The sequence below is a fragment of the Erithacus rubecula genome (assembly GCF_903797595.1).
Source record: "Erithacus rubecula genome assembly, chromosome: 4".
Classification (NCBI taxonomy): domain Eukaryota; kingdom Metazoa; phylum Chordata; class Aves; order Passeriformes; family Muscicapidae; genus Erithacus; species Erithacus rubecula.
The window spans coordinates 48,253,692-48,397,870 of NC_136686.1; the positions used below are offsets into that span (position 1 = coordinate 48,253,692).

Below are 144,179 nucleotides of genomic sequence, written 5' to 3' on the forward strand. Positions count from 1 at the left end.
AATTGGAAGGTGATACCTTAAAGTAAGAGCTCTCTTTGCTGGTCTTCCTCCCTATGCCTGCACGACCAAAGGCCTGAACAGCCCAGGAGCTCCTGAACTGCACTTGCTTCTGGGAAAATGCCAGATGATATAACCCAGGATTTTTGTCCTGGATTAGTTACTTGTATCAGCATTTTCCTCTAACTTCATTTAGCCAAGTGTTGTATATCTTATTTGTGTAGGGGCAGCTCCTGACTGCCCTAGTGATGGTCGTAGCCCTATTTTGCCACTGTATAAAAAAAAAATGTGATAGCCTCAATCAGGCTTAAAAGCACAGTGTCATGCACCAATACTTACTTCAATACTTACACAGAACCATTCATTAAGAAAAAGTGCTTCTTTAATAATTCACCGCAGCTGAACCTGCAACTAACAGCTACAGGAAACAAACTTCATGTACAACAATGTTATATACTGCATTCTGGCATTACACAAGTCATGAATAACATCTCTAAATATGCACTACCAAAAATAAATGTAAACCCTTAATCAAAAACTAAAAGTATTTTTTGGTTGTTTTTGTTGTTAAAAGACAGATTGATGTTTACTACTATCATACAGATGTTCCAAGGCATGATCCAATCTGAATACATGCAGCCTACATTCAGACTACTAATTCCATGCTCTTTACAAATTATCATAGATCTTCACAACAGGTAAGGCTATAGTCTTTATGTGAAAAATGTGTAACAATCAATAGAACATCATTATTTGAAGATACCTTTGAACTCCAACTTACATTCTGACCACATTGCACTGTTTTGTGTTTAAAACATTACAATATTAACACAGTCCAGTAACCTTAAACTGACACCTGTCCTGCAGATTCATGAGGCTCCTGGTAAAGATGAACTTGACTGACAGATTGACTGTTAAATCTTCAACACTTTCTTCTGGTTTCATTCCTTAAGGGGATATATCTACTTTTGGCAGAGAGGTATGATGATAATTAAGTATCAATTTGTACAGATCAACTCAGATCTATCAACATATGTCTATCCAGAGAATTAGATTTATTTTTTTTTTTACAAGAGCAACAACATATTTTAGTGAGGTCCTGGGAGAATGTAGGCTAAACATATGCCTAAGTATGCATTCTCCTTCCAGGTCACAAGGTGCTTAATAGATAAAGTGCTGTGTAAGTGATCATGCCTCTCTTCTCCATTTTTTGTGCATTTTTGACTGCAAACTATGGGTTCAATACAGTCCCCTCCCTGATCTTTTTTTTGTGATCAACACTCTTTCAAACAGAGCTTGAATCTAGAAAACAGAAACCAACATGCTCTCTGACTACCCCCAAATAAGTAATAACAAGAATTTGTGTTTGAAATAATAAAATCTAAATTTCATTATTCTGCTACCCTGTGAATGGGGGCAAATTGCCAGTGATAATGGCTACGCACATTTATTTCCTTCCTTCATAACATGAAGATATAAAAATTCAGACTAGCTGAACTAGATTAGAAACCTGATCTAACTATGATCTTTAGAAAGTCTAGCACTCTTCCTGATTAGACTCTCAGACTGGATCATCAGTCTCTGGGACTGTGAAATACAGCATTTATAGTAATGTAGATCCTTATCATTGTGGTGACTGAAAGCATTTTAAGTGACTCACCACATGTGAGAACAAAGAAAAGAAACTTTTTTTTTTTTTATTTACAGTCCTGTGCCATTTGTAGATGAAATGTTGGGTGCCCAACTTGGGTAAGTATAGAGATCAAATATAGGCACTATCCACGTCATAATTGCAAGCATAACTACAGCGACTCCGATGATGTTAATGCCCAAGCCAGCTTTCACCTAAAGAAGAGGAAAAAGAAAGGAGAAACATCCATCAAGATACTGAAGAAAAAATTTTAAATGTCAAAAATTCCCTTTAGGACTTTAGCTTAAAACTCACCATGTCCATAATAGTTAAATGACCATAAGAAAACACAATGGCATTGGCTGGGTTTGCTACAGGAAGCAGGAATGCAAAGGAAGTACACAAGGTAGCAGGTATCAAAATGAAAAGTGGGTTCACATGAATGGCTTCAGCCTACCAAAAAATGAAAGAGAGTACAGCTGTCAATGGATGCATTTGCCAAATTAAACACAGAAATACAAACTTCCTATATTAAGACAAGTGAAATGTGGATGGAACGGCTGGTTTAAACAATGAGAAATCACCTTTTTTAGTAACTCATTTTTTAAGAACATTTCACAGGCAGAAAAATCAAAAATTCTGTAAGAAAGATGATAAAGCTGAATTTGTATGTAATACATTATTGATGATCCAGAGGAAGGGATTGCATGTACCCTCAGTTAAGTTGTGAATGACATTATGCTGGGTGGAGAGTAGGAAAGATCTGTGGAGGGGTCTGGACAGGCTGGATGGATAAGGTTCAACAAGACCAAATGCTAGGTTCTGGGTCACAGCAGCAGACAGGCTGGGGGCAGACAGGCTGCAAAGATGCTGGGTGGAAAGGGACCAGGCTGTGCTGGTTGATAGCAGCTGAACATGATCCAGTCTGTGCCCAATGGCCAAGAAGGCCAAAGTCACGCTGGCCTGTATCAGCAATCATGCAGCCAGCAGGACCAGGGCAGTGTTTGTCTACCTGGACTCAGCACTGTTGTGATCACACTCTGAGTGCTTTGTTCAGTTTTGGGCCCCTCACTACAAGGAGGACATTGAGGGGCTGGAGCATGTCCAGAGGAGGGCAATGAAGCTGGGGAAGGGCTGGGAGTCCTGTGAGGAGCAGCTGAAGGCACTGAGGGTGCTAAGCCTGAGGAAAGGAGGCTGAGGGCAGACCTTATCACTCTCTACAGCTCCCTAAAAGGAGGGTGGTGGGGATCAGTCTCTTCTCCCAGACAACTAGCAATAGGACAAGAGAAAATGGCCTCAAGCTGCACCAAGGCAGGTTCAGGTTGGACATCAGGAAGAATTTCTTTAGTGTGAGGGTTGTTAAACATTGGAAGAGACTGCCCATGGAGGTGGTGGAGTCATTATCTGTGGAAGTGTCCAAAAAACAACTGGACAGAGCACTTAGTGTCATAGTTTTTGGCAAAGTGGTTATCAGTCAAATGTTGGACATGATGATCTCACAAATGTTTTCCAACCTAAATAATTCAATAATTCTGTGAAAAGAGGAGTAACATTTTGTTGAAAGAAAGAGAAAAGGCATCAGTATGTTTCAAGGCTGGCCAAGAGGAAAAGCTACAGACTAGAAGGCAATCAGGAAGTTTCGAAATCAGAAAGTATCAAATGTTTTGATAAAGATAATGAGAAGAAAGAACAGAATTTATCTAAGGACAGGAGAAATTGGAATTACATACAAAGCAGATCTATTAGCCCTCTCCTCTTTTTGTGACAACCTGCAGTGTTAACCATTTTTGCTGAAGATGCAGTCCTGAAGAAGCCCTATGAGAACTGTCCTTTCAAGAGATTCAAATATTCACAAATAGTAATGACAGCACCAATGTTCACATGTTGAACTGTACTGGATTTTTCTGAGGTAGCTTTCTTCACAGTGACTTTTATGTTTTGGTTTTGTGCTGTAGACAATATTGTCAATATAGGGGTGTTTCTCTTCTGACAAAAGGCCAGACCAAAAAACACAGACCAAAGGCCTTTTCTATTGTTCTCACTGCCACATTGATAAGGAAGGATGGGGTGGAATTGGTGGGAGACACAGCTGGGACAGGTGACCCCATCTAACCAGGAGATATTCCATACCACATGGCATCATGCTCACTGTATAAAGCAGGGAGAATTTAGAGCAGTGGCATTTCTTACCTCAAGTAAGTGTTATGTGTGATGGGGCCCTGCTCTCCTGGATATGGCTGAACAGCAGCCTGCCCAGGGGAAGATGTGAATTAAACCCTTGTTTTGCTTTGCTTACATGTGGGGCTTTTGCTTTCCCTGTTGAATTGTCTTCATCTGAACCCATGAGTTTTCTAGCTTTCCCCTTCTACTTCTGTCCAGGACCCCTCTGGCACAGGAGTGAGTGAGCAGCTGCCTGTAGCTTAATTGCTTTCTGGGTTTAAATCATGAAATGAACTTTCATCTAATTTTACTAATTTTCAGCATGTCTTGTTAGAAACACCTAAAGCAACCAAGAATCCAATGTGCGGTATAGGACAGCAAAAAAACCTGCATTAAGTATTTTATTGAGACTTTTAAAACTGCTTCTTTGAGCAGCTGCATTATTACATGGATGACAGAGTAGATTCTGATTAAAAATAAGCTTGTTATACTCACCAAAGGAGATAGTATGGGCAAAAAGATTGTGATAGTAGCTGGATTGCTGGCTACTTCTGTTACTGAAGTGACAATAAGGCAGGATATCAGGATAATCAGCCACAAAGGTAATGATCCTAGAGGGGTCAATTTACTTGCTACCCACTCAGAAAGTTTTGAAACCTGCGTAAGGAATGTGAGAACATGATTATGCTTATCAAGTCACTGAAAAAAAAAATTTACAAATTGTATATAACACAATATATATGTATATAACACACTTCACTTATTGTGAAGTATTCAGGTAAAAGAAAAAATCTGAAATATTTTCCATATTTCTACCTCATTTTCAAGACCATTTTCTAATTCAATGGTGCACTATAGGAGCCCATGCAAACTATATTCCATTTATATATATTTGCATCTCTGAGATGGTTAGAGGAGTGTTAATCAGAATATGGTAGTATGATTATATTAGGCTTCATACCTAGAGTTCAGGTCCAAAGCTGTTTGATTTTTCTGGAGTAGCCATTAGGTTCCACATGGGAATTATTTCAGTGAGATTAAGGCTTTGAAAATAGTGTGTCTTCAAAACCCTTGCCTCCATTAGGTTTAAATTAGATAAGAAACAGTAGTCATCATTGTGCATATTATTGGAAGACATAGGAAATTTCTTTTCCTCTAAACCTGCTTTCTGAACACCTTGAATATTCGTCACATTTATCCTATTCAATATTGCTACAGGGTAACGCGCTAAAACTAGTGAATAAGTGTGAATTCTCTGCATGTCTGAATTGCTCCTGATTGGGTCACGTTATTTGTTCAGTATCTTCTATAAATTGCATTACCTCGCAGCCGTCTGCCAGTGCAAACCCACCACCAACAAGAACAGCTATTTCCCAGGGCATGCATGACTGAAATTCCTTCCAAGTAATCAGTGGAACGTAACCAAAAACAGCTAGAGAGAAAAAAATAAAATTAAAAAATATATAGCACTCCAAGCAACGTTTAAAAACATATTGAAAAGCACTTGAAATAATCTTTTTGGGGAAGTACTTGGGAAAAATTCAAAGACAGAAACCTCATGATTAGAACATGAACAAAGTGTCTGACAGAAACAACCTGCACTTCCTGGGACAGATCTTTAACTGGGAAAAACTGCCGTGGCTTGGAGACATTAGAGCTGTGATGATTTCCATTAGAGGAGCACTGGCCCCTTTACCCTCCTTCCCTATTGTGGAAGACAGCTGTAGGATATCAGTGAGTTTAATCTACTCAGTAAAACTGTGCTATTCAGACAGATTGCTGAAAAATGCCATTCCACTTAGACTCATTTAGGTTCTGACCTTGATCTCATTGCCTTCACCAGCACAACTGAATGTATAAAGAGGACAAGCCAGAGGTGTACTTTAAACAAAAATTCCATTTTGAAGAGGAAAAATGACATGATAATGAATTAATGTATAGTTTTGAGTTTTATAGGGTCCCCTAATCAAGCAGTAACATTTTCAAAGCATAAGCCTAGCCCTGCCCCATGCAGACCCATTTCAAAGCCCATGGCAGTCAATGGGAAGGTGGTTTCCATGGGTGTCCATGGGCTGCAGGCAGCAGCTTCCTGCACAGCACTGGCTCCTGCTGCCCACATTGTGCAATTGTTGGTGCTGACTTCCAGGCCAAGAATGCTTTACACTTTCTATTAAGACATTATAATTTAATGTCTTAATGTCTAATATCTTTAAGGCTTTAAAATTTAACAACATTCCTCTAACCAGTGCAACAAGTTACATTTACAGTAGTATCTTAGATATATTATTGTAGTAAAATAGACATCAAAATATACTCAACTGTTTTCTCCATTTGATGTCCTAGACAATGTTTTTGCTGGAATAATAAAGAACAGAAGGCCTATCACTAAGGCAGCGGTTGAATCCGTAATGTAGCTTTTATACCTAAGGAGAAATTAACAAGGAAAAAGCCACATAAATATATATAGTCATATATATAGTCAGGAGAAGGAGGGGAGGAGAGAGGAAGAGGATGGAGTAGCAGAAAAGTTCACAGTCTGCTGTGGGCTGACCATAACCCTCTATTCCCCATCCCCTGCACCACTAGGGGTGGTGGAAAGAGGTAGAGGACTAAAGAATGAAGGAGTCAGGTTGAGCCTGGTAAAAAGAGGAGGTGGGAAAAGTGGTTTAGTTTTTGTCTTTGTTTCTCACCATCCAACTCTATTTTTAATTTGCAGTTAAATTAATTTTTCCCATATCAAGCCTGCCATAATGGTAACTGATAAGCAATCAGTTATACCTGTCTTTATCCTGACTCACAAGCTTTTACACCATAATTTCTTCCCTGACCTGTTGAGGAGAGGCAGTGAGGAAGTGTCTGAGTGGGCACTTGCCAGACAATCAAGGTCTCTTCCTCACATCTATAGAAATTTTTTATGCAGGCCCTATAAATTCATAAATAAACATCTTGAGTGAGCATGTGTTATTTTGCCACACAGAAGTAAGCTGAGGGAGGGGGATATTCAGGAGTAGCTGATGCTTAAATAACTAGTTTTCACAGTTTAATGATAAATTTAATAATTTCAATATGCTCTGCAATAGATTCAGTTTAAGAGGCCTTAAAGAGCACAGTGGATGCCCTTAAAAGCATAGCTGAGAAAAGGCAGCAGAGCTTTATTATCATCCTCTATGGCTGTTATTACTAGGGTCACAGTCACAAGGGTCATGTTTGATTTGGTCATTTCCAGTGCCTAAAAACTGTTTGCACTACTGTTTGTCAAACTGCTTCAATATCCTTCTAACTTGTGAGGAGTAGCCCCAAGATCAGGCAAGGTACAGAGCTGAGCTGTAAGGCCATTTTAACACATCCAAGACTGTTATGCAATGTTAGTTGGTGACATGTCTCAGTCTGTATTATTTCAGTCAAGATGGTCATTAAAATGAGAAATTTTACTGAAGAAAGCTAAGCAAACATTTTCTTAACCTTGTTATTTTTTTCTATTTTCTGCAAGTTCTTCTGTAAGATTTTCTGAACCAATACACCAATATATTTGTTCTCTCCGCCTCAGACCATATGCTTTCTAAATATTCAGCTACAGTAGGTCCAATAATAACTTCCCATCAGATCTTCCCAGCAGCTTAATGTTTTGTACTGAACCAGAGCATTTCACTGAAAAGAAAAAAAGTTCTCTCAGTTATATGCTACAAATATCTAATCTGATGTATCCCTTTGTTTTGTTAGGTGAAATTAAAAAAAAAAAACCCGTATGTATATGTAATACATATGTATTATATAAGTATAGGTGACTTACACCAAAATCAGCATAATTTTAGCTAACACTGTCACAAAATGAAGGTGCCTAGAAGCTGAAGTGATTCTCTAATATTTTATGTCTCCTGCTTCTTATTGTCTATCTGCATAGAAAATACATTTTTTTTAAAAATGTTATGGTATTTTTATGCTTTCTTAAGGCAGGAGGTCCTGGCTATGCTTAGCTAGCTGATTGCTTAATTAGATCACTACTCCAAAACCCTTCCAAGAGTATAGTATAGTATAGAGATCATCAGCTCTGCTGTTGCTATAAGGTAAAAATAAATGTTCTTTTTCAATTTTTTCTGATGATTAAAAGTAAATAATTTTAAAACAATCTTAGTTTTTAATGCAGTTTTTAATTGCATTTTTTGTAGAAAATAATTTTGCGTTATACTTTAAATCTTTGAAGTGTTACAATTATTCATTGTGACATCCCCTCCCAGACTTTCTGGAAGAGCACTGGGAAGGTGTGTAAGCGGTGGAATATATTTAAAGAGAGAAGGTGTGTTGTATGTGTGTTCACATGCAATTTATCACAAACACACAGAAAAACAAAATGGAAAATTACCCTTCTAGTCGAGAACAGGCCTTTGGGATAGCCAGTAATAAATGTTAAATCCATAAGGACCTAAATAGCATTAAGTCCTACTTGTCCCAATCCTCCAACTACTTCCCACCACTCCAGGGCAAAACTCAAAACTTTATGACAGGAAACCAGAACTGAAATAACAGTAATTACAACAAAAGAAAAGGAGACATCACAGTAATATAAGTTCCTGTATGATTGACTGATTACTTAGGGAAAGAAATCCAGGTGATCCTGGAGAAGTCGCAGCAGAAGGCAAAAAAATACAATAGTTCTTGGCTTTTTGGTGTTTAGTTGAACTTTAAGGGAGTTATGTATGAATGGACAGTAATTTATATCAGTAATTTCAGCTGTCAAAGCAACATGTATGCATGTATTTGCTGTCACTAGGAGCAGTAATTGAAAACATTCCAAACAGATTTATTCTATAAATTTCACATTTGATGAGGAAGTGGGGTACTGTGGCATCAATTGTTCTGCATTCTCCCTCACCATATTAAGCCTAAAATCTAGTAATAATCCCTACTATAATAATATTATAATAATAATTATAATAAATCCATTTATTTTATCCTATAACAGGTTTAACACATTTCAGCTATTGCTGACATACATATGTGAAGTTGCTGGAGTTTATCTTCTTGTATGTGCTACAAAGGTTTGCAACAAGTTTGGCCTGGCAGCACATTTCTGAAATATTGAGATTATTTTAAATTTTGAAAATTGGTAAGGAAAGAAGGTATGTAGTTAAGGCACAGTACAGTTCTCGTTGGTTTATCAAAAGAGATCACTTACTTTGGGAAAAGTGAAGACCATCCTGGGATGAAGCCAGGATCTCTGGTGAACCACAGGAGGGTCATTAGAATGAACAGGACAAGTGTAACAGTTTCTGGGTAGCTATAGCAGAAGTAGAATGAATTATAAATTTTCCAGAATTGACATTTGGATTTACCTGCTCTTGTTTGCAGATTTATAGTTTGAAATACCTAATTGGTCCCAGTTTCTTGTACTCCTCCTGAATCACCTGTGATGAGGCCTTTTCTCTAGCTGTTTTCTTCTTGCCACACTTGAACATGTTTTTAAAACTGGAATGTAAAGCAGCAGTATTGAATGATGAGTTAATAGTGTATACAGAAAAAAGTATCCAACCTTTCCAGTTACCAATGCACTTCAAAAAATGTAAAATTGTCACTTTACAATGCAGTGTCTCCCATTTAGTTATCACACACCAAACTGAGCATATTGGAATTAATTGACAATGCCCAGTGGGAGAGTGACATTGGCAGCAACAGAATGTGTCCTGTTATTGACCAGGTCATTTGGCCAAGAAGAATGAAACTTTAATCATGTGAACTAATTGAAAGAGTCAAATATATAACTCTCTTTAATGAGAGTCTCTTTAACTCCATGGCTTTGCTTTGCTTTTGCATGCAAAAGATTTTATCATGTGATTGGCTTACATACTGATCAGCAGAGTATTTGCTATAAACCAGTTTTCATTCTTGAATAAAACTCTGATACAATATTAAAAAAAAAACATTATCAAAACAATCAAGAAAGATAAACTATAAATGTTTATATAGAGTGGTAAGCATGGGATGATTCCATCTGCTTAAAACTAGTCTCACTTTTCATGTCTTGTACCATAAGCAGCCATGTAATTTTGGAAGATTTCTGTGCCACCTATCCCTCCAGATGTTAGTGAACTCATGGAGAGAAAGGCTTTGAAGAATCATCCCCAAAGATGTATTGTCCTCTCCAGAACCATAAAAGTCCAAGCTTTGTGGAGAAACAGGTGCCATACCACCACATACAAATTTATGAAAAGCAGAAGTTTCTTACCTCATATTTACAAATACAGTCTTCCAGTTTATAACAGACATTGTTCAAGTATTCAAAGCAATGCCTCACTCCAATAAATGGTGTATTCCTATGACTCTTCCAGCCAAAACAAAGTATATGGTTTCAGTATTCTTCTCTCTTGCACAAGTACACTGATTAATGATTATATGTGTATATTATAAAGGAGTGAGTACACTCATTTGTGGTATGGACTTTTCACACTGGGCTGAATAGTCCAGGGTCCTTATTTTAGATAATTCTTGTCCCATCTGGAGATTGAGCCATACTAATCAAGGTTGCAAAATCACTGTTGCTGCATTTTGTTCCTATTGAGCCTATTAAACTAAGATGCAATATTTACTCCTGGTACAAATTATCTTTTATATCAACAACCTTTAGTTTTATTGATTATACCATTCACTTACTCAAACCCAAGGAAAAGCCACTGGAGCCAGACCCAGCAGAGCAGAAGAATAATAACTGCAATGGGGATGGAAAGGATAAACCAGGATCCAAAATTGATGCATTGGCAATTTGGGTAACGTCTGGATGAAAGAAAAAAAAAAAAAAACAAAAAACCCCACAAACATTTGGTTCACCTTTGCAAGGAAATTAAGACTTGTGAGAATTGCCAAAAATCACTGCTGTGGGAGAGTTTCTGGCTGGCAGCAGACTTCAGTGTGAGGTGGCCTGTGACATCCTCTTGCCTCCCCCTCCCATCCTATTCCTGCTCATCATGACCACTACAGGAACCAGCTGTGCCAGTGATTTGAGCAATGGATCAGCAACAGTCTGGGGAATCTGACACTGACTGAGGTGTGTCTAAAGGGAGTTCAGTAAGCAAAGGAAGGCCATGCACAACCTAAGGGCTGTTGGGATGATAAAGATACAGAACTTGAAAGAAAGGAGTTTTTTGAGATGAGATTTTAGCACAAGAGTAATATACTCAAATGAAAAAACTCTAACAAATGTAGAAGACAACATTGGAAGCAACACTGAAACTTGTATTGTTTAGACTTCCATCAATGATTCAAAACTGATTAAAATCAAAATTACTATTACTAGTTTCCATAAATGTTCATTGGCCAGGTGGATATCTTTCCCCTCACCTTGTCTCTTTGAGGCTGTCTCAATCTACTGTGTGTAAATGTGGGTCATTCAAGCAGAGATCTCCCTTCCATATGCATTTAAGAAACGGGGAAGGACTTTGGATCTCTGAAAGAAATTGGTTTACTGCTGAATTTGTTTGATGTCAGACAGGCAAAAAGGCAGAGTGAAAGCAGCCTGTTTTCCAATTTACATTGTGAACAGAAGTTAATCTTTCTTTGCGCTCCTCCAGCTCTACTGAGATAGCTCTTAATGCTAGAAGTGAAAAAATCCAAGTCTCCTTCAGCAGCTTTCCTTCTTGATGCAAAAATCAGATAGAAAGGAAAGAAAAATGTCCAGACAGAGGACATCCTAATGACTATTTAAAATTATTAGCCAATCTTTATTATTTCAGATCTTGCTAGAAGGGAAATAATTTTGATGATTCCATAGGGTTTTGAAGCTTTAAGTACTTATTATAAATGCTCTCTCAAGTATTGTGCAAATTTTATGTTTGATCTATATTTACTCTGATACTTATATATATTGCAAATAAAGTGCTGACAGGGACCTAACCTAAACCCCTGCCCTTTCTTGGGGGTGCTGCTCTAATTGAACTGTACATAATAATGGGACAGCAAAACTCTCAATGTGACAATACAAAACATATAAATATGTGTGATAATTTCTTATTGAGCAAAAAAACAAGCTCTTAAAAACTTTATACTAAAGAGTCAATTCCATTACAAAATCTTAGTTTATTGTAGTCAGGTTCTTCAATAAGTTTGTACAAGGATGGATGTTTGTGTAAATATTTCTAGTAATCTGAATACTGAACTCAAGTTTTTTTCATCTCTAGAGCAAATATTTACCAGGTAGAACGGACAATTAAATGTTTTTTAAAACAATCTATTACATAGTTCTGGTCAGATTATCTGTTATTGTTGGATTATCTACTACAGGACTTGCCTGAAGCAAGGGTGGACAGGACACACTGATTTATTTTCTAGACTTATTTCCTCTGGAAAATGAGCAAGTGTGCTTGATTTTATTAATCCATTTCCTACAGTGGTTTAGTGTCAATAACAGTAAACTCTTTGCAGGCAAACACTACAAATACTATCAAATACTGGTCTTCAAAAATTTTGTCATGTACAATAAAAAACAGTGGATGGAGGGCAAAAAAGCGTTTTGCTTTATTTTGTTTTATTTCAGATTTGAAGTAGGACTATTTCTGACAATGGTAATTTGCAGAAGAAAAAAAATGATCAGCAAGTAATATTGGATTTCAAGCGGTTTGGAATGAAATCTGCCAATTTTATTTTCAAAGCAGTTCTACTTAAATCAGAATATGAATATTAAAAATGCTTTGGAAAACCTTAAAGCATTTTTCCATTGAATGCAAAGTTTCGGACTGCCTTGAAATAATTTGTGTTTTTGTTGATTAATGGACCCAGTTTTCTCATTTCAGCAGTGCTTAGACTCTTGAAATTCTCCTGATGCTCTTTGCTAAGCAGATTGAACTTATTTCCTGCTGTATTTAGAAATCAATGACATATCTTTAGATAGTGGCTGTTCTATTTATGCTAAGTATTGCTTTCCTTCTCAGAAAAATCTATCATTTTCCATCCACCTATCCAAATAGGAAAGTACTATTTAACCAAACAATTATTGCTTTCCTTCTCAGAAAAATCTATCATTTTCCATCCAGCTATCCAAATAGGAAAGTACTATTTAACCAAACAATCTTGTTGCATGTATTGGCAGATCATTTATAGACCTTACCCGTGTAAGGCAAATACAAACATGCAATTTCTTTTTATCTCCTTAACAAACAATTACAAAAAGGAATAGAATCAAATAATATAAAAGGCCAAGGTTGCTAATGTGCTTAAGGGGAGAGCTCAAGAAAGAAAGTCAAAATTTTTAAGAATACAAATAATATAATATAGTCTCTTACGAATTGAAGTGCTCAGTAAAAATCAGATTAGTCGATGTTCCTGTGATTGTGGTCAGTCCTCCAATGGTAGCAGAATAAGCCACACATAAGCACATCACTTTGAAAATCCCACTGTATTTGTCCTTTCTGCTCTTTCTCTCTGCTTCAGCAGGTTGTAGGTTCTGCTTAAAAGTATATACACCAATTAATGTATAAAAAGGGATCATCATCAGGCACAAAAGCAGAACTTGGGGATCTCAGAAGAGCCAGTCAATTTACTGGCAATACAGTTGTCTGCAGTGTGGTTTGGTTTGCAGTGACAATGATAATGCAGTAATTAATGTAAAGGAAAAGGAGGCAGAGTCAAATCCTGAAGTCCTTTCCCTGATCTGTCTCAGTCTTTACAGAACTTCCTCTTTATAGATTGATACATATACACACACCTGATGTGTAGTTTGTACTCTGGTGAGGTTGCTTTAACTTGTGCAAAATGGGAGGCCAAAACCAGCAATGAAATAGCTATACAAGCAAAGTGTGTACATGTGTGTGACTACAGGTGTATTTCTTATTCATATGTAATCATCTTCATTGCAACCTGTGCCTTTTTAGGTGTGGCATCAGAAGTGAAATGTAGGATAAAACTAACTATTGTTGCATAATAAAAAGACACTTTAAGTACCTGTTCATTTCCTTTTTCATTTTCTTTTTCAACTGGGCATACAGTACTACCCACATTGGTGTTACATCTGGAGAAACAAAGGCATGTATTGTAACAAATAGGTATTCTATTTAGATGAATTCTTAGAACAGAATTTACTAAATTAATAAAAATTACCCATTAACTTGTTTTTCTTTCTCTTTCCAATCTGGGTTTTCACGTTCTCCTATATTTTCTGTAAGACAGTGATGCAAAGACAGAAAAGCATTTAAGGGAGTAAAACTGGAAAGGGTCCATCAGCATGTCTCATCCCATGCACTCACTTCACATCACATCATCCCATCAATACATTTGCAACCACCAATCTCAGAAACAGTTGAATCATGCCCTACTCCTGCATGACTCCTGTTCCTAGGAATCTGAATCTTCAAATGAGAAGAAATATTTCTAATTTACAATCCAACTGTGTAGGTAATCAGTTTAGATTCAGTTGTTCTTCCAACATTACCCTATAGCTTAAAGAGCTCATTTCTTGTGCTAGAATTTAAGCCTTAGCATATCTATAGCCTGGAGTCATATTTCTTTCCAGACATCGTATGTGATTGATAAGAGAGGTTGATAAGTCAGCCCCTTCCCTTCTCCCTTCCTCTTATCCAACTGCCTCCTGCTCAGTTTTGATTAATCTTTATGATCAGAAGGGAGCTCACACACAGTAATCCAAGAGAAGCCCCCAGTGAATTCTGTGATGATGCCAGTGGCTCCCTGGCCATGCGTGTGCCCTGGCTGTGCTCCTTGCTGCCAGTGAGGGTGGCAAAGGCAGCACTGCAGCACACCTACCATCCAGCTCCAGAGCTGGGTTGATGGAGCCATTGGAGCAGGACATCTCCAGCTCATCAGCTTCTGCCTCTGCTCTGATGATCTGCTGAGCCACAGCTTCCACAATCGGCATCACCATGGCAGCAGCAGAGGTGTTGCTGAGCCACATCGACAGGAAAGCACAGCTAACCATGAAACCCAGAGTAAGCCTGGAACAGGAGAGAAGAGTCTGTGCCTGCTACAAGAATACCATCATTCTATTTAATATAAATAGCAAAAGTTTGTAAAGAGAAAAGTTGAAACACTGACAATTTAAGGCTTGTAATTCTGAGAACATTTTTGCATTAAAATTGTCTCTAAGACACTGAAATTATCGTATTTTAGAGGTTTGAATATGATATAACGTGAAGCAGAAGCAATAATATTTATTTACAGAATTATATTGTATTTGAGCCATTTTTGAAGAAAGAGGACCATGCACGTTACAAATTCAAATGAGAGCTAAAATGTCTACACTTCTGATGTTATTAATTTCCTATTGTACAGTCTAGGTCAAAACCCTGCATTATCACCTAGACTGTTAAGTCCTCTAGATATACCAGTGCAGTTCTTACAGGAAGAAATATTAAAAAATCAGTAAGTGGTACAAAACTTAGCTCTTATAAAGAGCACTATATGTAGGCATTATTTTGGCTTCAATAAATGTCATCTTCACTATTAAATGGCAAAGGGAAGGTCATTACAATTCCTTAATCTGGTCTTGGCTCAACTTTTCCTAGGTTTACTACAAATAGTAATACAATACACTGAATTGCATCAATGACTGAAAAATCAAACACTCCACTTCATATCTGGTGAAGCTGGATTATAAATTTAGACTACAGGTCACAATGTTCCTTTAATGCATTTCTTGGAGTTGGAAATGTGAACAGTCCTCTTGACTCCCTATTCCAAGGTGCTGTCACTGGCATTAAACACCTGCCATACATCATCACAGCTAGAGAAGTTAGTGGAGGAATGGTGTTGCTGCACCTTCCTCTCAGAAGACATCTGTGTAATTTGTAAAGTTCTTTGCCCAGCCTTGATCAGAAGCTTAAAAAAAAAATGTCAGTGTTTCTTAGCACATAAAGTTAATAGACAAATTATATAAAAATCATATAAACATTATTTGATGATGTAAAAATACCATCAAAATATCTCTCATAGCCTTTTGTTTCAGCTAATAGCAACAACATTTCAAACTGGATTTTTTTCTCAGTAGGGGAACTTTGTCTTTCCCTGTGCACTTTTAATTGCACGGCGATGAAACGATCTGTAGACCAGCAAATCATAGACCTGACTCAACACAAACTGATTAGGTACTCAGACAGAAGCTGAGGAAGAATTGTGTTTCTTATGCAGAAAATATGGGTCAGAATAAACACATTGAGTATGAATATTCATGCTGTAGAAAAATGCCATTTTAGTAGAACTTGCAAGGGGATTTTAAAATAAAAATAAATTTAAACATTCGCTAATGTATTTCAAAATTATTCATCATAGATTTCCAGCATTAGATGGATTGATGGTCAGGTGACCATTTGATACATGGGGTAGGGTCTACTGAGGGACTCTAAAAGTGATTGCAAAATAATGAAATATATCCTACTCTGTTCAGCCTCAGATTTTCTGCATTATTTTACCTGCAGTCTTGTTCAAAAATATATTATGCATGGAATCTGGGATAATCATTTCATGATATCCAACTATAAAGTCACTCTTTTCATAGTAGTACACAATCTGTAAATTATTACTCTTTTTAATCCTTGCAGGTTGCATAGACATATTACTTTTCTCTGCTATTGTGCAACCTTACTGCATAGCTCAAATGACAGAAAGCCAGGATCATAGATAAATCTGGGCTGTGAAAAACCCTTAAGATCATCAAGTCCCACCATAAACATAACACTGCCATGTCCATCACTGGACTATGTCCTTAAGTGCCACATCTTCAAATACCTCCAGGGCTGATGACTCAATCACTTTCCTTGGCATCCAGTTCCAGTGCCTGACCAACCATTCAATGAAGAAATTTCTCCTATTATGCAATTTAATCCTCCTCTGGCCCAACTTGAAGCCATTTCTTCTTCCCACCTTTCACCTGGGAGAAGAGGCTGCCCTTCCCTTGGCTACAGCCTCCTTTCAGGGAGTTGTAGACAGTGATAAGGTCATCCCTGAGATGCTTTTTCTCCAGACTAAACAATCCCAGCTCCCTCAGCTGCTCTTCATAAGACTCAGGCTTATGAAGCTTCAGACCCTTCACCAGTTTCATTGTCCTTCTCTGGACTTGCACCAGCACCTCAATGTCTTTCTTGTAGTGAGGGGCCCAGAACTGAACACAGGATTTGAGGTGCAGCCTCACCAGTGTCAAGTACTGGACACCATCCCTGTCCTGGTCCCGCTGGCCATATATTTCTGATACGCATCAATTTCTGCACAGGAATATGTAATGCAGAATCCAGAATCCCTTGCTATTTTGCTGTCACTGCTGCCCCTTTATGCCCTCTGGTGCAGAGGTGTCGTGTAGGGATATCTCTGCAGAGCTGGGTGAGGCTGCAGAGTGCACACAGGGTGTGCTGCCAGCAGCTGGGCAGGTGCAGAGAGCGCCGTGCCTGCCGTGGGCACAGCTCGTGAGCAGCAGATGCTGAGAGGTGGGCAGATCCTCTCCTTCACTGATCACCATCCCTTTGTCATCATCAGGAAATGTGATAGATTAAAGGATGCTTCCTCAGGGTTGTAACTCTGTGGAGTTGCTTTAGGTATGCTCAGATGCTGGCTTCAGGTTTGACTGTTCACAGCAATGTTCAGCTTAGCACAGCACAGCATCCACTTGTGTTCTCCCTTTCAACACTTCAGCTAAAAGATGAGAATTTAGGAGTGCTCAAAAGACACCTGAAATAACTAAATCTGCATAGCACAAGAATACAGCTTAAGATAACAGGAGGCAGTAGAACAAAACATAAGGATAATTTTTTCCCAACAGAAAGCTACCAGCTATCAAAAGAGGCAGAACTAAATCAAAAGACATGTGAGATTTAAAATTAGGTCAGTCAAATTACTGAGGAATAGAAATAATACAGAATTCCTATGAAGTGTCATTAGTTAAATCATTTAAGAGGCATCATTTTTTAGACCTGGGGTTTCTGGTTTTCTGACCATTTGATTCCTTTCTGCTTCCTTGCAAAGAGTCATGAGCATGGCATATTCTGGGAAGCTAAACTTGCTCCACAGATCTTATGTGCAGCCTTATTGGTGCCTCTGTCAGCCTAAACCTTTTCTGCAACTTTGTAAAGCAAGCAAAGAAAGATTTTTCACTTCCTAAGATATATGTTGAGAGTGAGTAAGCAGAGAGTGTGATTTCCCTTTTTTTTTCATATGTAGACAAAGGAAAACTCTTTAAGTAAAGACATTGTGTTAATGTGTTTTTCCTGCCCTACTGCCTGCTTAGCTTTATGATTCTTTTTCCCCCCTCACTCTGTACTTGAACTCTTTTTATATGTTTGGGAATGTCCATATTTTTGAAAACACTATTGAAATAAAAAAATTCAGCATTTTATGCTGTAGGCATTGGGTGGGAATGTTCCAAAGACCATCAAAAAATGGAACCCTTATATTATTCACAAACTAATCATACTTTTTGTTCAGAAGGATCCTTATTATGAACAGTAGCATGCAGTGAACTTTCAATTATGATTTCAGCAGAATATTAAAGTGTCACCTGCAAATCATTCATATAAATTTAAATATCTACTTTGTCTGAGTAGAAAAGAAAGGCTGAATTTCTACTGTAGAAAAAGCAGTAGGCAATTATTTCTGGATTACATAGCTTTCCACAAGTATTATTGTCCTTCAAGACATTGTTTAGCACATACCATGCAGGGTTGACACCCACCAGCATCACCATTTTTAAAGCCACTCTTTTGTGAAGATTCCATTTTTCTATTGATGTTGCCAAACAAATTACTCCAATCAGCAGCAGATGAAAATCTTTAAAATAAGCAGATGCTACCTGAAACAAAATTAAAAAAAAAACAAAACTAAAAAGGAAAATAAACTCATTTTTTAAATTAAATTAAATAGTTAATTTCTTTTAATGAAAAAATCAGTAATATTATATTTATAATAAACTTTTAAGTTCATTGGAACTGTTAATTTCATTTAACCAAGTGATTCAAGAATAAATGCACTAAAGTGCTTAAATTTAAAACAAAATAAAAAATAAAGCTTAGGATAGAACAACCTAAAAACATCAGCCACATCTCACATGCATACTAAATCAGTAATTAAATGTTGTTTTTGTTATTTTTTTAATCTAGCCAACAGGTAAAATAATAACTTTAAGCACAGACTTAGATTATGATTATCTGTAATTGCATCTCTTTGGCACAAAGGTGTAGATTCATCAGTTTGCACATGGGGTCATTATTGTAACATTTTGTCTCTGTAATATTAAGAATATTTCATAACTATCTAGCATTTTCCCAACAACTGGTATCTAAACACTGAGCCACAATCTAGAAGAAATTATTAATTTAATTATTAAAGAAATGTGAACGAATCCTGAAGAAAAAACACATAAGCAAGTCTTGAGGCAGAACTATTGCAACTGGCACTCAGCAAATCCATGGATTTGCCTGACACATTTCAACATTATGTGTTTCATTCTTTGGAGTTTTGGTTCCTGATATGCACACTATAAAGCAGAGACAAATAAAGGTTACCTGCTTAGATGACATTATACCAAACAATGGGAACATAAAGGCAGGGAGCAAAGCTGAAACAGCCAGAGGCAATGCTTCTGTGAGCCAAAAAATGGCAACTACAAACAATGTGTATGCACATTCTGCTTCCTAAAATACAAAAAGCACCAATATGAATATGAGATGATCACCCGGGGAAAAAAACCCCACAATTCAAAAAGTAAAGCTTCTTCACTAGAGAGATTCCCCACACCTGAAAAAGTATGAGTCAAAGGACCTGTATTTAGGGTAGTTACTGTGTGCTACTGACAATCCTGCTGAGATATGAAACACAGCCAGTAAAATAGGTGTAGAGAGTTTTTTCTAAGAGATAGTAAAATTCTTTAAATTCTATCACTCAGGAAAGGTGGGAAAAAAGTCAGCTGCCTATTCCTTCAAGGACAATTAATTATCTAGGTCATTCTGGAGCATTCTCAGGCTATGAATTCCTATAAATCAAAAACTTCTGCCTCTGTAAGCAAACCTTTAAGACTCGAGGAGTATTCACAGTCAATAATTGATGAAATATTTTCTCTCCTGAAGTTCTGTCATCGTAGCAGTAAGGCAAGGATATCATCTAACAAAAAAATCTATTGTGCAAGACTGACAAGAAACACAGCTGTAGTTTTTAAGACTTGTAATTTTAGCAAGTATCTTTTGTTTCAATAAAACCAGGAGGTTTTTTCCTTTTTTTCTTTATTTTTCCCCTTTTTCAATCTTTTTTTTTTTTTCTCCCAGGAGAATCATTTTCAGTGCTGCCTGTAAAATGCAGCCCCAGACAAATGAGGTGAAGTAAACCTAGTTTCTTCCAGAGTATTAGAAATCTCTTTTGTGTAGTTTTTAATTTATATTTCTGCTTTTAAGGAAAATAGTTGGAACTCTTAGTGTCCCTAGTCAGGGTATGAAATTACTCAACAGCAGCAGAGATGGTTTGTACTGGGAAAGAAACAGCTTAATGATGTGGCTCTTGGAACCTTTGACTGGAAAACAACAATATTAAACCTAAGTCAGTCAGCTGTGACTATCATTTATTTTGGGGAAGAAATTTTTGTTATGTATGAAACAACTTTACAATATCCATTCACCTGGGAAATGTTCATCTCACTTAAGTCCTATCACATTAAGAGTTTCCCATAATTTTCCTCTTAGAAAGGAAACTGGACTATTAGAACTGTGATGTGAGCATGAAGCACATTGCTCTGTAACCATCATCTAACTGTGACACAAGGACTTCTGAACCAAATTTTCACCCATGTTCATACATGCCATGTATAATGCACACATGGTAACACAGCACAGAATTCCATTTCGTTCTGCTGGCATCAGAGCTGTACCAAATAGAGTCACTAATGGCATTGTTAGACAGCTGTTTCATCAGCTTGGAATTGTTGCAAGAGTTAGTAAATGCCAGAATTTATTTCATGCAAAATATAACTATGATGTCCTGCCATAGATTTTGCTCTATTTAGGAACCAGAGGGAATTTGTCAAATTTCAGTTATTTCCTATCAGACAACACAAAATGTGATGAACCTAAAATCCTTCATTAAATAAAAAATAATTGCAGCTCTTTTCCTGACAATTCATCTCCACTGTCAATCATATAGAGCTCTTTTTAAAAGAATCCAGAAAGTAATGAGAACATATTTTCAATGTAGTCCAGATGTTGTTAGAAAACAAATATGTGATTCAGAGTTTCATGCACCTAGTACAGAATTTTATGTCTTCTCTACATTTCTGTGAAAATACACTGAGTTGACAAAAAAATAATTGCAATATAAACATTGTTCATTTAAGATCCCTTCCAACTCAAACTATCTCTGATTCTGTTAATCTGAAAAGGTCTGGGAATCTCAGTCTTTACATACAGGTGCAAAATAATTATCTCTCCAAGTAGGTCACTTACTTTGGTTTTGATGATAAGTGGAAGTGGAAGTAAAAGCAGTGGGGTGAGGACAATGAGCAGAAACCTTCGGTAAGCCAGGAGGTAACTAAGAATCTTCATGGTTGTTGGCTGTTAGATGAACTTCCCTGAAGAAACTGCCAAAAAGAAGTCTGGCTTTAAATAGCTGACTCTGATTAATATTTTTCCAAGCTATCACCTTTAGCCATTGCTAAAGCAAGCCAGTAAAGGAAGTTAAAATTAAATCTGGGTCTTTATTGTTTTAGTGAGTTTATTAACAGTAGGTTGATAAGATAGGTGCTCGCCTTAAACCAAGCCTAGATGTCAGCCCTCTCAGGACTTTCTCTCCCTGCCCTTCCTCATAACAAGTTTATGTAATTACAATAGGTTTTAGACAGCTGAAAAAATAAAAACTTCAGATGCTCTCCAATCACTGTTAACTTCCATAGGAAGTCAAAACATATAACATAGATAAAACATATGTTCAAAACCAGTTGGGGTATTTACGTGAAATCATAAGCAAGACAATTTTATTGAACAGGATTAAAAATTCTTCATCTTCTCCACCTATAGCAATATTCAAAACTTCCTAGAACAAGATCTGGAGCAACCTGACCTGAACTTTGTTCTGCTTTGAGTAAAAGGTTGGACTAGACGACTTGCAGCAGTCCCTTTCAGCCTCAGCCCTTCTGTTGCTTTTATGTCTAGAATCTAAAGCATATGAGAAAAACAGGGACTTTTTCTTTCTCTTGCCAGGCAAGGAAGAGCTCATATTTTTTTCTCATCCAGAAAAAAAAGAAGAGTCTTTTTTTATGTACTTCATATAAAGTTTTGAGGAAGTCTAAGAGTAGGGGACTTTTTGAGACAAAAGTAAAAATAAATAAATCCTTTGGCCTGAATTTTCCTCTTTTTCAATAAAAAGAAAACTTGGTACTGTCTTTGTAATACAACAAAATAGCATCAAATGAAGGACAGGAAAGGAAAGGAAAGAAGCTTGTACACTGTGTGTGGGTGAAGATCAAAAGGGGGAAGAACACATTGTTTTGTGCTCGGGATCTTACATGAAGCAGAAAATCGGAAGAGGAGACAGATGGTGCAGTGTTTGAGCTGCCATCAGAACTGTCCAAAGGACAGGCAATAAAGGTAGAATTTTGCTATCCATATAACCTTTTGATTATAAGAATCCCATGTGCCAAGGTGCAGCCAAAGCAAGTGATCAGATTGTCAGCGTTGAGTACACACTTCTGGTTTCAGGAAGGCAGGACTTTGCTATGGGAAAGCAGTATCTCATATCTAACTGTCAGAAAGCAATTGACTGAAAACCCAAAGGTGGGAAATCAACTAGAGAAAGTATAATGAAATAACAGCCTTGCTACTGGGGAATGGGGAAAACAGCTTTGACACAGCCTAGGGAGATGAGACTGAGACTTCCTGGGAAGATAATGTAAGGGATTAAAGATGTTCAAGTGAACTGGTAACATTTGAAAGGGGCTGTTCTAAATATATAAAGACAAACTTGTTTAAAGAATTCAGAGACAGAATTAAGAAATTTTCAAATATCCAAAAATGAAAAGAGAATTGTGTGAGATCTGAAAAAAACCTGTGCTATAAAGGAATAACAAACATTAGACAGATAAATTCAGAAGATCATGATATGAAATATATTTCAGCTGGAGAAGTCACGGAAAGTTTCTATTAAAGTATCAGAACTAAATGGAAATGAGAGGAGATTGATTTAGTAGGCAAAAAGGAAGACAGACTCCAGGCAGGGATGGAGTATTCAACACTTACTTTCCTTGAGTCTTCACAGAGGTTTTAATATGAAAAATTGAACACACTATGTGGGTGTAGTAAATACTTAGATTTAATATGAGTGTTCAAGTCAACAGTTCCAGATGAAATTCACACATAATTCATGGGTGATAATTCATACAGTAACCTGAGAACTATTTTAGAATATATTTCAATGTATTTTGTTATGCCAAATATTTGAAAAACTTTGGAGTATTACAAGTTTCTAGAAAACTGATCAGACATAAATAATAAATTGAAATTAAATGTGTCACATGAACTCAATTTAGTTTTCTCTTTTCTTGGAGCAATTCACTTAGTGACCTAAAGAGTGAAGTATATGCATTTTATTTTACTTCAATAAACTTTTCAGATGAACTAAGAGCAAGTCAAAGGTAAACATAGAAGAAATGCTCTAGGGGGAATTATGCCTGTGTGTACAAATTTTTAAAAAGTTGTTCTTGAAAAGCAGTTTCAATTGTTTTGGATTCATACTTTGAATGTATTTCAAATGGAATCCTCGAGAGGTCTATTCTGCTTAGTTTTCTATCCCATATTTTTACTTCAATAAACTAGTAATCAGCAGAACAAATATAATACCTCCTATCTGATACTAAACCATAAAATGTGGGGTTTTTTTCAGCATTCTTAGACAATCACTGTTATAGCAAAATGCTGTGTGGAAATAGAAATCCAGAACAAAGGAGAAAAGAGACTTCCAAAACTGATTAAAATAAAATATTGCCAATGAAGAGAAGAATTGTCCTGCATAATCAACACTGAAATTCTCAAACCTGTCTGCAGGTCCCTGGTCAGCTATCAGAGATTGTCAGAGCAGAACAAGGAGCTCCACTCCAAACTTATGCTGAGACACTTCTGAACAGTCAAGCTTCTACAGGTAACCTGAGAATGGATTGATAGACAGATGCTCAGGGAAAGAATTAATGTGGACTAAATTTAATGGTGGAGAGCTGAAGCCTTTCTGAAAGAATGGAATCTGGGACAGAACTTTCCTTACAGGCAGAAAGAAGGAACAAGAGAGGATATGCAATCCTGTTTACCAGAGCTTTAAAGATACAGCTCTGCATGTGAAGACAAAAGTGGTTTTAAAGTGATTTGAGGTGTTACTGAACAATTATGAAAAAATACTATAAATTCAATTTGAAAAATAAGGCATATTTGCAACACTGGAAAAAATTTAAAAGAGGCAGAGTTTCTAAGGAGAAAGAGTATTTGTAGTTATGCTACCCAGTGTTAGCTGATCTGGGTCAGTATTGATCCCTTAATCTCTAGCTTTCTTGGAAAGCTTAGTTTATTTTTGTTATGTCTTGAGTTAACTCGTGTATTTTCTCAGTAGTTGAATTTTCTGTTTCATTTTTTCAGACCTCAGAAAAGCCTGTAGGAATGGTCCTTTTATGCAGAGGTATAGCTGTACTTGCAGTTTGTTTGAGGACTGCTATTTCTCTTTGATCCTTGAAGGCCTCGTGTGCTCCAAAACACAGTTGTGTGGGACAACAAAGCAGAAGTGCTTGAGAAAGAGGAAAGAAAAACTCACGTTGTTCTAAAAGCTCATTTTTCAATAAAACAAAAGAGGATCTTGTATGAGAGATCCATGGGGGAATGAGATAGAAAGAGGGGCATCATCACACCCCAACAGATACAATGAGACAGAAGTCACATTCCCACTGCTCAGCAGACAAAGAAAAATAAACTTTCCTGGGTACTATGAGATTCTGTAGAATGCACATCCCAGGACTTGCAGTCACTCTCTTGAGTGATCCAGCAGACCTGTTCTGACTGAAGCCCTGAGCTATAAACTGCTGCACAGATCTAGCAGCATTAGTTCATGCAGTCCCTTAGGCCACTCCAGACAGGACCAGGTGGGAGAAATGTTCTGTGTCCTAGTGCCAGAAGCATGACTCCACTGGAGTCTCTGGCAGAAGGCACCTGCAGACACACCAGCAGTGCTGAGGGTGCTGCAGCCAGGGCTAAAGGGAAATCTGCTCAAAGACCCAGGCACAACTCATGAGTGATGTGGAAAAACTGGGATATCTATTCTATGTCCCAAGGACATTTAATTTTTGGGGAAAATAAAATGCAATTTGATTTGCATATTATAGGAAGTACTACATCAAGAAACACCTGAAGCAAAGGAGAATGAGCCTTGCAAAGAGGCAGAGAAGCACCACGATGACTCAACATGAGCCAACAATTCAACACTATCTCTTGTGTCCAAACACCACGACACATAAAGGCCAAGTCTTGCATAAAACAACCCCATGGATGTTTTCTGAATGCTTTACAGGGGTCATCCACAGACTAAGAGAATCATATCTGTATATATATGTATCACACGACAAGAAAGAGAGTTGTGCTTGGTATGGTTGTATTGGATAGCGTAAAACTTGAGCATGGACTTTAGCAAGGACTAGGGGCTAGAGATTGAGCTGGGATGGATGGATTTTGTTCATGGCAGTCTGTCATGGTGCTGGTTTGGACCATGTGATGTTTTGAAAATGTGACTGAAAATGTAGATAGCAGGCCCATGTTTTGGTAATTGCTGAGAAGTCCTTCCATGGCATCAAGATATTCCCACTCTGCCTCCCAGTGAGTTGGCTGAGGGTGTGCAAGAGGTTAGGAGAGTACACAACAAAGGTAACAGACTAAACAGGATATTTTCTGCCATATAAAACCAGGTTTAACAATAAAAACTGAGGGGGGGAGGTATTTTGGGATGAGAGACATTGCTCAGAGCCTGGCTGGGGATTGACCTATTTGCTGGAGGTGGTCAGTGTTTACTTTTGTATTAATTTTTTATTCCATTTTATTATTCCTCTTTATTTTAGTTATTAAATATTTTTAACCCAAAAACTTTCTCACCTTTGCTCTTCCTATTGTCTCTCCTGTCTCTCACTGGAGTCAGAGCAGCTGAGTATCTACGTGATGCTGAGCTGATGAACCGAGTCAACCCACCACACCTTGTCAATGGCCTTGTAAGTTAGTGTCTCTTTATCTCAAAATGCAGTTAGAAACCTTTTGATTATCACAGACAATATGGTAATATTACCAGACATTTCTGTTTCTACACTACAGAACAACTGATAAAGTTCTCTTTGAAAGAGATCATTGACACTTTTTGGAGAAGCAGTTTGCAAAAAAACAGATTAAATCAATTTTCATCATGTGATGAGAGAAGAAACACATTTTATTCCTACATTCAATCTCTATCTCTGAATGGAAAGACTCTGATGTGTTGAATACACTTCCACACTCGCTACTGCATAAAAGCAAACAAACTGAAAAGAAACAAAATCCAATCACTTAACATTGAAAATTTTAATGAGTAAGAAGTTCACTATTCATTGTAAACATGTTTCTTTTCACTTTGAATAGAAAGCCACTGTACATAAAGGACCTTGGGGTCATGACTTTTCAAGATGACCTGTACTTAGAGCCATTTTCTTTGAATCAGTTCAAATGCTTCAGTTCAAGTGCTTCAGAAATCCCTATACATTCTCCCAGGTTTCTGAAGCAAAACATTCTCTTCCAATGATAGCACAGAGGTTCTCCAATATAAAATCAGAACACAAATCTTAAAACATTTATAGGCCTAATTTATAATTTAACAGTTTTTTTGCCTCCTTCAAATGTGGCTCCATGTTTATTCTTGTTGAATGATGTGTAGTTGGTGCTGTGTGAACCCAAGGCTACCAAAATCTTTAACCTGCAGAGATCTGCATGGGCAAGCCTTCTTACCAGAAGAGACACTCTCACAGCCTGGGAGAGTTCACTGGAAATGTGCACATTCTTCATGAAAGGAAGAGAGTTGACACAGATTTGTAAGACTTCATTTCATGAAGGGCTAATAATATTCCTTAAACTTACAAAACACAAGCTTGCTAATGAATTTCAAAGTGTATATCTGAAAATAGTCCACAATTGTCAGAAAATCATCTGAGCTGCAAAAAAAACTAGGTATCCTCTGATAAAACACCATACTATACTATTGATTTTAATCATTTTGGAGAAGGAATTTTGTTTTAAAATTAGTAAGATATAACTCCCAGATAATGGTTTCAATTTTTGGAAGGCTATACATTCAAGGCAGCTCAGATGAGCTTTGAAAAGCCCAATCTAGCAAAAGATATCCCTGCCCACAGCAGGAGATGGACTTGATATTCTTTAAAGGTCCTTTCCAACCCAAACTAATCTATGTTTGCTCTTCTACAGAGAGCAAAAGCAGCAGGAAGAAATTCTGTTGACAACAGCACTATAAAAGGTGTCCTTGTTTGCAGGGGGTTTCCTTCATGACAGCAAAATCTTTTATGTGAATTCTATCAAATAAACGTTTATTCTATCAAACAAAATGCAAGTCAGTACTACCATAATGATGTCTGTTGAGACACAACATGAGAAAGAAAAATATTTAAATCTTTTCCCCAATTGTTTCCTAGTTTTTTCATTTTTAATTATTCCAGGTGATGACAGATAATTGGAAGTGGTAGAATTATACTCATCATAATTGATGTTGTCTGTGTGTGATGATGACAGGCTAATGTCATCAACCATGCTGGCTTTTATCTAAGATGTTTCATCACTTGTGTTACTGTTGAGAAAAGATGTTAATTAGCAAAACCATTAACTATTATGCTTGACTTAGAGCAAAGTTCCAATTCACTTCCTTGGAGACATTTATTCTGGTGAAATACAAAACAGAATAAAGGTAGTTTGTGAAAATTATGTAGGAACTTTTAATTGATAGAAGCAACTATATGAAATTTCTCAGTGGCATAATTATTCTAAACACATAATTCCTAGATTTAATCTTACTTTTTTTTTTTTAATTACTAATGATTTCAACAGTTTGCTTTCTTTCAGTAAAATACATTTATATTTCCATTTTATCAATACACTTTGTAAGTTCTCACATTTTTTCCGCAGGTGATATTTTGTAAATCAAGTTTCTGCATAATTTTATCTTCTGGAGATTTTTATAATTCTTTATTAGATCTTCTCCCACCTTGACCCAAAACTTCACATTAATATTTTGTTGTTCTGAATAGTATTTGTTTGTCATAAATGTTCACATGTAAAAAAAAAAAAACAAAACCAAAACTAAAAATACTATCACAGAAATTGTCTGAGGGAGTAATAGAGCGGCAGAAAAAAAATCACCTGAAAAATTATTTTTGAAAAAGTCATGAGATGAAAAGTGCAAAGTCTCTCATATCCACAGAATTAATCTGCACAAATTGGCATGCATCCTTCTTAATTTAGATAAGTTGGTTTCATTGAGTTGGGGAGCAATCCCCTTAAAGATTTAGGCAACATGAGACTTATATGCCATGTTGCAAGTGTTGGTTTTTTTCTTGCAATAAAATGATTTCTTGTGGGATGCAAGATCAGCCTCCTAACGAGAGTATATTTGTATCTGTCATTTAATCAACAGTAAAGGAAAACATATTCCAGTGAGTAAAGACTAAAACTCAGATGTGAAATCACACTAAAAATCCCACTTTGATTTCTGTAATATGTTTATTAAATTAATACAGAAGACAAAAAGATTAATCAGTAATTGCTTAACCATTAATATTTTCCTTTAAAATAGACCAAGCTCAGAGATCAGGTCCAGAGTTGCACTGAACAATATGTTAGAGCTCTTCTAATTTGTTTCATTTGTATTTGATTCAGTATAAAACTCTAACAGCATGGGAACTTGCACTATCCCCCTCTCCTTTATTCTGATATAATTACCTTTTTCAGGTTCAAAGAAATTAATAATGTATGGCCATGCCATTTTTGTGGAAAGAATAGAATTCTTAATTGAACTTAAGAGGATGTATAAAATATGCATAAATATGCTATTACTTTGTTATTAGATGTAATTCTGAGCCTCCCAGGTCCCTGGAGTGCCCTGGTTCCACGTGAGGCTGAGCCCCCAGCATTGATGGGCTCATGCAAGTTTACATCAGTGGTGGGCAAGGCCTCCCCAACAAGTGACTTCAACAAAAATTAAGGAGATGCATTTGCAACACGCCAGCTACTGGGCTGGTGTAGTAGATATGAAGGAGGAATAAATGACCATAGATTATTTCATATCAGTGAGAGCAATGCACAGGAACTTGCTCAGATTCCCAGCAGCTGCTCCCAAAGCCAGTATCAGCTGAACAATTTAATTTTGGAAACACATCATGCCTTAGAAATAAGTGTTCCTCCTCTCTCAATTTTCTAACATGGTAGAGTTTTTTTGTTTTAATCTAGATTTGATCTGATTAAAAACAGAAGTAAGTTTGCATATTAACAGCTCCTGTGACCTGGAAACACACAGCCTTTGCCAGCCCTACTGACCCATTTGCCTGAAGGATCTGCTTACATCTGGGAAGTCAAAACACCAGATACAGTGGGTGTGAATCAGGAAGAAAGTGGCAAAATACTTAATGGGTCACAAAAACTTAAGCTTCCTCTATGTCTTATAAACTAACAGCATTTTTTTTCAAAAATACAAAAGGCTTCACTTGCTCAGAAAAACATGAAGGACAAAGGGGAGAGAGACACAACACCACAAATATGTAAAGTATGGCAATCTGGAATTCCTTACTGAAATTGGTTATAGGGACATTAATCACTGTCCCCTTTAACCTGGCTTCAGGTCATTACTTCTATTCTTAATCTTTGCAAAGATTAACAACTAGCCAATTTACATATATATAGCTCTGTAAAAGATTTACAGGTTCAAATGGTAGGAAAGAGATATCCTGGCAAACTTCCTATCTTCACAGTTCTTCCAAATCAAATCCCAGTATATGTTCCCTTCCCTACCATCCCTCTCCCTCGAAAGAAAATTAAATTCATTCAACAATAGTGGAACAACAACCAAAAAGAGAACAAAAAAAAATTGTATTTTATTCTGACTTTTTCAGAACAGGGTCATTTCTTTTTTTCTAAAACATATCCTTCATGATTATAACTTTACTTATTAAGAAGGCAGAAGAACATAGTTCAGGGTAAAAGATGTTTTTGTGTACTGCTGGGTAGCAGGGCACAGCAGCTCTGGACTCCCAAGGGCTGGATTCTTAACAGAGAAAACTGAACAAAAGTAGCTCAAATTAGCTTCTCAGCCAACTCTTGGACACACTTTAAACAAACTGTCTGCATTTCAGCAAAATTATCCTTTCCTTTTACTTTACACTGATGTGTGACACAGTAACTTTGATGTAAAAAAAAAAAAAAAAACCCATCTATAACACTCCTAGTCAACTTCCCTTTCACTATAAAAACTGCTTTCTACCTGATTCAGCAGCTTAAGATCTCTATAGAAACCATTATTTATCAATGCAGAGGAGATACTTCTTGAAAACAACTTACATTCCCAGCTGTGGTGCTCAGGGCCAAACTGATACAGAACCAACTGTTTGGGCTCTGTTTCAACCCCTGATGAGGACAATACAACTCCCTTTTTCTGTCTCCAGTAATGAAACAGGCACAACTCAATGCTGGCTGATCCCAAACATCAGCTTTTCCTGTGGGACAACATCACCAGGCTCGTTGCTTTCCCCTGAGAAGAGGCTGGTTAACAGCCACATTGGCAAGCAGGCACATTGCTCTGCTTGCCCAGAGGTGCCAGTGGGGAGCAGAGGCCAGCTCTGCAGCCCTGGTCCAGCTTGACTTTCAAAACCAGACCAGTCTCTCCTGGCTGCTGAGGTCAAGGCAGTGTGAAATAGAGATTTCTGCTGTGTGTGTTAACAGCTCCCATTTCACTTGTGCACTAGCTATGTAGTAGGTGCTAGTATAGTAGGTGCTGCTAACCCACTGCAGCCAAGAATGAAGAGTGGTCATGATGTCTCTTAAAAGATAAATATGTTGTGTGGCTGTGTAGATAAACACCACTTTCCCCAGGTATTCTGAACAATGAAAATGGGAGGTTAATGAGAATTTCTGACAGATTCTGAAAACTCTCCTGGCTACTTAAGCAGTCTGCAAATTCCTCTGTCACAAGGTTCAATGCCTCCACATTCCTTTGCAGAGTGTCAGGGTGATCTAACAACAGGAAACCTGCTGTTGCTGGTTGCAGAGAAACCAAGGAGACAGATAATCTGTATTATAACAATTTGGTCTTCAGCCAAGCTCAGGTCAGTATTGGTGGGGCCAGGGAATACCCTGATCTCTGCTGGGCAATGAGACTGCAAGCTTCTCACAGTGTTCAAGTGTCCTCTGTAAACTGCTTTCTTGTAAGTCTCCTCAAACATAACTGAGTGGCTTGAAAGCTCTAAAAATAAACAAACAAACAAACCCTAAACCAAATAGGCTTTATTATAATATAAAGTGGGTAGGCTAACATTTTAAATAGGAAAAACATCAACTACTTAGTATACCAGGAAAATTAAATAAATAAATATTACCTTTTTACTTGGACCTCTCAAACTGCAAAACAGTCCTTAATCTGACATTGGTTTAGCTAGTTTTGTGGCTTCCTGACCAGAGCAAATTCTGCACAACCCTCTGATGTGGACAGTTTTCCCTCTGTCCCTGTCAGGGCTGGCCAGCTGTTCTGTGCTCTTTGCAGCAGTTCCCATCTCTGTGCCCTGATCCTTTGTTCACCCTCCCTGACAGCTCTTGAACCTGCCCAGGCCCTCAGCACACCCCCCTCAAGAACAAATGCCCCCATCTTGCCTTCTTTCCACATGGCTGAGCCAATTAAATTTCTATTTAAGTGATCAGCATGAATACATCTGTAGCAACAAATCAGGTGTTAAATCTGCCTGGCTCAAAATTTCTCAGCTGTGTGGACCAGCTGGCTTTTGGTGGCCAGGGCTGTGGGTAAGATTAATCAGGCCTGCTGCTCAGCCTTGGAGGCAAAGGGAACTGAGATGTGCACAGCCTCATTAAAATCCATTAATTCTGTTAATATCTTCTTCACCTGTCTTGTCTCTTGACAGGCACACAGCAAATTCAGCAAACCCAGGCACTGCCACATTTTGGTCACCTCAGCTTTGCACCCTGGCTGCCTTCTCCAAGGCTGAGGTGACACGTCAGCCCTGTTCCCTGAAAACACACTGCAGGAGAGCTGATAGCATCCCCTGAGCCTCAATGGCATCATCAAACTTTAGGAGAGGCACACACAGACTTGTGGAGGAAGTCGGGGGGTATTGTGGAAATGGCCACTGCAATTAAGGCCCATATCTTAGAAAAAAAAAAAAAAAACCCAATCAAAACTCACAATCAGAATAGACTAGCTGCAAAACAACATTCTTGTTAAGTCCATACCTACTGTTATCAGTACTGTAAGCAATGGACTGTAAGCAATGGGTCTATAAACACAATAATTACTGAGGAAACTCCTTACCTAATGCAATTTAACATTGACTAATCTCTAGCTGAACATACTTGGTTTACAGCTAGTGACTAATGTGGTACAAACAGTGGCTGTGTCAAATTCTGGCAGGGAGGTGAGTTATACCTTAGTATAACTCAAAAAACACGTTTCACTTTTCTTGGAGTTTCAAAAGTCTTAATACAAGATTCCCTAATTTCCTACTAGTTCACATAATTGTAACTAACTTTGAATTAATATTATTTTTGACAAGATTTCTTTTTGAAGTTTTTTTCATTGTTTGCCGTAGCATGATTTGATGAAAGTTTCTCACAGAAAACAGGCTATCAATACATTGGAGTAGAACTATATTTTATAGAAAAACATTTGTAACATAAGTGTGTGCCAAATTCAAACTTACAACAAAGCAACAAGAACAAGTACTTTTAATACTCAAAATTTCTCATAAGCCCTGCTGTTGCAAAGATCAGTAGAATTCTAAAGGTAGTAAACTTTCAAACCTTTATAAGTATGTAAGATCACTTAGAGAGGATTTGCTAGGATTATTTAGGGGTTACACAGATCACTGATAGCACATAAAAGGAAAGATTTCTTTGTTAAAAATTCTCAGTAATCCTCACTAAGATATATTTTTGTGCATCTTATCACACCCCGAAGGAAGGAAAGAAGAAGTTTTTTTTTGTTGTTGTTTTTTTTGGTTTTTGTTTTTTTTTTTTGCAGGGGAGGGAATAGTGGGGAGGGGAAGTACCTTGTTTGTTTGCATCTCTTTTGCTAAAGATTCTGAATTATTACTACTATATTTTTAAAGCTCATATATATCCAAGGAGTACATCAGTCATCTGTTAGCCACTGTTTACCACAAGCTTACTAGAATATCCACCAAAACCAAACAAAAAAGATGCCAAATACAATCAAAGCAAGCCCATTTAGAATGTGAATGACTATTCATGGTATTCATCCAGCTGTAATTATTACATATATTCAGCTTTCCTGTCTCTGGACAATGGAGCCGAGCCTTTTTTGCAGTACCAGAAGCAACTTTTTCACGGGAAGAATTAAGTTTTCCAGTGTTTCCTTTCTTTATTTCATTTTTGGTATGCCCTGTCATTTCTGTCTCTCTGCTCTCTCTTTTCTTTGCTTCTCAGTGGACTTGCTGGCAGACTAAACTACAGAAAAAATCTGGCAGGCTAGACTATAGAAAAAATTTAATTAAAAATGGTTCCTTTCCCTGCTTAACAGGACAGAATTCTCACAATTAATTTCACCACAGTGAGAATTTTGTCACAGCCAGGCAAAGAGTATTACTTCAGGAGAAGGGAAAAGTTTTCAACACTGACTTTTCAAAGGACTCTGCTTCAGTGACTTGTTGAAAATATCCAGGCTTCACAAAAATTAAATGGTCTGTCATTTGTCTCTAATCTAGCAACAAAAATGCTAATGACTTTAATTCATTCTTCAGATAATGAAATATAACAATTAGTATTGCTATCTTGAGATTCTAATGTTTACCTGACTTGAGAGATTACTTGTCTAAAGGGTGAAGGAGAAGGAAAACCTTCTCCTGCAGGAAGAATAAGGGATTAAATGTCTGACCTTTTCCACTTTGAACATTCAAAAATTATTTTGAATATGGACCTGTTTACAGAGCTTCTCCTGTATTTTCAGCTCATATACAATTAAAAAGTTATAGTTTTTCATCTCAGCAAATTGTAAAAGGAAAAAATATGTCTTAGGTGTCAAAGGATTTCATTTTCTTACAGCCAAGAAAAACTACAGTGAAAGAATTGAAGAAAATAAAATGTTCTGTACATGTGGAATTGTAAAAATTGTTCCTAACACCAAAACTAATGAGATAGTAGAGAAGATGTTCAGGGAAGTTCATGTGAGTGCTGCATGGAAGCAAGGTCTGAGGACAGAATAAATGGTGATTAGACTCCTCACAAGTGATGATGACACCTGCAGCTTTCACTGCACCCCTGTGTGAGTCCAGGTGCAGCAATGGCAAAGCAGAGGTGGTGTTTGTCTGGGCAACAACAGGGTGGGTGCATGGAAATTCTACCTGAACATGAGGAAAAACTTCTTTACTGTGCAGTGACCATGCAGTGGAACAGGCTGCACAGAGATATACAGATGGACAGATGCATAGCTAGCTAGAACATTTCCTATTGTTTGCTGAGCCAGTGGCTTCTATAGCAGCCTTTGGTCTACCAAAATATTCTGTAAAGTAGCCTACATATTTAACTGAAAGAATACAATTGAGGAAGAAGTTTTCACGAGGACCTTGTTTTCAGTCCAAAATTAAGGCTTTTATGCAGCTACCTCATGGGCAAGTAGTTCTTAATAGGACTACAACAGTATTGCTAGGTTTCTGCTCTAAAACTGGATTCTTTTTTAGCTCTCAAAATTAACTGTGTTAAAAAAAATGCCACATCATCTGAAAGCATGACCAACAGGAGATTATTTGGTACTTTATGTTCTTACAATCTTGATGCAATCATTAGACAAAATAGGATACAATCATGAAATAAGAGGATAGAATTTCAGTATTTGCCCATGACTTGAATATCAGAATACTTGTCCTTCCCAGATCCTTTTTAGGAATACTAGACACAAATACCCATGAGCAAAAGCAGAAAGAACTAAAATTTTGTGGAGATCTATCAAGGCTTGCTCAGCTTCTCCAGAACCAGTTAAAAAAAACTGAGGGGGGAGAAAACCATATTCTTTCATATTCAATCACAAACATGGGTGTAACTTGCTACAGATTCCTTTGATGTCTGGGAATAGATAGAAAAATTACAGTGCCATTGAACTAGGCCATAATTTCCAAATGTTGCTACCCCTTAAATACAGTTATCATTGCAAGGCACCTGACAGATTGTGTGGGCAGAGGAGGGAAGGGGGCACCACACTGTGCTGGCAGATCCCCAGTCATTACAAAAACAAGGGATGCTTGACAACTGAAAGAAATCAATGCCAATTTGCTCATAAATGGTTAGCAGAACAGCCATTACTTCACTGATTAAATCATCATCTAACTAAGAGGTAAAATTCAAAAGTTAATGGAAACTTCATATTGTTGCTATGTAAAATTATCTCCATTCTGTTTTCAAGCTGCTGTGTGTTCTGGTGAAGACCTGATTTGTCTCTCAGAGCCTGTTGCCATGGATGTGACTGAAATATCACCAGTTAAGCAATAGCCTCTATTTTCTAAACAAATAAGCAGCTTCCTTCTGCAGAGGGCTGTGAGTGGGCCTTGTGCTACTCTCAGGTGTGCATTGCACTTGCCAAATGCTTTTAAGCACAGAGCTCAGCTCTAAGCAAGCAGGTCACCTAACAGGAAGGACCAGCTAGAAGGTGTTGCCTTGTGTGGGCAGAAGGGATCTCAAGTTTCACACTGGACAGCATTTCCAAATCAGATCAGGTCAACCCTCACTTCTGCTCCTTACTGGCAAAGAGTCATTGTAAACATTGAGAAATGGAGAGAAAATATAAGTTTCAACTCAGGCCAAGCTTAAAACCAGAAGTCCAGATGGATGGCATAGCCCCATGAACAAAAATGACGAAGCAAAAGAAGCATAATATACAAATGTCATTTGTGTATTTTACCTGTGTGATGGGAGCATGGCAATTCTTTGTTTGGAGAAGATCCGGCAGGACCACCACACTGCAGAGGAGGAAAATCTGTATAATCTTCACATTAACCCCTCAGGTTTTGGGGGAGAAATGCCAATTTTATGGTCCTGGACAAACCATATGGCCTATGCAACCAGTGTACCTCAGGTATAAGCTGTAGCTTACACATGCTTATATATGACAACATGCTGCAGCATGCCAGAAAAAAAGAGGCTGCATTCTGACAAAAAGCTGCTGTTTTTATGTATACATTAAGTGATTTCCATTCATACATCAAAATTTGGAAACCCTTTCTGTATCAGAAGCTTGTATTAGGATCTGGTATGAAATGGCTACTACCACAGCACACCAGCAGAATGAAGATGCAAGGTTTCTTAAAAGAAGTATCCAATAGGAAATTAACATTGACCTTAATGTTTAAAGGGGAAAAATCATTCTTCTCCCAAGTACATTAAAACTATATTATGCAATGACAATAATGAAATTATTTCACTTAGAAGACAAATGGTAGGCATTACCTCCTCTGTTGCAAGTGCCCTCCAGGGTGCAAAGTGCTGGAGCACAGATCCTATTGCAGTTGAACTGTGCTGGCACTTTGAGATAGGAGGCCCTATAGATTACACCGTCAGACAAGCACCCAAGCTATAATTTTGATCACTATGTAACTCCTAGATATAACATAAAGAGCTGCTGGAACAAGAGACACATTGCAGAGCAGCTTAATCTGACCCTGGACGTGCAGAAGATGCATACACTCCTGATTAGACAAGGGGCAGATTTACTTAATGAGTAACATGCAATCTTACAGAATCTTTGAATTGAAACCACCAGCTATCCAGATAAAAACAGTGACCCTGCTGAAGGAGGCCCTCAGCTTTCTGATCAAATAAGTTGGTAAAAGTAACCAGATCAAGTGTTAACCAAGAGCTTCATAACAAACAGAAGATAGTAATCTGTTAGGCAAAAATCTATGTCTTTCTTAATTCTCAAGACACCAGTTTTATAAAGAGTTTCACATATCACAGTTCAGAAAAGTCATCATTAATCTTTAGCTCATTTACCCATTGCCAGAAGCATGCTTAGCCCAATAAATCCTTTCTGCCCCCTTGAACTCCAGAGTGCTACGAAAGCAATTATAGCAGAAATGAGTTTAAATTATGTCAAAACATGAGTGAACTATAAATTCCCTGATATATCCAGTAAAGAATTTTTTGTGCTATTTAAAGAATAAAAAACCAGACCAGACAAAAACCCCACCATACTAATTTATCTCCATTTAGGTATCTCTTAATCACTCACTGTTAGACCAGAGAAATTGGTAGCAGTAAGGCATTAAGGTGCAAATTCTGATATCAAAACTAATCAGTACACTGGCAAAAACTCCTGTGAAAATCTAAATCAATAAAAGCTGATGGAACTGGTCCATTCTTGCAGTATAAGTACAAATCCAAGAAAGCTCTACAAACAAAAGCAGACTGTCTATCTCAGTATTGTAATACTAATTAGTTATAAAAAGATGGATGACTTGTTGAGGGTTCGGGCCATCCTGTTCATTTGCAGTCTAAAGATACAGAATGAGAGAAGGTGTCCACATCTGGATCTTGATGCTCTCTAGTTATCTTCTGCCATAGACAGCCTTTAGAGGTGCTCATAGTAGGATATGAAGCAGAGCCCTCCTGAATTTGCCCTGGCACAGGCTGAGGCATGTGGCGACAGAAAAACACATTCCCTGAACTGGAGCTGGTTCTGCCTCTCAGGCTATCAGTAATGTTGATCCTGCCAAGGCACTTGCTATTTGCATCCTTTATATTTCCCCTTTTGACATCTATAAGATCTATAATACCTTTCCCCAGTATTGCTATAATATAAGACATCAGTGTTTGCAGCTATCTGCTTTGCTCCTCTGCCAGGATTTTATTACTCAGCAGCAGAAATGGCAGACCCAGAGAAGAACCTGCTAAACCTTTACACTGCATCTTTGGTGGAACAAGAGAGCAGAGTGGTCTTAACAGGCAGCTGAGGCACAGATATGCATGGAAGGCAGGGTAGGGACAGCAATGTCTTAAATCATGCCAGCATACTTCAGTGAAAGAGATCTGTTAAATAACTAAATTGGTTATCCAAGTGTTATCTATATTATCTCTGTTATCCAAGTGCATCTGTATTTCCCCAAAGTAAATAGGCTGCACAAAATTATAATTCAAACATTACATCAGAAAGTCCCTAACTTATCCACCTTCTTAAATTACTTTTATGAAAACATTTGTTAGGGTTTTCTTTTACATTACAAACATTATTTTTGCAGTTTTCATTAATCAAAGTTAGTTGCATATGTTGCTTGATGGTGACTGTACATCATTCATTTTATCTTACTTTTACACAACTAGTTAAAGAAATGCTAAGACTAAAAATGGGTTTCTCAGTCTTCCACTGGACACTTACATTTCTCTCTGCAAAGCAGAAAATATACAATCATTCAGTAAACTATCTTCTATTATGGCAATAAGGAATGACATAAAAACAGTCTAAAATGAAGCTCAACTACAATAATTCAAGAACATACCAGCTCCAGGGGTTATACAGAAATCCAGATAATGTGGAGCAGGAAACCTGGCTCCAAGAGGAAGTATACAAAAAATTGTGCTGGAGAGAAGGAAGCCACTTCATTTGTGGGACATCAATAGCAGCTGATTTGCTCTTAGGCTCTGTTGTAAATGCCCTTTCCACCTACACAAGGAGGAAGATTAAGAAAGACACTGGCCCACATTCTGGTCAGGAAAGACTACTTGCTTAAGGAACCACCCCTTGGTAAGATCTCTTTTTTTTCCTTGCCCCACCCCTTTGTACTTCAAACATTTTTAAGCCTTTAGAAATCGGAGTTCCAAAGAAATTTATTTTATTTTTGATAGGTAATAAAACAACCTGAGAACAGAACCTTTATTAAGAAACTGAAGACCAGGGCTTTTGACTGCAGGTATTAGACACCACGGATTTTTTGGCATTTGTGCACACTGAAGGTATTATTTTAGTCTTGCTTTGGTTTCCTACTTCCCAACATATTTTAATTGGCAATAAATTAATGTTCCATAAATCTGTTCAGCCCATAGTGGCAACTGTCTTTATCTTGACCCACAAGATCACCACCTTATTTTCTTCCCTTGTTGAGGAGGAGGAGGGAGAGAGTAGCTGAGTGGGCATCAGGCAGCCAAGGTCAACCCATCACAGAATGCAAGATTAAAAAACAGCCTTCAGGAAAAGGAGTCCCCCGGCCCCTTGTGTGCACTGGCTCTTCCTCTTGTTCAGTGTAACCATAAGTTTGTCACTTAACTTGCTCCAAAAATCATCACTACTACTGCTATTGTTTTGCCAGCAGTGGCCAGTATCCAGCATTCAGACTTCTTGTTTCTCTGATTATCTTAGGAATTAGCTTTTCAAGGTCATTCCTTGTTTTCAAGGAATGTAGTTTCTCCCACTTGACCTCAGTTTATGCTGAAATAGATGCAGAACTCTTTAATGCTTGGACACTGCCTAATAATTCAGCTGATTTAGATTTGCATATAATTTCTTAGGGACACAGAAAGAAAGGTGGAGCTAATTACTTCATTGAGTTGTCCCTCACAGATGGAATAACCTGTCTTCCTTTATTGCCCACATAAAAATATTACTTTTGGACTATTTCTATTATAATTGTGTCACTATAAGTCATTGATGGGTTTCTGCATGGTTTGTCAAATGAATAATTTGAGTAATTTCACAGGCAGAGAAACCAACAGCCTAAGACACAAATCAGGAGGTTCAGATTCCAGTTCCATCTCAACAATCCCTTTCAATGAATGATTATTGCTGAATTTTGTGATGAAATACCTTATTTCTTCAGGGCTTTTGTGTTCAGTTTTGGGGTTTCTCTGGTTTTAATCTTGATTGTTGAGCATTAAATTGATTTTTTTTTTGAGTTTTAGCAGTTTTTTTTAGTTCCCGATTTTTCTCCATAAAATTTGATTTATACGTATGTAAATAAAAAAAACCTTTTACTTTTCTAACTCATACTCTTACCCACCAACCCCTTCATCTTTTCTATATATTTTTTAAAGTGGTAGAGAAATGAGCTAGCACACAGAGAAGCCAGTACTCCTGATAAATTCAGCAAACCCTGGTAGAAGTCCTGAAGGCTCACACTCTTCCAGACAGAGCTAATATTCTGTCTGGAACAGCTCCCCAAACAGGCATGTTTTAACAAGTACATTTATGATTAAAGCTGAATTGTGAAATCAGAAGTACGCAGAACTGGAAGGCTCCTGACAGGGTTTCAACTTTATTCAGAAAGGGAAACAAACACAGACAGGTGCAAAATCCTCCTCGAATTTCCTGAGGCTCAGTGCTATTTACAGAGGAGGAAGCCAGCGCTGCTGGAGGGATCAGCTGTGTTTGTCCCCACCACAGGAGTGTGATGGGCAGGGGTTCCAGGGGGCAGGGGACTCCAGCAGCCTGCACACCTCTCAGCTGGCGTGTGGGTGTCTGGCCCAGGTGCTCTCAGCAGGGTGGCCCCTGTGAGAAGAGCCCGAGCAGCAGGGTGGGTGTGTGCCAGCCAGCCAGGGTGAGCCCATCCCATGGGGACAGAGAGCAGCTCCTTTTATGACAGACAGGCCATTGTCCCCAGAGCCCAGTCCACCTGGCCCACAGGACAGCTACAGCTAGATAGTGCCTTTCTTTTCCTCATCTGTTTTCCAGCACAGACTCACAAGGATAAGCCTGTGGTTTGATCTTTCCATTACAAAGATATCCCAAGTCACTATAGAAACAGACAGGCTCTACTTGCCAAAGCATGGTACCCTTGCTGTGAGAGAAGGTAGAAAGAAAAAGCTTTTCTCCATTAAAATGCTTTCACCTTCATCTTGGAATACCAAAAACATCACACAGCTTTTCTGAAAGAGGCTTATCTTTTCCTCATGGTACAGTCAACAGGAGACTGTTTCCTCATCCTCTTCTCCAGAGTCCATCCTAGGCAAGCAGGAGAGGATTTCAGCATTCCCAGTGCCACACCAACATCAGGACACTGAGAGCTGCACAAGAGCCCTTAGGTTCAAATTCATGGACAAATTCATGGGCTATAGCAGTACCCAGAGTTATTAAATACAAAGGCAACACCTCTAGATAAGGAAGACCTGAGCTAAATGGTGGAGAATGGAGAACATTGTCAAGGAGGACTAAGAGATGCTCACCATACTCATGTTGCTGCTGGAGATAGAATCCTAAGCTAAGTGGCCTGGTAAAGCTCCTCTTCAGTTCTTTTTATCACCACTGTTGAACAAAAATCTTTTCCAATTTTTACTGAAGCCAGATAAAAGTCCTAAGAAAGCTGTTTTCTACAGATCAACTCCTTTGCATAGCCTTTCCCTCTTCTAGCAATAGTTATTGCTAAAAATGACTATTATGTCAATTTTCCATCATCACATTCGTACAACTTGCTTCAAAGGGAGAATTAATAAAACAAGTCCAGTTGTCTCCTGGCAACTAATTTGTGCAAATAAAATATGTCTAACACACAGGTTCTGTGTAGATCAAATGCATTCTTTGAGGTTCTGAAAAGCATTTGGGAAAAATATTACAGTGCAGGAGCCACCTCTGCTAGTTATATGACACCTTCCTTTTGTTTTCCAGGTCAGGTCAGGATTGAATGATTCAGAAGGAATAGCTTCAGACAGCATTTAATCTACTTTTTGGACTGCATAATGAAAGTGTGACACCCAGAAATGATGAATAGAAACTGTTGTCTGTCTAGTTAAATAGTTGATTCTAACAGTCTGTATCATTGTACTGTGACATGGATCAAGTTGAGAAAAATTTAAATTTTTCTCATTTCATGAATGTAATTTTGTCAAAATTATATTTTTTGGGTTTTAATTACTAATTGAACATGCATAGTCATAAAAAAACCATTGCTGAAGAAAGAATAAAAGTCTTGTTTTTAATATTTTTTAGCATTTTACCATTGATTGTTTACTATTTTCTAGTTCTACATAAAATTTAGTAACTCACTCCATAATCAGATTACCCAGTTAGAAGATGTGGTGTTTCTATTAATTGCAGTAGAAAAGCACACTGTGAATGTTTTCAGACTTCTAGAAGAACTGAGATGACCATAAAATGTTCACACTTAAACAGTACATTGGCACAGTGCTTATAGTGATTTTATATAATATTATTTTTCCCTTTTTTTAAAATGAAATTCATAACTTCTCCACACATGCCTGGAAAATGGAGGAGGCTAAGAAAACTACCTTATTGCTGTTAATGTGCTGTCTGCACCAGCACATTGAATCACAATAGGTTCTGAACATGAAAATTTGCATTCATTTCCATGACAGCAAATCTAATTTTCTGATCAGCTTGGACAAGAACCTGTCTGTCACTGACTGACCTCCCATCAGTTGTCCATGGCTAAAACAAACACAAGCCAGCATTAAATTACTCAACATAATTCTCACAAGTGTAAGATAATGTTAGATGGAAGCTAAACCTTAATCTACCCATTCTCCTGTGTGATACCACATCTGAACAAAGTGATGTATTTTGAAAAGACTTCTCAGGACCATTTATTTAGTGACTTATACTTTATTAGTTCTGAACATTTCTGGATGTTTTACTCAAGGGAAAAAATTTCCAAACACAGTTAAAATTTCTTAAGATGCAGCATCATCATGACACTAAAGAGCCTTTAGAGAGAGAGACAGTACTTTCAATATATAGTTTCTCAGCAAATATTCTATCCTTCCCAATTATCTATGTTTTGGTATGTTTACTTTGCCAATAAAAGTCTTTAATTGTCTTCCTAAGAGCCAGAGAGCTTAATAACCTTTACAGTCTCATTTCAGCACCTTAACACAAAAAGCTGTTAACAAATGATCATAATAACAGATTGAATTATTATTGTTGCCAAGCATAAGGATCATTTTTATATATAGTTTAATTATCTGGTTTTCCTATGATATATTTTAAGTTAAACATATTATGAAATAAAAAGTTTATAAAAATCACAAACATCAGATTAGGAAAAGCCACAGTGGCATGAAGTCAATCCGTGGCTATTCTGTCAGAGGAACTGATAGAGCTGGACCTTTGGGATCATCAAATCTGCTGTTTGTTGTGAGCTGCATGATCATATGGATTCCATAGGTCAAGATCCACAGTAAAATTATAGATGTCACCAAGCCCATCCAAATTCCAGAAGTGAAGAAACCTGTACAGTCACTTGCATAGGAAAACTGGTTGTTTACAATGCTGAAGCCTTGAATCTGAAAATGAGGAAAGGTAGATAGATGAGTGCAATTAAACATAGTCCTTACTTTCAGGATATATGTGGTAATTACAAAAAGCCACGCCTTTAAACTATCAGTCATACTCTGCCCATTAAGAAACAAGTGAGAACAAAATCCTCTGCAAAACAATTTTCCAGATCTCCTTTACAAACAGGAAATGAAAAATGCAGAATCCATTTCTATGGTAAGAATTAGGTCCCCCAGTTCAGAATTTTGTATTTTTTTTAGAAGTGAAGCCCCAGAGGGGACATGTGATCAGTATGCTGCATTCTCTGTATTCTGATCAGTATTCTGTATTCACATAATCAGTGTCTAAGTATTCACTGATCATCAGCTCTATGACCACTTCAGAACCAGGAAACTCAAAGCACTCAAAAACATGAGAATTAAGGCTGCTCAGATCACGAGATGTCTTGAAATAGTCTGAGACATTTTTCCTAATAGCTCCTTGACAAATAAAATTCCCAGAACCTACCTCAAAATGCATCTAATAAAGATGACCTTTGTTGGCCGAGTTTTAGTGAAAGTTCAAGGAGAAACAAGTTGTGAAATCTTTTTCCCTCCCTCCTTAGACATCAAAGACTCAAAACAGAAAGAAAGACTTGCTTTATTGAGGTATGGGATTTGTGTTGTCCATTAACTTATAGAACTCATATAAACTTTTCCAGCATTTAGAAAAGTTTGTTATAACTCTGATTTGACTGGATTTGCAGTGTCTGCCACTGACCACCCTCCAACCATATTGTTTTCCTCAGAAAACCAACAAATTTGGAGATATATTCTTTGTCCAGATCCCAATTATGCAAGAATATCAACAAACAATGCCTTTGAGACCACTAACTTTCTAGAAATTTTGTTCAAACCAATCAAAGGAAAACTGAATAAAGGGAAGACAATCCCCCCTCTACAAAAAGGCATATAATGGCATATGTACTGATTACTTTAGAGGGAAGAGAACAAAACTGGTGGAAAAGGAAGGAAAGAATTAATCTGATCTCATTTTGATTCATTCTTAAATAAGTTTATAAAGAAAAATGAAGACTGGGACTCATGTATTTACAGAATCTTTGAAATGAGTGTGTAAGGAAAATATCAAATATCATTAACCCACTGGTAAAGAAATGACATGTTAAAAATTACTACATTCAATAAAATATCTAATAAAATTTTAAAAGGATTCTTTTATTTAAATCACTTCTCTCACCCAAGCAAGAAAGAAAGTGATCATGGATTTCTACTTTTATGTGTTCCCACACCATGATTATTCTATGATTTAAAATAAAATAAATGGAAAACTTCAGTTTATTTGTGGTAATAAAAGAGTTTGTAGTTCCTACGAAAGGTTTTGGTACAACTGAACAAATCTACCATGCAACAAATACATCAGTAAAACTCTGGGATTGCATTCAGTCATGGTTCAGGTCTCTAAAGTTAATGTTTATGCAATATGTGTGTTATGAGCAATGTCTGTTCCTTCCAGAATAGTGGTTAATAAAACTAACATTATGTGAGAAACTAAAGACTCTTTAGATAATGTGGAGGTGACGACAATTTTTGCAATTCAACCTTTTAGAAGAATCTTTCCAGGTCAAATCATGGTAGCTAACTTGCAAAGACTGCTTTCACCAAAGGTACTCGGACTTGTGATTAAAGCAGGATTAGTGAAAATAAGCTGCAGGGCTGGACAACTATTTGCACAGTTTTAGAGAATACATGATTGCAAAAGCCTTTGCTTGTTAAGCCATTGCTTTGACAACAAGTGAGAATGTGAATAGGAGTTGTGAGATGTAGCCTGAAAGACTTAGTGACAATAGAAACAGACAGAAGGTGATGGTTTATGTCATTTCTGTTCCAAAAATGGATTGAAATTCTCAAAACAATACACATTTCTTACCACATTTACAAGGACCCTCTGAAGTACTTAACAGGTATATACAGTTTAGAAGGGCTTTGCCACTCCTGCTTTAGAGCCAGAAATACTGAAATTAATTATTTCAGTTCTAGTGGTCTTATTTTTTAAAAAACAGCATTATGTTTATTGAATCATCTAGGTGAAAGACTCAATTGCAAATTCCTAAAATGCTATGTCTACTTTTAGGAAGGAGATGAAGAATATGCCATTTCATTTCATTTTTTTTTTAAGCGTTATCATTTCTGTGGGGATGTTGGATACCAGGCAGAAAATGAGAATCTTAGCAGCACATACAGAAAAGTTAAAAAAACTTATGTGTGGTTCCCTAATATTTATGAATGCAAAAATCTTTTGTATACAGGCCTCTGTCCAGTGGAAGTTTTAATTTTGGTGTTTAGACCAGTCATTCATCTTGATTATACAAGTCTGTATTTACTGTTAATTTTTAAGTATTTTTGAATGCAGATTTCTCATCATATGGTCTTTGATGACAACTTAAAGTAAAATATGTTGGGTTTATAGTTCTTAAGTGCATACCAAACTTCTAATTTTAGAACTTTGAGACATTTTAGCTACAAAGAATCAAAATATTCTTGATTTTGAAGTTTTCTGGCAGTTTTTCACAGGTTTCAAAGTACTTCTGAACCATTCATGCCACAGAAAAGCAGTGCTTTTGGTGGCAGCATCCTCTTTAACTTCATTGACAAATATGAGATCCTCAAAAGGTATAACCAGTTTGATTGGCATTGGATGCTGGTTTCTAATTCATTGTGTAACACTGACAAGAAAATCATGTTCCTCAGCTTCAGCAATAAGATTTTGTGCTGGCTGCAACTATTGAGCACATCCCACGTGCTTTTTTCACCACAAAACAAAGTTTGAGGGTTTTTTTCTAAACCTTATGCAATAACAAACACTGATACTGAGATCATCTTTCAGTATGTATCAGTGGAAGATACCTGGAAAAGTGTGATCTAGGTCAGACAGAACTTGGAAATGAGCCTAGAATGGTGCCCTTCTGCCCTTTTCTCACACAACAGAAAAATATCAGAGTGGGAGTTTTCAGGTTGTGTCCCATGTTTAGGACTTGATCAGAGAAAAACCCCTTTCTCAAGAGGAACTAATGACTGTTATCTGAACAGAGTGGAAGTAACTGTTGTTCCCAATCAATAAGGAAGATGGGAAACCAATATTCCTAGTGCTGGTTAAAACCACAATGAAAGGATGCCTACTAAGGTTGGAGCAAGGCCTATTTAAGCTTTAATATCAGTGCATATAGAAACTGAAAGAAAACATAGGTGGTAAGTATACACTTTGTCCTTTCATAGGTCATGTCCTTTCATATCTTAGTGATAATGAAAGACTAACTCCAAAGACTTACTAGGAAAAGTACAGTTGCATGAACTATGGTATTTTCACATCTTTACATAAAAATAACATCAGAAGGAACCTTCACAATATTGGTATGAATTGCAACATTGGTTCTCAAAAAATGGTGAGACTGGAATTTGTGGAATGAATCTAAGCACCAGTGCTCCTTCTGTGAGATTTCCATTGCTTAAGGAAAGTGTCAAGTCTGGAGTCAGATTACTGAGATTTGGTTTGTTATCAAAATTATAAATGCAATTATATCAGCATTTGTATCCATTTATCATGAGATTAGCTCATGTTTGACAAATATAGTACAATTTGGAGTTATTCCTATTATTTTCATGATCTCTTTCATCAAAGAGATCCCTTAGTGCAATATTGTTTTAAGATATATATGCTGTCATGCTTAAGTCAAGAACAAGCTTAAAGTAGTAAAGGTGCAATCATCTCCACCTCACATATGTACTCTGAACTACTACTAAATATGCAGAAAAGCTATGTGTCATTCAAAAGAAGCAATCTGCTTTCCTTCTGGGTCATGCAGGAACTAGTACCATTCCTGACTGAAGTCCATGGCAAACTTCCCATTAAATCTAATTGTTCTGGGCTTTGTTTCTATCTGAGGATTACAGACAGTCCATGTCACTGAAAACAGCAGCCACACTAAGCTGTACTTTCCTAGGTAAACAATGCACCAAGAAATCAAATAAAAACAAAATAAGCAGAATAAAGCCACCCACCTAAGAGGCCCCTGTTTCCAAGAGCAGCCCAATTCATTAAACAGGCATGAGGACTTAGTCATTCTTTGCCTGATTAAGTGCATTTGGTTTAATTAGGTTTTCTTTCTGTGGACAGCTTCATAGTTTTGTTTTTCAAAGCTGTGCTTTCATGTTTTCCTTGTTCAGCAACTGGCATCTTTTTTACCCCTCTACTGAATAGCTCACCTAGGGGAACAGCTTTTCTTTTACATTTTCCCTCAGGCTGGAATGAAAGTAAGGGCATTATGGATGTGTGCCATTCACCACCTACAACAGCAAGTAATAGTTCTTGGAGTTATCTCTGAAATGGTAACACATACTCACTTGCAACTCAGAAATGAAAACATCCCAATTTTTTGCCTCATTGTTGGATGGAACCAGCCTTGCAGGATAGCGATTGCTTGTTCCCACCAGCTGACAGTGAAATGAATACTCTGCAGGGGCAGAGATGCCAGAAACATTAAATTTAGCAAACTTGTCTCCGTCTTGTACAATCTCAACTGAATCTAAAGTGAACCATTTTCTAGCCGAGACTTCATAGAACTTGCTGGTCATTAAAAACCTAGGAACACAACAGAGGACAAAAAGAAAAAGTCAAAAGGTTAGAAGAAAAAATTAATATACATTTTATAAAGTAACAGTAGTAGATAAAGTTTCATTATTGCTGGCTGCAAACATCACAGCTGATGATGACATGGCCTCCCAAGATTGTTCACAAGTGAAGAGTTCTGTGAATGTGTTCACTACTTAGAGTTTCACCTCACAAGCACAGCTTTCTACAGCTGTGGCAGGCAAGAAGCAAATGCAATTTCATTCTTCAAGGGCATCTGCCAGTGCTGTATTTCATCAGTTACCAACAGTTTAATATCAGTGGAGGAGAAGCTGAGAAAGTAAGTCAGACTGCAGTAGCTCTGAATAAACATTTTATGGGATTTTATGAAAATTGCTTTTATGATAGGTATAGGCATGATAGACATTCTAATTTATCACTGCAATTCTTTTTTGGCTCAAATAGCTAAATGGCAATTTCCTTTGCAAAGGTCTGAATTTAGCATAGAAGACAGAGCTTTCTGTCACTAGTGAGTCAAGAGGGATTGTCAGCTCTACTTTCACAATTTGAAATAGGCTAGACACAGAAAAGTATTTTCTTATTTTGAAAGCATCTGTGTATATGTGGTATTGCAGCAGTTTATATTAACAGAATTTATGTTACTCCTAATGCAATCTGAACAGCTCCCAACAGAAATAACTGAGAACATCCAGACATCCAGAAGTACATTCTGATCCTTTACAGATCAGGACTATATAAAAATCTAGATAAATCTAGATGAAAAATCTTTACCATTTTTTATACAGTTACTTTTAGGCATTCAAGCTGTTTCATAAGAAAATTATAAACCTTTCTCCCTGGTACACATTGTTTAATAACAACATTGTTTAATAACTTTAACTCTATTTGGTCTATGCACGTATATCTCTACATAGTTTGCTGATGATTTATTTTGATTATTGGTAACCACAAAAGATTTAGAAATCTATTTAGAAATATATAAGAATTGCTACAAAATGAAATATTCTAATTTTCCTATCCACAATGGGTAACACTATATGTTGACTTTAAAATCTGAAGTAGTAACTTCAATTAATTATGATTGGTTTCAAAGAAAAGTATAGTCATCTTAAATGAGGCATAATATAGACTATTTCATGTTCTGTAGGGTATATTCTCTCTGTAGAATATTCTCTCTGTAGAATATTGCTTGTTTGTTCAAATTAGTTACTTTCAATATTTTATCATGCACAGCATGGAATCTAACCAATTTTTAAAACCATTCTTAAAAAAATTATTAATAATTGGTGGGTTTTGATTCATACAAGTTCAGAAACCTCAGGAGTTTCAAAATGCTCAGAAGGAATTCCAGGACACAGTGTCATTAAAGTGGGAAAAGGATGTTTTGTCTTATGGCATTCCTTACGTTTTAAGCCCGAACAGTTCTATCCATAAAACATTGAGCTGCCAGCATTAGTGAAAAAGAAAAAAAAAATTCCATCCAGTCCACATTTACAAATATATGTAGAAAATACTCTACTCTTATGCAGTTACACAATTAAAACCTGGATATTATTACTATAAGAAAGAAACCTTTTCCTGATGTACAGTACAATCTGAACAGAATTTCCATGGTGTCCCAGTTGCAGTGCTATAGGCACTAGCTGAAAGCCAGTTATAAATATAGAGAAGCTTACTTAAATGTTTACAACTACCACAGAGGCTGGGTGTGGTCTGTACTTTTGCTGATAAGATGAGCAAAGTGGTAAAGAAGGAAATTCCTTTAAAAGCTGACCATATGAACAAAATATGTTAAACTGACCATATGAAGAAAAAGTTTTATAAAGCCATTTATGTGAGTACAGTCTAAAATTACTTCAAAGGGAATGCTGCCTCCTCATATTAAACCAAAAACTAAAATGTTGTGTTACTTGAAGACTTATGAGAATTAACATTCTAACTGGTTAACTAGTTGAGAACAGTGAACTTAGAGTAATAAAGGCTGTTAGCCTTGGCATTTTTCCAAACAACTAACAATGAACAGCCTCCAACAAGCACACATTTAACTGATAATGGATGCAACTATAGTTCATTAAATTACAAGAAAAGAAGGCATTCAAACAGCAAAAATCTATAGAATTACTTAATTTAGTTTAACATTTTCTCAAATGTGAAGATAGAAAAAAGAGCATATTACAGCAAATTAATGATACAGAGCAGAGAGAGAACAAAGGTTTTATCTGCAGTACTGAAAGTACCTTGGTTTCTTAAGGAAATGTTATGTTCATGTTAAACATTAGAGATAACCATGTACATTAGAGACATTATGTACTTTATGTATGGGAGCACAAAAAATTCCTGGTCATGGGCCAGGCTCCCTTTGTGCCAGATAATTGTATGAACTCTGAATGTCATCACCACTGTTCATGTCTCATGTGCTAATCATTACAACCAGAGGTATTTCCAAAGCAGAAGATATCTAGAATTACTGTTTCAAATATTCAAAGAGGAGCACAACTGCTAAGCAAAAGACTTTGAAACATGGGGTTTTTTGGGTCAACTCTATTCTGTTCTATACATTGAGCAACAACAGTAGCCAACTATGTATCAATGTAAGTTTGGAATACTAATGCTCCACATTTCCATTCACTTGGACATTTTTTCCCAGAGAAAATGACAAACAAATGCTGGAACACTGTATCAGTTTATGAGAGAGCTGAGATGATGCTTCTTCCAGCAAAGGACTCCTCCCACTGCTCCCACTCCTGCTGCAGCAGTGGCTTACTTTCCCAACACCATCACAACACCACCCCACAACCACTCCCTCACAGCTCATCTCCCGCTGCAAGTGCAGGAGGATGGGTGAGACTGCAGCTCCTGCTGGAGAGAGGGAGAGGGAGGTGACAGCTGTGTGTTGCACAGGATGAAGCACAGCACAGCTGTCAGTGGGAGGTGGGGTGTGACCTGCACAGCTGCTCTGTACGTGGGCAGACACTGGCGTGGATAAGGGAGCCAGGCTCTGGATCCTGCTCATGCTGCTGAAGTTAGAACCTCTTTGATTGATGAATAAACTGAGCTACTTTAACGTGGTCATCTCTGGAGTCACTTTCTCTCTTCAAGATAGGCTATCCTATACTTAAATAAAGGCCTTTACAGAGGTAAAAAGTGCAGTTGTGGCTCTCAGCTCTGTTGCTTCCACCTCTTTGCCCTGCCTGTGTCCTGTTTGTCAAGGAAGACCATGATCTTACCAAGATGTAATCTTGAAAAAGAAATCAAATAAAAATTAACCAGAAGGGTTTCGAAAACAAAGGTTCTAACATATCTCTGTGGATTTTAGAAGCTCTTGACAAGAGACATGCTGAGATACACAAGGTGAATAAAGTTAGCAAATCATGAAAAATGTCCATGGCTTTTTCTGGTTCTGTTCTGTGCATCTCTTTTTTTGCATTATATAGCATGCAATACTGTATTATGGTAGCTAATAGAGGCCTAAAATGACACCATTGTACCATCAAGTCACAATCCAACAGAAAACTGCAAATAATCAGCTGAGTCTTTAGAACTATTGTTAATTTATAAAGGCTCTGAGGTGTTATGGATTGACACCAGCCAGAAGCCAAGCACACATCTAGCTGTTTCCTCACTCTCCATGTTCAACAGGAAAAGGGGGAGAACAAAGAGCAAAATGAGGAAACTTGTGGGCCAAGATAAAGACATGTTAATAAATTAAGGGAAGAGAGGAAATAAGCAATACAGAAGCAGTCAGTCTCTATCTCCCACACACAAGGTCCAAGAAATTGTTACTCTGGAAGCTACTCCCTACATTCTTCCTCTATTCCATTTTATATTTCTAAGCACCTGTGTCATAAATAAAAATCAATCAATTTAGACATATTTGCATTTATTTGCCCAGAAGGTCTATTAAAAACCTGGATCACACATGGCCCAATGAAATAAATCAAATTCACCTGCAAAACAGAGCCAGCCTATGCTACTCTTACATGCTTGGCATGAAAACATCCATGACCTTACCTGAGCCCTCTTTTCAAGTCCTCACCTATTGTGGAGCCTGAGCTTCTTATTCCAGCTTCAAGAGCTGTTTATGCATTTTGGTATTTAGCTATAGTGTGTTCAAGTAGAACCACAGGTCAAGAAAGACTTTGTGATTATTTTTGCCTCTACTACAACAGTCTCAAAAGGATATAAAAAATTTTCCTGAAAAAGAAAGAAAACATGAACCATTCACCTTTTGTACTGGCATTTTCATTTAAATTACAGTTTGTCTGCAGAGTTGCTTCAAATTTCTTCTCTCCAGATGCAACCCAGATTCATGACTGCATTAAACTTTTCATCCAATAATTAATTTAAATTACAAGTTTTTAACAAACAAATTATTAAACATAAATCTAAATAATCCTCACTAAATCCATGTGTGCACTAACATCACATTTGATCTTCTGCCAGCTACAGAAAACAAAATCCAAAACAAATGTTTCAATTGCCCAAGGATTTTGTTTCTATAGTACCGTCTCAAGGTTTGCAATTTGCCATTGTACAGTTAAGAGAAGCCTGTTGACTGCTCAATAAAACACCTTTAAGGTCTAGCTCTTAACTAGTTTTGAAGCACAGTGCCATGCTCCATAGGATGCTTTGTGATTTGTACTATTTTCTCAGACCTGTAATTTTACTAGAAAGGATGATATTATGCTGAGGATAGCCATATTCAGGACAAATGTAGGAAACAACCACATTCATTCATACAGAAAGAGATTAAAGCTAGGACTTGTGCTAGGATGTGCAAAGATGAAGAATGAGAATCATAGCAGTGTTTTGGAGGGCCTATCTCTATCAGAGTGGGATAGGAGCACTAGTGAGCAGACAGAAGAGAACAAGGCAGCAGCACCAGAGAAAATTATATTTTGAGAGTTGTAGTAAAAAGAAAAATGCAGCTTGGGTAGAGTCTTGGTTTGAGATCAGTACCTTTGGAAGGGGATCCAAGAAAAATATTTTCTTAATTCTCCATGGTGTTTAGGGAAATACATGTCTCTTTCATAATTTACATTACTGAGGACAAGGCATGCTTGACACCATCACCAAGGACAAGTCCCAGGGATCCTATACACAGCTAAATTCAATAGTCAAAAAAATAAAAATTCTATACTATCTGTACAGTATGTTCTCTTACAAAGCTTTAGCTGGTTGAGGGAGAAGGGGGATGCTAAATAACAAAGTTTGTCTGGTTTTTTGCCACCTGTCATGATCTCTGATATTGACTATGAGTGTCTTCATGCACTCTGAATACTAATCTAAACACATCACTGACTCTCCTCAAGATAAGTTCTCCTGGGATCCTTTTAACTAAACACAGTATGTTTTTCTGCCAGTGTAAATAATGGCATTAATTCACTTGAGCATTTATCTGGAGAGGCTTGATTGATATTCCAGAGCCAATGGTATGAGGTTCAACAATGCCAAGTCCTGCACTTGGGTCGTGACAGCCCCAGGCAGCACCACAGGCTGGGGCAGAGTGGCTGTAAAGATGCCTGGTGAAAAAGGACCTGGAGTGCTGGTCAAGAGCTGCTGAACATGACCCTGCCTGTGCCCAGATGGCCAAGAGGGCACTGCTGGCCTGGATCAGCAATAGTGTGGCCAGCAGGACCAGGGCAGTGTTTGTCCCCCTGTTCCCAGCACTGGTGAGGCTCCACCTCAAATCTAGAGTTCAGTTCTGGGCTCCTCACCACCAGAAAGACATTGAGGTACCAGAGCATCTCCAGGGAAGGGCAACAAAGCTGTGGAAGGGGCTGGAGCACAGGAGGGGCTGAGGTGTTTAGCCTGCAGGTGAGGAAGCTCAGGGGGACCTTATCAGTCTCTACAGCAACACAACAGGAGGTTGTGGTGAGGTGGGGCTTAGTTTCCTCTCCTTAATAAGAAGACATAGAACAAGAGGACATGGCCTCAAATTGCACCATGAGATTTAGGTTGGATATTAGGAAAAATTTCTTCAGTTAAAGGGCTGCCAGGCCTTGGAACTTCTTCCAAGGCAAGTGGCTTGAGTCTCCATCCTTGAAGATATTTAGAAGATGTCGCACTCAGGACATGATTTAATGGTGACTTGGCAGCACTGGGTTAAAGATTGGATTCAATGATCAAAGAGACATTTTCCAGTGTAAACAATTCTATGATTGTCCCTTTGATTTTTCTTCCCAGGTCTTCCAATCCCCTATTTTTCTTATTTCTTGTCATGGTAGGAGAAATATGGTCTTATCACCACCCGTGGACAGTAGAGACTTTAAAACTTTTTGCACCCCTCATTAACCACAAGTTAGCACTAACAGAGTGCACTAGCAATCCACACTAGGACTTAATACAGCCCTGGCCATGCAGGTAGACTTCAACCCCTCAAACTTTTCATAAATCACAGTTAGATTTACCTGAAAGGACTGTGGAAGGATCCTATTAGTAAAACAGGAAGCTGCATATACCAGCACCTTACAGTATGGATGTTTGCCTACAATATTTTTTCAGAACTTTACCTGAGCATATTAATATATTTTCTGCATAAAGACTATACTATTGTTTTCCTGCATGATGACTCCCCCAAAGAAAAAGCAAATAATAAATTAAAAAATATTTTCATTTAACTTCTCTCCCCTTTTTTGCTCCTTATTTACTAGCAGGTATTGTAAACCACAAAAGAGCTATTTAAAATAAATCAAAAGTTACCTTATCTCTAGGCTGTTGATTCCATTCACTGGTTTTGTGTATTTTAGTGACAGTCTAAGAATAAGAAAGAGATTTTTAATGTTAGACTAGTCAGCTTTAATTAGATCATTGTGACATTTCAATTTGAGGGATACATTGTAAATCACTAGGCAATTACAAAAGTCATATAGCAAAGGTTCAGTACATAGAAAAATATGACTAAATATTTCTAGAGTTTTATTTACCCAAGTGCAGGTGCTTCAAAGTAAAGGAAAACAGAGATCATGTTTCATTAAAGTACTTCTAGCTGAGTTACTACATCGTAACTGGCAATATTCCCCTTCAAGGGAATGAAATTAAGATCTCATTAATGCCAGTGGAGTTTTTTTGATTCTGAGATCAGGTGCAGGGGAAACCTGTTTGGAGCAAATACAAACAAACAAGAAAGTAGGGAACATAGAAAGAAAAAAAAATTACAAGAGGTCTCAAATGAACATTTTCTATGGTCTGGACTTAACTTTTTTCTTCTAAGAATACATTTTTAAAAATTTTTGGATGCTGTAGAAGAAGAAAATTAAAATAGCACATTTTACACTGTAACATTTCTGATGGTTTTCATGTATTAGGATATGAAATTTCTTATGCTACTCACGTTGTGTTGCTGTCTGAGCACTCAGAGGCAGAAACATCCACATTCTCTGCTAAAAATGTTGCATTTGTCAAATCTATTAAAACTGAACTGTTGGCTTTGAGGCTGAAATTACTAGCATAAAAAAGGATGCATGAAACATTTCCAGTGGTCACATTCAGAGGAGGATATGATACACTGTCTTCTTCCTCAGCAGCCATTAATTGTCTTCTTAATTCTGACACCATATCAGTTCTTCTAGAAATCTGGAATAACAACACATTAACAATTCATCCCTTTGTAAGAATCATTTCAGTTAAAACAGACTTTCACCATTCTGTACCATGAGCACCTGTTCTTAAATCCTCAACCAACCTCAATATTTGTTACTGCCTGTCTATTTAACTGGTGGTGTGGAAGCTAATGAGGCAATGATAACCTAAGTTCCCATGGCCAAGTGCCCACATGTGAAAATAAGAACCACTGATGCTATGTAAATGAATGTAAAACAGTGTTGGTAATGTTGCCTTAAGACAATAGTATTCATTTGAGCTAGCCAGTAGAAGATTTTTTTTTTCTTCCAGATGAATATACTGAAAGAGATTAGCTCTTCTTTTCTGCAATATAATCAAAAGAAAATTTCAACTTCCTAGTTCAGTGACACTCTCCCATTAAGTGACAGTAACAGTTTTTGCAGACTGTATTTTAATAAGCATGAGAGCAGTCTACTTAGCTACAGCAAGCATATTTTTAGATTCTTCTGATGGCTTCTGGAAAAAGAAGACCTTTGCACATTTGGCTGATGTGGTGAACTCCTATAAGAGACACAGCTGCTTTTAGGATATTTCCAGGAATTCCATTTAATAGGCAATGCTTTTAAAAAATGTGCCCAGGGCATCCTTGGTAAAGCAGCCCCACAGATACAGTTGAAGCAACCTTACCTTATCACACAACAAATTTATTCTGTTCTTACCTCACTCCTCACTCTTTACTCCATTCATATCTGGGATATTCCACCTATTTTTGAGTCCCATGTCAGCTTTACAACTTTGTATGCTACAAGTGGCCTCTACCCTCCTATAACTCTAGGGTACAAGAAATGAAAGGCATTCATTCCAAGGGTTACAAGGATTACCAGAACTGTAATTATGTGGAACTATTGCCTAGAACTACTTTTCATGGGTTTAAAGACAGTCAAGGACTATTTTCCAGTCTGAAATAGAGACTATAATAACCTGTCTGTGGAGAGGAGCCCCAGAAGATTTTGTCACCTTAACAGCTGCTCTGCAAATGCTATTGGCCATCTGTTATTTAGAGCCTGTCTTTGTAGATACCTCATTCTATCAACTAAGCAGAATGTGCTCCATTAAAACCCTTTGACTAAATGCTCCAGTGAAGAATGCAATCTTCCCCTCCCATACATGCATACTTTATTAATTTATTTTTAATTCAGAGTAGTGCCTTTTCAAATACATCAGAACAAGCATTATTTTAAATGAATACCATTTTCTCTGAAAGAAGAGGGTACAACAAAAGAAAATATTCAACTTTTGATATAAAACTTTAAATCTTTCCTTAGGCTTTCCTGAAATGTACTCATTTTATTTCAAACTGAGAGGAAAAGCTGAAGTCTAAATTATATCCTGTCTAACTATTGACTTCACTATGTGGGCCCCATGTATCATCTAAAGAGGGCTTTAAAAACCACCTGCTACCAGCTGAAAACAAAGCCACATTGGATACTGTGATTGGGATAACTTGGGGGATTAGGTTCAAATACCTTAAAATAAAAAGAAAGCTATTAAAATATAATCATAAGACTACAGCTTTATTTCTATTGCTCTCTGAGCAGTACTTTGCCCTGAGGCTCTTGCATACAGATTCCCTTGTCTCTCAGCATATGAACCAGAAGAGTGTAAACCTGGAAAGAAGAACTTTCAGAGACAAATAAATCCACTAACTGATAGGAACAGGCAGATCCATCAGGTCAATGCATGGCTCCAAGTTTGGTGTCAGAAGGAAAATTTTGTGTTTGTTGACTAGGGGATATTCTACTCAACATGTGTTGCACTGACACCTGACAGGATGCACCTGTCTCAGAGGGGAAGAAGAGCTCTAGCCCAGGAGCTAGTGGGGCTTGATGAGAAAACTTTAAACTAACTTGGAAGGGGGAAAGGAACAAAAAGAAACATTGCTCATCCAGTGATGAGCAATGAGGTGGTGTGCCAAAACTCGGGTAAATGATCATTAACAGCACCCCTCAATCTGCTTCCAACTCAGCATATTCTGTGATTCTGTGAATTAAGCTTGCTTGAAATCAGAGAGAGATTTTAAAAAATTTAGTCTTCAGGCTGGAAGGAAGAGCTCTGAAACAGCCCAGCCTGGAACTCACTGGAGACCTGAGGACAGCAGTTGCTCCTTCCAGGTTACTGCAGTGGGCAGCTGAGAGCTTCCCAATTATGTCCCTGGTTCTCTGTATAAGGAACATTTTCTTTTTCTTCTGTTGCTGCACAAGCACGAGCTTACCGAATCAAAATCATTCTCCAATGTCATACATTTCATGCTAAACTATAAATTACAAGACACTTCCTTGACAAATGGATTATATTTACAGTGAATTACTGTAAATCAAATTAGATTATTTGGAACAATACATTGTGGAAGTGCTGCCAATCATTAAACCACATTTAATTCTGTCACTCAGTGTGCTCTTCTCCTTCACCTAATCCAAACAGAGATGTGTGAATCACTGTCATCTTCTCTGAATTTATCAATGGCATTTTTTATCTCAGTCAAGCAGAGAACAACAGCAAGACCTGATTAAATCACATACAGAATGGAAAAACGAAAGGGTGCTGCTTGCATTTTCCTAGACCACAATGGAATGTTGCAATTACTAACTGAACCCGCCACAGAGGTAGCCTGAACAAACTTCTTCCTTTCGATCTATTTTTCAAGCCTCCTAATTCAGAATAATTTCTCTTGAAAACAAGAAAGCAAGCAGATCTGGTAACATTTTGATACACCAACATACAGATCTTTTTCAAAGCAAACAGACCTTACATTCAAAATTACTTGTTTTGTTGTTGTTGCCACAGTTTTGTTGGCTCTTCCAACAGAGAGTGACTAGAGACAACAAAAAATGTTTGGGGCCATTTTATACATTTGAAACTATAGTTGAAAACAAATATAAATCAAATAGTTGTAAACACATATGAGAACCATACAAAATATGTGAAAATGAAACTTCCATTTGCTGAAATGATGAATGGCAATGAACAACAGAAACAGACTACATTTTACACTGGTTTCAACATGGAATTTCTGAGTATCAGTTCAGCAGATGATTACATATTCTGTTTCAATCTCTTGTTTCTTGACTTCTTATTGCTGTGTTAAAGTGTGCACATCAAGAATAAGAAAACTGTCCTTGCTGCTTCTTTTAATTTCTAACAGCATAGATTTATGACCACATTCTCTCTGAGGGATTGCTGCTCTTATTGAAAAGGTATTTCTGTACTTTCAAGGATGGATGTGAGTAGGCAGAAGGGTCCATTCTCTTTTTAGGCTGTACCTTAGTTTAGTCCATACATCCATACTACATTGTGGACTACAGTACGTTCTCTGTATATACCTGACTTGGATGGCAAATGGCAATTTTTCCAATTTTAGTCATAACCTGAAGAACCTGAAAATAGTTACAGAATGTATGTAGTTCAAAATGCATTGTAAAAATGAGGACAAAGAATCTTTTTGGATCACATATAATGGCCTAAATCATGAAATGCAAGGTCCAAGGAAGGGAGGGCAGGTGCTGCAACTCCTACAATAACACCACAAAGACAAATACCTTTTATCTGAACTAGATTTTGGGTCTGGTAGATGGAACTGCATCTACATATCATGTACCAACTGTAATTCTTCTCACAGGATACCAAAGGAACTGTATGCTTGCATTTTCTCAATTTGCTTTAACACAGACCATCTTTTTTTTTTTTTTTTTTGCAAGATATATATTTTAAAAATGACACTGGGAGGCTGCCATGTGCTCAGTGGAGAGGTACTGCAGAATGGCAGCTCATGCTTTTTTCTGGGGTTTAGCTGTGGCATATTAGAAGCCACTCAGCATCCACATCCCAGCCAAGTATCAGCACATTTCAAATGCTTTTTCTGAAATTATCTTTTTTTCCCACACAAACAGATCAGTTTTCCTCCATGTTTTCTATTTGATGTGGCATCATGGTCTCACCATCCCTGCTGATACATCCTGATGTATCCTGATATATCCTGATGGATAGTGCATCACGAATCTGTGATGCAGGCAATCTCACTGCTAAAGGTCAACAATTTGAAAGGCAAGCATTAGAATTTGGTATAACTGTAAAAAATGTTCTTTGTGGTATCAAGTTTACAAAATCACAAATGCAGTGAAACAGAAATATATTTGATGGGACTTATTTCATTCACTTGTCAATGGAAGACTGTAGCATAACAGTGTTTTCAGCTGTCAAAATCTAGAACATTAAGCAGAGTTACCAATTATCTCTATTCTTCAAAGTTTTAACTGCTAACATTTTTATGATTTCTAATGTTTTGGGATTTTAGTTTTAATTCCCTCTAGGCTGATTGTGGCTGCCTCAGACCTGGAAGTGTTTAAGGCCAGGTTGGACAGGGCTCAGAGCAAGCTGGTGTACTTAAGAGTTTCTGCTCATGGCATGAGGATTGGAACTGGATGATATTTAGGGTCCCTTCAAGCCCTATTTTACTTACTTGTACAACAACTCTAAGCCTAAATAAGATATCAGAATAAATTTCAACAGCATATTGATAGTTTTCCCAGAAGAATCCTTGCCCTCTATTTCCCATCTCTATTATTAATCTGATGAAGCAGGTGAAAAGGGATGCACAGAAATGTGCATTCATTTGTTAACAATGATTACTATGATTTGCAGGATGTATGACCAACCTTACTGTCTCACATTGGTATCTGATGGCTTCCCTGCTGAACCATGCACACTTCTACCAGCAAGCCAAATGGCTTGGGAACTGTGACACTCACCTTGTACCTGGTGTTCTGCATCACTCACCTGTGCTTTCACAAAAACAAGGCTGGGACACAAATGTTGAAGTCAAAATATATGTCTTACAGTAAGACATAATGATCTCACTGTAAAACACAATGTTCTCTTTTATAATTGATACAACTGCTGTGACTTGTGGAGATTACTGAAGTCATGAGCAAGCACTTCAAGATCTGCCAGAAGAGACAATAAAACTGTAGTATTTACTGCACTGCTCAGTTCAGTGGCCTGCACAAACACAATCTGCAGTATAGCTCATGTATTCATGGCTAGGATTGCTTCTTCTCAGGCCTGTCCTTCAGCAGCACTGGGATGGATAAAAGATCTCTTGACTGTCATTTACAGAGAATGGAACTTCTCTGTGCCTCTGACACTGTGCAGAGACAAGAGAGTTAGCAGGGGCCATGCAAGCAACAGAACCCAGAGCAGAGCAAGGTGGTGTGATGCAGCACTTGTGAAAACAATTCCACTTGAAAGGCTTTAAAATAAGACAATGGATGGCACATACGAGAGCAAGTGTAAATGCAGTCCCCATTTTCTGAAGAAAAGTATATTTCCTGTTACTTTCTTGCTACAACTTCCAATGGATTTTTATACCAAACTTTTTTCATCTAACCTAAGAAAGACCAGGAAATTATCTATAAAAACATCCTGGTTTTAGAAAGTAAAACAGAATAAGCTAGAATAGCAGTTAGAAGGAGCTACTGCACTTAATTCACCACCTTAAATTTCAGTTAGGACAAACAACCCGAACACAATTAGTTACACAAAAAAAAAGTATTGGTCATCTTCAAAAGTGTTAGAACTTACTTACATCTTTTTAGAAAATCAGATTTTGCAAGCAATATATAAAGGGGAAAAAAAAATATATTAAGAACTTGCCTTGTAAAACAAAATGAATCCTGAAAGGAACCTACCAGATGTATCATTCAAGAAATATTTGCTGATGCCAATGTCCCCAGGCTGAGCATTAGATTTTGGGCCCTGTTTCAGGCAATTCTGCTACAGAGATAAAAGAAGCTACAGATTTTGCATAATTTTTAGACTGCTAGGGGAATACCCACTTCCAACTGGTTGTTTCCCTCCCTTTCTTATATCCATATGTAAAATCCAAGTTGCTATGGGAGATGTGAAAAACGATAGAGGAGTGTCTGCTGCAATAAAATGGAACAGATATGCAGTGAGAGCTGGACAGAGGTTACACAGGGGTCTGGTAGGTTACTTAATTGAAAAATGCAGACAGGAGCCAAAGTGTGTTACTCATAGTGCTGGGAGAATTGCCAGCACTGTTTGTCCCAGATGTAGGCTAGTCACAGGGAAATTAAAAATCTGAAGACCCTTGAAATTTTCCCATTTATTTGGATAATATTTGGATCCTGCAGGACTTTGGAGGACTAGTCTGCAAAACTGGCCAATAAATCTAGCAAATTGGATCTTTTGACAGGGAAGTTAAAGTAAGGATTTTTTTTTTCACAGAAAACCTATAAAAAGGTTTTTAGTTTCTACTCTGCTTTCTTGCACTTAATATCCATTTAATTTTTGTGAAGTAGGGAATGTAAGCCAGAAGGGGTATATATATAAATTAAATCAACATCAGAAAGTCTAGACAAAGCTAATCTTAGAAATAACTATCCTTGCTTTTTTTTTTCAAGATTTCCATGCTTTTGTTTCTCTTGACAAACCTTTCTTCCTCTTCCAAGTTTTTCTCAAAATAGACCTGTTTCCACCAAAACCTAGTTAAATCTTCCAGTTAACACACTTCAGCCAATGTCATCAACCACAATTTCATAATTTCCTTTATCTCCTACCAGTCTCTATTAACCAGTCTCTCAAATTAACCAAAATGAGACCAAAGCATGCAATCTTTCCCAGCAGTTAGGTGGAACTACCACCTCTGTGTCTGCTAGTTATGGATCCTTGTCAGGATGTTTTGATACAGAACTTTGGAAAATGGAAATTTGTAAGGTGAGGCTTATTAGAGAGCAAACACCAGCTTCCTTCCAGCATTCTTGTGGGATGGCTTTAGCAGCTTGATGCCTATTACTGTTCTTACACCAAGCTTCAATGCCTGGAAATGGCAAGCCTGGCTGGGGATTTGGTTCAACCACAGTTACTCCTGCTGGAAGTTCAGATTCTGAGAACTGAGGATCAGGAGCAAGGATCATTTTTCGGGTCATAAGGAAATCATGTATTGGGGAGAAGGAAGGAGTTTTAACAGTGAGAAGGCACAGCAGATTCCAACATTCACCTTCCAATAGTTCTGCTCAACATAAGGCAAGACACCCTCCCTGTTCTGTTGCAGAATTCTGCAAGTGATTTGGCTGAAAGCCCCAGAAGAAGAGATATCTAGCTGTTAAAATAACTGAGGTTTAACTTTCATCCTGTAGTGCACTAAAAGCAGAATATACTTTTTCTGATTCATTAAATACCAATCTAGGAAATCACTCAATTACTTGGTCTAAATCCGAAATCAAATTACAGAGTAATATATGCATTTTTTCAATAAAATTGTAAACATTGAGGTCTTCATAAAAGAGAAAAGACTGAATGAGAACAAAATATTCTGTGTAATATTCAATTTGATGTCAGGCATCACTTTATGTACAGCTTTCAAAGTAATGCTTCCATCAACAAATTAAAAACATGTATCTATGGCATTTTGTCAGGAAAGGGATTTGTTTCTTGCCTTTTTTTTCTAGCCTACCAGTGAGACTGAGAAATGCAGCAACTCAATAAGACTCCCGTGTGAGGCTGGAGGAGCTGGAGGCATGCATGGGTCAGAACAGTATTATGACACCAGGTGGGATCCCAGATGAAACAATGACTTGTCAGCCTCATGCAAGGCAAGTCTGGCTCTTCTCTTCCAGGATCCCCAGGTAACAGTCCAGGGGCACTGGCAAGTCCCAGAGCTCTCCCACCACTGCCTTGAGCTCTGCTGCACTTTTAATGCTGCTAGCACAGGTGGCTGTACAGGAGTCTGGCCATACAGGACTTTTTCTTAAAAGGACATTAATAGCACAGCTTTCTTTAATCAGTCGATCTTCTAATTAAACAGATTTCTAAAATGAAAGATATAATGTATTAGTTGACTGAAATTTGTTTCAATTTAAAGTTGTCAACTAACAGGAAAGCGTAATACAGCCCTCAGAAAGAAATAAGCTCTGTGCTTCAATCCCAAAACACTGCATTAACATTCTGTTAACCTTTTATTAACATCCTGGCTACTTCTTAGCTTTGATGCTTAGTCCTCTAATGTACAAACTTTAAAAAGAGACTTGCATGAAATTCCAGGTTCACAGATTTTTATGGAAAAGCCTTTAGGATTTAATAAAGGTAACTTTTAGAGAGAACATTTCAATATCCATCCCTAAAGGAAAGATATATTTGTCTGCTAAAATCACAAATATGTTTGAAAATTCCATTAAAAAATTATCATACTTTACCTAATCTTAGAGGCATGCATGCTGCACTTAGGAGATTAATGGCTGCATAGTTTGACAGTTGAACACAGTGATTTTAGAGGTCTTTTCTAACCTTAATCTATGGTTTTGTATACACAATGACTATGTATGAATAATGATGGCTCCTCTTTACTTTTTCATATGGCAGGAAATTATTAGTTGATGTCTTTGAACACTTTAATACTTCAGGGAATCACATTCAGGGTAAGAGTTAAAAATTAGAAGAAAACACAGCTGCTACATGCATAAATATAGCAGATCTAGAACAGCACAACAAAATGTCTTCCTGCCACAAAACATTGAAGCTCCAAAAGCAAAACTTTCTGTGGCACTACATAAAGAAAATAATTTTTTTCAGAATTTTTTATAAAGTGAAAAGAAAGAATACAAAATTTCACTTGAAACTAAAATTAAATAATCCAGGTTTCTTCTAACTAGTCCTAACTGTATTAGAGACTGCATGCACTAAAATTAAGGGCTTTGTTATTCTACCATCAGATCTCACATTTCCCAGGATATGTGATCTGCATTTTACTATAAAGGGAAAATTTTTATGTCCTGTGTTAATAAAGTCTGTCTTTGTTCCTCTAACAGCTCTTTCTCTAGCACATATAACAGAGGCTGCAGTACAGAAGGAATTATAGAGGATACAAGTGATGTTTTCAGTGCCCAGGGCATCCCTGCAGTTTCCTAAGGAAGACAAGTAGCACTGCAGGTAGATATTGAGGGTAAGGCTTGCTCTGACCACATGCAGAGGCCACCCAACCTTACAGCCACACAGCTCAGCTCCTGGCTTTTCACCCCAGCTATCTCATGGGGGGATTCACAAGCACAGTCATCCCCTGGGGAGAAGGAATCGTTTCCCACTTCTAACTCTGTGCTTCCCCAAAATGGGAACATCTATCTCCCTGTGATAAAGATCATGCCAATGGGCTTTGGTGTCAGGAGAAGGCACTGAAGACTCAAGTCTCTGTGCTCACCAGTAGCAATTTGCAGATACTTAATCACAAGGATCTTGAGAATCCAGCCAGTTTCAGTGTACTGAAAGTAGGGAAGACTGCTCCGAGACTGAGCTGCCACCGACCCGGTTTTCAGCTGACACAGTCACTTCTCCTTATGCATTTCCTGGCTGCCAGCAGAACAATGATTTACATGCAGCAGGCTTTTTTTTTTTTTTTTTTTTTTTTTTTATGGTGTGGCAATTATTTTCATTTTCACAGATGGCAGTTCTACAACAAACAGGCGAGCATGAGGAGGAAAGCCTGTGAGCTTCTCATAGTGGAGCTTTGCTTATTCTGTTGGCTGTCTCTTCAGGCTCCTGGCCTTTAGTTAAATAAGTTACATATTACTTTTCACACTCCTGTCCCAGAGAAATTCTATGTCAATATCCCAAGCTTCCACTGCCAAGACATGAGACCAGCTAAGCTCTGTGAGGGCAAAGGTCCACCTAGCTCACAGCCAGAGCTCCTGATAGTAACTGGCAGCTGAAACAAGGAAAGGGTAAATACAAACAATACTTGTCCTACGATGCCCTCTTTGATTTCTGTAATCTTTGGGTTAGAAACCTTAAGGGCTGAAGGTTGCATTCAAATCAGCACGTGCAAAAGGACCTTCTTTCCACCCATCTTTCTTATCTTTCTTCCATTAGTTTATGTAATCATTGAAGTTTGTCTGCTTTTGTCATCCAAAAATAACTCCGTTTTTTTCTTTAAAGGATTTTGCTGCCCCTGAATTCCTGTGTTATGGTCTGAGTAGTGATTGTCATGAATATTTTCCAGAGACAAAGAGCTCAGCCTGTCCATGTAACTGGCAGTTTTACTTATTAGTTCCCTCTTGAATTTCTTGAATTTTCCTAGCTGAAATATTTTAATCATATAGTTTTACTGTACTCTTTGGAGATGGGGTGGTCAGAACCACATGCACTATTCCACTGGCAGACTTGTACTCAGTAAGGGCTTAGTGAACTGAAGCTGCTTTGTCCTCCTCCTTTCCAAGTACTTGCTATTCATCCTACTGCTGACTGCTGGGATGTTCCAAGAGATCTACCCACGTTTGTACTGCAATTCCTCTTCTGAGAAATAGCAGCTACTCACTACAGTGTAATATGAATATTTAAGGTTTTCCCTACATGTTACTTTTCTTCAGACTGGATTGTATCTGTCTTTTTATCACTCAGTAATGCAGTGCTGTGAGTGGCTTCTCCAACTTGTCAGTGCATCAGCAAACTCTGGCACCTTTGGATTTCAGCCCCCATTCCATACTAATGACTCTGCTGAACAGCACAGGCATCTACATCAATCCCCACAGAGTTCCACTGGCAAATACTCCCCACTGTGAACATGAATCCTTTACTTTTATCCTTTGTTTCCTACCTTTAGAGATTTTACTTCTGCTACCAAATAATTCTACTTTTTTACCCCCTTTACTTTAGCAACACAGTCACTTTTACTTGCACATCCTATGCCTTTCAGAAAACACTGAAACCACATTGTATTTTCTTCATAGATCCACACATTTATGACTACAGTTTCAACCATTTTTGCCAGTATGAAAGGTAGGTTTCCTGGAAGTATTTCTCCAGACATATGGAGCCTCTTTTCAAGTCCCACATCACACTTGAAATATCCTGCTCCTCTGAGATGAAGGCTAAACTGTTTTTTAATTTTCATATATAGTATAAAAATTCTAATTCAAAAATTGTAAATTAGAAATCATGATGACAGTTTGGCAGTTTCTTGTTTTAGTTTAAACTTAGGTGAATAATATGACCTTGATGAATATGACACAATAAATTTTATTGATTTATTCTGAAATCTCTACTATTGCTAACGGAGTAAAAGCAAAATGTTTTGAGGATCAATGTCTATTGAAAAAGTGTTTGAAGTGAGAACTTATGTGCTGCCACAGCAATGATCAATGCACAGGCCTTTCAGCTTTGCATTGTCACTCATTTTTCTGCATTCCTCTTTTTCATTAGATTCAGTACTCTCTGAAAGAAATCCTGTCTAATGTGTTTTTACAAACAGTTTTTGGGTCTTGTGCACATTATTTCTCTGAGTATCTTTAGGTGTGCCATATGATACTGAACTAAATTTGCAAGAATTTATTTTCCTTTTAATTTTCTGTATCATATGAATTATACTTTTTGAAGCATGACCATTACTTTTTAAAGCCTCACCTCTTTCACTCTGTTAATTATGACACAGTTTGGGATGCCTCTATGTGGGGAGGAGAGTGAGGGGAAAATTCTTTTTTGACATATAGTTGGATCTTTTAATATGTTGTGTTGAAGCAGCTTGTATTCCAGATATAAGCAGTGTCAGTCAACATAATTAGGGAAGATTATTGGGTAATTTATCAAATCAGAGATAGATGGACTATTTTAACCCTTATGTTAAAGACATATCACTTGGATATTGCATTCAGCCTCAGCCTTCAAAGACTGTTCTTAGAATAGGTCCTAGATTCTCAGAATATTTATCTTTGTCTTCTGGAATCCAAATTCCTTTAAGACCCAACATCAGTCCTTTACAGCTCTAGTCTGTCATTCCAATACTTTTTATACCTAGGCATCTTCCTTCCAGAAAGCGTTTACTATGCCCACCAACATGTCATATAAATATGCATGTTTACAGTTACACTTTCCATTTAATTTATCCTATTTTACCCTTATACCTCAATTTTATTCAGCATTATTATGTTTATAACTTCTTCTTATATATGACTGAATGTTTTAGAATACTGATTGCAATTTTTATCCCTGCATTTTAGCACTTTCTGGTAAATTTTAGTGCTAAGACACAATTCATCCTTACCTGTATCCTTCTACACCTTACCTCCTACACGCCAATTTTCTTCTTTGTCCTTAGTTTCAATAGCAAAATAATTAAATCTTTCTGATTTGATCTATATGGGACCTCTGTACAGGTTTCATCTGTGCCTTAAAAACTTAGTATTCAAAAATAATAAAACTGTTCTGATCAGATAAAAATAATAGCTTAGTTCCAGGCTGTCCTTCATTTAGCAGTGAAGTGCATAAACATATGTATATATAAATATATTATAAAATGTAAGCTAAAGTTGAAAAATGTTTAAAGAAAGTGCATCTTAACTCGCTCTGGTGCAAAGTCTAGAGTTAAAGGTAAAACACTAGTTATTTCTCTGAATTCCCCACTGACACATGGAATGAACAATAAAGAATTGCTAAGAAGAATCTCTCACATTTTGATCACTTCATTTTTAAACTAATTTGGCTAAATGTTTGTTCATCTAGAGAGACTGGCTTCAACCTGCCTGTCTCAAGCAGTTCTTTTGTAGTCATTTAAAAAAACCCGTGTCAGAAACAAAAAAAAAATCTCAAAATGGAGTTTGCTAGGAAATAACCAAATGTACATTCTTCATCTACAAGTTAATGTTTTATTATAATGGCATTCATTAAGTGGGGAGAGGAAAGGACCAAAGGATAAAGAATTCCTTTTCTTTTCTTCTTTTAGGCTGGAAACACCCATGCTTTATTATACTGTGTCAAACTACAGTTGCTCCTTCAAATGTAAAAATAGAAGACTAAATGAATAAGGCAATTCCTGTATTCAAGAATGTGTGAGAATATTTAATCCACACTGCAGCTCCTGAAATGGCATTATAAGCACTTTTCTAATGTTTATTCATGGGAAAGCTCATGTTATGTAATGTTTGAGTATATTAAATGGTCAAAAGCATTCCATTAGCCAGAAGCTGTGAAGTCAGTGGAGTGGCTGTTGCAGTATTTAGTCTCCTTGGAGTGGTAAACTCAATAGTTAACAAAACAGAGGAGACCTGAACATAAGTGGATGATGCATTTTTAAAAATACATTAGATAGAAGGCAGAAACAAAGAAAACATAACCACAAACACTTATCAAAGCAGATGAAAACTTTTCATACTCCTTTCAGTTGGGGAGCACAGCAACAGCACCTGAAGATATCTCCAAGAGACACTTTTTAAGTGGTTTTTGTGTGTGACATATTCCAATGTTACTTCTGGCTGTAAAAAGTTCCTATAACTCATACTGCTTGGCTCTGAGTGGTATCAAAGACTCAACACACAGAAACACCAACTAGAGCAGACAGCTTGTAGAATGAAGCAGTCCAAAGATGATGGCAACAACCTCTCTGAAAAAGTGGAGGCAGTACAGAAAATTTAAGCAGCATTTCACAATTCATCTGTAAAAAGAGGAGTCAACAAAATGAGTATCAGCTGGAATGTAGCCATAAATCTCCTCTTAGCAATATGTGATCCTTCAGCACTCAATCTCACGGAGAAAAGATAACAACTATAAAACTGTCCTGCAGTTTCGGAAGAAAACTAGTAAAAATGTTACAAGGACACCTATGATGATCAGAAGGATGGGGAACTTGATGAGATTTATGATCTGAAGTGTATCTGTCTTTAAATCATTGCACCTTTTTAACCTCTTGAATTACAACAGCAAGGTAAAATTATGCATTACAGCCATAAGCCAAAAAGCTAATCACAGGAAAGCAAAGTAGAGGGTGACCATGATCAAACTCCTCAAGAACACAGAAATTCATCTATTCATGAGAACTGCTGAAGAAAGGGAAGAACAAGGACTGCAGAGAGGTTTGGTTATCATGAAGAAAAATAAGTTATCAAATGATTTTCAAAGCAAAGGAAAGTCTTGGCCAGACACTCCTCATATCTTGAGATAAGTTTCTGGCTTTTAAAGGAAAAATATGAGAAATGTTGACTGAGAGCTGTCTCACTCTCTTTACATGTCAAGATCTAACTTAAGCACAATGACTGCCTTTAAGAGCGAGTTTCATCTCATCCTGCAGCAGTCTCCTACAAAACAGTCAGAAGGACCTTATCCTGAAAAACCCTTGATTGTAAAGAGAACTCAGGTTGATGACTTCACATACAGACACATAGACTTCACTTGCTCAGAATTAGATGATACAAATTACTCTCTCAGCCAGAAAGATCCCAACTTACCAACCTACAAGTCAAAGCATTTCAAAACATGAGCCACAAGACTCAAGTTGCCTATTTGGAGGAAGACAGTTCCTTTACGAGATGGTGGTGAAACCACTTCAAAGTGAAAACTGGTTAGTGAAACCACTTCAAGAGGTCACCAAGTGGTGCCTCTTTCTTAATTCTGTCTTCCAGCTACAAATCATGGAATCACAGAATGCCTTGAATTAAAAAGCACATTAAAGATTACCTAGTTCCAAGCCCCTTGCCATGGGCAGGGACACCTCCTACTAGAGCAGGCTGACAAGTGTCTCATCCAGCCTGGCCTTGAACACTTGCAGGGATGGGGCACTGGCCTGTTTCAGGCCCTCACCACCCACACAGTAAAGCATTCTTCCCAATATTGAATCTAAAGTGACTCTCAGTTTAAAACCATTCCTCTTTTTCCTACAACTATATGCTCTTGTTAAAAAGCCTCTCTCCAGACTTTCTGCAAGTTGCCTTCAGGCACTGGAAGGACAGCAATTAGTTCACCTTGAAGCTTTCTCTTCCCCAGGCTGAACAACCCCAATTCCCTCAGCCTTTCCTCACAGAAGAGGTGCTCCAGCCCTCCAATCATGCTGAAACTGGAACAGAACAAGAACCAGTCTGAACAAATCCCCATCATGCACTGGGTAATAAATTATAATAGCCTAAAGGCATCTGCACTGACTAAACTAAATAGCTCCTGCTGATCAAATCAGAAAAGAGGCTCAATCTTAGGTGAATTTTGCTCATTAATTCACTTTCCATGAAGCCAATACCAGTCTGGAACCTTTTCTAATATATGCATTTCTAACATCTATTTTTCTCTGCTTGAGGCAATGGAGGAACAAACAAATATAACATAGCAATGTTATTTAAGCCATAAACAGCCCAAGAGAAAGGAGGTAAAGCTTTCAGAAGAGAAGCTTCTCAAAACCATAATTTTTTGAGAGTATTACTGTGTAAAATTAATTTACCTAACTAGAAGATTACCTTTTTTTTTTAAACAAAGTATAACACCTAAAGCTAATTTCCTTCATCACAGAGAATAAGGCCACTAGTTGAATGCAAAATCTTCCACAGTGAATGACAGCTATATAGTTTAAATAGTGCATTTGACAATCATTCTCAACATGATTAAAGCCTTTTACTTCTTATATATAATTCTCTTGGTTATCACTGGGGAGTCATCTTGTAACTTATAGATCATGCAATATAGTCTTTATAGTTTAAGCAAAGAGAGTTAGTATTTTCAGATATGGTTATAAAGCAGTTCATACCTTCCAGTTCAAGCACAGCCAAAGATATGCAATACATACCAAGGAGAGGTTATATGCAAATACACAGAGTGATGAACCCTCATTTTTGCTTTTCTAGCAAACCCTCATGCTTTGGCTTTTCTAGCTCTGTACAGAAGCTGATAACCTTGAATGCACTAAAATAACTTAAAAGTTATTGTGAGGGGCCAAAAATGCTTCAATGCTTGAAGTTTATACAATTGAGAAAAGTTTAAATTGTTTCTATTTTAAAAATGTAGAATATCTTAAAATGCATTGCTTAATTATTTAAAAGTGCTTCAGCTGCTCAAACTAAGTTACTTTAATTTGGAAAGCCTGTTGAAATATGCATAGATTTAAAATATTTTTATATTGATAAGAAACTTCCTTCTCTTAATTCCAATTTCTTATTAATTAAAAACATTTTTCATTCCAATTGTTCTAAATGCAATTTTCAACTAAGAATGTCCATGTGCCTTTGATTTCAAACAGTAAAAAGCCAAAATAATAAAAAAAATTTAATTTTTATTTTTGATCTTTGTTTAAAAAAGAAAAAAAAAATTCAGATCACAAGTTCTGGATATTCTCTCTTTTACCACAAAAACACACAGTACACAGAATCTCAATGTGTGCTTGTCTTCTCATGCTACTGGGGATTTTTTCCTAAATTTTGTCTCCAAAATCCAGGTTCTGGAAGTTAATTTCACAGGATGAATTTTCGAAGAAAGCTCTCATTCTTCTTCAGTAGAATTAGCTTTTGCCCCAGAGCCTGAAGAGACTATTGTGGTCACCTTGTTGGATTAGTGAGAAGTTCAAGATCTTACCTCCATGCAAAAACCTGCATTACTTTTGAATGAACACAGAACACCTTTGAGGGGCTCATCCACTACTGGCTTAAATGGACTTCATAAATGTTCTTTAAGTGGCCTCTTACTCATCTTTTGGATAAAATAAAGAGACTTGTCTCCACACTCACTAAACACAGAGTTTCTATGTTTTATTCTAGAAAAATAGCACTGCATTTTTCATTGTGCTGACTCCTGAAAGCCTTCCATCCTCCAAAGATCTCTTGGCATTTCTCACACTAGATCTAGACAATCACACAAATGTCTTTCATGTTGCCTAAACCAAGGAAAGGCAGGTGAGATATTCTATAACCAACTGGCTGATGTGTCATGATCGCTAGCCCTTGCTCTTGTGGGGAGACTTGAACTTGCCAGATGTCTGCTGGAAACTCAGCACAGTGAAGAGGCACACCTGGATGCTCCTGGATGTGAGGAAGATGAACTCCTGACACATCTGGTGAGGGAGCCTACCAGGGACAGTGCCCTGCTAGACCTGCTGTTTATGAATATGGGAGATGTGGTGGTTGGAGGCTGCCTTGGGTGACTCCAGAATGATTTATAATTATTGGTGAAGTGAGGAAAGGGGTCAACAAAATCTCCACCTTGGATAGTCCTCAATAAAAAGGAGGCCAGGAGAGCTAGACATAGTTTAAGAAAGAAAACTTAAAACAACAGAAGCAAGCCATCCCCATTGTGGCAGAAGATGAGCCCATGTGGGAAGAAGATTGGCCTGGCTGAACAGGCAGCTCTCACTGGAAATCAGAAAAAAAAAAAAATGAGTTGATGACCTTACCAAGAAGGGGCAAGTAATTCAGGGAGAGTACAAGGGTGTGCTGTTAGGTCATGTAGGGAGAAAATTAGAAAGTTGAAAACTCAGCTAGAACTCAATCTGGTAAGCACTGTGAGAGATAATAAAAGGTGTTTTTATAAATAAATTAGCAATAAAAGGAGAGCTACAGAAATTCTCTATCCTTGGACATGGGGAAGGAGGAAACACCATAACAAAGGACCAGGAATAGGCTGAGTTACTTGTACTTTCTTTGCCCCAGACTCAGGACAACGTGCCCCCTGAGCTGGCAGACAGGGTTTGGGAGCAGAATAGAACCTACAATCCAAGAGGATGCAGCTAGTGACCCACTGTGCCACCTGGAGCCTGTGTGAGTACAAAGGACCTCAGGGCTGGTGACAGCAGCTGAGCATGATCCAGGGTGTGCCCAGGTGGCCAAGAATGCCAAAGCCATCCTGGCCTGGATCAGCAATAGTGTGTCCAGCAGGACCAGGGCTGGATTGCTCCCCTGTACCCAGCACTGCTGAGGTCACACCTGGAGTTTAATTCTGTGTCTAATTCTGGCCCCTCGCTACAAGAGAAGGGCAGTGGAGCTGGTGAAGGGTCTAAAGAGTGTGTCCCATGAGGAGTGGCTGAGGGAACTGGGGTGTTCAGCCAGGACCTCATCCTTTCCCAGCTGCCTGAGAGGAGGCTGCAGCCAGCTGGGGGCTGGCCTCTTCTTCCAGGCCACCTGCAACAGGACAAGAGCAAATGGCCTCAAAATGCACCAGAGGAGGGTCAGGCAGGACATCAGGATGAATTTCTTCCCTGAAGGAGTAGTCAAGCACTGAAACAGACTGTCCAGGAAGGCGGCAAAGTCACCATCTCTGGAAGTGCTCAAGATGAGGCACCTAGTGCTATAGTTTAGTTGACATGATGGTGATCAGTCAAAGGTTGGATTCAATGATCTTGGAGGTCTTTTCCAATCTTTATGATTCTATGATTCCGCTATCATATTAGGAACTCTGATTGTGTTACCTCTGAAACAGATACACGTGTTTCTTTCAAAGTTGCATTTTTTAGGATTCAGCCCATCCTTCAAATGTTTCTCTTTTTAATGGGAACTCTTTTTTTTTTTTCCTCAAGGCAAGACTGTCTTTCATTTATTCATATTAAAATTTAAAAATTACTATTTACTTATTGCAACCTGTATGTCATACAAAAATCTGCATAAATAACTATCCTGCATTGTTATTTTTAATGTGATATGATGTGACTTATAATTTATATTCTGACAATTAGGAAAACTACCTTGCACTTGTAAATCCCCAGTATTGATTAAAAGAGATTAAGCCAATTCATTTTAAAATGGACACTTTAGTAGCCTTCAGTTAATTAACAACACTGTCTATACTAACCAGCCACACTAGGAAGCTTGATAATGCTCCACATAGAACTCACTACAAAACCATGAGAGTTAAACTGAAAAGAAAATTAATTTAAAGTTCTTAAAAACTAATAAATTCCACAGACAAAGGCAGATTTATAATCCCCTAGAACAGTAAAACTTCAGTACTTATGTGATATAGCTATCATATATGAAAATTCATGCAATAATTTCTGGGCAAAACCTCCCATAATATAGATTGCTTGTCTGTACAATCTTGAAAATCATCTACAGAGTTCTTCTGTAAGCATTAAGTTATTGGATGATAAAAATCTGACAGTTCTAGGCACCGAAGATTACTCACCCTTGAAGGTCTCATTGCAGTATAAATTACTGAAAAGTTAATCCCTTGTTCCTGCAGATCCATGGTCACTCTTCCAATTATTTTGTCTGTAAACAGAAACATGTACAATTCAACAAACTCTGTAAGCTGAGAAAGCTAAAATCCAACAGTAGCTAATGAAGTAATGAGCTAGATGTTTAAGCTTAGTCAGTTTGCTTAAGCAGCTTAAGTGCTTATTCTATCTAGGTACAAATGGGATAAGACACACTCAGTGTCTAGAAAAATGCATAATTTCAGTGAGAGAATATAAAAAATTCCAACAGTTCAGAAAAAGCAGCGATTTGGAAACTGAAAAGTAAAACCATGCAAAATACAGCCAAAAGTCTGAACTTTGGGCAATTAAGAGCAGGAACAGAAGAAATCACTTAAAAATGAGAGCAGGATGACTATTAGTCAAGTGACCAGTTAATTATTAGATAACATTTAAGCACTATTGTTCTGTGAATTGCAAAATACACGTAACTACTACTGAGGAACAACACTCAAAAATGGTGTTCAGTGTGGGGCATGATATGCAGAATACTGGTAGCTGTATTTCTTTTGCCTTCTGTGGATTTAAGACCTGGTTCTGTGTCCCCAACAGGACACAGAAAATTTTCCTGCTCATTACATTGGAGGCCAAAGAAGAAACATGGTGGAATATTTCTGAAAAAGAAGTCAAGGAGAAAAGGGCCCTTCAGAGAGGACCAAATATGCTTCTACAAAAGACCCTCCTCTAGTTCTGAAACCACAGGCAGTTGCAAGAAATACAACTGATAAATGTTTTCAATATTTATGCAGAAACATGAACATCTGCTTATAGGGAGCACAATAGTTGTGAATCATGAGCCAGTGTTAGTGTTGTTATTGGGACTGCCTGAGAAGCAAGCAAGCAGACTCACATTTACTGTTTCAGTGCCTTCCCACTTCTCATTCATGTACCAGCCTGGTGGATGGATATTTCACATAAACTTCTCAGATTTTGAGGTTATACTTTATAGAAATTGTGTTTTATTTGTATTTGCTGAAATTAGGTGTTTATATTATTATCTTCTTTAACCACTTTAATTCACTGTAATTACGGTGTCCTGGCTGAGTAAAATATTTAGCTTTTGTAAGAATTCAAGCTTTTTTTTTTTTTTTTCTGTAGGGTTTCAACTGCACTGATTTCCTCATATGAATCAAGAATCATAGCTGTGTAAATTTTCATTCTAAAAATTATTGCTAAGATAATCTACTATAGGAAATGTACTTACTCAGAAAAACAACTGCCTAAAAAATATTGCCATAATTTATAGGTTGTGTAGATCTAAGGCATTATATAATGTAGATTTTGTATTCTGGATTCATAGATTTTGGAAATTTTCTTCAGCCTTAGCAAAAACTTGCAGAACAAAAAAAAAATAATATGTATAAAAATGCAGAGACTAACTTTGGGTTTTCTTTCATTAAAACAACCAAAAGCTTTCTGAAACATGTTGTTTGCATTTCCCTGCAGAAAGGAGCTCCATGTAACTATAGTTACCAGTAACATCTATAACTCCTGCTTTCAGGAAGATTCTAGAGCCAACTCCTTCATCCAGAAAAGTTTCTGTGAACATCCTGATGACAACAGAGTTGATATAGATCTCTTGTTTGCCTGAGATCAGAACTCCACCATTCTTATGAAGTATATTCAAATTCTCCAAAGAAAACACCTCAGACTGTGCACCATATTTTAGAGCATCTAAATTAGGTGCCTTCATGGGAGCAATAGTGCAGATTCTGTATTTGGCCAAGCAAAGTGGCACATCTTCCCTCATCCACACACCTTCTTCCCAATTCTAGCTGATGCCAACCAAAAAGCTGGCAAAGCCTTATCTTCCTCCCACCTCTTAACTTTGCTTTCCCAAAACAAAGTGGCCTGAGACAGCAGCTGCAGGAGTCTGGGGTGTGCCCTGGCAGCCAGGAGGGCCAACCCTGTCCTGGGTGCCATCAGGCACAGCATCACAAGGGAGGAGATTGTCCTGCTCTGCTCTGGGCTGGGGCAGCCTCAACTTGAGTGCTGGGGGCAGTTCTGGGTGCCACAACACCAGGAGGATATAAAGCTATTGGAGAGTGTCCAAAGGAGGGCAACGAGGATGGTGAAGGGGGAAAGGAGCCTTAGGAGGAGCAGCTGAGGCTGCTTGGTCTGCTCAGTCTGGAGAAAAAGAGGCTGAGGGGAGACCTCACTGCAGTCTGCAACTTCCTCATGAGGGGAAGAGAAGGGGCAGACACTGCTGATCTCACCACTCGTGACCAGTGACAGGACTCAAGGAAATGGCATGAAACTGAGTCAGTGGAGGTTTAGGCTGGATGTCAACAAAAGGTTTTCTACACAGAGCACTGCAACAGGCTCCCCAGACAAGTGGCAGAGCACCAAACCTGGCAGAGCTCAAGAAGCGTTTGGAGAAACTGTCAGGCACATGATGTGGTTCTTGGGCTGTCCTGTGCAGGGCCAGGATGGACTCAGTCATCCCAGTGGGCCCCTTCCAACTCAACATATTCTAAGACACTATGATTCTAGGGCTTGGGAAGTTTATTCTTGAATCTGTGCAAATGATGAAAGAAATGTCCCATAGAGAAAAATCACTATTTAGCTGAGACCAACATTCAGCCAAGGCTCAGCTATCCAGCATGCTCTGTGGACATGAAAAGAGAACAAAATAACCCCTCTGCAATTCAGAGATGAAAACCCAATTGCTTGTTTTAGCATAAAACCCACTCATTTTGTGCAAGAACAAATAGAAAAGGATACACAACTGATTTCAGTATTAAGGTATTTTCCCCAATTTTCAAATCTGTTTCTGATTTCACAACCCCAGTTCTGAGAAGAAATAGTCACAGCCAATAAGAATGCTGTTTAATTATCAGCCCACTACACCGTAAACCCCCAAACTACCATTTCATTGATTTGCACACTTTGTAATTTGATTTCTAATTTAGAGTATTAAGTAAAAGCTCTGCAATGAGATGCCTCTCAGCCCTTTTCATGTGTGGCACCACTTCCTCAACCAGATGCCAGGCAAGAAAAAATTTCTATAGTATTATATTAACAAATAGTGTTTAACACATTGCAAAACCAATAAAAGACTGATATCAAAGGCAAAGAAGGCCATCAGTATTGTTTTATAAAGATTAGAAAAACACTTCCTATTCGTGCTGACACCCATTGCTGAGACCAAGGCCTTGGAATAGATGAACCTGGCACCTCCAGCTGCCAGTGTGCAAGGTGAGATCAAAGCAGGCAGCTCAAGTTGTACAGACATGCAGGGTTTGGGCTCAGAGAATGAGCAAAAGCCCATGCCTGAAGCAGATGGAAATTTATCAAGCTTACATTTCATGTCACAGAGCTGTATCCAGGTGGATTTTTAATCAGATATTTACTGTCTGACTAAAACTAAGATAACCACAACTTATAAATACTGTAGAAGGGGAGTGGGATAAAAGCCTTTAAATAGTAGTAGCTCAGCAAAGCCTGGGAACTAGAGAATACAACCTGTTCAAGTGAAAACACAAATATGAGTTATGTCTAGATAATATTACTCACCATTTTCAGCAATTGCTTCCAGAGTGGAAATCTCTTTTAAATCACTAGAGAAAAAGAGGGAGAGAAATAATTAAAAATCTTTGCTAGGCAAGAATTATGTGAATCAGAAATGTATGAAGATACTGACTGATAAAAGGATTGCTGTCAGTCCCTCTGTAATTCTTTCATCTCCTCCTAATGACTCTTTTCTTCTGCAATGCCATTAAAAATGTAAGGACCCCATCTTCTGATTCTTAAACCCTTCAAATTTCCTTGGCAGCAGAAAGGCCATCTAACTGACAGTATTTTGATCAGTCTCTGGGTAGCTTTTTTTTCATTTGGTGTTGGCCCCTTGTTTAACATTTGTACAGGAGCTCTTTAAAATAGTTATCATGCCTCTTTTTCTGTAGTGAGCTAAATTGCATTTGTTTAGGACACATTGATATCTGTACTTTACACCATCAGGTACAAATGCCAAGTAACAAGGTGGGAAGAAGAGTAAGCAGAAGCAGCTCAGCAACCATCCCTTATATTTTCTAAGTATACATTCACCTGAAGGAACAGTCTCTTCCTATCTCTGTTAGATCACAGCCCTCCTAGAGCTGAAAACATAAAGAATTATAGCCCTTCTCTTCCCTCCATAGTGATGGAAAATCAGGCTCTTTATTAGCTTCAGGTTTGTCTGTATGTTTATTTGCTTGCTTATTTATCCTGCCAGTATTTTTGACCCCTGGAATGCCTTCTAGCAATTAATTCTGCAGGTTAATCATGTGTCGAGTAAAATAATTGAGCCTTTCTGCTAAAAAGCATGTTGCCATTTAGTTTTATTAGCTGCCCCTTTGTTCTCATATAATGAGGCAGACAAAATAGGAATGCCTGACTGCCTCTCTCAACATAATTCATCTATTACACCTGGTAAGCTCAGCAGGGGACTTTGAAAAACACTGAATTCATCCTTGTAAGAGAAACAATTTTGATAGCCCTACAAGCTTCCACTGTGTTTTTCTGCATTTCCTGAATACAACTGACATTTTCAAAAGCTCTGAAAATCATGCAAACATGTGGGTCTGTTTGTGATAAACTCCTACCTGGCAAGTGGCTGTAGCTGAACCACCAGTAAGTTTGGGTTAGATGGATTCACTTCCAGCTGAGAGACATTGAGGTTAGTTACATTTGTTAACTTCCAATCTCCTGATTCTTGAAGAGCACTGAGGAGATACCTGGTAGCCTTGCTGTCAACAGCTGGCAAAACTAAAGATGAAGGAGAGGTCTGAAGAATTTCCTGCAATAAATTTATGAGAAGTTTATTTACTTGCTTAATAATTAAATATAACCTTTTTTTAATGTATCCTTAGTTTAATATTCAGGGTGAGGAACTTCCACAGTAAACAGCATGTGAATTCTCACCAGCCTGATTGATAATGTTCAGGCTACTCCTGAACTTGCAGCAAGCTTAAAGAATTCAGTAACACCAAATTTTTACTGTCTTTTCTACATGTATGGTGGAAGAGGAGAGACAGATGATGTAGAAGTTCTCAAGATAAGAGTGTAGTGGTTATGAGCACTGCCAGAAGCAGAGCTCAGATGACTCTCTGACTAAATGCCCTTGGAGGTGAGAAAGATCAATGCCAGACACCCCCAGTTCCAGCAGCTCCTTTCAGTTAAGTCATACTCTGCATAATAAACACCCTGCATTTGTATACATCCTGGTGGTACAGCACATAGTACAGAAAAATGTCTAACTTGCAACTATTAATTAAAGAAAGCTGCAGATTTCACATCTACAGAGCCTCCAGACACATAAACAAAATTCATGTCATAAGCTTTCCACCTTTCTACTCGAAGTACAAATTATAAAGCTCAAACTGAATGGGTTCAGATAAAGCATCAGAATATCTTTCACTTTATTTACAATTCTGACAGCTGACTTCCTGATAAAGGTACTTGAGTGAAATGAATTGGAAAACATTCTCATTCTATAAGTGTGGAACCTGCATAGTCAAAAAACATCTTTCCAAACATTTTTCTTGATAATAAAATTAAACTGAAATATTTGGGGAAACAAAATGCAAGATGAAGATTTGAAAATGTTCAAAATTAACGTAGCCCATATTTAATGCTGTGGTGGATTGACACTGTCTTGATGCCAGATACCAACCAAAGCTGCCCCATCATTGTCCTCTTCAGCTATACAAAGGAGAGAAAATAAAAAGCTCATGGGCCAGGGAGAGTTCACTAACCAATTATACAAGAAAACAGACTTGATTTGGGAAAAATAATTAAACTTATTAATAATCAAATCAGAGTATGATAACAGAAATAAAGCCATATCTTAAAAACACCTTCTACCCACCCCTCTCTTCTTCCAGGCACCACATTACCCATGATTCTATACCTCCTGCCCTGCAGTGGTGCAGAGGGATAGGGAACGGGGTCTGAGGTCAGTTCATCACACACTGTCTCTACTGCCTTTTCCTTCTCAGGGGGAGCACTCCTCATACTCTTCCCCTGCTCCCACATGGGGTCCCTTCCATGGGAATCACTTCTCCCAGGAAGTCCTGCTCACAGGCTGCAGTTCTTCATGAACTGCCCCAGCACGGGTCCTTCCCATGGGGTGCAGTCCTTGAGGAACAGACTGCTCCAGCATGGGCTCCTCTCTCCACAGATCCTGCCAGGAGCCTGCCCACAGGGTCACAGCTTCCCTCAGGCACCCACCCCTGCTGGCCCTGGGGGCTCCATGGGCTGCAGGTGGATCTCTGCTCCCCCATGGAGCTCCTTGGGCTACAGAGGCACAGCTGTCTCACCACAGGCTGCAGCTGGATCTCTCTCCAGTGCCTGGAGCACCTCCTCCACCCCTTCTGTGCTGACCTTCTCATACATTCTCACTCCTCTCTTCTCAAAACACAATTGCTTCTGTGCAGTAACTTTTTCCACCTCTTTAAATATGTCACCACCGTCTCTGATGGGCTGGTGGGTCCCCCTTGGAGCACTGACACTTTTGGACATGGGGGAAGCTTCTGGCAGCTTCTCAAAAAAGCCACCCCTGGACTCTGCCCACAAGCAAAGTCTTGCCACAGAGAGCCAATGCAAATATGAATACTAGAAGGTCATTTTCATTGAGTCCCAGTTTACAACTTGCTAACTTTGCTTTTGCATTTTCTACATTTAAGTCTAGATTAAGTCTGTCACTAGATCCAACCTTCAGATCTTCAGTCTGTTACAGACCCTCTCTCCCTCTGATGCAAGTGTTGTGGGGTTCCTAACACTTCTCTCCTACTATTCATTTTTACCTTTTTTTACCTTTATGAAGTCTGTTCTTTGACTGCTTACCCCTTTTCTGACCTGCTCTGGTTCTTTATAATTGCTCACAACTTCCTTCCTAGGCAAAGGCTATAGGTGTAGATGCTCATACAGGAGGATTATGCAGCATTGCCTCATTTACCAAACTCATAGAAAAGTAACTGCAGAAACATAAATAGATTAGAAAGCACTGATCTTGTGTACAGGTCTTTGAGTAGTGCTTTTAGCACATCCTGAAAGGAGAAGATGAAGTATTTAATTTTTACTTGTTTACAGATTTGCATTTAGACCTCAAATTCTGAGCAATTAATTGATTTTGTCTTATTTTATATATTTTAATGCCTTGTCCAATAGCAGCAACCAGAATGGCAACAGCCATTTCATCCAATGATATATATTAAGCAGATTACTCATTTAATGTAGATTAAGATATAAAATGTATAATTACTGAGTAATATGTTAATTATGCCTCTGCTCCTAATCAATGCTGCACTGCCATCTGTCTCAGCTTCCAGCCTCTGGTATTCAGCTGCTTTTCATCTGAAGGGCAGACACAGCTGGATATCAACTCAACAGCCTCAGCTATGCAATCTGATCCCATGCTTCTCTGTCCTTCTTGCCATTTGGCAATTATGCACTTTTCTTTACAATACCTATATGTTGCTTTACACATTTTAGGATTTCAGCTACCATGCCTGTTCAAAACATGAAAACTACAAAAGAGGGTGGAGAATGAAGAGGATATTGAGGAATGTCTGATTTTGCATTCTGCTAAAGAAAACAACATAGTAACTAGGAACAGGAGAATGATGAGGAGAGAAGGGAAGGGGAAAAAGAAGGAGAAGGGGAAGGTTTAATTTTAACTTTCCAATTATTATCTATCCCACAAACTTTCACACTGTAGCCAGGCCCTTCAAATGTAAGCATAAAGCTGTAAGTCATAATTTAATGAAAATTGATTGGATGTACTTTACCTGATAAAGTGTGTTCCAACTACAGGAAGTATTTTTGAAAAAATCTCTGTGCTGTACTGTATAGGGGGAAACATGAAACCATTTTTTTTTTTTCTAAAGGTAACAGACAGATGCAAGGGACTGTTGAGAAGAAAAACCTGAAGTCCAAGAATGGGAGGAAGTATTCCAAAGACTAAAATATAGACTTTAGCAATAACAAAGGACTGTACTGGGGAAAAGAGTGATGTGGCTTTCACAAAAAAGTTTTCCCTAACAATTCTGCTGAAGATATCTGAAGGAGTCAATAGGCATGTGTTCTAGGAAGCTCCAGATGTACAGTCTGCTTGGTCACACACAAGGCATTCGGCAGAGTCTTGCAGCAAGGACAACTAAAGAAATGAAGCTGCTTTGGAGAGAGAGAGAGGCAGTTTTTCCATGAAGGTAGCAAAAGAATAGGTAAAGATCTAGCAAGCAAGGGGTATAAAAAAGTATCTGTTACTGCACTAGGGCCTGTTCTGTTCCATACCTTCCTAAACTATCTGATAAAAAGATAAAATATTGAGCTAACAAAACTTGCTCCTTATGATGTATTTTTCAGGCTAGTAAAGACAGTGGCTGACTGATGAACTACAGAAGCAGCTTCTGGTACAACCTCTTGGGCAACTGAGTAACTGGTAAGATTCAATGTCAATTGATTTTAGCACAGCACAGGTGACAGAAAAATAAACCTAATTTCACATACACAATGATAGGTAATAGACTCAGAACTGAGTGTTACCCTTCAGTAATGAAACCTCGAGAGTTACAACTGCTCTCTGAAAATAGTAATTCAGAGGCTGATAGTGATCAAGATTGAAAAAAATCAAATATTAATCATATTTAGAAAAGGCTAGAGAACAAAACATCATCATGTCACCGAATAAGTCTATGATGAACTTTTATCTTGATTATTATGCAGTTCTGTGCATGTTCCCTTGCAAAAAAATAATATAATAAAACTAAAAGAAAGGAAATAAAGACAATGAAAGCTTGATTAGAATCTCTGTATCACACATGACTAAATAGTACTGCTCAGTCTATGACCACTGAGTGAGGACAGGTTGCAATTATCACACTACAAGTGTCAATGACTTAGAGTCATAATTATGAAGCTGCACAGCTGGCCACTAATTGGAATGTGTTAATATACACTGCAGTTCTAAGGAGCTGAGCATCGTCTGGGGAAAGCCAAAGCTAATACTAAAGAAAAATAGTGTGTAGGGTGGGTGACTGCTAGAGAAAGAAGTTCCCCAAATGCTAATATTTGTATTTTATTATTTAATTTAGAAGTTGTTGGAAAGTTCAAGATAAATGATCTACCTTTAAGATTCCCTTTATATTAACTGGAAATAAGATTCTTTTATTGCATGCAAACCCATTGATACCAAAAGATCAGAACATCTGCTAATGCAGCTGAACAAATAGAATATCTGCAAATGTTTCTGGGGTTTAAAAACCTTTAACTCTTTTTCAAATAACAATTTCTTCTAGTAGTACACATGCTGTTACATACACTTATACATTCTAAACAAAATCTCCAGCTTAGGTTCATGAATAAGTTTGCATTTTTAGAGTTCATAGAGGAGGATGCTTGAGAGCAATGGAACATTTATTATAGTTTAACTGATCACTTGTATAATATAGACTGTGTAGGTAAAAAACTTGTGATTATACACCATCAAGGATTCTAATTTCCCCAATGAGAAAATTCAGACCTGACTTTCACTTTGTCCAGTGTTGTGTGAATATTATTGCAATCTTTCATAGCATATATAAGAACTGATTTCATACCCAAAGTATCTCGAGTGGAGTTCAAGTAATACAACAGCAATTGAGCAAATTTTTGTAGACTCTGTTATGCCCAATGTGGATGACTATAAAGTTCCTTTTCTGGCCTAAGAACTAAACCCTATGTAATAGATATTGACAAAACTCTCTCCATGGGCACCTAGGTGAAAAAGAAGTATGCAGTTCACACATTTCATTTTCTTTCACTCATTACAGCACCTCATCTCCATCTAACTACACTAGAAAAGCATTAAGATTGCCAAATCCAACAGAACAAATGTAGGAACTGCTGGAGTTAAGGTGAGCAATTTGTGAAAATAAACAAAAATAAATAAACTTTTTAAAGAAGCCATAACACAGAAAAAATTCTCAGCTCCAAGACAAAGAGGGAACAGAAGCAAGGTTCAGGAAAAAAAAAAGTTGCTGACATTTATTCAGATTGTTAAAAACCTGAGCATAAGTCTTTGACATGTCAGATACAGAAAAAGATTTACTTAAACACGACCTTTTGTTTAGCTGAGGACCTCCTCACCAGCCCTCAACAGGAGCCAAATCCCCTTGTACACCATCTGATTTCCAACCTATCAGTCTCTGGCCTTATCTCTAGACTTCAAAGCCTTTAATCTCCATCTACAGTGCTGATGGAGTCCTGATTACAAGGCAAAAGAAGAATGTTATAAATACTTTGATAAGCCCTTTAAACATCCAGGGCCTACTTAACTAAGATCATCACATTATTAGGAGCTTGCAATGTCATGCATTGCAATGCATTAGAACAGCTGAAATTAAACCAGTTTTGTAGTCAGGCAGCAACAAAGATTTGCTCCAGACACAGCCTTGCAGAGATGTTAAACCCTGAGAAGATAATGCATAGCAGAGAAGAACCAGTGCATCTGCCTGAGGACACAACCACTGATCCTTACAGTACAGATGACTGTGACTCCCACTTATTCCTCAGAAAACCCACATAGATACTTTGAATAATTGTTTCTCTTCCAGCATCAGTGTTAATATGCTGTTACGTGACAAAGAGATTAATATCTCCAGTTCCAGTTATACAAGGAAGATGTGAGGTTCTTAGTACAGTTGTAGAGACAGGTATTATGTGAATATTTATGTATTTAATTACATATAGTGCTTGCTGTGTGGTGCTTGGGAATTTACACTTGTGTGCTCTGATACCATTTACATTACTAATAGATCAGTTCATCTTGCACTGCCTCCAGGAATGTCTTTATGACTTCCACAAGTGAACATTATGTCTAATTACATTTCAATAAACTGTCATGTAACTACAATCATAGATGCTCTGCACAAAATCTATAAACCTTCTCAGTGAGGACAGAATTTGAAGCTGTTGACTGGCTCGGGAGGATTCCATTTTAAATTCTGTGCTTCGAGTTTATTTCAAGTTAATAAACTAGCATTATCATTTTAATGAAGATTAAGGCCATATAGCATTTAGTGATATATTAACTTAACACCATATAAAACAGTTAACTCCCTGAATGAGCTTCAATTTCTGTAAAAACAAAATAGGCATTAAATTCTGAAAATAAGAAAAAAAAAAAAAAAAAAGAAGATTGGTTCCTGTAAGTTCTTTTCTTCCTACGGCTTCAAACCAAAATTTTGGGGTGTTGGTCTTGAAGTTTATGTTGTTTTTTACAACAGAAAATTGCAGCATTTTTAAGAACAATTTTGTTAGTTATGATGTTTTGTGAAAACTCAGTCTTTAAAAATATAATAGCTTGAAAGCACGTATCTGTAAACTCAGTTGATTTCCTTTAACACATCTGCTTAAACTGGAATAATCTCAGTAATTTAAATAGGAAAACTTCTACAACTCAGCGCCCTGCACATAAAGAAATAAAAGAAATAAATGCTTGCCTGAACATTTTGAAACGGATTCTTGTTGCCATAGGATTCACTGAAGTATGTGAAATCATCTATGCTAAGCTGAAAAACAAAGAGAGAGGGTTGGTGAGAAGGAGCCATGGCATCTCATTTAGGTACAGACTTGTGCTCAGTATTAGTGAGAAAAAAAAGCTTTACATACCCTATCCTGCAGGAACAACACGAGGTTTCTGGAGCTCTGGGTAAAAAGGGGTTGCAAGAGCACTGTCAGCTCCTGGGCTGAGACAACTTGTCCTTCATGCACAGCAGTGTCTGGATTCCACTGGGATCTACAAAGGAATAATCCCTTTTTCTGTAAAATTTGCTGCCAGTGATGACAACTCTTCCTTCTTTAAATATGCAGCAGCAGGTAATGAAATCATGATCTTTCATTTAACATCAACTTTACAGTTCAGTTTAGTTTCATTCCACTCTAGAGAAAAAGAACTTGCCCATTTATGCCTGTATCAATTTGACTGTATTACAGCAAGAATGGATAGGGGTCGTCTCTCTCTGTTTTCTTGTTTGTGTACAAGAGCAGAGTTGCATCTTTCCAATAAAAGTTACCTACTAAATGCAGTGAAGAAGAATACATTGAAAACATTCAAAGAGAATTCCCAGACAGCATCCCAACTCCCAAAATAGTTTTCAGTGCTGACAAATGGAGGTCAGGAGGAGTAGAACTCAGACAACTAGATCACAAGTTGTCATAAACTAGTATTTTTTTATAAAACTTTTGTTAGTAGAAGTGTCTTTCAGTGCTATTGTAAACAGGTTCTCTCCTAAGGATTTAATGATGAAGGAGCCATTCTACAAAAGCTGCTCAGGAAAGTCACATTTCCAGCAGCAGGAATGACTCAAGACACCCAGCTTGCAACTCTTTTGCCAACCTTTCACTATGAGGACTGGACAGAGAAATAACTCACCTATTAAGTTTTATTGCTACAGAAAACAGGCAAAACAAGAGGTGGCATTATCCTTTCAACACCTCATTGGGATTTTAGCAGCATGCAACACTGGTGTATAGGGATGAAAATTTTTATGAACATTTTTATCCTAGGTGTTTTAATTGTCTGTGGAAAACCATGAACTTGATGCATAATCTTCCATCTTTTCTCAGGTACACATCAATTGCTGAAACCTGAGAAAATAGGTATTCCAGACACTCCAGCTGGTTCTAATTACAAAGACTCAAATATAGGCAATTGTTTTGTGCTCTAGCACCAGTCATTATATGATGGCAATTTGATCAAGTTGGGATAAAAGTTAAATTTGCTAACCCAAAGCAATTTGTGAATCACCATTGCACAGCAAGCTTTTATGAATGAGAACAACCTTTGCAGTCCTTTAACATGAAGGCAGAACTGGGTTAATGAACACATAGGTGGGGTTCAATGTTGTTTTTTGGATAGACAAAATGTAAATTGCACTCCAAATCTTCCCTGCGATTCTGATGAAGATTGCTGGAAGTGAATCAATATTGCACCCATGGCAGAGATAAACCCAGCAGAGTCCTGTAGCACTGAATGATGCCTATCTCACTTCAGACTCTGGGCTTTGGGAAAGCATTACAGAAAACTCTCTGTGTGGAAGACTCTTTCAGGAGAACATGCTGGTGTTGTGAAAATTAAATTCTACTAGAACTTTTTCCTGTCACTTTACAAGCTTTAGAATTAAATCCTGCTGAGATGAAGGAAATGTTTCTTTATTGGTTGAAATTATCTGATATTTTCTTAGTTTTACTCAGCATCTTCACTTCTTTGTTAATTTGTTCTTGGAAATTCACATTAACTTATATTTATGAACATTAAGAACTGAGAAATTGTAGCAGGCATGATTCCACTTTTCAAAGACAAACCTCACAGTTTAAAAAAATTTAGTATAATCTTTTAAATTAATATATTTGAAAACACAGAAAGTTCCAAAGAATCTGAATGACTCTTCAGGAACTGACTTTCATACTGACTTTGTGCCTTGCATGGACACATCAAAATACTAATGATATTAAAGAAAAAGCACACAGATTAAATTAAGAGATGATAAAAACTGCTTGTGTGAAAGAAAATGACACTGAATGTCTTGGTATATCTATTTTAAAAATAACTAAATAAATCCATTTCACACCTAACCTTAGGAAAAAAAAAACCTGAAGCTTTTGAGAGCTTTGAGGACTTGCAATTAAGAATAAAAGGTAACAGAAAGCACATCAAACAAAACAAAATTATTTGCAGCAGCACAATGGTAAAGGCTTTTGCTGTGAACTCAAAACCTCAGAAGTTTAATGATCTTCTTTTAAAGCATACTTGCTTCTAAGAAATTCCCTGTTCCTTGAAGCAGTTCTTGTTAACTAACCTTGAAAACACCTTCTGAGACACTTTTTAACTTTCAAGCAGTCAACTTTAGTAACTTCATCATCATTAAAAAAAATACATAGGTTGCTTAATAACTCTATTAAAATTCAGCATTTGCCTAATACTTATATTCACAACATTATGCATGCACTGATTTTGCTTCTTTTAAAAAGTTTGCTGAGCATTATGCATGGCAGTAGGGAAGGCTACATCCTTCACTGAGGGGCTGCTGCTGTCTGCTTGGTGCAATATTCTCAGTGTGGTTCAGACATGAAAGAGAACCATAGAAACATTTAGGCTGGAAAAGACTTCTAAAATGATCAAGTCCAACCGTCAATCCATCACTGACACCACCACTAAACCATGTGCCTAAGTGCCACATCCATGTGTTTTTAGAACATTTCCAGCTGACTCAACCACTTCCCTGTTCCAATGCCTGACTTGCAGTGAAGAGATTTTTCCTAATATCCAACCCAAACTTCCCCTGGTGTAACTTGAGGCTGTTTCCTCTTATTCAGTCTATTGCTAGTTGGGAGAAAAGACTAACCCTCACCTGGCTACAGCCTCCTTCCAGGGAGCTGTAGAGCAATGAGGTCTCCTCTCAGCCCCCTTTTCTCCTGGCTTAACACCCCCATGTCCCTCAGCAATGCCTCACAAGACTTGTGCTCCAGCTTCCTTGCCTGGTCAGTCTGTTTTACTGTGTTTTACTGTGGGGTGAGATGGAGATCTGTGAGTGCCAAGGGGCCGTGGATACACCAGCAATGTGCTTCCCTGGACACAATGACACAGCTCATGCCACTGAACTCCTCACCCCAGTGAGGATGGCAGTGTGAAACCAGCAGCAGGCCAACACACACATTGATTGCTGTTATGGATTGCTCACATAAAATCTCGTGTCCAAAGACACACAGACTCGTGCAGTCACCCATCCACGTGCCAAGTGCATTTTGAGCCCTGCCACAGCAACACTGGGGCTCACAGTGACCAGCATCTCTGCTCATGTATGCTCTTTGATGTGTGTGCAGGACCACATAGGTATAAGGAATCCTAAGGAAGCTTTAAGTTGGAGTAAACTTAAAACTCAACTGGCTCTCTCTTTCCTCCAACAGTCAAACAATGCCCTGAAGAAAGTGAGAAAAGCAAGCTTGGTATTTTGCTTCTTTCTTATGCCTCACTGCTCTGACATGACAACATCATGTTCTTTCCTGAACAGTATTTTTCCTGGAACTTGAACAATTAGGTCGAAGGAAGCAAAGATTTCAAGATTTCCTGTATCTGGACCCACCAGAAGGGCTGATGGGAAGACAACAGGACTTCAGCAGTCTAACTCATGAACTTACATTTTTGTTTTGTAGCTGACTTCAGAAGTCTTTCCTACAACTTACTCTTATCAGTTGTCTCTATCAGTCATATTGTGATTGCCATATAAGAAATCATGTTTTCCCCTGCTCATGCTGGCACACAGTGTCTCCATAGGCATCCAATAAAATTATAGCTAAAAATTTTTTTTTCCTTTTTATGTTATACCTTCTTTCAGAAGATTTATCAGTAGTTTAGAAAACATTTTAATTTAGAAAAAAAAATAGTGCAAATGTACTATTTGGCATTAACACCTTCTCAAAATCATTTATAACCTGTGTTTGCAAGAAAAGGAACATTTTCCCTATATAAGCATAACATTAAAAAACAAAGTGTTATATATATATTTATAAATTTTATACATAAATTAAAATATATATTTTAGAATGTAGGCAAAAATAATTCCTAAAGCAAACACATGAGGGGGCAATTACAAAAGCTAATTTTAATGAATTTATTTTCTCAAACTCCTTCTCTTTATCTGTGGAGGGAAAGAAATTCTTCTGAATATTGGTTCAAAATGGCTAAATCAAATTTGTTCTTTGTATCATATGCAAGAAGAGGCTCTCAACCTTCCCTACTTCAAAAACCCAACCAGGTAATATTAGTTTAAAGGCTGATTTAAAATAAACGTCAAATTTTCCATGCCAAACTTATTTGAAGAATATCCAGTGATATATTCTATATCAGTGAAAATGAGGACAGGGTGACATACTGAGTTATTCCATAGTTGAATTGAGAAAGAATATTGTTTTTTAAAAAAACAATTTTCTCTAAGTAGGGATCTGCATTTTTCTTTCTAGAGGAAAGAGGTATTTGATTTACCAATGTCTCTGTGAGAACTGGTATCATTCCCTTTGCTTTGTGCACTGCATGTGTTTGTCAGCTGCAGGTTTCACCTCTATCTGGCATCTAAAATTATCTTTAATAGCATGATTACAGTACAGTAATAATGCATAAAAGAGACTTTAAAGTGTTACATTCTCTAATAAGCTGTCCTGAGATACAGCTTGGCAAACACTGGCTAGTTCTGAATTAGAACAAAATGCAATTATTCAATATCAAATCCTAACAGATAACCTAGAAAAAGTTGATGGAATTACCTGTGATCAGTGAATTGCAACTTCTGTTGATTAATGAATTGCTAATCTTATACTGGTGGGATTTATACTGGGTTTCTACAGAGTGAATAGATATCCACAGACATCCATAATTACTGCAATTCTGTAGTAGTTAACTTTGTTAATACTCTTAATAGTAATTTCCAAATGTCATAGGCCTGTGGATCACACACTGCATCACTGTGAAGAACCAAATGTAAAGCACAGAGTTAGGGGTTAGCAACAGAAAGTTGTTAGGGTTATTTTGTTTTCAGCTCTTTTCAGTTGCTTCATAGACCTTCACCAGAACTAATTTTGGCCCCACAAGAACTTCTCCTTTCGAAATGCAAATGTCATGGCTGGAGGAACACTTCCTCCATCAAAGGTTCTACTCCTGGCGACATTAAACTGCTTACCAGTCCAGTACCCTGATTTTTCTTGCTCTGGATTTGTATAAACCAGAAAAATCTGCAGTAGAACAAGCTGCTAATTGCATCTTGGTGGAAAGCTTGCTTTTATGGCCACATGGGATTACGTTATGAGATGTTGTTTATATATATACACAGCAGGTATGTTTTTTATGCAAACCAGGAAGTAGGACAAAGGAAAGACTGATCTTTTCTTAGATGTTTAGAATTACTTTTAACCTAAGAACAGTGTTTTCCAACATTTACTTTGCTTTTAAATACAAAGGATAATACTCATATGAGTACCTGTCATATAGTGGTGAATCACTAAGTATTTTGAATACAAAATTGCCTTGATGTTGAAACATATTTCTTTTCTTTTGGGGGAAAAAACAAAGTGAAAGCTATAAAACAATCAAACTTCTTCAAAACTTGCAGATTCATATTTGCAAACTTTCAAGTTTTGGAAACCCATAAAAGATGGGTAAAAATATAGCAAAGATGATAAATAAGTGACCCATATTTTTCTGACAACTTTACATATCTGGTATCCACTTGAAGCTACTGTATTGCCCAACCTGCCATATTTCTGTAAATTCCAAATAATGGTACAAAATCCTTAAAGTGAGCATGAATAAAATTCCTGGTTGGAAAGAAAGAGGTCTATACTTGGCTCTTTTAAAACAGCTTCAGTCTTATTTCATAAGTATATGCAAGCCTCTGAATTTCACATCTGCAGTTATTTCTATCAACTGATGCATATACATACAGCAGTGTACTTAAAAACCTGTATTAAAAGAATATTAAAGTAAAAAGTCAGGGTTCAGAAGTTAGGAAATCCAAGGCTTAAAAAACTGCCACAGAGTTTTTGGCCAGCTCCTTTTTGTGTCACTGCCTTATGTTGTGGCTTTAAGTCACATCATCTCTAACAGTAGAGTTCAAAGATACTTCAGGGTGAATAAAGCACATCTACTCCAGATTTTTAGTTTACAGAATTTTACTTCTTACTGCTCAGCTTAGAACACTAAAATTATAAATAAAAATGGGTAAAATCATCTGTTGGCCAGGGTGCGAATTTATTCATTGGATAATTTTAGGGCCAGAGCTGATTTACCATATTCGATGGCACAATGGCACACACACACACAGGGATACACTCTTACTCTATTTCTTACCTCTGAGTGGACCAAAGCAGCATCGGCACATGCTCCGCTGACACAGAGGTTTGGAGCAGCACGGCGAGGCAGCCCAGCAGCAGGGCTGGAGCGGCGGGGCAGAGCCGAGCCGTGCCCCGGGACAGGCGCACGGAGCGGGACAGCTGCCGAGGGAAATCCCGAGCCTGTGCACGGCTGCCCTTCCCGCTCGGAGCGGGGCAGAGCCGAGCCATGCCCCGGGACAGGCACACGGAGCTGCCCAAATGCGGAGGGACAGCCCGAGCCTGTGCAGAGCCGAGCCGTGCCCCGGGACAGGCACACGGAGCTGCCCAAATGCGGAGGGACAGCCCGAGCCTGTGCAGGGCTGCACTTCCCGGATCAGTCAGGCTGCGGGCTGAGCTGCCCAACACCAGGGGGAACCTTCAAAACATCAACTTCCTTCACTTGAGCATACTCATACTTTTAATACGTTCATGTTTGTGCTTTAAGCAGTTCGTAAAACTCTCCGCGGTGGAAGCATTGTCAATTTCCTCTAACCTAAAAGTGCGAGTCATGAAGTCCAAACTCCTGTCCTACCCAGTTATAGCAGTTACATAACTTCAAAATGGAGTTTACAGAAAAGTTTCCTGTACTGCACAAAATGTATTCTGCAGAACTTCTATCTTCCTCCCTTGCTACATATTATCATGTCCCTCAGCTTAGATTTTTCACATGTATCGAGAATTGGCGTCACACATTTGGGTGTTGACAGGTTTGAAATCTGCAACAAACTGCAGATTTCAGCAAGAAGGGAGAGAGAGAGAAAATGACATGTTCAGAGCCACTGAAACACAGAATTGTTAAGATATCTTTTGCATGGAGCAATGCTATCTCAGAAATCAAAAAATATCTAAAGTCAGGGGCAAATTATAATGACTTCAGAACATGATATGACTTCAGTATTTCACAAGTCTCATGCAAGATCAAAATAGTCTTACAGAGTTCTTTCATGCCCGGAAGCAAATTGCTCTGGCACACTCTTTTGTGCCTGCCAAACGCTGAGCTGTTTCTACACCTTGTGACTACATTAGGCAGCAGCAGCCTCAGCACATGTTTGGCTCTGGGCACAAATCCTCACCACCAGAACAGGATGTTAGAGATCATACACAAAAGAAGTTCTGTGCTATGTTAAAACGAGTTGTGATAAGGGAAAAATAAGGAAGCACAGCGAAAATTGTACAACAAGACACAAACAGAAGTTGGAAGACATGCATGTTTAAATCTGAGCACATGGAGCCAGATCAGTTAAATCATGTGATTTGCCTTCAATCACAATATATTGTTATAGTGTGCTTGCCTAATATTAAGAAAATTTGTTCATCAACTCAATCTGAAATCCGATTTCTAAGAAAAAAATAATTTTAGCAGTAGCAATAAAACATTGTCATGGTCCTTCTCCATATAACCTTTATATAACACAGAATTTAACTCTTTAACTGCACCTTTCTCTCTCCTTCTCAGAAAAATATTAGAAACCCTGTCTGATCCCTTTAACAAGCCAGTGTTTGTCTGTCTAAGGGTGTGTACAGGTAAGCAAATCAGACCTCAAAGACACAGGTAGAAAAAGAAGCATCTAGACAGAATAAAGGAATTGCAGAATTTCCAACAAAACTCAGTTTTGCAGAAGGACAATATTTGGCACACTAACCAATTAACACACTATTGCAAAAACGCCACCCTAGGCCCTATGTCAGATGCACAGAGTCTGCAGGTCTGGTGACACTCAGAAGAGCCAGCTGGGTTCACAAATCAATGGTTTATTGAATGCAGCCTATAGGTTTCTTTGGGATTGCCATTGGTGACAAATGCAGTTACTCCAGAATATATAGTATTAACAACACAACTGCAATCATAAGTGGAATTTCCTGGGTCAATACTCAGCATAACCCTCCTTTCCTGTCCCTCCCCTGGCTGTGGCACTGCACCCCATGGGCTGGGTCTGTGCCATCCCACCGAGCTTTGCCTTCTTCCCCTCCCTGCTGCTGCTCTCAGCACTCACAACTGACGTGCACAGTTGGTTCTGCCTTACAGAAACAGCCTTAAAACTTCTTGAAACATAACCAGAATGTTTTCTCTCAGATTACCGTATCGCTTAAGAACAAACTTTTAACTGAAAACAAGCTGTCTTTTTAATATTTCTACACAAAGCACAGTTTGGGAACAACTGGAGTGAAGAAAGCTTTGGAAAAAAAGGATGAGATGAACCTACTGAGTGGGATTTTGATTTGCTTCACTAAGTAAATTTAGCTCATAAATATATCTGCATATATTTTCTCCTTCATAAAAATTGTCGGTCTTTGCCAGATGATAAGAAAAAATGTACCTATTGCAAAGAAATTTTAACAAAAATATTATTTTCTTTCGTTTAATAAACATCAAAGTGTTTTTTCTTCTGTGAGTAGGAACCTAAACCAAATTTTTATTAATGTGTGCTGGTATGCACAAAAGCACACACAGTTTACTGTTGCATTTACACATTGCTTTTTCCTTACAAATTCATACATGATCTTGAGTTCAAGTTTAGAACTGCTTTATTATGAAGGTATTTTTAAATGCTACACAGATTCAAAATACTGAAAATCAAACTACTGTGAAATCAGTATTATAAAATGGCAATGAAAAAAGGAAATATTTCTATTACCATGCATCCCGACTTAACCACAATAATTTTATTAAGAAAACTGTAATACTAAATAATTTGTTCCTACATTCTCCTCTTATCCATGTCTCTGGATTTTTACATGCTCTCTTTTACAATTGTATCCCTATTGCATAAAATCTGTATTTCTTATCCTGCTGAAGTGGAAAGATAGTAGTCATAAAAAAATAACTGGAGAGAAAAGACCAAGATGATGAAACTCTAACATCTTTTGCTAATGAACTGCTTTTTAAATGAACAAACAAACAAACCCTCATCAAAACTCTCAACTTCAGAATTCTACATTCTGGATGTAAAAAAACTGGATTAAAAAAGAAGTGTGAATGAAAAAGGTACATTTAGGCCTGCAAGACATGCAGGGATGACTGTTGTAATAAGGACAACTGACAGTACAAGATAAGCTAGAAGAACTATCTATATATAGGTGATAAAAATAACTGCCATCCATTTGGCATGCAAATTTCATCCTTAGGCAACAGGTTTGGGAGCTAACATGGTACTACAGAAGCATATTAAAGAACATCTCCCAGCTCAGCTAATAGACATATTTAAATTTAGACTCTTTAAAAATAAATAATAAATAAAAGAATCCAAGACATGGATGATTTTGGGTTTTATCTTAGTTATTATTAGAATAATTTCCTATTGAAAAAGTATTTGCTATATACCAAAGGGGAATCAGCAACTACTTTGCTACCCTCATGTATTTAGTATAGAACCCTGCTTTATTACTGTTTACAATCATTTTATTATCTCAGAAGAGGCCTAATATTTTGCTCATTGGGACATCTTTTTGGGGCAAAGGGAAATTTACATCCATTTACAGCATGGATTTTCCTCTTCAGAATGGGGAGGCAAAACACAAGTGTTTCCTTGCAAATGACCATACTAATCACTTGTGCACGTGGGAAGGAAGGTAGAGCCTTTCCCTCTGGAAATGGATTGGCAGTGTTTTGAGGGTGGGGAGAAGGCAAAACTCCTGCTCAGAAGAGTCCCTGTGAGGTGAGAGAAGTTGTGGATTGACCTGAGTCAATCCCAGCAGCTCTCATCAGCCCTTCAGGAGTGCTTCAGGTGTATGGATTCCTCATGATCTCAACCTCTAAGCTGTGATTTCAGAGACTTGATAAAGCTTATCACTTCAGCCACTTACCAGAAGGGAATGAAGGTTAGAATTTCACCTCACTCTGTTCTTTGAAGAGGTACTGACACTTTGCAGTCATTTATTCTCATTATCCTGGAAGGATCTATGCCCCAAAAGGCCTTTTTTACCAATTTACCAGATTCTAAACCATCTTTTGAGTAACTCTCTGAAATACAAGCAAAGATGATCAGCTGTGCTTTTAAAGAATTTACTCAGTTCTATTAGAAACTGACCCTTTAGCTGAACTTTTTTCTTTTTCTGATAAAATGCAATGACTTTTCCTAGAAATGCAGTATCCTTATTCTGATTCTGATACTTTCAGTCAGCTTTCCCAGTATTCTCCACTGTCTGATACAGAGAAAATTATCATTTTTCATATTTGTCCAGTACCTTAAGCTAGATAAACAGGTGAAGCAATAAAATAACTACTAGAGAAAATTCTGAATTAATTCATTCTCAAAATGGAATACAATTATAAATGCTATGGGCAAAAAGTGGCAAAAAAGTAATTGGTTTTAAATTCAGTAACAGTATCAACAAAAAAAATTTACAATAATTAAAATTAGCAACTAAAGACCATTAACATGAAAGATTTTATGTTAATTTCAATTACTATATATTTTTTAATTATACTATTTTGATTATTTTGGTTTTACTTGGCTTTGCCCTAACAAATAACTCAGCTATCTAAAGTACCGAAAATACTTTTTCTATCTTGCAACAGCTCACTTTCCATACAACAGGTCCTCTAAAAATTTCTATTTCCATGCTTTCAAATGCTGTTTTTGGACACTGATTTAAAGGATGACATTAGTTAGAAGACACTTATTTTGTGGAATAGCATGGTGGAGATACCACATCTGGAGGCATTTAAAAGCCATGGAGATGTGGAACTTAGAGACACAGTCTAATGAACTTAGCAGTGTCAGGTTAATGGTTGGACTCAATCTTAAAGGTCCACACAACCTAAATGATTCTAGGATTCCAGAAACTTCCAACACTGTATTGCATTGAAATCAATGGACTACTGGCCTTTCACATTTGTTTGAACTATTTCCTTACTTTTTATTTAAACCATCCTTCTGGAGTTTTACCTTTTTTAATTACTACCTTTAATTAAGAGGTAATTTAAAAATTACCTTTTTAAAAATATGTTTAAGAAGGAAGGAAACAAATTTATAAAGAGGTGGATTCTTATCTATGTATCTATTGCCATTCAACCCATAACTGACTCCAAAACTCCTTTTATCACTCTGAAGGAAATTCAGACTCGGCAGCCATTCCTATCTTAAGGCTCAGATGCCAGAAAGCAGGTAAGTCAGCTGCAATGCTCATGTGCTGCAATCCTACAATTAGTTCAGAAGTAAACTAAAATCCAGAATTTAATGAAACTAAAATTCTGAATTTAATGTAGAATCAGTGAAAGGTTGCATTATTGTTAAAATGCACGGGTCAGGCAGGTACTGGTTCTACAGTTCATGCTCTGTTGAGGAACTCAATTCCGTTTCCAGCTGTTTGCTGCCAAATATATGCTAATTTCTCTTTGTAAATGCTTCTGCTTTTTCCTAGGTAGTTTCATCTGTTAGAACAAATCTGTTAGTTTCATCTGGGTCAAAACCACATCTATTATAGAGGCTTCAAGAAGAACCTTGCAACTTTCTGTTGGATTTTTGAATTTATACCACATCGTGTTTTTCTCTGTAACTATGATCAAACATAAACTTTTTTAATTATAGGGAGAATTTACTTCTTTTCATAATACAAACGCCTCAAAAATAAACATATTTCAAACAGTCTGAAATGTGTATTCCAAATTATGGTATTTAAGTTAAATACTCAAATTATAATAATTAAAATAATTTCAACATCTTGGATACAGTAATTACATGCTGGTAGTTCTACTATGACCATCTAGATGAGCTTCAAAATGTAAAGTTGTTCTTTTGCACAAATGTTTGCACATAAAAGCAGCTATATCTGGAAAGCTATATCTATTCTGTTGTTCTGGAAGAATCCAGGGTTTGAGAGAGTTTCTGCCTTATGTGCTTAATACAAGAAAAAGAAATTTAATACAGTGCTATAATATTAATTTTCTAATTAAAGGGTGACAAGGAATTAGCAGAATTTGTCCAACAGGAATATTACACTATAAACAGAATGTTCCAAGCAATTCAGAGATACACAGAAAAATAATCATTGCTGTAAAAACTGAGAATTTACAAAGCTCTTTAACAACATTTTATTTTTTTTAATGAGGTTACAAAATTTGAAATGCAGTTAAATTAATTGAGACAAAAATATTTTATCCTTAGAACTTTATTTTGATATGTGTAATACAATTAGGGTATTGATGAAAAAGTATATTTCTTTAAAACCTAGGAATTTAGTTCACTTCTTTAACTTTGAAGAACTATGTTTTTTGTAGGAATTTTCATTAGCCTGAGTGTTACTTGTATGCAAAAATGATGACATCACAGGAATCTGGGCAAAGTAGTTTTTTGCCCGGATATGCTTTTGTTCCATTTTGTGAATAAATGGAGCTTCATAAGTCTGCAAGGAAAAAGAAATTCAAATCCTAGAAATACAACTAAAATATCTAAAAATATGTGTTGCTTCATATTTTAGACATTATAAACATTTGGACATATTTTAGACATTATAAATGATGAACCTTTAATAAACTAAGGTAGATCATTTATTTGTATATATATTTAATGAATTATTTTGTAGTTCTATAGTACTATCTTATAGCCCAGTGGTGAAAATTTCTCCTTGTGAAATATTAGTCATGTTTTAAAACAGAGTAACTTTTTCTATCCATTCATGATAAAACGTATTTATTTCTTTATTTCAGGTGAGAACATTTGTACTTACATCTGAAATTTAAATAAGTCAATGCTTAGATAGCAACATGTGCAAGGTGAAGACTCTAGGGGCATTCCTTGGTAAGAATCAGAGTCGTTATTTTCAACTAATCATGGCAGCAAATATTTTGCAGCATTTCAATCATGCAATGGTGACATTTTCCCAAATTCCTACTTATTAGTAGTAGTTTAGATGATAGAATAAATAACCAGAATATTGAATTGAAAAAACCTTTTGCTATTGCTGTAGTTATCACTGGCAATAATGGGTATTAAATAAAAGCACTATGAATAATCACTATTAAATAAATGGCTTAAGAAGCCTTTTCTATTTCAGTGAATGAAAAACAATGATTCAACTCACAACATTTCATCTCTGCCTCATTTTCCTTATTTCACACTCTTTTCATTTTTGGGGGTTTTTTTAAGAAAAAGAAGGTTGAGTCCTCACTATAACTGATTCACTTCTACATTTGTTGCAAGAGCTAAAGAAAATATGCCATGGTTTTTATGTAGGGTAGTGCAGGTTACCTACCTTACCTTCTGACCTAACTCCCCAATCCACTGAAGCCCTGGACCTAATCAAGTTAATGGCAATTTTTGACTATAACATCCAGATTCATGGCATCAAACCAGAGAAGTGCTCAATCAGGATCTCTGCCTGCTGTAATTCTGGTAATTTATGAAAATTTATGAAATTTATGGATGCTGAGGAGCATCTCTGGATTCAGATTGTCTGAATAGCCTTCTTGACTCACAGTGAGACAGAGGAGTCAATGAGGGGATTTCCAGCTTGAAACCCATTTTACCTTCTAAAGATAAAGATCACATAAACCTGTCTCCTTGAAGACACAAGCTGGGCACTCACACACAAAATATAATGGATGTCAAAATTCCTCTTGCCTTTAGATTTCCCTGATGTATTTCATCCATAAAGCAAAATTTTAAAGAGAGCAATTAATTTTCCCTGTTTAGTTTGCTCTTAAGACTTCCAAAAAGAAGAGCAATACATAACAGCTGAAGCTGCATTTCTGATGCATCTATATTGTGTTAAAAATTGAATTAAGAACACCCTGAACAAAAGAACACTAGGCAACAATCACTGCAGATCACTACTTACTGAAAGGCTCACTGAGAAACTTAATAAGCCATTATTAATTGGAGGACAAACACAGCTCACAGGATTCTCCTGAGCCTTACAAAATTAAATACTCTTAATATATGATGTTCAGTGGAGAGATATGTCATAGACTAGCACATTTAGATATGGAATTTGAGAGGATTGGTGGAAAAAACAGTTTTGATGATGAGTTTAACACAGTCCTAAGTGCTTATAATTCAGAAAAGAAATTATGCTTTTATTGCTTAAATGCAAATGGTAAGGTTACATTGTAAGGAATATGTAGCTGATATCTATGTAAGAAAGAAGTGACAAATTTTATGACAAATGGATAAATTACAGACAAGGAATTATTCTTCTATTTGATGACAAATTTAGAAGACCAGAAACTAATGAGGCCAGAGCATGTGCAAGAGCACAGGCACAAACTGTCACAGTATTTATGCTTAGTCTTTAGTATGCTTTTCATCGAGGCTAGCTCTTGTCTGATCTGACCTGAAGGAAGAGCACACACATGGCAATGCTCTCAGCAGGCAGCACGGATGAGGCCACTCAGCTTCTTGCATTTCAGGAGGGAGAATCAGGGCAAGACAGAGTTCAGGGACATGAAATGGGCTGTACAGGCCAGATGCTTTCTGGATTAGTGTCCATTTTGTTCAATAGTACAGATGCCATAATTTAAATACTCACAATGAGCCAATTTAAACACGGACAAGTGTAATGACTAAATTTGGCCTCACATAATTAGCCACAGGATTCTATTAAAACTAACATAAATAATGTAAAAAATAAAGTTCATTGAAATTTACCTTCTGAAGGTTACACAGCTTAAGATGTGCATCTGCCTCTTCTTTAGTGAGGAGAATAGTGTTCCATGGAGACCACTCATGCTGCTTATCCCACCTAACCATAACCAAATCATACAGGTCACTGGAGGCACTGAGAGCTGATTGACAGTTCCATATGTTCTCAATCAGGTACTGCATATCTGGAAGCTGAAATGAAAAACAGAGTTTAAAATGAAGAAGCACATTTCATTCTACAAGTCTTGCACCCATTTGAAAAATCTAAATAAATCTTTGGGCAAAAACAATTTCTATGCACATGCCATATGATCACTTGGTTAAAGAGCATGTTGACATACATGTATACTTTTTGCATAGTTGTTGCAACATCTGATTCTTTGACCTGTCAGATAGACTTCTTTTAGTGTATGGCTTGCAAACCACCTTTAGAAGTACACCTCTGCTTCAAGAGCATAAGGGCTGTTTCTTTATGGTGTGTAACATATCACATATCACAGGAAGAAGCTGTAGCTTTTACTATATTTCTCAACCTATCAACAACATACACAAAACAAAGGACATACAGTCAAAGCCACTGCTTACTACGAGTAGCAATTCTCTTTCCAACAGTACCTGAACCAAGAAAACAATTTTACTATCATCCTGATAATCAACTTCAGACTTTCTGAGATCTTCCAGTATAAGCCTGTACTTCAGATACGCTTCTCGCTGCCGAGCCTCGTTTTCCAGCCGGGAACACGAGTGACACCTGCCAATGGTGCGGGAATTTGCAGCAACGGGAAACTCAGTAGATGGTAAGTAATTTTCACAGCTGTGACAGAAGTAAACTTTTTTATAAAGTGTTAAGGGATCTTGTGGAACCTAAAGAAAAAAAAAAAAAGTTAGTTTACTATAGGGTATCTTTGTATTACTTGTATGTTACTCTGACACTGTCAGGATGTGCTTTGCATTTCTCCGTGCAAGTATTTTAATATGTTAAAGCTTTATGTATTTATTTTAAAATATCCAATAAAGTGTTGTGATTTTTCTTTGATAGGATACCAAGAGTCACTGTATTTTCTTAGTGCATTTGCTAAAATCAATATAAATCAGTAATTTCACTTTTAAGTTATATGAAGATCCTAAACATGATGTTCCTGGTGCTTTTATGTATGCAGATTGTCAGTCATTCTGGAAAGATGACAACACAGAGAAAAGAGAAACTAAATTCTCCACATTTGTGTGAGGTTTTTGACTTCAATCCATTCAAAGGCTTTAATTCAATCCCTGCACTCTGATTTCTCTCTGAAGAGTTCAGAGAGACCCCTGACTCACTGGCTCCAACACATTTGATTATTCATGTAGAATCTGCCCTTTATCATGAATACAAAACCTTGAGATTATGGGCATATTAATATTTTGGCATTAGAATACAAAATCATCAGACCCACATGCCCAGAAACAACACAGGGGAAGAAAATAGACTAAACTTGATAGTGACCTCCTCATCCCCATATTCCTTCATGGATTCTGGAAAGAATGTGATGTCATCTGTGCAGAGGGACCAAGTCTGTAACCTGATAGTTTGAGTAGTCTGATAATCTTCAGTCTCTGCTATGGTACATCTTCTAATAAATCTAGTGCAAAACTAACTGCTAGCTGGTTCTAAATCTAACATCTGCATCTAAATCTCACAGATTTTCTATTTCTGAGATAACTCTGACCTCTGTTCAAGGAATACTCTTCTGATAGATCCAAAACAGACATTGCTACTTAGAGCAGCAACATATGATAGTGAATCATATTTTTATTTGTAATCTGTAGTGAGAAAAGAAAAACACTCACACAAAACTAACTACATCTTCTTGCACACAGTAGCAACTGATTCTACAACAGAAGGCCAGAACAGTTTTTGCTTAGGTGCAAGCTCACTAGATATGAGCAGTGTTCTTCCTTTCTGGATGCATGGCATGCTGCCTCTTGTCCAGTACAAAAAATAACAATTCCTCTCTCAGTACATTGTTACCACTTTGCTATTACATTTTACTGATACCATCCCATAAGATCCACCATTTATAACTTTTAGATTTTTATTTCAGACAAAAGAGTTCCTGGGCTCTCTAAGTGCTGTCAGCCACTTGTCAGGTACTTATAACCATGTCTATGCCCCATGCTTCCTAATAGGACTATATAAATTTATTTGTGGGAAGCCTATTTTCTTGCTACATTTTACTCTCTGAGGAACACCTCCACCAATCCTACAGCAAAACATAAAATAAAAAAGCTTTCAATGTTTTCTATCCCCCTTCTCTTTAACTCAATGGCCACTATGTCAGGCTGCAAAATAAGAACAATACCTTAAGTAACCCAGCAACTTCAGGGTTAAACTCTGGAATTTTGATATACTGAAGAAATAATGTACAAATTCTTTTCCTCAGTCCTTCCAAGTTGCATTCTTTCACGTCTCTTGACAAAAGATCAATTTCCCTGTCAATTAATGCTACTATTTCCTGTGTTAATTTACAGTCATGTTCCTAAAAAGAAAGGGAAAAAAAAGAGAAAAAGGAAATAAACTGCACAACAATAAACAAGGAAACAAAATCATTCAATGAGACATGAAAGCAAACAATGGATTCTACACCCATTACTATTCATACCTCTGTATGTTCATATAAGAACATGTTCACAGAAGAACTCATTAGTATCTCAGGGAAAAATCTCCAATGTAACAACTGTAGAACTACAAAAGTCCTACATGAGAATGCTTACAAATTCTGTTTTGAAGAGCCTGTATATGTATACCAAAACTGTGAGGAACTGTAAGCCTGGAAGCACTAAAAGATGCTTTGCAGAGTTACTCAACAAGCAAAATTTTAAGTTTTCAAAAGCCCAAAGAAGTACTTCCCTAAGGAGCTTCCTTTGGCTATGAGATTGGAGGTGTAACATGGATGGGTTTAAAAAAAAATGCTACAAGAAAGCCCAAAAAACCCAACACACAAAAAGCATGGGAGACTGACTATGCCTGGAAATTAGTCACTTCAGTATTTCAAATGCCTGGCAGGAGATACTCCAGAGAGAGAGAGACATAAGAGGTGAAGGAGTTCAATGATTTCTCAAGTAAAGGCGAGTGCTAATTTATAGAAACTCACTTGTTCACTGCAGCAATATTGACTCATATTAAGATGGGCAAGAGTTCATAAGCCAGAAGTGCTCTCAATGCCATAGTGACTTTAAATCAAATACTGGCACTACTAAAACAAATAGCAAAATGCTTGTTTGTTTTAATAAAACCAGGAAGCAGCATCCTATTCTAGGCTGATGTCAAGAGTACCATCCTGAAAAGACCTTGAAACTCATTCTTTTTGTACATGAATAAATAAATAAAACCAATACAAAAGACTAAAAAAAATGCTACCAGCTTCTAATTAATTGGGAACACTAGCAGCAACAGTGAGGATGGGGAATGAGGGGCAAAGAGAAGAAAAATAATCAATATTTGCTAGCCATAAAACTGGTAACCCAAACCAATAGATAGATAAGGTTCTAAACAGATATTTCAAAGAACTGAGGAAAAAAAATCCTGCAATCACCATATACATTCCTGCCACTGTTCGTCTAAGATTGATACTAAGTAGTAAACTAAATATTGTACTCAAATTGTATGGTGCATTAGTATAAAAAGAAGTCTAAAACCTTAAAATTCTAACACAACCTGAAGACAAATATGCACCTGATAAAGTGAAATTTGAATTTTGAGTGTATCTGGAATGTAAATTACACTCACATACCAAGTAGTACATAATGTTCTCTAGCTGCCAACTCACCATCATGGCACCTGTCCGCCAGCAGCAGCACTGCTTATGTGTCAACATAATTAACTGACAGCATCTTTGGGAAGTACAGCTTCAAGCTAAACATAAATAGAAAACTAAACCTTACCTGCACTGTACATTTGACTGTTAACAGCACAGATATTCTCTCATCTTTTGGGATGCCCTCTTTGGTAAGGCTGCGGTAGATTTCAAGTAGTTCTTTGCCACGGAGCGTGCTCTTTGTATCCATTTCAGTGATTTTTCCATCAAATGCTTTCCACCTCCTAGGTTGTGCACACTTCAGAAACAATGCGTAGAACTCTGAGATACTCAAATCTGACTACCAACTGAACAATTGCATTATGTTACATCAAGTTTCATCAGAGCAAATAGGGACTTGACCTTAATGCCTGGCTAATGCAAAAGGCTAATTCTACTGTCGATATTGATACAGCCCCTCTTCCACCAAAGCAAACATTTTATTGCACACTTTATTTAAAGCTGCAGGTCATGACAATTTTGACTTATGGGATATTAAAAGCAAATAATATTCTCCTACAGGGATATGCTCTACTTCTTTAAAGTCAATTTACTGACAGTAGTGTTAAAATACATTTGCTCTGTATTTCTCTTTGCAGTCATAAATCCCGTCAAACTATCAGTAAAAATCAATAGGTCTGTTGACTGTGTAAAGATTGCAAATTTAGGACCTTAAAGTCTACTGCAGTAAAAAATATATCCAGGAAACTGCTCTATTTATAGTAGTTGCAGAAGGAATACACTTTGTTAGAGCTAGGTATGTGTTTACAGTTTATCAGATAATTCACCAAGCTTCTTGTTTGCTAACTCAACCACATGCCATATGCCTTATGCTTCAATTAGCTCTTTGCACAACTTTAACTTTTATAGACAGTAAGGAAATACATGATGTCATCTGCCCCATAAGGTCTGAAAAGTATGACCATTTTCTTCTTTCCAGAAGACTGGTTTTGGTTGCAAATCACACTATTACATAAGGAGACAGGTATCCAATTCCAAGAGAACAAGAGTTTTCAAAAGCCTCTCCCTATAATTACTTAACTCCATTTCCTTTTCTTAATGGGGAGAGGTATCTGAAACCTCTTTCTGTGTTTTAATTCTCTTTCACTATATTTGGAACTTAGGGATTCACTAACACTCACAAGCTTCACCTTGCAGTCTCAGTATGACCTAACAACAACAACAACACTTCATATAGCATTCACATGCCTAGTAGTTTTCTGGACAAGACTCCAGCATTGACACAATCATTATTTTGATGAAATAGACTCAAATTGGTGATAAGGAATAAAAATACCAAGAATATTAGACAGCTAGAAGAGATATGATTAGTTGTCACCACAAACAAAACTGACTTTTTCTAACTTTTAAACAAATAAAGTTAGGTAAGGAAAAGAAAGACAAAATAATTTTCAAAAGGATTTAACATCAAATTATCAACATTTAATTATATTGTAAGTGAGGGTAGAACTCTAATTAAAGGAAATATTGTTAACCAGAGGTCACATTTCAGAGCCAAAACTAAGAAATGCAGTAACAAAACCAGACATTAGCTTAAAAAAACCCCCAAACAACCGACTCTTAATTACTTGGTGAAATCTTTGAATTTCTGCAAAACTAGAGCAAGGCAATTTTTTCTCTGTCATAAATAGGGAGCATTGTACTGTATCTTCATTTTGTTTCACTATTTCTGTACAGGACAAGAAATTGTTTAATAAACCCCAAAACGAAAAAAAACCCCAACACATACTTTGCAAACAATAAAATTCAGACCAACTTAGAAGGTCTATCATGCTGTCAAACCTTGGTAGGTTAGACTGGGACAAACCACTGTTTTCCATGTAGTAGTTAATTCAGTACCTACATTTGATTCTCTTCAAGGAAATCACTTACAGTGACAGAGAAAGGTCATTTGCTTATGCTAGAAAGATTCAATGGCCAGAGCAGATCCTAGGAAATAGCAAAAATTATGTTCTTCTGATAACTGGCAAACCCAGTATGTGCAAGCAGTCTTGGCATCCCATTTTGCAAATGATCCTTAATACAGGCCAATTGTGTTATTATAATTAATTATTTAAAATTATATCTGTAACTTCTGTATATTTTTCTTACTACCTTATCATAGCTGGATATTACATAAAAACATTTTAAAATTAAAAAAAAATGCAGTATTTTACAGAAAAAAAGAAAGCATCTCAAGTTCTCCGATTTCAGGACTATTTTTCTGTACTCCAGGCTGACATGAGAAAAACTAAAACTTTGAGACCTTCTGTCAGTTTTCTCTTTTCTTTTGGTCTGCTGGTAGTGCTGTGGAATTTACAATAATCCTGTTATCTGTATTAGCTCAGAAAGCAAGGCTACTACAACTATACTCTGCTGCCAATGCATGAAAGCAGAAAAAGTGCCTGAGGAGAGAAACACACCACCACAGACAGAGAGAAAAAGGTTAAAGTATGATAAAAAAAATCCATAGGATGCATGCAGAAATAGTACAAAGCATGAAAGGTATGACCTGAGTGACAGTTAATAATTACACAAATTTTTTAAGTAAATATGATTGCTGTATAAAAGCTTAATCAAATACTTCCTCTCCAAAGTATAAATGCTGAAGAGTAAGCTCAGCATAAAGAACCCCCTAGAACACAGTGCACACACAACCAGCAGCAACCTTCATAAGAACACACATGCCTGTGGAGGTACATGCTTAAAGCAGCAAAGAAGGGAACAAAGGTTTCCATGGAGAAGCAAGTTTCATACCACATTGGCTATTGCAGCTTGCAGTCTTCAGCTGTGAAAGATGTTATTCCAGCTTTAACTGGCAAGTGTCCAGATCAACATTATCAGCTCAAAGTTCAAGGAAAAAAAACTAAATAATCCCTAATCAAGCACTCAGAAATAAATTTTATACTGTAATTTAGAGTGCTTAAATTGCACGGTTAGTCATAGCAAACCATCCATCTAATTTTGAGATTTGCAAAATTATATTTATTTCATCTTTTTAAAAATGCAGAAATTGTTACTTTTTCTTCCTCTGTGTTAGAGCTATCTATGTCAACAGTTTAGAACAACACTCAAAATCCTACAGCTGACATGATAAAAAAAAAACATTAAAAGTTCCACTAGTTCAGAAGCTCAACAGATTTTAAAACTAAAAAGATTACAGTCTCTTTGATAAAAAACATAATTTATACATATAAATAGGCTTAAATAAATTCTTAGTAACTGCTTCAGGAGTCTGTTCACTGTTTGGAAAGAAAAAATATCTGTTGTCTGTGATGTGTCCCCTGATTCTCCAAACATCAACTGTCACTGAGAGTTCTTGTGCTGGAGAACATTTTGTTTCTGATTCTAGATGTAAGAAAATTGTACAGCTTGTCAGAATATGTGCTGGAAGTAATCTGTACAGGGTAGGACACTGAAAATCTGTCCTTATGGGAAAAGTAATGACAGATTCAGTTAAAAGAGAAATGTATTTGCTTTGACTTTTCCAAGTTTCTTCTTCTTAGAAGGTAACAGAATAGATTGTAAGAAGTAGAAGCAAACAGCAAACATAGAAATGTTTCAAGGCTCTGAAAATATTCCTAATTATTTGGTTTTCTGAGGATTTTTCATTGAATTTCATTGAATTTCTGTCTTATTGAAGCAATAAGACAGAAAACAATCACACAACAGTAATAAATGTGGTAACAGTTCCACCAGCATTTCAGACAAGAAATTTGTTCATGATTAGAAATGCAAGAGATTTTATCAAATCTTATTTAGAGTACAGTTCCCCTGCATCAGCAATGAAAAGAATGAAAAAAAGTCTATTTTGGACAAAACTGCCACTTTTACTTTTGATCACTAAATAGTCAAAATTTTAGAATAAAAATAACAAATTTAGATAGCTAAAAACCATTTCTGTTGCAGCATTTCTTTTCATAATCATGTAATATACTTTGAAAACAGCCAGAAAAATAAATCATTACTTTTTTCCAATCACTGGATGTTTACCTAAAAGAACAATTATTTTGTATCTTACATTAAGATACCATTGAATTTAATGCCATTTTTAATTATCTTTGTGAATGCAGGAATTCTCATATTTTTTAATCAAGACTGAAGAACACTTTAAAGTTCTAATGGAACTAAATTTAGTGATTTAATAACTGAGTTCAACATCAGATTCAAATTCTTCTTTATACAGGAAAACAGAATAACTGCTTTCTTTAAAGACAGACATATGAGGACCAGAGGCCTATGCTCATCTGGGGAATTAATGACAAATTTACTTCCTGAAGGATAATATATTTATATTATTATAATTAACTATGTTATTTATATTTTTTATAGTTAACAGCCTTAATTATGCACTGTTCAACCTCCAATTGGTCTGACAGCTATGAAACTCTCAGCTTGGCATAAGAAATCTACTGAATTGTATTGATATGACCAACCACAAAATTTGGATATTTACAACATTAGCATTCACTAGTAAAAAACTACAAAAGGTACTTTTTGTTCTTTGCAGGTGTATTTTCTGTTCCTACACTTTGGTATTCTTCCTGATCAGCCTGATTACTGACCTTACGCAGGAGGTGCAGGATTGATTTTTGTTGATTCTCCAAATTGGCATGGAGTTTGTGCATCCCAATGCAAGCAATGAGCTGTGTCTCTTCCTCCAGAAGTGCACAAAGTGCTGCCTTTCTCTCAGCTCCAGTGAGAGTTCTGTTAATTCGCTCAGTCTCCTCCTGCATCCATACTGCAGATACAAATATTTGGGGTATTTTTTACAAGATACTTTCTGCTTTCATGTCTAAGAAACAACATAATTGACTTTTCTTTCAATATTCACTAAAAGCCAGTTTCCATTTTAGGGAACTGATGGGTATGGCTATTTTCAATACATGCAAGATGGCCTAGAAATGAATGTAAATTATACAGATGTTCTGTGAGAGTATGTGTGTGTATATCAGTTCCAGACTGCCAATTTGTACTCCAAACTCAAGGAGGAGTAGGAGAAAAAGAAGCTCTGTGTGAAAAAATATAATTTAGCGCCTGTGGAAATATATGATGAAATGGCTGCATCTTACAGTGGCACCACTAGTATTCAGTGCTGAGAATATTACTGCTTCTCCCTGCATAAATGTGTAAAATCTAAAGAAGCTTGAAGTCCTCCAAAACCGAGATAAAACTTGACTGACAGTCACATTTAGCACTCCAGGTCTTAGAGTGGATATTGTAGTGGTATCACCTTTTGCCATCCAAGGCAGATGAATATACATTAATAACTCAACAGTCACTGCTTTACACTCCCTTCCCTCTTCGACAACATAACCCTCCAAGTGGGTGAAAGTGGCCACAGAAGAAGCCACAGGATGGTCATGACAGCAGCACATGGATCAGTACATGCTGTATAAGAATCTGAGCCCCTGACACTTATGCTGCCCATATACAGATTACATGGCTTTAGAGAAATCTGCTTGTAAAATCAAACTGTGTTTACTGCCTTTGCATATCCTGTAACAATTCCTGGCTTCTTTGAAGAGTCTGATCCACTTCAAATACCTCTGGAGTTTTGTAGGGAATTTTATAAGATTCAAAACTTCAACATCCCCAAATAATACCTCAAAGTATTGTTATCATCCCAGAACAGTTATGCAAAAGCAAAACCAAGCATAGAAGAAAACCATCCAATATGTGATACACAGAAAAAGCCTATAACATCCTGGATCAGGTAAGATTAGAGGCAGGAGGAGAGAAAGGAGAAAGGCTTGTTTTCTGCCTGTGGCTTCTTATCTGCAATACCTTATGTTTTCCATTTTTAAGTATTTCAATTCATTTCATTAAGCTTCTCCAAGCTTTAATATGACAGCTGTCTGACTGAGAACCCAAATATATATTTTAAATAAAGACAATTCAGCAAAAAACAGCATTTTATAGAATTAATTTACATGAAGCTTTATTATGCCTGAAGGGGGCAGCAATTTCTAAGGTGGAGCTAATAAATACTGTAAGCAATTTTATACTTTCAGAAATGAAGAAGCTATCACTCACCATGGATACTTATCTCTTGATTCCCCATTTAAATGCAACCAAGTTAGAACACTCCTCTTAGATTATCTGTTCTATAGGCAGAGATTTTACTCATTACATTTTTATTTCAGTGTTTATAAAGTAAAATAGTTCATACTGTTCAAATAAATAATAAATGCCTAGGCAGGCATGCTGAATATATAGATAGATCTCATTTGCACTATTTGTCATTTGTCAACAGGCAAGTTTTGTACCACCAGGAATTGCATGTACAGGCTGACCCTGTAATAGTAACCCTGTTGTGATTGCAGCAATAACCTTCACAGATCCCTGGAGGACAATAGTCTCATTCTGTTACTGTCACAATGATTTAGCTTGTGTAAACTGTTGACACTATAAGAATGCAAAACTGTTTCAGATGTAGGTAGGAAAAACCCCCCAACTTCTTTAGAATCATTAAGTTCTATTAAAATGAAGAGCAAGACTGCAGATCTCAACGTAGAGAAGCAACTAGTCAACAACAGTTTACAATAACTAAACAGTGAGATTGATACCAGACCATTATTTTTTAACAAAATATTAAAAAAAAAGTTTCAAATACTGGAATTTGTTCTGTTCTGAAGTGCCACGTGTCTTTTTTAGGTTGCCTAGATATGAAATTCCTGAACATGCTTGGCTGAAAGTTTTATTACTTGTGAATCCAAAGTCATTAAATTAAGCAAGAGATACTTGCATAATCATAAATTTCAAATCTAAAAATATCATGAAGATCAGCACTCTTCCATAACTTTAAGTGAACTTGGTTGTTTTCACTGCAAGGAAGACTTTTCACACTTCAAAAAGAAAAAAATTTTTTAAAAAAGTGGATCATGCATCAGAAAGCACATTACTTTGGAAGCACCTTCTTGAAAAAAATACTGCAGAAAATCAGATGCCAAATAGTAAAACTTCTCATAAGTTGCAAGGAAAAAAGTGCTGTTTGAGTACCTTGGCTTTTGATTACTTAGTGAGATACACCTTTAAAAGGGCTTGACACTTGAGAAGTGAAAAGCAAACTTTCTAAAAAGAAAAAGAGGGGGGGTAGACAATCCCAAACAAACCACAAATTTCATGAAGATACCACTCCAACAGCTGCAAAGTTCAAGACAAGCAATAATTTTTACATTTGTCATGAACAGTGATATTTATAAATCATTTATTCATTCAGATAAAGCAATTTGTTCAATGCCACACAAAGTATGACAGCATTAAAGGATTAGTGCATAAATTGGGAACTCTTGAATCGTGATCCTAAGCTCCATGAATAACACATGCCACCAAATTTATGCTCAGTTTACCACTTTAGAAAGAGCAGAGCTGGTTCAAGGAAGGGTAGGTGGCTTTGCAATGAAGTAGGTAATGCATTAGGTCAGTTCTGCTTACAGGGACAACAATATCCAAACTATCAAAGAGCTAAATCATAAAGCACTGTAACCTAGATAACATAAGAGTTATTACAAGTCACAGTACAAACCTCTAGCTTTAAAAGAGACACTAAAAAACTAAAATATGTCTTGCTGTTTCATTATGCTGGTATAAGTAGACAGCTTTTGACTGTTTTGTTTTTTTTTTTTTTTCTGAAAGACATACTCTAAGATTTTTGTTCAGTTTACACCATTAGATTCTTGTAAGGTTTTATGCCAATTATCTACAGTATTCACATTATTTTTCTTGAAAAATTTGGAGGTGCTTGCCTGTATTAGACATCATCTACTTTCCAAGAACAGGAAATGTATGACTTTCAGAATGTCCTACAGAACTCCTAAGAGATTTTTAAAATTTTGACAACAGAGTTTTGTGAAACATGGAATTAACTAGAAAGGAGAAAAAGCATCAGTAGAGGACAACTAAGACAAAAACAATAACTTCTGTCATATGTTGTCAAATTCTGTGCAAAAATTATCCATTATAAAAAAGTCTATAGCAAATGATGAATTATGGATCTTAATACTAATTTCTTCACATAATTGTTTTCAGGATCTTAAATGTAGAGTGAAAGATAAAAGTAACTCTGATCTGGAAAAAACCCCTTTTTGTTTTTCTAGCTGACCTTAACTTTAGACATAAATAAATAATGTTAATAAAACTGCCAAATAGCACTATTCTACAAGCCAGTTATTTCTGGAAAAGGTATACTGGTTTTGGCTGTGATAGTGTTAATTTTTAGTCACAGTAGCTTGTAAGGTGCTGGATGTTGATAACAGGGATGTTTAGTTATTGCTGAACAGTACTTAGCATCAAGGCTTTCTTTCTGTTTCTAGCAATACATGAAAGTAAAATAATTATTTTCAAATGAAACAAATTCCACTGCAAAGCAGAAAAACATCATGGAAGTATCTAAGTACCCTAAGTTTGTTTTAAACAAGCTGTACTATTTTGTTGCTTTAAGAATTTCTCTTTAAGAAAACTTACATTGCAACTCATGGTACAGTAGCTCAAAGTCTTCTTTTGTTTTAGGGTTCAGTTTTTTCTCGTACTCCCTTATCAGCTTTTCCTCTTTCTCCCTCTTTTTCCGTAATTCTTCTTCTGCCTCCCATGCCAGCCTTAACCTCTTTAGTTCCTTCAGATTTTGTACTAAATTTACAGCATGCCAACGACGGAAATATTTCTGTAACACTATTACCTGTATGTGATACAATACCAAAGAATCATGAATTTAAAACAAAACAGCACAGCATTTTGTAGCATAGTATTTTTTTCTTAATTGTTCTTTTCTCCAGCTCCCTAACTACATTTTCCAAGATTTTTCTTGTACTGAAACTAATTTAAATGTTACGAAATCAGTCATGTACTATTAGTTTATGCACTAGTATGATTACTCAGTTAGGTAACTGCAGGAGTTTAACCAGTGAGTACAGTGGATAAATTAGGTTCAAAAAATCAAATTAAAATATAAACTACATTTAAATACCCATTTTTCTTTTTCAAATATCCCCTTAAAAATGTCATTTGCCATGTACTGTTTTTATTCTTTTCTTCATCTTAATACCAATTTACAGAATGGAAATGTAGACACATTTGCAAAATTTTAAAATTTTTAGTTACAAAAAATCAACACATAGACACAAAATCAACTGCACTGTATTTCTGAACAAATAATAAAAGTGAAATTACTAATGCTGTTATGACAGAAATGAAAAAAGAAAATTAGATCTTCCCAAGCTGTGGCTATTGAGGACTGGGGAAATGTCTACAATATGTTAAGGGAGCCTACTCTCTTACATACACACTCATCTTCTGCTGGCTGAGTTAGCACTTGAACTACCAACAGGTTAGTCAGATCAATACCTTCAGATACCTAGCACTGCTCAGCATCAAAAGCTAGCAAACACAAAATCATACTAATACACTGTCTCTGGTAATATCCTAATCTAAAACTTCTCTTGAATATGTCTTCAAACAGCATTTCAATATGGACCTATACTGCACTGTGCACATTCATTAACGTGAGCCAACACCAAGCTGATGTCTTCCTACTGTGCATTATAAATTCCTTATGGATTCACACAGATTTCAGTAAGTGTCACTAAAGCCCACAGTAAAACATATTTCCTCAGCAAAACTGAGGAATTACTCCCTACTTGGGTTCCACTTCTGCAAGATGCTTATTGCCATCAGCTAAAGCTGACCAATTTAAGAAGTTCTTACAAGAAAAATTCTACCCAAATTTCAAAGATCTTGCCAACCATACCAGTACAATTGCCAATACAATTATTCTTCTTAGGCACTTATGCAGTTGTATTCAGACTATTTTCAGCAATCAAATTAATAATAAAGCATTTACAAAGCCGTGCCTCACCTTCAGGGCGCACTTGAGTTAGATGTGCAGTCACAGAATACATGATTTCCAAAAAGCAGTGTGGAATGCCTACATGGCATCCTCTGCACAATGAATATGCAGATCTGTAATCTGAATTGCCTTCATGAGGCAACTCAGTACACCAGGAAACCCCACAGACCCACTGCCTGTGTTTGAACAGCCCATTTCTACCTTAAGTGTCAAAGCAGGGAGCTTGAACAGAATCCAAAATGGATCTGTTTGCCCAAGGTAACCTCCAAAGTCTGATAAAATAGACAAATAGACATCACAAAACTCTGAATGCAGATCTCCTAAATCCTAACCCAATACTCCATCTATTTCAGGCCATGTGTTAAGCATGTAGCTTAGGTTCTTCCAAAGCGATAATAAGAATGTTGGTGGAACAAGCTTGTTTTAATCCTTAATGCTCTACATGGAAACTTAACTGTCACTGTAAGACAGAAAATAAATTCAGAATTCTTAATATTTAAGTGATTGCAAGGTATCAAATGTCACCAAAACCACAGAGAACACACGCTTCCCCTGTATCTGAAAGATGACAAAAGATGAGCATGAGAAGACATTTTACATTTTTGCACTTTTAAATCCAGTCTTTGAACACTCTGAGCATTCATTAAATATTCAGATATCCTTCACAATACGTTATTTTACAAATTGTTTCAAACAGATAAGGACTTACAGCTTCAAGTCTACGTTTATGGTATTCCTCTGCTGTAAAATACTTTCCAGGAGTTATTAGTTTGTCAGTCATGTTTGATACATAAAGGCCAATTTTAGTCATCTGTGTCGACGTTGCATTTCTTGTTTGTTGTGGCTTATTTTTTTCCACAGTTGTCTGGGGAAGAAATGCATGTCAGATAAGAATAAAATACACAGAAATTTATTTTTTTCCTCATTACAGCAAGTGGCAAAATTAGTTATTTGCAATAAAAATCACAAGACTAATGATATTTATCCACTAAATATTTTCATTTTCACATTTATATCGGATTTAATACTTCTTTCCTACCAGAAATAGTGTCAGCATTCTATTCCATCTGGCAAAAACAACATTCTAAAAAGGCATTACAAAGCCTTTACCTGTGTTTCCTTACAAAATAACTGAATTCCTTTGTGAGGTCGTTTTGGGGGTTTTGTTTGTGATCCTGCATTATGAAATTCCACTCCTGTTGACACGTTCCTAAATCCACCCAGAAAAGGTTTATTATAGGTAGGTCTTTCAATTTTTACATCTACTTCTTGAAATGAATCTGAACCTGTTAAAATGGAAGCTCCAAGATATAAATATTGTTTCTTTCAGTAATACATCTAGATTATACCACAATTTTATGTGTATAAATAAACATGCAAAACTAGCATTTACCTTTTTGTACTCTGACAGTTATGACATCAGGCATGTGATAATTCTGTTGAATGACTTTCCCAGGACTTTCCTCAGTCTTCCTAAGTGTTTCATTATCCTCAATCCTGCTTACTAAAAGTAAAACCAAAATTCATTCCTAAGAAGCTTCTAAAAATAAACAACAAACTCCTTCAAGTTTACACCAGGATGCCTTTATTATAACACTACAATACAGCATAATCATAGTCTTTTTCCCACTGGAAACAGTCTATTTGAAAGCTGAAATTGTATTATCATACAATTTTAAAGGTGACATCTAATGTAATACTGTCATCACATAAAGACATTCCTAGCCAGCTACTCAGAATGAGAGCAGATGAATGCAACCCAGCCAAGAGGAAAGTAGTCAGCAAGTCCACACTAGGAGTTGTTATTCACTGTGCTCAGGTGCTGAACAGGATACACTCTGTTCTGCTCTGAAGAACTAAGAAAATGTGATCCTGCACTGGGAAGAGGAACTGACTGAAGACACCTAGAACACTGAAGAACAGGTGTAGGAAATGATGGAGCATTTGGGGGACTGCAGGAGAAAGACAAGGATAAAGAAGGGTGGCAGGTAAGTTACAGGGGAATCTAAGAAAGGTAAAATAGTAAGGTGATTTCTAGAATATTGGCTAAACTATTAATTTCAATGCACATACAAAATATGCATACCTACTCATACACATCTCTGGAAATAAGGATCATTCTATAAAATACCATCCAGAAATGACTACTATGGTTTGAGATGAAGAATACATTTCTTACCTTTGGAGTATGTTTCATATGAGAATTTAAAAAGTTACAGAAGGACCAAATCCCAGCAAGCATAACAGAATGAGGGTGCATGGAGGTGCAAGAAACTATAACCAAACTGAAGAAGTAAGTATCTCTTTAAACCATTGATGCTCAACATTTTAACAACTTCTTTACCTGTCTGTGTCCCTTTTGCTGTATTCTTTGGTAGTACTGAATTTTGTGAAGACTGCTGGTCCCAGCCCTCCTCTGACTGTGCAGTGTGTGCAGGTTGTGGAGGCAGAGGTTTCCCTGCTGGGTCCCCGGGTTCCCGTTGTGAGGATGCAGGTGACAGCTCTGCACCTGACCCTTCTGATGCAACAGCTTCGAAACCATCTGATGCACCTTCCATTTCCTAAAGCATCAGCTGCGTGCTTTCAACCTTTCTGCAAGAATAATCACAGGATCTGTTATAAACTGCATACTGGCACATTTCTACCAGAATTATGGGCGACTCAGTTTCCTGAAAAGCTTTTCCTGTATCTATTCCCAAAAGTCCTATTGAGAATAGCATGAGATCTTTGCTTCCACCGAAGAGAAAGTACTTTTAGCTGGTGTTTGCCAAACTTAATACTAGAAGGCAGGTAGCCGGCACAGCTTTTTTTACCTCTCCTTCTCTGCCTATAGAACAAGATGGCCCAAGGGGTCATTACCCACAGACAGCACACCTTTACGGTTTCCGAGTTGTTACCAAAACGACACGGGTTGGAAGAGTTCTAAACCCATATTCCTCAACATAAACCCACAACCAAGCCCGCAGGAGCCGGCACGCAGCTCCCGCGGGAATCCGGGGATGGCAAACAGCCCGGGCGGGCGCGGGCACGGTGCGGGTTGCGGCGGCCGCTCGGCGCACGGTGGGACCCCGCGGCCCCTGCTCCTGCTCCTGCTCCTGCTCCTGCTCCTGCTCCAGCCCCAGCCCCAGCCCCGGGCCCTGCCCCAGCCCCAGCCCCAGCCCCAGCCCCGCGGCACCTCCCGGCCCCTCCCGGCGGGCGCTGCTCGCCCCGCGGGCCGCGCGGTAGCCACGGCAACGGGCCGGGAGCAGGAGCGTGCGCGCTGGGAGCGGGGCCGGGCCGGGCCGGCTGGAAACGCACCGGGGAGCGCAGGGCCCGGAGGAGAGGGAGAGGGAGCGGAGAGAAAGGGCGAGCGGCTCCGCCGGGTCCCTCCAGCCCACGGAGCCGCGCTGGCGGCCTGGAGCGGCCCCAGGGTGGCACACCCGCCCTGCCGTGCCCAGGCTGGGACTCTGAGCACGGCCATGGGGAGCTCTTAGCGGCCCACAGCGGCTCTAATGCATGAAAACACCTTCTATCCTTGTGCTGTAGGTAGCAGCAGTTGTACTAACCCCCAGAACTGTTGGATGTCGAGAAAGTGTCCTGTGCGTGAACGTTGGCAGCCTTCGTGCCACACACCGTCACTCGGAGCCTGTGGCACTGCCCACCCGAGCCACGGGCTGTGCCTAACAGTGCTCTTGTCCCCCCAGGGTCTGCGGTGTGAGCACTGAGGCTGTAGGGTGGAAATTAAAGACATGTAAATCAGAATGAAACCATCTGAAATTGAATTTTCTGGTTTTTGAGGTGCCATTTCTGACACAACTCCTCTAAATGTTTCCTGCATGCTACAAGGAAACTGAAGGGACAGTCACATTGCACAACTTTCAGATGTGAAATACACAATTCTGTGTTGCAATTCCAGGAGAACCTTTAAAAAGCATTTCAACAGGTATTGAATTGAAATGGATACTCAATAACAGTATGCCATGATCATTGTTACCACATTTCCGAGACATTGTTTGGCACCTGAACGTGGGCCTGCTTCCCATCAAAAGGACAGAAATTTCCCATTACCACTGCTAATGCTGTTTTTTCTAATACCTTATTTGAACTCCCAGAATAGGATCGTCATTAATCCTAGAAAGAGACTGTCATTTGTCACGTTGTCAGTTGTATAGCCGATTAAACATTCAAACTCATTTTCAAGTTGCAATGATTTTTCATTTTTTTCCTACTTAAACAGCATATAAGCTTTGAATATTAAAATAAATATAATAAAAATTAGCTTTCACTTATCTCCTGTTGGTTTTGGGTTCAGATCCAGAACACAGCCATTCGGGACAGCTTAAGAAGCAGAGATGGCAGGCTAGAGTGACAAAAACCCTCAGTACTTGCTCTGCTGATGGGAAAGTTGTTTTTCTGGTGTAACAGCCTCTGTCTCTAGGTCCCATCCTTGCAGAAAAACTATTTATTTTACTCATATGACTTCATCAGATAATCTGAAAGTGTTTTAAGGATCTAAAGTTTGTTAACTCAAAGCTTGCAGTGATTTACCTTACCATTTTAAAACAGATGATAAAATTCTTTGCATCATCATGTATTTCCAACGATTAAAAGAGAAAAATCAAACAAAATCATTAGTTTGCCTTCAAATTATACTTTTCTAGCATATTCCTCTTGGAATAAATTGGGACTGTGTGGAGGACACATACATGCATATGTGCCTTTGTCTGTGAAGCTCAGTTTTAAAATGCCATATATCAAGTTTCAGCAGTAGTGAGCCATGAAAAAGACCTCCTCTCCCCTACAGCACAATTAATGAGCTTATAGGAGAGCTGTTTTAAATCACATGACAAATACATCTTTAGAAGTAGAGAAAATAACTGAACAAGAGAGTTCAGCAAATGGAAGAAAGCTCAGTTATGGAAGAGTAAAAAGAATTCCAATAGTTGCTACCATATTCCTCCCCCCCCAGTATTTCATGCCACTATCGTGTATATTAGACTTTGGGTTTGTTTTTTTAATTTATTTTGATTCCTCTCAGGTCTGCTCAATACTTACTACTGAAATCCATTAATTTTTATTATTCATGTGACAGCATTAGCCCTCATTCAGTCTGTAATCCCTTAATATTTCTCATGTGAAAATTGTGTTTATTGCAATGTCCTCTTCTGGAATGCCATCTAGTGGTTTTACTTAGGAAAAGATCAGCTTCTACCTTGGACAAGACTGAAAAATCCTTCAAAACCAAATAATGAAACTAAGTATTTTTCACTTTTTAAATTTTCAAAATATAAAAATTTCTGTAATTATAGTAAAAATAGTTGGGAAAAAAAACCCGTCATAAAGAATACAGTGAAAATAGTTTATGGAGTGAATATCTTGAGAATACTGTTTTTCTCTTCTTGACTTACGTTGACTTACCCCCCAATACTATTGCATAAAATATAAATTTGTAACTAATAATTTCTAATAATGATGTCACAAGTAAATTTATAGCCTAAAAACTATGAGAAAAAGCTATGACCAACTATATTGTGTAATGTAAGTAGTACATATATAAATGCTTACTAAACTGCAGATTTTTGTGATATAGCTATATTCCTGTCTTTAAGCTTGCAGGAAGGTTACTAATGGTCTGGAATAAAACATCAGCAAAGGCAAACCAGCACAGTACCCTTAGATCTAGTTTAACTAACTGAGCTGATCTCAGTGCTCAACCATCCTCTGGCTGAAAAACATTTCTTAATAAACCTAGGCCCCTCGTGATACAGCTTCATGCTGTTCCCTTGGGTCCTGTCACTGGTCACCAGAAATGAGTCCCTGCTCTTCTACTTCCCCTTGGAAGAATTCTGAAGACCACAGTAAGGTCTCCCCTCAGGCTCCTCTGCTCCAGATACTGACCTCAGCCACTCCTCATATGACTGCCCCTCATCTTCCTTGCCCTCCTTTGGACACTCTCTAAAAGTTCTTAATCTTGTGGCACCCAGAACTGTCCCCAGCACTGGAGGTGAGGCCGTTCCAGAGCAGAGTAGCACAATCCCCCTCCCCTGCCCCTCTGGCCATGCTGTGCCTGATGCACACCAGGACAGGGCTGGCCCTCCTGGCTCATGTTCGACTTGCCACTGACCAGGACCCCCAGGTCCCTTCCTGCAGCACTGCTTTCCAGCATCTCATTCCTCAGGCTGTCAGTACATCCAGGGTTGTCCCATCCCATGCTGAATCCAGCACTTGCGTCTCTTTGACTTCATATGGTGATGGTCCTTCTCTGTTATCTCTGGAGGTCTCTCTGCAAGGCTCTCTACCTCCAAGGGAGCCAAGAGCTCCTCCCAAATAAGTGTCATCAGCAAATTCACTGAGTGTCCCTTCTGTACTGCACCTAAGTAATTAATGAAGATACTGATGAGCACTGGGCCTAAGGTGGAGCCCTGTGGGACCCAACTGACGAACAGCAGCCAGTCTGATGTCACCCATTTACTGCAACACTTAACACTCAAGATGTCAATCAGTACAAGTCTACACGAAGACTTTGTAAGATCCCAACACTAAGGTTTGTGCCACAGGTGTTATGCTGAGTATGGTAACCTACCTGTTGCTGCCATCAATTTGAGTAGCAGTCTTCTTTCTCCCCCTCACTTCTCCAATCTCTCCAGTGAAAAGCAAGCCAGAAATAGTGTTTAGTTCTGTGGGCAGCAAGGTCAGCCAGTTCAGGATAGGGAGTCAGCTGAAACCTAAAAACCTGTTCTTTTTTGGAAGCATTAGATCCCTCATCGCAGTACCTGCATGGCCATTAAGACCCTGTCAGGGGGTAGCAAAAATACACAAGCAAAGGTGTGACAAAATACTTTTCTACAACTTGCGTGTTGACTTCAAGAGGCCTGTAATGTCTGTATTTTTAACATAGAGATTACAATAAAATTACTCAGCATAAGGCACAAACATCCTGTTAACATGAAATACAAAAAAATAAATAAACAAAAGGTTGTAGGCATGCCAGAAAGAATTTTCTTAAAACCATTTCTGCAAGAAACTGGCAGCAGTCTTTAGATTAATAAATATAAGTAGACAAAATGTATTTTAATGAAGTGATTATCTTTAATTTAAAGACAACTGACAGTAATAATAGATCAATAATTACTTTTTACTTTCAAGAGGTTACACCATTTGGGAAATTATATTGGCCATCTCCACTGGTTAGAAGGAGGTTCTTCAACTAGAGGCTCCCATGGTTTCCACTGCAACATTTTTCTTGCCAGGAACAGCTCATTTTCAGCCTGTTGGTAAACACCACACACAAAGTCTTAAATTCTATACAACTGCCCAAATATGAAATAATTTCTATTTCAGTTAATTACCTCAATGATGTCACTATCTATCATGATCACAGACTACCACAAATTTCACCTATAAATATCAAAGGAACTCTATGTTTTGGGGGGTTGTTTTTTCATGAAAATCACCCCCAAATACCCAAACAGACATTCTGTTCAGTGAGGCATTCCCAATGACAACTTCATGATATTTTCTACTTGGTTTGGTTTATCCCCAATATCATTCAATACTCTTCTGCCCTCTTCACTGATTTAGACTCTGTAAGAAGCAATGTAGGTATACATGCATATCTGTAAGCATAATGCAAGAAACAGTTGTTAATTTGTTAGGTTTTAGCAAGGTCATCCCATTACTACATGACAATTTATTTTCAGGGCTTTTTTTTCCTGTTTGACTGTTCTACAGCAAAGGAAGATACACAAAACTTCCAATTTTTTAATAAAAGCTCAGCCAAAGGACCACTAAAAAAACAGAGCAACATTGGCACTTCATCTCAAATTTCCCCTCTTTACCTGTACAATGACTTCTTCTATCTGACCACTATTCAGTTTTTCCTGTAGTTTTTGCACATCCATCTCCTGTGTGTTCAAATATATATAATACAATATTTTAATGAGAAGTAGAAAGCCCATAAAAAGCATGAAAACAATAATTTGACCATATCACACTCCAGTCTTTCTCAGAACTACTATCAAATTAGCTGGCTTATATCATTGTACATTATCAAAGAAATCTCAAACTTATTTCTTACTGAAAAGCAAACATCAAACCCTCAATGATAAATACAGAGAATGAATGCTATTTAATGAATCCAATAAAGTATTAGTAGATAATGGCTTTAATTTTTATCTTGGAAAAAAATCTTGTTCTTACTTTTTCTAGAATTATATGCAAACTTTCAATTATCACCTTAAATAAAGAATACCAGAATTGCACAGAGTTTAATACCACAAAAAGTGGTTTTAAATACTGAAGACAAGGATTGTGCTAAGATACTACACTAGCAAGAGCACATATATTTTTTTTTGTGCAAGTGTGTGAAAATGACCACTTTCCTAGGAATCTCTGAAAAACAACTATGCTTGCATCTAATGTTCACAGAATATCAGCAGAAAATTAACAATTCCTTTTCATATACAATCAAAATATCCCAGTCAGAAACAAAAATAAACTTCAATAGTTCAATTGTTTCTGAATTGATACCTGAAAGTTACACATTCACCTGAGAAACAGCCAGGGACTCCAAAAATCACTTTTCTCCTCCTGCAATTTTTTTTTATGTGCAGCATGAATGACATAGCACTGTACTTACGTTTTTCACCAAATCAAATCGTTCATTTACAATCTGCTCAGTGTATTTCCTGTAAGCTGCATCTTTGGGAATGTTTTGCAGGACACCAAGGATTTTTGTGTAGAGTATTCGCAGACGCTGAAATGATCACAAGACGTGGTTAAAACAGGCAACTACAGTTATTTAACTTCTTGTCCTACTAAACCTACTAAGATACTATTTATACACAAAATATGGTATTCAATCCAGAAGTGTAAGATTAACTAATAATTAAGTCTGAGCCACTGAACTCCATCTTGGGTAAAGCAGAGATTTATCACGACTGAAATATTACTGCTGTCACACTCCTCAAACATAAAAAACAAAAAACAAATTGAAAAAACAAAGAGTTGCAATCTGAATGCACTTGATGCAAAATGACAAAAAACAGTAAAGGCCATAAAAAAACCTGCTCTTAAAAAATTGCAAAAAAGAGGCAAATTCATGTCTAACCCATCAGCTACCGAAAATTTATCTGAGGAAGATATAAAGAGGTTACAATGGAGGCTTTTTTGTCATTTTTCCTCATGCTGGTGCAAAGGTCCGAGTAACAAACAGATTTAAATTAAACTTGAAACTTTTATTGCTGGATTTAAATGCAGAGATAAAGGACACATTAATGGTGGTGGTGAATAAATTGACAATTTTGTACTGGGTAATTGCATCTACCGGACAAGGAAGAAAAAATAGGAAACAGAGAATAGACAGAGAATCTGAACTTCAACTAAAATATTATCCAGTACTTTACTCTTAGCTTTAAGTTGCTGAAAAAACTAAAATATACTAAGATCACCCAGAAGGTATCTGACAAGGCTGTAGAATTAGCTACAATAATTTCTACCAAACAGTAGTGATCTTTTTTCAAGGGTTATTTTTGACAGCATTCTTATGTATTGGAGTCAAAACACTTTTTAAATAGAACTGTTTTATAATAAGAAATTTCAAAGTGGGGAACTTAAAAAAATTACTGAAGTTATTTCAAAGCTAATGCCTCCCAAATAAGCATGATGAGCCTGAGGAGGTAAAAAAGAAAGCCACATTTTCTTTCACAAGCTATGAGAACCACCCAATGCAGTTTCCAAGTACCACTGAAGAATTGCAATCTCAGCACTGCTTGCCATCACAGGGCCTTGGCGTGGCTTTGTACCACATGGCTAATCTCTATCATCTAACACTAGACTATTCCTTTAGTATAAGTTATTTTTGTATTTGGGTACACAGCAAAGCAGCAAAAATCTTTTTGACTGTGAAGCAGGAACTATATTTATGAAGAACTGAATTTAAAGAGTTCTTTGTTTTGGCATTACTGATGAAAGAAATCAAATGCTGGTTCATAAAGATATTTACACTAGACAGTGCATGCCACAAAAAGTACATGTGTAAAATAACCTATAATGACAGGCACTAAACCTTTATCACTGTGGATAATTGTAATTGTTTCATTAAGATGGCATGAGATTAAGATACACTGTGTACCTAAAAATGCAAATACATCACAAAAACCTTGGATCTGAGAGTTTCCATTACTACAGAATGAGATGTGTGACATACCTCGTGAGGGTTCTCAGCTACAGCCAATCCCACAAGTCCAGTGGTCTGCAGAGAGAACATAAACATACTTAACACAGCTAAGCATCCATTTCCACACCAATTGTTTTGACTCAATGTACACCTGACAGGGACCATGACATGACACCAGCCCTTCCTCCTGCTATATGCCCATTATCCCAGAGTTCCAGTGCTCCCGGAGGGAGCAGATCACCTTACCAGAATCACAGAGTATCCTGAGTTGGAAGGGACCCACAAGGATCATCCAGTCCAGCTCCTGCCCTGCACAGCACCATCCCCAGGAATCACACCCTGTGCCTGAGAGCATTGTCCAAACACTTCTTGAATTCTGGCAGGCTGGTGCTGTGACCACTTCTTTGGGGAGCCTGTTCAGTGCCCAAACGCATTCTGGGTGAAGAACCTTTTTCGAATATTCAACCTAAACATCCCTGACAGGCCATTCCCTCAGGCTCTGTCACTGGTGACCACAGACATCAGCGGGGCAGTGCCAGGCCCTCCTCTTCCCCAAAAGAAAAAGCTGCAAATACAATGAGGTACTCCCTCAGCCTCCTCTTCTGCAGGCTGAACAGACCAATGACCTCAGCAGTTCCTCACAGGGCTGCCCGTACAGGCCCTTCACCATCTCCCTTGCTCTCCTCTGGATGCTCTATAGCAGCTTAGTATCTTTCTCGAATCGCGAGGACCAAGGACACAAACAACACCCAAGGTGAGGCCGCCTCAGTGCAGAGCGGAGCGGCACAATCCCCTCCTCCGACCGGCTGGCGATGCTGTGGCCGCCGGGGCAGCTCGGGTGCCTCCGGCTCCAGCCGCCCGGGAGGTGACCCGGGCTCTGCGCTGCCCTCGGCCTCCCCCTCGCAGGGTGCCGCTCGCTCTCACCCCGCGTTTCGGGTACTCCCTGTCCTCCCCCAGAAAGGACGACGCCGCGCAGGAGCGGTACGCGGCCCCAGGCCCGGCGGCGCCTCACCTTCCTCAGCGCCCCCGCCATGGCCGCGCTCGCGGCGCCCTCAGAGGACGCAGCGGAGGGCGCGGGCTGCGCATGCGCCGCAGCGGCCGCGGCCGGCGGGGCGGCGCCAGTGCGCGTGCGCCGCGGGGAGCGGCGGGGAGCGGGCGGCCTGTGCCCGGTGATGGGATCGCTTCGGAAAGCGAAAACCGCCCTGAAACAGAACCAGACAGAAAATAGGGGGCTTAGTTAAGGTCCCTGAGATAGAGGCAGTGAGACAAAAGAGCAGTGAAAAGACAGCTTAAATTATTGGTAGAGGGGAACATGATGATAATTTGAAGATCCAGCTGTCCCCCTATTAAGTCTTAGGCTTAGTTGCAAAGTTAAAGGGTGAATTTTGCGTAGTAATACCTTTTAATAACTGCGTTTTAAGTTTGTATGTTATTCTGGACAAATTTTTCTTTGTAATTCCTTGGCCTGTCTTGAGCTCTTGTTTTCCATAACTGGTAAGCAAACTCCACAAACTGAGTTTCACAATATCTTTGGGTTCTCCTGGAAGCCAGTCCTTTGATAAGACATGCACCTCCACAATCTGCACCTAAAGCAAAGTGTTCATGCAATTTATATCAGCGTTCAGGGCTTGTGTTTCCCCACGCCTGGGTTCCTTGCAATTGCAGGGGAAAGAGCTGGAGTTTCTTTCCAAGGTACTGAAATTCATTCTCTTTCCAAAATACCAATTTTTAAAGTTCTTGCCTTTTTTAAATTGGATCAGTCCTGTACTTTCCCCTTCTCTCCGATGGTCCAACCAGATGATCTCTCTGCTGTTCACACTAACAGACCACAGCACAAATGCTTCTGTGCCTGGCGATATTTTAACACTGTTAGCGTCGTTCCAACAGGAGTTTTGGGTGGCTGTTCCGACAGCCTAAGCACGTGGGAGTCCTTGCCACTTCCTAACAAAGGCTGAAAAACAGTTGGCCTTGTCAAGGAAAATGTTAGTGAAGTCAATCTCAAAGTAGTACTGTGGGAAATTCTCCAAACTGTACATGACTTATTTTAAAATATAACAAAGTGTCATAGTCGACAAGTACCTGACTTTGAAAACAAACAAAAAAACCCCAAACTGCCCACAAAGCATTTCACAGTTTATTTTTTATCTGTTTTACACTGGGAATTCTGTTAGAAGTATTATTCTATGTATTAATATTCAGTATGTAGGTAATCTAAGGTCTTCCCATAGCTCTTGTCCCATGTTTGTCTCACCAATAAGTTTATCTCATGGCATTGTATCTCAGATTGCCATGTGATTTGGTATCTGGACATAAGTCTTATTTTTTCTGCATGAAGCATAATTGATGGATTTATATGTAGTAATTATGTTACAGTGGAATCAGGCACTTCATGCCCAATGCATAATGTTAAAAATACCTGAAAATGAAAAGAAGACCATGTTTGTAATGTGGATATGTACTAATTCTGATGGTCTCCTTGTTATATAAAGGAAATGAAAGAATTGAAAGTAAATAATTACAACATTTGTGTTCTTTATATGTACTCCAAGTACATAGTTTTTGTTTTTTAATTAGATAAGAATATATCTCTGTTCATATCATCTCATAGCCAGCAGTAGAGCAGGATCTCAGCATTGTTTCTATCTGCTTCTGTTATACTTGGATTTTTTAGAGGAGTTCCACCTTTAGTTAGGTCACACTGGCCAAAGAAGTTGCATGTGGTTTATCATCATTAAATGTTTTTGTTGATCTTGTGTTCAAGGACTGAAATGCATGTGGTACCTTAGTTAATCTTACACTTTTATGGTTCTATAAATGCGAGTCAAAAGTAATGGAGGAGTTCACTGTAAAATTTAATTTCATTACAACAATAAAAGACAAGTTGGGGTTTGGGGGGTTCCAGTTTGTTGTGTACCCTTATTGTTTGCACCTTGTGGTGAAAATGGTAACTAATTGGTTAAAACCAGAACAGCACAGAGATTTTGAGTCAGCAATGTTTCCAGCTTCTTCCTCACCCATGCCTGGGTTTAGCTTGCTGGGTACTGCTGTTCTTGATCTTACTCTGGGGTTATTCTGTATTTTCATCACTGCTGTCCGTGGTGCCATGCCTCCTGCTTCTTTGTCCAGCTTCAAGTTATTAAACTAGTTATACAAGTACTGTAGTTGTCTGTCATTGAATCTATAAAGCTTTCCATCATGTCAGCCTCAGAGAGAGAGATTAGTGTTTGTTGATATAATATGGCGAGATCTGCAAATAGTTAAAGGCTAAACCTTCTCAAATTTGTTGTGATTTATGTTAATATGCTCCCACGTTGTTAACATAGTGCTTGAGAATAATTGGCAAATAATTAATTTTTCTTAATGGGAGTTGTTTAACCAATGGGGGCACAGATAATCCTATATCCCCAGACCTCGTGTTACATTTGATGAGATTTTAGAGAAGTCATGTGTAATACTTTCCTCAGGGTCAAGTCTGCTTATGTTACAGTTGTACAAGGTCAGGCCTTAATTTATCTAGCAACTGTGTATTTAATTTTAGAAGTATCACAGGACACCTCAGCTTGCAGGGCACCATTCCTGGCTGTTCAAAATGCAGGCCCCAGAGTAACACTGGCAAGATAATGGGTTGAAACGGTGAGACTGTGGTGTGCTCGCCAATTAGACTTACAGAGAAATAGTTTAAAAACGTAATACTTAAGAGACTGAGTCCAAATTTAGATTGCTAGTAATTATTTTATTGCTATGAATAACCTCTGTACATGCCAAGGGCCACCTATTTATAGAGTAAAGCTAAGATTTTCTCGTTTATTTTAAGGATAAGAAATTAGAATAACATTAATTCTCACATAACTTATGTGCTTAAAAAAAAAAAAAAAAAAAAACAATAAATGCTTGATACACTTCTTTCCAAGGAAAGATGCAACTTCTATGATTAGCAAGTAGTTAATTTTTTTCCATATGAAAAAACAGTAATTTATAGAGAAGAACATTTTTCTAAGAAAAGCATCATGAAGTAATATATAGCTTTTCAGGTGTGAATATAAAAATCAGAAAAATACCAGGCTACTCAAAATGTTGTTTAAAGAAAATATTCGTTAAAATTAAAAGCTAAAGCTCATTTAGAGTAAGGGTTTGCAATTGTTTCCAGTGATCTGTGTGCGGGTCTGGCAATTGAGAAACTGCCAAGGGTGAGTGGAAGAAGATTTTCCTGCGGAGCTTTTCAGCCTTTTCACTGCCACATCACGTAATGTGGCAGCGATGTCCCTGTCGTGTGCAGTGCTGTTATGTTCCACTGTGGTCCTCGTGGAGCAGCCATGCTGTGGGCAGACCTTTTCAGCCCAGCACAGTGCCCTGCCAGCAGTGACACAGCCAGCCAGGCTCTCCACGCCCGTAGACCCTTGGCAGTGTCACCAGCACTGTGCTGTGTGTGGGGAGCTCCTTGCCTTGTACCCACTCTGCCCTGTCGCGGTTACTTGCTGCCTTACCAACCTTCTCATTTCACAATATAGGAATTTTTGTGGGGTGAGATAATTTGAAAATAGTACACACAGCAATTCTGAAACACTGCTTATCTGAGACTTTTCTGGTTAAGTTTGTGTTCAAGAGCTTTATGATGCCTGTGGCAAAATCACTCAGGAGTGTAGCCAAGCAGGAGAAAGCTTTGGGTATAGAAACTGCATAATCAGAGAAAATTTTCTGTGATGGCCTCTAAACTGATTTATTTTTCTGATCTTTTGGAGAGAAAGGAGTGTTAGAAAGGAAATACGTCCTAATGAAAATAAAAATATTTTATTACTAAAAAACTATCTTGCTTAGTGTTCTTAACTCTTCCTGGAAACTGATGTTGGGAGTGTATGGATCATCTGGCAGGAGTAGACCATATGTGAACATTGTTAAAAAAGATTCTGTAATGCATTAAATTGACTTTTTTTCGGAGAGCTTGCAATGTGATGTTCTGATCTAAGGCCAATGTAAACCTTCAGAAGCTTTTTGGTTCTGGCTCTGGGGTGAATATGATATGGTGGGCTGGAATATAATATAATAATTCTCAACTCTCCCAAAGATAGCAGCTTCAGTAAGGCAGGCAGGGCAGGAAGGTCCATCCATGTGGCTCCATAGGGTCATCTTGATTCATTAAAAAAATCTTTATCAATGGCATGAAATCTTCAAATGGAGGGTTTTCAAAATGAAAGGTATGAAAGAAGGCAAGGTAGCTTTTGTCTTAAAGCAGTTGTGGAGGAAATGAGATTATGGATGTTACATATTTTTCCTTAATAAATTATCTTATGTAAATTAACTTTCAGTTTCATTAGAGCACCACTTCGCTGCCAACAAAATACTAATGCACTCTAATATGTACTTTCTTTTTAGCTGATGGAAGGCTGAGGTTGTAGTTATGCTCATTGATGTATACTTCTGAAACAGCTAGTCCAGAAGAGATTTTATCTTTGCTCTCTAAAAGGTTTGTGAGTATTCATAAACACTTTATTTGTGAGTTAAATGATGGCAGCTTTAAGGCACCGTCAGAATTTGAGTAATGTTCATGAAAATGAGAGGAAGAATGCAAAGAAGAGCCTTGCCTCAAAATTCTCCTGCCTGTCAATGGAGTGCATTGCCCACAGGAGACGAGGGAGAGGGGTATTTGTGTGCACATTGTGATGAGCAGTCCATCAGTGTCTCATACGTGTTAAATCTTCTTTTGGCCTGTCATGCTGAAAGCTTGACTATGGACACCATAGGAAGGGACAGAGCACCTTCAGAAAGCTTGTCCTTTATGAGCAGCACAGAGGTCTGTTTTTCAAGCCCAAATGAAAATGTGTTCATGGATATTCTTTTTGTTATTCTTGGAATCCATTTTTTTTGTGTTCAGAGATGGCACTCAAGGCCCAAGTAGTTTATTTTCTCTGTCAGAGAAAATGGGATTGGATTTGAGATTTTTAACATCTTCCTTCAGATTTCTTTCCTTGCAGTTAAAAACCCAGGCCATGATTCCAGTACACATTGAAAGAGGTGAAAAACTGTATTATGTGGGAATCTGAATCTGACAGACCTTTAGTTTCTGAGTCAATGTAAGCCCTTACTAATTTAATTTTGGTTTTCAAGCTTTATCATGTTAATATGTTAAGTAGTAAGGTATTTGTGGATGGGATTATAATATTGGCTATGGTACTTTAAGTGGCTTACTGCTTACAAGAGCAATGCAAAAACTAGTCTGAAGAGAAAGTTGATTAACACTTCGCCTTGAAAATAAATTTTTATTTATAGCATTTGTAAGAATACTATTTCTTCCAAATAATATTTCCAATGTTCCTTCTCTATTTGCAGGATGAATAGAACCATGATCTATACATACAGCAGGGACTTAGTATAATTGTATAATATTTGTGCAACATTTTGAAGATAAGTGTTCAGTCTGGTAGAAAAAGCACATGACTGCACCATGTGGGTAGTAGTTTAAAAACAAAAAAAATTAAAATATCAAACAAGACAAATGTGTTAAGCCACTAAGATTGAATCAAACAGAGAAACTACCAAAACCCAAAGCTCATTTGGAAAAACCTAGGCAGGTATAGCATATATTAACAAAGCTTTTATTTCTGTATTTTACAACATATAAAGACTGCATTTTACAGTTCAAAAACCTAGAAGATACTGTAAAAAGCAACAGTCCTGACCTTCCAGTTATAATGAGAATTTACTAGTAAGGTGGTTAGTTGATGTGATATCATGAGGAAAAAGCATAGTGGACATAAGCTACAGTTAGTGATACAAGCAAACTGAATTTAAATTGATCACTATAGTTAAAAGGTTTGACATATTCTGTTACTCATCCACTGAGCATTTCAATGACTCTCACACCTTGAAAATAATAGCTGGCATGGCTTGACCATTGCCTGACTGTGGGTACCAAACTCATGTGAATGTCCATTAAACTTCACAACTGCAGAAGTAGTGCTGAGAGTCCAAAGTCCCTTGTCTTCTTTACTAGACTGTGCTTTGGCAGTAAAAAGATAAGAAAAAATATTTGTGAATCTTTTTAGTTTGTTTTGGAGGGTTTTAACATATTAAAGACCATTAAAAGAGATAATTAATGATATGAGATGAGACATTTTTATTGTATCACCTATTGAGAGCAATAGGAAAGTTGTAACATCCATGAAGCTAGGTGTCCTGGGGTGAAAAAAAAAGAAAAACAACAAAAAAAAACCCAGCAAAACAAAAAAACCACCCTGAAATAAAATAATCCCTTTGCAAATCTGAGCTTTTGGAGTATTATTTCTTTCAACTGTATGACATTTATCTGTTCAAGGTTCTAAGGTATCTGGGCTTCAAGAGCTTGTGAACCTGACGTGTTTTGAAGGAAACTGATCAAAGAGAGTTGTTTCCACTGCACAAGGTTGCAGGTTGGCCAATTCCACAAGTATTTGAAGTCACTTTAGATGGCAAGAAATGTTAAAAGACCCCATAAGATAAGGAGAGAAGCAAAGAAACATAGAACAAAAAACAGGCTAGAACTGTAAACTAAAAGAAGTAATGGAGCATCTTGCTTATGTTGTTTAAATCTTCAGGCAAAATTTCTGGTTTTGGAAAAGCTGCATCAATTTACACCAGCAAATAAATTAGATCATTTTTAACATTTTGTTCAGAAGCATACAGGCAAGCAAAAATTACTGTTCAGTATTCAGTGTGTTTGACAGTACTGACTAGGTTAACATAATGACAAATACTTGACATAAAAACTTAGCATTTAAGGATTTTTGATGCAATTAACACCCTTGTGCTTTATTTTGTTTTATCTTTTTTCACTTTCTTATGTATCAACATTGAAATACCAAACATACAATGGATAAGCAACATTAACTTTGCTGGCTGTAGAAATGGGCAAATGGAATGATCCTGGAAAAGGGTTTTTATCCCAGTACCATTAATTACAAGGAGAAACTCCACTTCTTCTTGGTAAATCCTCTCTCTGGGTTTAAGCAGCATGACTACCCATGCTTCTCTGTTCAACTCACCCCAGCACTCCTGTTGGCTTGGTTTAGCTGCTGCTCATTATTTTAGATGAAACTAAGTGCCCAACCTGTGGTGAACACCCAGCATTCTGTTCAGCTCTCATCAGCTTCAGGTGATCACTGAGCTGGTCTTTAAGATGCTCCCTATGGTTTAGGTGAATGCTGAGCTGTTTATAGGAAAAGGGGACCAATTTTTTTATTCAAGAGACCTTCTCTGTATGGTCAAGTGCTACCTTTACCAACCTGGTCCTATTCAGCCATCCTAGGGTAGAAGTAAAATAAAAGAACAGTCCATTGCTTTAACTGCAATGTGCTTTTTCTGGAGGTCTGGAGGTTAGTGGAGATTTTTGGTTTTATCAGATGGTTTCTTGAGGAGTAGGCAGGTATTTTGAAAAACCTCCCCTCTAATGCTGAAAACAAGTTTTAACTGCACTGTAATAATAATTCTAGACTGTACAGCTCTACTTTTGAAATATGGAGGAAATGGAAGGCAGGACTGCTTCCCATACACAAAAGTGGCTTGTGAGTGGCATTACCTGTGAATATGAGCTTGGACTTTGCATTTTCTCTAAGAAACAATTTGGCACAAAGTCACATCAAAGATGGCTGTAGTAAACTCACAAATACAAATTTATATACATTTCTATTTCAGAAGTACCTGTGTTAGATTAGACTTAATTAACTTTTATTTTTAGTATAAACAAAGCAAAATGCAAAACATGCTTCTTAGAATTAAGTGAAAACCATTGAAGCAACTTAAACACAATATCATATTTGACAGTGTTCAAAACTGGTGTTTCTGTGTTTTGATCTTTTGTAAAATGTCTAAGTGATAACTAAGAACATAGATGGATGAGGGTTATTTTGTTAATACAAGGAAATTACTACTGCTTAGTTTTGTTCACTGTTTTTTATGGGCAGAAAGCATCTCATTGCAGCAACATCCCAAACTTTAATCCAGGATAGGTAGGGTCAAGCACTGCTCACCCTGCTGTAGATGGCCAGAACCAGTGTCTAGAGCTTGCAATTGAAAATAGTTTGGATGTCAACACTCTCTTGTCTAAACATATAACTTCAAATACTTATGATGACAGAAGGGAGACTGCATTTCGTTGTGCTGTTTCTAATAATGAGATTCTTTACACCAAAATATTGCCCAAAGAAGGAGCAAATCTAAACAAGGATCCTTTAAACTGTGTTCTCGTGGCAGTGAGAGCTGACAGCCATGGAACTGTAAAGCTGCTATCTTATGGACAAGATGTCAACTGCTAATTTTGTGGCTCAATGATACTCATTTCCCCAGTGTAGTTGGTATTCTTAGACTGGTGACATGATGCTGAGGCTGTTGCTCAGTCATGGATATAATGTGGAAATGTGTTTGGACTTTATGTGTCAGGGTATCTTTGGAAATTCTTTTGTGTGGCCAGCTCCAGAGCATGAGCCTGTTCCTGGTTGGAATAGTTCTTCAGTAAAGGATAAACTAGCAAATACATAACTTCCTTTCTCCTCATCACTTTGCTCTTTTCATTAGCCAGGTTTAAGCATTCTGGTTTGTAGGGTTGAATTAAGATTAACATAATGTCAAAATCCTTTTGTGAAAACACTCTAAAAATAAAATCGCATTTGCTCATTTTCTACTCTGAGATAAAGTGATGTACATATAATGTTGATGGGGTTTTACATTTGCATTAATATATTAGAGATTTAGAAAGGAAATTTTATGAAATTATGAGGTAGGATCTGGAATTTCTGTTCCTTTCCTAACCAGTGGAGTAGAGGTGTTTCCAAAGAAATATTTCTGTTGAACAAAACAGTGCCACAGATTGCAGCAATTTTTTTTCTTATTGTCTTCAGGCCTTTTTGCATAAATTAAGGGTTCACAAAGGTTAAACATGGAAGAAAATGGCTTTTAAAGTAACCTACCTATGTATCAATTTGATTATTGAAGGCCATTGCTAGGACCTTTTTAGAAACTATCTTCTGCAATTGCTTTAAAATGTGTTCTTTGGCATTCCTCTGCACAGATTTTGAAATTATGTGGTGATGTGTTCTCTGTTTCAGTTCTGTGAGTTTATTGCTGCTCCATGATTGAGACATTTAGCTGGAAAAGTGACTTGTGTTTTTTATGGATTACACGGATTATGTGCCTCTAAGCACAAGAATTCAGCTTTTCATAGGAGCACAGGAGGAATGAAAAGAGATACCACAGACTGGGTAAATATCTAAATTCCAGTTAATAATGTTATTTATGATTTATTAAAGGAAATTTTAATTGCTTGTGTCAGGTCACACTCATCCAAAGTGTTGTAGCATACTTTGTACATTAAAGATCATGGTTATATATAAAATTCTTCAAACATCTAATTGATTATTTCTTAGGTATTTTTGCAAAGTCTTTGCTCCCAAGTACAGCTCCTGTGTGTGCATGTTTCAAGGCTTGGCAAAATGTAAGGGTCTTTAAGTAGATATTTTAAACAAAGAGTAGATTTTGATGGGCAAACAAACCAGGAAATCAAGCAGCATATCCCCTTGGTTAAGAAATATTGTAACTTTAATTTTGGTTCCTTCAGAGTTTTGGCAGATCAGCTCTTGAACAAAGTCATCCTCAGTCATGCTGTCATGCACTGCACTGTATGTTTCTGCACATTTAGAGAAAAAAAAGTCTGACAAAATAAATTTAAAGATATTTAATCAAAAATTGATTGCAGTTCCTCCCTTTGTTTTTTCTACCATCCCTTCCATCTTGAGGAAAAACAAAAAAACACAAACCCTACCAACTAAGAAGATATTTCTATTGTTAGATGTCAGGATTACATAGGGCATAATCCATTTAGCTAAACACACAATTATCAAATTATTGTGTTGGAAGGGACCTTAAAGATCGTTTAGTTCCAATCCCCCTGCCATAGGCAGGGACACTTTCCATTAGAGCAGGTTTCTCAAATCTGTCTCCAACTTGGCCCTGAACACTTCCAGGGATGGAGCAGCCACAGCAACTCTGGGCATCCTGTTATTTGAGAGATATGCTGGTTATCACACACACAATCACACAAACCAAAGCTCAGCTTTTGGAAAAAGTGAAAATTTCTGGAGTGGGACATGAAGAAGTCTGGGCCAGAGCCCTGACAGAAGGATGCCCCAGTGACTGGTGACTGCAGGCACAGCCTGAGCACAGAGTGCCCCGTGAAGCCAGCACTGCTGACTGCAAGAATGGCTCCACTGGCTGATACCTCCTGGACATAACAGGACAGATACATGTATGCTTCCTAAGCTGTAAACTGATATTTCTTTGTGGGAATTCTTAATCAGAAATATGGGCATAATCATAATAAATCTTAAATTGTGGTAATTTTAATGAATGCAGTGACCACAATGCAAGAGTCTGGGTAATCACGTATCTGATACAGTGTATTGCAACCAGCAAAGGAAACATGATCAAATAAGGCTTTGGACAGGAGATTTTAAACCCTTTCTGTGGCTAGAGCCAAATTCCATTAGTAATTTTAGTTCATAGGCAAAGGTTTATATTTAGGACTTCATACAAGCATCAGGCAGTAGCTACATTGCCTGCAGCATCAAAGCATTCAGTTGTAGCACTGAGCATTGCCCCAAGTGTTTAAAATACCATGAGCTAGTCCTTTCAATATCATTAGGTAAGCTAAAGCGACATGGTATTGATTGTGTTTATTTTTTATTCAGTACAGCCAGGCCCTTTTTTTGTTTGGTTGCATGTTATAGGAGGTGGAGTGATTCTGGTTTAAAGCTTTTCTGTCCTTCATCATTGAAGTTGTTTATTTATTGAAGACTTCTGCCCACTCTTGCTTCCCTCCCATCCCACCCCCTACCCCTCTCAACACTAAAGCAAGTTACAGCATTATGAGAAAGTGTCATTCATATTTTCAAGGCATCTGTGAACTGAATGGAGGGAGAAGCAAAACTTTATTTTAAATGAAATATGAGGCGAGTCATGGAAAGGCAGCTGTTTTCCCCAGGTCAGGTTTATGGCACAGCTAGGAATTGAACACAACTCTTTTGACTCCCATATTTTGCACCCATATTTTGATGCTACTTCTGTGGACTTGACTATGTGGTGGTAGAAGCAGGAAATGTAATTAGATCAGAGCTGATGGTTGTGTGGAAAGACACAAAGGCATCATCCCCAGCTGGAAGAATAAACTGGTAGGAAAAAAAACTTTTTGTTTTCTCTACTTGGACTGTGATTGAACCCTTGCAACACTAGGTTTAATTTTCTTGACTATTTGGGTGTGTCTCACAGGCTGTTCCACCGCAATCCAATTCCATGGCATGCCTGCCCCCGGGCGATGTTGTCTACAAGTAACTAAATGCCCTGGCACTGATTCAGGCATGCTGAGGGATAGGGTCTCCTATCGATTTGGGGACAATGTTTGAAATCAGAGGTATAATTTGGTTTCTGTTTCTCACAAGATCTGACACAAGCAGCTGCACCAGGCTGTGAGCTCTCCAAGGAGCCAGACATTCAGCAGTGGTTACATCAGCCTTTAGCCTTGTCCGCACCCGTGGGATGGACTTGGTAGCTGTGAGTGTTTTCAGACTCAGTGAAGGAGGGAGAAAACCATGGCCATGAGTCCAGCTATTCCCTGGAAGCCCTAATGTTGTGTGTGGGTCATCTGTCAAACTCCATGCACTGACTGTCTAATTTTGGGGGCTGGCATGGCAGAGCTTGTTCTGGGTACCAAGGTGGGGGTGAGGCTGAGGTGGGAGGTGGGCAGCAATTTTACTGCAGCAGTCTGTGTTCTGGCATGGGCTCCAAAGTGCCTGAGCTGCCCTTTCTCAGACTATTGCCGCCAGTACAGGAGTCACACATGGAAAAACACAGTCATGAAGTCACAGGCTCTTTTGTGTCTACCTTAGGGTAAGGTAAAGGGATTTTTTTGTGACCCTTACTTAGGGCAGAAGAAAAAAATCCTACTGAAATATCCATGGTTGGGCTATGGCTTGCACGGACATAAATTTGTGAAAACTTATCTCTGAAGAACAGGTCTCATCTCTTCTGATCATCTCTTCCAGAGGCTGGAACATAAGTCTTATGAGGAGTGGCTTAGGGAGCTGGGTTCTACTGAAAAGCTGCAAAAATATATTAATAGATGGTTAGTACTCATAAGAAAATGGTATAACAGTGTAGCTCTGGTGACATGTAAAATGTATTTACATTTAATTTTCAAAATTCAAATTTTCAGTAGAAATCTCTACATCTAATTGGGCAAACCCACTGCCATTTGTCCACATGTGCTGTGCATGGTAGATATTCCCAGAACTCCTGTTATCATTAATATGAACTGACAAAAAATAAAAACAAAACAAACCCCCAACATTGTTAAAGACCATAGAGAATTTACCTGTTTAGTACTGCTGCTTTTACTTAATTCCCTATGAAGTATATAACTTGTTTATATTGCTGGCATCTCTTTTTTGAAAAAAATCTTTGTAAACCCACATTGTTAAAAAAAGTGACAAAGGAAACACTAAATATAATAAGTATCTGTTTTGCTGTCAATGTATAAAGAAATAGAGTAATATTTTAAACTGAATGACCAGCCACAGGTTTGGCTAAGTTACATGGGAGAATTGTCTGGGACTCGAGTATTAACAAAGGATGAAATCCATGCAGTTTTCATTATCTCTTATAATTTAATAACTAACTGATATGGACATGCTTATTACAGTGATACCACCACAAATAATATAGTTCTTACATTTGTAGGTTCTACTTATCATGTTATGTTACTTTTTTTAAAGAGTAGTAGGCTAACTGCATCCCACTGAAATTACCCTTCCAAACCCCATTTTTTGTGCATACAGCAGTTCCTCTGTTACTTTCTTTGCAATACAGTGGCCTCTACTTCCTTTCCAAACCTGTTGGGCAATACTGCCATGTAATTCCTAACAGCTGCTGTAGTCACCCTATGTCTGTACATCAGTAGCAAGTGAAACAACTTCTATATATAGTTTGTAAATCTGTTGGCAATGTTTGTAAAGCAAACTGAGATTCTTCCTGAGGAATAAGAGCAGCTATGTGAAAGCAAGAGCATTAAGACCATCCTTACATACAAAGAAGTTTATCTTTTTGGTCAGTCTGCAGAGATGTGAAGAAGCTTTTGCTTTGGGCAAAACTCTGACAGGAATAGTTTCTGCTTTCAAAAATAAGCAGGTTCATCTCACACTCTTACTACAGAACATGGCATTGTATTGACATGACAGTTTAAAAGTATTGGCTGTGTTGGAAGGAAGGAAAAGTGAGAATGGGAGTGACATGTATTCAATAATATTTATTTTCCCCCATTGCCTTCTTTATTTTAGTGTGATTCAGCTATGCAAAAGGAGCAATAAACCCCAAGTCTGCTGCACCTTTGGCACCCAGCAGCATCCTCTCTGTATAATAAAACAGACCTCTAGGATCCATGCATAAAGGTGCCTGTGCAATGTGAGCAGTCAGTTTTCTTTCTTTTAATTAAAGCTTGAGAAATTTGTTAGTTCAGAAATGTCTTTGTTTGCACTCTTATGTATTTTTCCCCCTAGTCCTTCCCTGCAGTCAGGTTGACCTCTTGATTCTCTTTCCAGGATGCATCTATACTGTTTTCCCATCAGCAGCACTATCAGAGCCCATTCACTTCTTCACTCCCCTTTCTGTCTTGATAAGTAAAGCAATGCAAACACCCCCACCACTGAAACACTTTAGATTAGTGGCTGCCTGTGGCTTGTTGGTTATATGGTATATAGTTATGTCCCCAGCAGCTCTTGAGAAAGCTGTTTTCAAAACTGATCTGAGCAGTAGGGCAGTCCACATGCACACATTTCTGAGTGAAAGCTGATTACTGTTTGCAATGATCCAAGTTGCAAAACTACAGCCTGGACCTGGAATCTGCCCTCCTGGTAGTCTAGAGTGTGTTCCAGGGAATCTGTAGGAAAAATCTGTCTTTGAGCTAGAATGCTGAATCTGATTCCCAAGCTAACACTGGTTTTGAATCAGGATCATCTTTGCACTTACCCCACATTGTGTTTCCCCAACATGGATAACAGAAAACTTCTCTTTCTCCTGTGTGACTCCCTGTTTACAGCATCACCTAGAGTGATGGAGTGAACAACAGAATCATCTGGCATTGAGAAAAGCAGCTGAAAAATTTTTCTTCAAATGCCTTCAGTGCATGCTTCATCCCATTTGCTTTGCTGATACCACTGTTAAATGTAGGTGATGACACATCCTTTTCAGGCACAGTACCGTGCACACAGTTTTCACAAGTTATGTGAGTCTCCCGAGGGAAAGAGCTGCAGCTTGTCCCATCAGTCTGCCTCGTGCTCTTGTCTACTTGCCAGGCTGCTTGACCCTGTGTCTCTCCAGGATGGTTTGAATTCTCCATTCAACCTGGGCTTGTGCACACAGCATACAAGAACTGAGATATATATAGAGATAATTTTTTTTTTTTTTTTTTTTTTTTTTTAGTAGTGGTAGAGGGAGAGCAGGCAGTGAGGAACATGAAGGCGGGACAGAGGAGATGTGTAAGAAGAAGTAGGAAGGAGAAGTCAGCAAACAGGCTTGCAGGGAAAGGAGGAGTGGGGGTCCTTCAGGACCAGGGGTGGAGAAAGCAGCACAGCAGCAATAAGGCATGAAGAGAGAACTTGGGCTGGTGCCTCAGGTTTGCTTGAGTGGATGGCACAAGTGAAGGATTTGGCTGAGGAATGAGTGGTGGTGGGAGGCAGGAGCAAGCAGCACTGCAGACAGGCTGCAGCAGCCATGGGGAAAGCCCAGCATGTGTGGTGCATTGTTTTCAATGTGCTCTATGGCAATTGGAGCTGTTCCTGCAGCGTGGGACTGAGCTCAGTGTGAGCCAATGCATCTGTCTGCAGGCTGTCCTGGGCAGCTGGGACTGAAATAGCCACTGTCCTGCCCCTGAGGACAAGGTTGCACAGCCCTTCCTTTGCCTGCCTGGAGTTTTCCCTGCACTCATTTGAGTGGAAATATACATTTAACTGTGGGCTTTGTCCTGCTGAGGTGTTGTTGGTGGCCTTTAAGCAATTGAGTCAATGTGCCCCAAGTGTAGAAACATGAGAAGCAGAACAGAGTTCCCTAGGCTGCTGATTGAAATAGTTAATTGCTCAGAAAGGCAAAAAGGACACTTAGAAGGATTTCTTCTTGTAAAACCAAGAAAATAAATCATTTTTCCACTCCACCTGGTTAGGAAAGATTGAAAGTCTTGTCTGCAATCTATCTGCAGAAAGCCAGGAACTCTGGGTGCCAAGATCAACAATGACAGAGTGAATCCTCCTCTTATAAAGTGAAAGCTTCCAGTTCTCATTTTCTCTCAGCTCAGGTACTGAAGTGAACAAACCTTTTAATATTTCTGTTGAATGAGAGGTGAGTTTTCATGGCCTGTTGGTGGAATGGTTAATTCCCTGCATACAGGATTTCAGCAGGGCATTAGGGAGGTGAGTCTGGGTTTTCTGTTAGGAGTTAGCAAAGCACTTCATCAAATCATCACAAAGATCTTTTAGGTCATCAAGTTCAAATGTTAACCTAACACTGCTAAGACTATCACTAAACCATGTTCCTGAGTGCCACATCTTTTCAATACATGCAGGGATGGTGACTCAACTACTTCCCTGGACAACCTGTTAAAATGCTTGACAACTTCTTCCATGGAGAAATTTTTCCCATGTCCGATTGGAGGATTCATCCTAAACATCAGTCAATGTAGCCACTATAAATCTGTCCTCCTGTACTACATATGGTTCATGCTCTACTCACTGCCTCCTGTGATGGAAGAAACCTCACTGTGCCACTTCACTAGCACACAGTGGACTCTTCCTAATTTGTTTATAATGGTGTGATTGAGAACACAGCTGGGGAGATAGAACAGTTTGCTGAGACTGGTGGGTTTTTTGCTTGGTTTTTTTTCAGAAATCAGAACATGTGTAGTGCCTGAGAAAGTGCCTGTGGAACAGGAACAAAATGTTTCAGGTAAGAATGCTAATAACAGGAAAACACAATCACTCCTGTCTTTTCTCTGAGTTCCTCTTGGAAGTTGGAACCTGTGATCTGAAATGTTGTAAGGGTGGGAAGCTTCAGCCATGGGTGATGCCCACAGGAACTGAACCCTGATCAGCTGAAGTCCTCCTATAATGCCAAATACTGCCAGAAAGGGAATCCAAAATTCCAAATTAGAGGGTACTTTCTGTTTTAAGGTTTCTGTACCTCTCTTCTTGTTCATTAAAAAAGTGGTAGCACTGTCATGTTCTCTGAAAGGGCCACTGGACAATTGAATTAGCTTTACTATGCTGAAGAACAGGGGCAAAATAAAATGCTGAAAGGCTATTAAATGTGTGTGATCTTTCCCATGCAATGAAGAAGAGTAAATGTTCTGAGCATGTATGTATATGTGAACAAAGTTCATTACTACAGAACTATGGAATTAAGGACTGTGTTTCAGTACTCGTCAGCAGGCAACAACAAATACTATTCCCACATTTTCTGACTTGTGAGTACTTGTCTTTACACCTTTTTTTTCTCCTTGTGTAGTTTGCTCTGTACTACAGACTTATTATTTTTATTAAAATTGTCCCAGAAGGTGTTTGTGGCTCTTCACCTTTTGCCATTCTCATGTAAAGAATAGGTCCTAAAATACCACGAATGCCATATGGGATCAAGAAGGGACACAAGCCTCTCATAACCTCACCTGACTGCCAATTTTCCCCCTGCTTAAGGGGAGAAATGTACAAGAAAGTACCTTGTTCATCTTTAGTAACATCTTTAAATCTTATCTTATGGTTAGAATGGACATTATTGGCATTTTGTGTAGAAAAACATCACCACTGGCCCAGTGTCGTATCATGTCTCAGCAAGGAGTAACATTGAAGGTAATATTCATGTTATTTAATATTCCTTTGGAATATTATTTTAGAAATGAATAATACATGCTGCTTTTTGTAGTTGCTTTGAGTTTGAAAATTTTGGTTTATGTGTAGAAAACTTTGAATAGACAATTCAGGTATCTGTGTGTTTGTACTTTGTATAATGGACTCTCAACTCAGGAAAATTGAAAGACTTAAAAATTTTGTTTTACCTGATAAAAAAGGAAAAGCAGAAAGCTGAGATTTTTCTGGGAATCAGTATATTTGAATAGATTGAATTTTTAACAGCGTATTTTTGCTTTTAATATTGTACCCATCAGTGTTGTACATCAACATTGTACTAATAAAATCACGAAGGTATAAGGGTGAAGGTAACACTCATAGCTCCATAAGCCAAACATCTGCCTCCTTTTTATTTTATCCAAAGATTCTACCAATGTAAATGATTTGCAAATATTTATTTTATATTCAGCTGTACAATATTCTTATGTCTGCTTTATTAATGTATTTTGTAGGTTAGGAAAGGCTAAGGTTATGAGCTTTCATACCATTTCTTGATCAAGATAACTGCATGAAGTTCATCTAGACAAATGATCAAAGGAAAAATATAATTTCTATATCAAACCTTTATGAAAATCATGCTCAATCTCCTCTCTCCACTGTCAGCAAAGCTGTATGCATAATAATGAAACTAAATGAGCAATTTGGCTAAACAACATATTACAGTTCAGGTGTACAATCCATACTGACAAAAAGAGATGATGTTGTGCAAGAACAATACTTAAAATTACGTTCACTTACATTTCTATTAAATATTGTCTTGGCCATCTAAAACGCTCTGTGTTATCATATAAGAAGGCTGATGTGTGTTGTAGATGTGTTCCTACTTCCATGTACCAAAACCTCCTCTCTTCCTCTCCCTCCCTCTCTCTCACAACACAGGTTGGCAGGTATTGCTACCTTGCATTTTTCAGAAAATATTGTAGTTCACCATCATTCATTGGTAAAGGGAAAAAAGGAGGAAACCAAAAAACAACTACATCAGAAAAACAAACAATTAACAGTACAAAGTTTAATCCTTCTTTTTGTAATTCTTCTAACTGAAAGATGTCTGTAAATAAAAATAGTATCAAAATACTATGTAATCTATTAGCAGAAACTGTAATGCAGCTATACATTTAGAATAAAGAATCGAAGGGCAGTCTCCAGCTGCACATCAGTCAGTGACAGCAAGCAACAGCCATTAAAAGAATAGCCACTAGAGGCCTTCAGTTGCTTGGCCTGTCAGAAGTGGTGAAGGCACAGCCCCCCTGCCCACCCAGGGCTTGTTACCCTTACATCTCTGGGTGACTGTCCTTGTTCCCCAGCAGAGCACAATTCTCCATGTGAAAAAAAAATCTCACAGATGCTCCAAGTGGGCATGTCCAGCTGATTCGCACTCTGATAGTCCTAGAAAAAAAATAAGGGAATTAATAAAAAATTCAGTTGTGTGATTTGTTCCAGGCAACACATGACAGAGGGAGCAGTGCTTCCCACAGCTGGTGTGCCTCCTCCCCTT

The 144,179-nt window shown here is 37.7% G+C and overlaps 5 protein-coding genes across 7 annotated transcripts; 1 reads left to right on the forward strand and 4 right to left on the reverse strand.

Annotated features, from left to right (window-relative positions):
- Positions 1-570: 570 nt before the first annotated feature.
- On the reverse strand, positions 571-38,747 carry SLC13A1 (solute carrier family 13 member 1). Its single transcript, XM_079304628.1, has 16 exons — positions 38,508-38,747; positions 21,190-21,323; positions 19,267-19,395; positions 18,418-18,554; positions 14,528-14,715; positions 13,868-13,925; positions 13,712-13,778; positions 13,054-13,214; positions 10,433-10,552; positions 9,152-9,250; positions 8,961-9,062; positions 6,107-6,210; positions 5,110-5,219; positions 4,283-4,444; positions 1,943-2,080; positions 571-1,842 (listed from the first exon to the last, which is right to left on the reverse strand). The coding sequence occupies exons 2-16, from the start codon at positions 21,286-21,288 to the stop codon at positions 1,699-1,701; spliced, it is 1,818 nt and encodes a 605-aa protein (XP_079160754.1). The 5' UTR covers positions 21,289-21,323; positions 38,508-38,747; the 3' UTR covers positions 571-1,698.
- A 3,789-nt stretch (positions 38,748-42,536) lies between these two features.
- ATP6AP1 (ATPase H+ transporting accessory protein 1) lies at positions 42,537-92,672 on the reverse strand. The gene is made up of 10 exons (XM_079303292.1): positions 92,287-92,672; positions 86,058-86,184; positions 85,889-85,957; positions 79,010-79,203; positions 77,943-77,986; positions 74,357-74,442; positions 55,206-55,447; positions 54,575-54,628; positions 47,626-47,863; positions 42,537-43,236 (listed from the first exon to the last, which is right to left on the reverse strand). The coding sequence occupies exons 1-10, from the start codon at positions 92,496-92,498 to the stop codon at positions 43,027-43,029; spliced, it is 1,476 nt and encodes a 491-aa protein (XP_079159418.1). The 5' UTR covers positions 92,499-92,672; the 3' UTR covers positions 42,537-43,026.
- A 5,327-nt stretch (positions 92,673-97,999) lies between these two features.
- IQUB (IQ motif and ubiquitin domain containing) lies at positions 98,000-117,805 on the reverse strand. Of its 3 annotated transcripts, none has more exons than XM_079303959.1 (12): positions 117,744-117,805; positions 116,913-117,160; positions 115,962-116,072; positions 115,679-115,854; positions 115,278-115,433; positions 113,191-113,401; positions 109,290-109,465; positions 104,813-104,983; positions 103,231-103,407; positions 101,507-101,755; positions 100,898-101,083; positions 98,000-98,654 (listed from the first exon to the last, which is right to left on the reverse strand). In XM_079303959.1, exons 2-12 carry the CDS (start codon positions 117,124-117,126, stop codon positions 98,493-98,495), a joined length of 1,989 nt encoding a protein of 662 aa, XP_079160085.1. In that variant the 5' UTR covers positions 117,127-117,160; positions 117,744-117,805; the 3' UTR covers positions 98,000-98,492. The 3 variants fall into 3 exon arrangements, with proteins under 3 accessions (XP_079160085.1, XP_079160084.1, XP_079160083.1); XM_079303958.1 differs by lacking the exon at positions 117,744-117,805 and adding an exon at positions 117,230-117,581 and having other exon boundaries at positions 116,913-117,156; XM_079303957.1 differs by lacking the exon at positions 117,744-117,805 and adding an exon at positions 117,230-117,581 and having other exon boundaries at positions 115,679-115,869; positions 116,913-117,156.
- A 3,809-nt stretch (positions 117,806-121,614) lies between these two features.
- Positions 121,615-125,848, reverse strand: NDUFA5 (NADH:ubiquinone oxidoreductase subunit A5). The gene is made up of 5 exons (XM_079303588.1): positions 125,737-125,848; positions 124,755-124,799; positions 123,186-123,302; positions 122,386-122,451; positions 121,615-121,815 (listed from the first exon to the last, which is right to left on the reverse strand). The coding sequence occupies exons 1-5, from the start codon at positions 125,755-125,757 to the stop codon at positions 121,714-121,716; spliced, it is 351 nt and encodes a 116-aa protein (XP_079159714.1). The 5' UTR covers positions 125,758-125,848; the 3' UTR covers positions 121,615-121,713.
- Positions 125,849-126,289: 441 nt separating this feature from the next.
- On the forward strand, positions 126,290-134,930 carry ASB15 (ankyrin repeat and SOCS box containing 15; the record flags this gene model as incomplete). Its single annotated transcript, XM_079304471.1, is given in 7 exon segments — positions 126,290-126,416; positions 133,734-134,003; positions 134,006-134,053; positions 134,056-134,204; positions 134,798-134,821; positions 134,825-134,857; positions 134,859-134,930. Coding segments are annotated over 7 exon segments (723 nt in total).
- Between the last annotated feature and the right edge of the window lie 9,249 nt (positions 134,931-144,179).

Bases quoted from the DNA above. Each gene is read 5' to 3' on its own strand.
- SLC13A1 (XM_079304628.1), bottom strand. From the start codon at position 21,288: ATGAAGATTCTTAGTTACCTCCTGGCTTACCGAAGGTTTCTGCTCATT. The intron at 9,063-9,151 runs GTATTTCAAACT...CTTCTGCTATAG, and splicing joins AAGAAACTGGGACCAATTAG to CTACCCAGAAACTGTTACAC. The intron at 5,220-6,106 runs GTTGAGTATATT...TTTTCTCTCTAG, and splicing joins GACATCAAATGGAGAAAACA to CTGTTTTTGGTTACGTTCCA.
- ATP6AP1 (XM_079303292.1), bottom strand. From the start codon at position 92,498: ATGGCTCGGCTCTGCCCCGCTCCGAGCGGGAAGGGCAGCCGTGCACAG. The intron at 55,448-74,356 runs GTGAGTAATCTT...TTGTTATTCCAG, and splicing joins CTGCAATGAGACCTTCAAGG to ATTTCTAGAAGAACTGATAT. The intron at 47,864-54,574 runs GTAACTTTTGAT...TTGTGTTCCTAG, and splicing joins ATCAACAGCCTAGAGATAAG to GTTTTTAATGACCAGCAAGT.
- IQUB (XM_079303957.1), bottom strand. From the start codon at position 117,126: ATGGAAGGTGCATCAGATGGTTTCGAAGCTGTTGCATCAGAAGGGTCA. The intron at 104,984-109,289 runs GTCAGTAATCAG...TTGTTTCTGAAG, and splicing joins TCCTGCACCTCCTGCGTAAG to TGTGCACAACCTAGGAGGTG. The intron at 98,655-100,897 runs GTAAATTTCAAT...TTTTCCTTGCAG, and splicing joins AGCTGTGTAACCTTCAGAAG to ACTTATGAAGCTCCATTTAT.
- NDUFA5 (XM_079303588.1), bottom strand. From the start codon at position 125,757: ATGGCGGGGGCGCTGAGGAAG. The intron at 124,800-125,736 runs GTGAGGCGCCGC...TTCTCTCTGCAG, and splicing joins TGGCGGGGGCGCTGAGGAAG to ACCACTGGACTTGTGGGATT. The intron at 122,452-123,185 runs GTAAGTACAGTG...TTGAACACACAG, and splicing joins GATTTGATTTGGTGAAAAAC to GAGATGGATGTGCAAAAACT.